The following is a 138,046-nucleotide window of genomic DNA, read 5'->3' on the forward strand; positions in this document are numbered from 1 at the left end:
AGTGATTACAGAATTGACAAGACGGGTTGAAGAACAAGATTTAATGTTGAAGGAAGTCAACAAAACTTGTTCATCAGATAACACAGGTACAGTGCGACAACGTTCCAGTGACTTCCTCGTTAAAATTCTTTCAAATGTTTTTATTTGTGTCGCGATTGTTAATTCTTGCTCCGACTTACATGTACACAAGGCAAACATTGTTTTGTGCCTTACATCGAGTAGCCTATTTAGTCTAAATATAGCTTGAGAGTTTGCGTCCTACATAGTTTCAAATACTTACGTGCATTTAATGGTCAGAGGTTTATGTGGTGTGTCCATATATATTATTTGAATGAATGCATTCAACACAACAACACCAAAAAGCAAAATTGCTTTTTGAACAATCTTCAGTGACCCTTCATCCAATGCTGTCGCTGAAGGTCAGATCAGTTCACATGAGTGGTAGGCAACCGACCATTTGACGTCATAAATAGCTGCTTTGATTTTGACGCACAACAGACATTTCTATGCTAGCAACATGTGAAAAAATAACATGTGAAAAAAAGCCTAAATTGTCAGAAAGATCAAGTGTCGCTACGTACGGTGTTTGCCTATGATCTGATCTAAGTAGTTAAGTTTCTTTTGTGGTAAATGTTAAGTCTCCAAACAGCTTCTCTTAAAAGCAGGCGTGACACAGTGAACACATCGTTTCTTGGCACTTACATTTATTGCGATAGCTGATAACAATATGCCCTCCTTGTTAAGAGTGTTTTGTTGACAATAAATCTGACTACCGTGCTATTGCTTAGCGTCAGGCTTTTTTGCAGGTGGACAGTTAACCGTACAGAGCAAAAACATTCCGCAGTTGACGAAACCCATTGTTGCATTTCAAGGATAATTAAATTTGGTGTGAAAACTCGGCCAACCGTAGTAATGTGCTATGGAACTATAGCAATTTCCATGTTCTTATAGTTCCATACGGTCATTTTTAATCCATGACGAATTGCGTCCACCCCTTCAGATGTCGTTATTCTTGGTATATCATATTCTAAAATACTTGTTTTGACATTTTCGATTTAAAATTTCCATGATCTAATTCGTGACAATGCTCCGGTCCTCAAACGTTCACAGTGAATAAAACAAAAGGCAGATGCAAGACATCCTTCATTTTTATATTTAAAAACTATCTACTGTTGATTGACCAATCAGAGTGCTCAATTCAGGGTGTTTTATTTACTCGTAAAGCCTTGGTCACCAAATTCCAGAAACGAATGACAGCGCCGTAGTAAAGTACTGTCCAATCAAAAGTGAACATGTCATATTCTGTAGACATCTGGTACGTTTTTTTCCCTAATATTCAAATTTGGTAACACAGCGGAAACCAGCTGCAACACAAAATCTGCGGTGGTACAAACATAAACTAATGTGCCCTAGGCCATTTATAGGATGTTCCATTACATTGGAAGGCTATTTCACTATAAAAAGTTTTAATTCATATCCTCAAAATGTTACATTGACAAAGGGGACGGTTGACGTAAACACATTGAAAACGAAAATATATCAGTTAGGGGCGATAGTTTTTAAGTCGGATAAAACCCTCGTACTCGGCTCTTCTGGTATATAAAGTCCAATCCTACGGTAAAATGTCTCGGCCTGCGGCCTCGACATTTATCGTTGGGTTGGACTGTATGTACCAGAAGAGCCCTCGTACTCGGGCTTTATCCTATACATAAGGTCAACTCTTAATCGGTTCTTGCATGTGAGTTTGACCCAAAGAGCCCTCTATCATTAGTTTGATGGAAACGGGGCAGAATATACAGGGCCATCATCATTGCTCAAAAGAAATTTGCTATACAGTGAGATTGTTTAATGTTTCTTGTACCGTGGACGAAAATGACAATTCTCCGCACTGTGTAACTGGTAATATTGATACCAGAGGATACTAGAACGACTTCTTGCCTATCGTGTCTCGGCACGCTGAAAATAGCTGATATTTACCCTATAAATATCGGCAATTGCGAGACTCTAATATCGATACCAGACTATCATACTAGATTTACTAGACTAAGTACTTGCACTATGTCTCGGCACGCCGGGTCTGCAAGGTCACCAATATTAACCCGATAAATATCGGCGATTTCGGACCTTAACTCTGATACTAGACGATACTTTGTCAAATCGTGGGTAAATAGCCGAATTATATCGGAGATTTCACCCCCTAAGGGAGCATTCGTTTTTCACGGGGGGGGGGGGTGGAGGAATTTGAGCGACAAAAGAAATGTAAAAAAGCGACCCCCCCCCCCCGTTTGTGATATTATTATGTTAGATGCGGCACAGCATTGTAATTATACGGGGCGACCGCAGTGCTGTTGGAAGGGCAGACCCGCAAGCACGCCCGCTCTTTAGCTCGGTAGTCTGCTAAATAGATCGATTTTCAGCTCGATCTGTCGATCCCATAGTCGATATGCCCATCACCTCTATTTCCGATCGTTTCTTCCACAGAACTGTCATTCAAAGTTCAGATTCAAGTTCTTTTAGTTGTTTGCGGTCGTGAAAAGTATTATTATCGTAGTGCCGTTTTAGAAGATTTTTGAGGACCTAGACGACATCGTGTGTTGTTTCATTGCCATGGAATCCGATGTCAAGGAAAGGCGGTGACTTTTTTCATAGTTGAATAAAATTTCCTTTCTGGTTGTGTTAGTCACTCAATCGAAATACTTTTGTTCACAATTGATTAAGTTGTCCTAAATTGCCAGATGTAATATCCTAACCTATATTGTCATTATTTCTGACCAACGTATAAAAACTTGGCCCGTTCGCCAAAGCACATATTTGACGAGATGTTTTGCGAAACGGTGAATAAATATATTGGATGAACGGCCGTACTCTATGCACTGGGGAGATATTCATGTTGCAGTCTTCCCGAAAAAAATGGGGATGTTTAGGCGATAATAAAGGCGATGACTTAGTTGAATAAACAAAACTTTTCGGACATCATATTTTTATCCAGGTACACTTGTTGGTTTTCCTTAAAACTAGTCAAAACATTCTGCAACAATGATGATGTCTCCTTGTGAACGTCCTTGAACCCGTAGTCGCGACCATTGTATTTTATGAGTTCTGTGGTTGATGATTGGTAGAATTAAGGGAGCGTTCAGTTATTATGGCCGGGGTGGGCCGGCAAAATCAGGGGGGGGGGGGTAACCTCAAATTTGAAAACTGCAAAAGGGGGTGTCATGTATTTTCATAAGTATCCGTCCCGTCAAAAAGCAGTTTCAGTGTTCAGAAATATTCTGGGAGATAAAAATGATTCGCTGCATGATTTCATTCTCTGAAGTCATTTAACTGTAAATCTGAACAAAAGTATAATTATCTGTCACATGAACATCTTGACTTGGCAACTCTGAGGCTTGTCTTATTGTAAATCGAGCTCACTGAGGGCAATGAACAATTCCTATTACTTACATATTAGAGATATAGAAAGTTTTGTCAGGGAAATTATTTAACAGTTACCTGTAGACTACTAGTACCATGAAAAGTGAAATTATACGTTTAGGTGAAATTCCAATATCATAATTGTTGTCAACATCTGAACTTTCAAATACCCTATTTGAATCAAGTACATTTGTATCAATATCAAACACCTATAAAAGCACAAATTAATTTAGTCTAGCATTGTAAAAAAATTATTCATATTTTCCTCCTACACTCCCATGTACAGTGAATCTACATTTTGGTAAACTTCCAAAATCCAATTTCTGGCGAACACATCAATTTCTTACCACCCTAGTCTAATCAAGTACATTAATATTAATAATAGAGAGTACATAAATACACAGGTTTACCTATTTTTGTTTTGAAAAAAATTATTCATACTTTCCTCATAGACTCCCATGTATAGTGGATGAACATTTTCAGTGAAATTCGGCAATCAGATTTCTTGTACACATAATATGTACCTTGAACCATCACATTCTAATCAAGTACAATTATGTTAATTATTGAACGTCTGTATGTGCACAAGTATAGCAAGTTTTCCATTGGAAACAAAAATATTCACAATTTTATCATTGACTCCCATGTATAGTGGGATGAACATTTTCGGTGAAATTCTAAAGTCAAACTTTTTGTCGACATACCAGTTGTAACAACCCTATTTCATTTAAGTACATTTATGTAAATTATCAAATATCTATAAATGCATAGATATAGTTTTGCATTTAAAAAGTATTACATAGTTTTCTCATACATTACCATGTAATGTATGAGGTAATTTCAAAATTATAGCAAGTCAGAAGGGGAAATCTGAGCATTAACACCTTGTGAGTTTGTAAGGAAGGTCATTTGAAAAAGTCTAAGATCTTTTTTTGGATTCTATCGCTCCATACCCCCCCCCCGAGGTGTTTGTGTGTGCAGCTTTACTCAAGCAATGGGGAGGGGGGTCATGAAATTTTGTCATCTTAAAAGGGGGTCAAAAATTTTTTGGTACATCGGGTAGGGGGGTTTCACTTATTTTGACTGATGCGCAGGAAGAATTTGCCGGCCCACCCCCGCCCATAATAACTGAACGCTCCCTAATGTATCAAAATTTGAAGACACACGAGACTGAATCCAGAGATTGTTAGGCAACTGACGAGGGGTAGGGGCGAGACGGACGGCAAGAGTCCACAGACCAAGGGAGCATCAGCAGTACGCAGTACATTGCATGCTTTCTGAGAATGAAGCGCGTGTATCTGCCTAAGACCAATGTTCCTGTCCTGTTTCGGAGGATAACTTTCGAGCTGCGTAGCTAATGTTGAGGTTCAGATATCCGAATCTTTCGTGTTCGAAGGGCTTATCGATTTACAGAGAATACTAAACTTTTGTTATTAGTTTACATGTACATAACCCAGCACACGGGGCAAAGCCAAATACTTACCAGATTGGAAAATTTCTGCGAGTCGCTCTCACCAGCGGTCGCGAGGAAAAAATACGTCGGTATCATTGCTCCGCCATGTTTATTGTTGTTTGTACGACTAGTTTGAAAGTCATAGACTTTCTTAACGGTGAAATTCATATTGCCATTCAATATTTTACGCACTAAGTCACCTGTGCATTTAAATACGTCCATTCGGAAGCAAAAACGTTTACAGACTTTCGATGGTGATAACTAGCTCCAGGCCGTGACATGTCTCCAATTATGAAGTTTACCCGGTAAACTTCGTAAATCGAAATCAACGTCAACATTGAGCGGTGATCGCCAACCGTTAAATCAATGTCGGCAAAATTAAACATCAAATGGCTAGACTTGAGAGAGAGAGAGAGAGAGAGAGAGAGAGAGAGAGAGAGAGAGAGGGGGGGGGGGGGAGGGAGGGTTTATTTTATTATTTTATTTTATTAAACCTTGTTTAACGAGGGTAGCCTGGTAAGCATCAGTAAAGATGCTTATCTTCCCAAGGGCCCTCAAATGAACATACAAACTGATACAAAGCAGAACAACATGAAACATGACTAACAAAGCTAGAACAATACAATGCACAGAAAAAAGTGGCCAGGAGTCACCACCTGCACACAGGAGAAAAAAAAATGCACAATCACACTAGATAACAAAAACAAATTTAACAAGAAAACTAAAACTCACAAACACAAAAATTATACCCAATACGCTTCAGATAAGCAGTTTTAAAACTGCTCAATGAGTTACTAGATCTTATATATAAATTGACATTATTCCACTGATTGGCACTATTTACAGTAAACCCTTTTCGATAAAAATCCTTATTTGTTGCAGGAACCACTAACAATTTTTGCATCTTAGATCTTGTAACTCTTTTATGATCAACTTCGGTAAAAAGACTTGTCATATATATTGCGGTGCAAGATTATTTAAACATTTAAAAGCCATACAAACATTCTTATAAACTATTCTATCTGGTAATGGCATTATATGCAAATTGTTTTAATAAATGCTCGGTCGAAGCATTATACCTTGCATCACACATCACTCTGATAGCACGTTTCTGAATCTTATGCAACCCTTTCATAAACGGTGATGCTCCCCATAAATGACAACAGTAATCCAATTGTGGTAAAATATAGCTATTATAAAAATGTTTTTCTTATATTAATAGGTAAATACTGTCTTATTCTCTTGAGCAAAGCAATATTACTATTTACTTTATCATCGTTACAGTCAAATAGAGGCGTTCTTGTCGCGAAATGATCATGGTCTTTAGGATGGATGGATTATAGTGTCGTCGGTTTACACATTTTCGCTGTACAGATATCGAAAATGTACAGATGTTTTCCTTATTTTATTATTTTATTTTATGACTTATTTTATAACAAAAATAGAACAAAACCAAAAGTGTTGAAGTTACCCTTCAGATGTTTGATTCGCAAGTTTGCTGAAGTTAGATTATACTTATAGTGTTACGACTGACTTTTCGTAACTTGTGATCGTAGATGGATCGTCATTCATTCAAAGTCACGCAATCGAGAGGTACTACGGGGAATCGTAATACTTTCAGTAACTGGAACGTACACCAAGGAATCTGTTTAACTCACCACTTCAGATCTTTATTACTAAGGCAGAGCGGCACCAAGTCCGTACTCAGGATACAATTATCGATCAGTAAAGACTCTCCCAAAATGTCTCAATTCCTCCTCTCTCTGTCTCACGTTCTCCCGAACTAATCAAAATCATTGGCTTTTATACATTTCATCAAAATTATATCACGTTTTGACTTCATGTGACATACGTTCATTGCACGTAATGTCACTCGTGTACTTACAACGTGAAAGAGTAGTTATACAAGTTATGAAAGTCGGTAAAAGGTCAAAGTAATAAAATCCTAAATATCGGTAAAAGGTCAAAATGTCATCATTTCAAGGCGTTACACTCTCCCACCTTTTTAATAACCAGCGTCCTCGCTGGACAAATCAAAGAGCAGAATCAATCAATCATATCTAAAAAAATAATAAAATGAGAAAACAAATACAAGGAATTCGAAGTAAAATTTGATAAAATACAAGGAAGGAACACTAAAATTTATGAAATATCAGATACATAAATCGATAAAACTATTGAATAAACGAGCGATTAAAGATAAAATAAACATACAAGAATAGGAATAAAAGATTGAAAATTAAAGTGATCATAAAATTGTAATCAGAAAAATCAATGAAGTGGTGGTAATAATATAATAAAATAATGCTAATAATGAGAATACAGCAATAATAATAGTAATAATATACTCAATAATAACAAAATAATAAATCAAATGAATAAAATAAGGGTATACAGTCAACGATCGGAAAATTAAAATAATAATCAGAAGCATAAATTGAGAAACCAGTAATAATACAATCGGTAGTAGAATTAAATGAAAACGATACAATACTTGAAATTAAACTTACAAAGACAGAATCAATAACGTCATTGTATTTCAATATCAAAGGAATTAAACACCGAGCAAAATCACAGTTGCCAATAAGGTGGTGATCGTGCCCTCGCAGCATCTAGCGATCGGACATTTTCGGGTCTTTGGGGAGAGTCAGTCTTTAGTTGTGGGATCGAGTCATGTCGAACGTCAATATTGATTCGGGCTGAATGGCATTGTTAGTTTGAACAAGGTCACTGATATCTTGGATATCACGGTCAAAGGCGTTAGGGTAACCATAACAACGATCGATAGGCATCACTAGACTGCAGCAAATATAGCAACTTCCGTGCCAAAATGCGAGGCTCTTTCTATCTCCAAAAATAAAAACAACAAAAACGAAACATCAACACAGAACATCATTAAAACTTCAAAAACTCCAAAAATACACGCGATAAACCTCAATATCGCGACATCTCCAAAAACTCAATTCCTCAGGCCATTCGGTCAAATCTAAGGACCATTGTATCACTTACGGATCACTAGCACTGGCATTTTTAGCCAACTGAGGGGAGAATAAACAACAAAACACAACTCCTGTACGCGTACTTCATCAACAACAAAATACAAGTTCAACACATCATCAACAAAACAAAACAACACTTCAAAAACAAAGAAAGATACCTCGTTTGCGTACAAGTCCAGAGTATCAACCTAATAAAAAGAGTGGTTTTCCAAAGTACACCATTGTGACCTTTGATGTCTGTACAAATGCCAGAAAGTGTTTGATTGAACTACACCTAAAGCTATCTCGTATCATAACGTTATCCCGACAATGTCAATTTACACAATTTGTCATCCAGGGTCTGGTTTATAGCCTTCGATTGACTGCATACTATTTCAAAGGGCATGGACCTTTCATCTTACGTCAGGGGGTGAAGGAACTCATTAAATACAGTTAAACTAATAATGGACCCTACGAGAGTGTTTACTGTAGCATCTTAATCTCAGGTGGCAAATATCGCATACCACCATCGCATTGTTCTCGTTTATTCGAACCATAGTTTTATGATCGCCTGACTTTTGTTTTATCGCTCGGAGCTCCAGAGATTGGTACTGGGTTTCTCCGTAAACTTGTCAATGCGGCGTCATTCAGATTTTCTTGCGGTTCCCAGGTATTATGTTTGTCATCATACCCGTGCCATTTTATGAGGAATTCCAATTTACCGTTACGATACCTGCCCTTTACTATTTTCTCGATCCCGAAATATTGGTTTGCCTCCCTGTCTGTACTTTCCTCGTCACTTTGAGAATTAGAAAGTCTGCTCAGACGTTCCTCTGCGCGTTTACGTACGTCGCGCCGATATCGTCTACCATTGTTCACAGTAGGTGACGAATCTAAAGGCGTCTCACTAGCACTATAATAAATCTCTGTATCGGAATCCATATGATAATCTACCGGAGTTTGATTTTGCGGTTCGGTGACTCGGTCTAAATCATCATTAACGTCACTATCGTCAGCGCTATATTGAACAGATTGTGGCTCTATCAATCGCTCTGGTCGTATATGCGCATACTTTAATCTATTTACATGTACAACTTTAGGGTACGGCTTATTATCGTCAATGTATTCTAAACGGTAATTTACCGGTGAAACTTGCGCACTAATTCTGTACGGTCCCTTGTAAGGATGACGAAATTTCGGACTTCGGCCTACTGCTACGGCTGGACTGTATAAGTAAACAGTATCCCCTACCTTGAATTTTACTACCCTGCGTATTTTCTTATCATATCTTTCCTTCATTGCATTTTGCGCCTTCGCTATATTCTCCTTTGCCAAACCGATTGCGACATTTCTCTTTTCTGCCAAATCCTTTAAATGCAAACTAATATTTCGAGTTTTACCTGGCTGGGGTAAAATTTCTACGTCTACCGGAAGTCGTGCTTCGTATCCGAACATGGCTCTAAAAGGACTAATGCCGGTAGTCTCGTGCGGGGCGGCTCGATAAGCAAACATAACCGAAGCCAAATATACATCCCAATCGTCTTCTTTTTCAGATACATACATGGATAACATACTTAAAAGGCTAGAATTCAGTCTTTCAACTGCCCCGTTACACTTAGGATTGTACGGCGAGGTCACCTTTTTCGTAATATCGAAATATCGACAAACTTCTTTTACTATTTGAGACACGAAAGCCGATCCTTGATCTGAGAGAATAATACTAGGGAAACCAAATATGCACAGGACTTGTTCAAACAGTATCTTAGCGACCGTCTCAGCCTTCATATCGTGCGTTGCAAAGGCCAAGCTAAACTTAGTCAAATACTCAGTGAACAATAAAACATATTTATTGCCTTGAGCGGTCGGTTTCAAGGGACCTAAGAAATCAACGCCTATACGTTGCATAACTGATGCTACTGGGATTGGGAGCAAAGGGGCGTTTCCCCTAAGACCACGCTTGCGCGAATGGCAAGGAACACACGAGTTAACATATTCAGTAACGTCTTTGATCATATTTTTCCAGTAATATCGCAACCTGATCGTTTCCAATGTACGACTAACGCCCTGATGACCAGCGGTCGCGTCATCATGCATCCTACGGAGAACATATAATTGTAATGCTTTCGGAACAACTAACTGCCTAATACATTTCTCCTTTTTCGCTGCCTTTCCAGTTGCATTCCAATAGTGATAGAGTACACCATTTATAATTACATAATTATCACTATCACAAGCAATGTGTCTCGCTAATTTGTCGTCTGTCGGCAATACACCATTCTCAAGGAAATCAAACCACGGTTTTAACTCTTGATCCTCTCTCTGTACACTCACTATTCTTTGTTCCGCGGCATCTGGTTCTCCTACCTGACTTTCATCGGTACTAGTGTCATTATTTTGTTGGGGGTCTAGGTTATCTGTGTCGGGCGCTTGTTGCTCATGCGTCAAAGCCTGGTCTCCTTCATACAATTGTCGTACGTCCGTTACGACATCATTATCTGAAACGACCTCTAACTCATTAACTGGGGCAACCGACTTATCTTGATCTCCTGCAAGCGTATCATTACTATCGTGTGAAGTAGCTACCTGTCTTTCGGCGTCCGTATCAGCACTTGTTTCCGCCTGTGTATTATCTAAGCCATCTTTACAACTGAAATCAGAACTATCATCGCACACTTCAGAATATTTCCGTCGCGATAATCCATCAGCGTGAGCAATAGACTTTCCCGGTTTGTGGACAATCTCATAATCATAACCCTGTATCTTAAGAATCCAACGAGCAATTCTACCTGACGGTTTCTTTATTTTGAACAAATACGGGAGATTTGCGTGGTCCGTTATAATCTGGAACTTTGTCGAACGCAAATAGGGGTCGCATTGAGAAAGACCGTTAATTACTGCGATTGCTTCGCGTTCGGTAGTGGTATAGCGTTGCTGGGCGGCTGTGAGGGAACGCCCCCCGTATACAATGGGCCTTTCCACACCGTCTTGTTCTTGCGCAAGCACGAAACCAACACTATATGTTGACGCATCCGTATACAATTTGAAAGGTTCGCCGAAACGTGGATATCCAAGGACGGGAGCGGTGATTAAGGCTAGCTTAAGGCAATCAAAAGCCTCGCGACATTCCTTGCGCCAAGAGAACTTTACATCTTTTCTCAATAATTTATACAAGGCCTGCGATCTTAGCAAAATCCCTAATAAACCGACGATAGAAACCAACACAACCTAAAAATGCTCGTACTTCAGAAACATTCCTAGGGACAGGGAAATCTTGCACAGCACTTACCTTTTCGGGTCTACTGATATGCCCTCCTTATCAAGACGGTGCCCTAGAAATTTCACTTGTTTTCTACCGAAAAAACATTTCTGTGGACGAAGTTTCAACCCCACCTCACGAAGGCGAGTAATACTGCGTCAAGATGTTGCAAATGCTCCTCAAAGGATCGTGTGAAAAAATAATCAAATCATCGATATACACCAACACATGCCGCCATAACATATTCCGAAAAATGAATTGCATAGTGCGCTGGAAAGAATTCGCTGAATTCCTCATACCCTGGGGAAGTCTATAAATTCATACAATCCATCATGACAAACAAAAGCAGTCTTATGTGCATCCCTCTCGTCAATTGCAATTTGCCAAAAACCGGACATCATATCCAAAGTAGAGAAATACTTGGGATTTTGGTCACCTATCATTTCCAGTGATTCTATCAAATTTGGAATGGGGAAAACGTCGGGTTTAGTCAAAGAATTAACCTTTCTGTAATCAACGCAGAAACGATACTCGTTACTTGACGGTTTTTTCAAAATCACGACAGGGCTGGAGAATTGAGACGTACTCGGTGAAATTATACCTTGCGCTAACATATTATCAACTTCCCTCTCAATGGCTTTCCGTTTCTCCGGGTCGACTCGGTACGGTGGCATCTTTACGGGTTGGGCCCCTGGGACTAACTCAATACGATGTTTGATCACATCACAGTAACCTAATCTCTTATCATCATCAACAAACGCCAAATGATTCTTCCATAAAACATTGTGTAAACTCTTTGTTTGATCTTCATCCAGGGCCGAATCACCAAAGTCAAATTTACTTAAGGCTATTGTCTGGGCTATTTTAAAACACTAACCGTGTAGTACCTTGTTTTCAGATTTTGTCATCTTTTTTGTTGCAGTAGATGGTAAAATGCAGTGCAGGGGGAAAACCGGATATTCGGTTGGCATGGCGACAATTTCAGGGTTAAAAATATGAGGAAATTTGTGGCAAAGATATCTATTGAACGAAAAGTCATACAACAACCGAATTTTTTCTGTAGCATTCAGATGTATATGTATTACAATATGAACCTAAATCTATGACTGTATAAGATGTCAATATAAATTAAATCATAGTCATCTCGGTAAGATTGAAAAATTAATAAATTCACAACTTTCCGTCAAGTTTCTACTATGACATGATTGGATGACCTTGTTTTTTGAGGTTTATTTGTAAAGTATTTAATTTCACATATGTTGGCTGATTTTCATTGCATTCCAACCATTCTTTCAAGAGTTATTACTGCCACAAGAAACGAATGCAGTACAAAACACAATTGTTAGGAGTATTGGATTGAAATGTTTACAACATAAAGGTGATACTCATACTTCATGCAAAGTTTACGACTCAAAATAGGGTATTCGACAAGTTTAAATTGTCAGTTAGAATTCTATTTACAAAAGCCTGGTTGTAATTGCTTTCTAAGTGAAAATGAACTGTTAATTATCAAAAAAACATTGATTTTATAATCAGCATGATAATGAAATTCATGTGAGATTCTTTACTTGTTATGTATATGGACACCATAACGTCTAATATGGTTGTTTTCTGGTTTAATTGCTATACCTGAATGAAAATCTTCATATGCCTTACAGTAATATCCACACAAAATATAAAACAGAATCATTTGTTGCAAATTTCTTCCCGATTACTCATTGATCTGGCTTTTTTAGACTGCAATTAGTCTCAAACTCACAATTTCCACAACGCCATATTTTTACCTCTGAAAAAGCTGCTTCAATAAGCAAGCAAATGGTCACTACTTCATACATGATGCCATAACTCAACAAAGTTTTTAGGCAACCAAAAATAGCGATTTACCTGTTTTGAATATATAATTAGACTAAATAAATTTGACCAGGGGTCAGTGGGAAAAAAAACGCGATTTTTCTCGATTTTAGTTAATATTTTTTGAAGAATGATATAGCTTATTTGAAAGTATACATGTCGAGGGTGACAATGAAGGAAAAAAAATAAAATTTGATTTTTTGAGCATTTTGACCGACATTAGCCCAGACGATGGCCTTAAGAAATGTTGTTTGAGGGCGTCATTTGTTAAATCATTAGGCAGGGTGTCATTTTCAACATCCAAATTGTGAATAGTAGCTCCCTCAGGAAGCGGGCAGAAAATCCCCAATTTGGTCCCCTTTCTGACATATACGTCTCTGTCGGTCGAATTCACCAGCCTTATTGGGATTTTGTTTCTGTCGGTGACAGTTACAACCCGCGCTGTCGCAACTCCCAGGTGTATTAAAGATTTAGTAGTTTCAGTATGTCCAACAATTCCGTCGGGCATATTACAATTTAACTGGCCAGGAACTTTTCGTTCAGACCGAGGTGAAATAACAAACCCCTGGGCAGCCTTGACAACGAGGGAGGAGCGAAGTTTCAACTTTCTTTGTGCCACATCTATAATTGCTCTGTATTTCGCCAAAAAATCAACACCAATAATTAATTTCTGTTTCAAATTTTCAACCAAATGAATCGACATCAATGCTTTCTTACCGCCGATAATAACACGTACATTTACAACACCCTTTACAGGTATTTGTCGACCATCGGCTAACTTTACGGCTTTATAATTAGACTTGAGAATTTTAGTGTGGCGTAACTTCGGTACCTCTGATAATAATCGCATAGGGGCGACAGTAATGGCGGCCCCAGTATCTACAATTGCCGATATACATTGATTCATTACATTTACATTAATTACATTAATTCCTTGCATACATTGATCATTAATATTCAAATTACATATACTCTTCACAACATTATTACTCCCCGTCCCTCGCCGTTCACAGGTATTAAAATTTCCAGATCCATTTCTAAAACCTGCCGGCCTTATTCGTTTTTTCGCTGAGAATTTCTGCCTCCAGCGAAACAATTGCGTGCAATATGGCCAGGCCGATCACAATTGTAACAAACCTTAGCAACTCGGCGGAGGACAATTTGAACTTATATGACCCGCTATCCCACACGTATAGCATATAAAATTACTATTTCCATTCCCATTCCCCTGGCGAAAACTTCGTGGACCACCCTTAAACTTAGCATCATATCTATTTCCCCTCTGTCCTTGACTAAAATTATCAAAACCATTTGAAAAATGGTCACGTACCGTATCTTCCCTAGGCGTTGCCGCTGGTTGAAGCCCCGTTGCCGCTGCTGACTGCTTGCTGGCTTCCGTTCTTTCTTCCATAGTCGTCTATTCTGTTCGACTAACATCATCATGACCTTGGTTACATCTGATTCGTGCGATGCCGTTGATCGTCGATCTTCATCCGGCAAATCGACCACCAGCTCCCCAGTTCTGGCGAACGTGAACGCTGCCTTGAATCTTCGGGATCTCTTCCCGCGACGAACTTCATCAGCTTAGGGCGTAACCCTTGCAGAAAAAAGCTTAAAAGTTCAGCGTCTGTACGACCATACCTGTCACACTTGTCTTTCAAACGTCCAGCGTAGGCTTCTACCGTCTCGCCGATCCCCTGTTGAATACTACGAATTTCTCGGTCGTTCCTCCATCTCGGTCCCTGCTTCGCAAATCGCTCTACGAAAGTAGCCCTCAGGACGTCCCAGTTCTGTATGACGTCGTCAGGCTGAGACGTAAACCATCGCTCAGCCTCATCGGCCATAAGAAGACCGAATACATCAATCCGGTTACCAATCGCTAACCGTTTCAAGTTAGAGAACATCTCAAACTTCTTTAACCATTTGTGGGGACAGTCACTTTCTCTCCCAGTAAACTTCGTTGGCATAATATGGACCCCTCCATTATCAGTATGAAATCGCCTACCTAGATTGTCCATTTCTTCGGCCCGTTCTCTGCGGTCCCTGTCATGCATGTCTTCCATGCGTTGGAATGCAGACTCCATGCGTCGTTGAAGGCCGCCAATCTGGTCGTATTGCTGATCCAACGGTGCCTCGGCTTGTTCTGCCATGTTGATACGTTGTCGTTGATTTATTCGTCCGGATCTCAAAATCATATAGTGTTTTTCCAGTTACGCCGGATTCTCCCACCAATTTGTTACGAATGACTTTTCGTAACTTGTGATCGTAGATGGATCGTCACTCATTCAAAGTCACGCAATCGAGAGGTACTACGGGGAATCGTAATACTTTCAGTAACTGGAACGTACACCAAGTAATCAGTTTAACTCACCACTTCAGATCTTTATTACTAAGGCAGAGCGGCACCAAGTCCGTACTCAGGATACAATTATCGATCAGTAAAGACTCTCCCAAAATGTCTCAATTCCTCCTCTCTCTGTCTCACGTTCTCCCGAACTAATCAAAATCATTGGCTTTTATACATTTCATCCAAAATTATATCACGTTTTGACTTCATGTGACATACGTTCATTGCACGTAATGTCACTCGTGTACTTACAACGTGAAAGAGTAGTTATACAAGTTATGAAAGTCGGTAAAAGGTTAAAGTAATAAAATCCTAAATATCGGTAAAAGGTCAAAATGTCATCATTTTAAGGCGTACAATAGAAAATTGTCGCCGAAGTCTTCTGTTCAAAAAAATATGTTCTTCAACACCACGTTTCTTATGATCGGTGATGTCACATTTTATCAGTTTTATAAATATAAATTAATGCACCACGGTGTTAATTTCCGATTAATTCAACGATTTCAAAAAGTAATTATTTTTTCTGGTCGAATTGAGAGGGTTTTTAGTAGTTCTGTAGAAGAAACGATCGGAAATAGCAGGGTATCTTGGCAATGGTACGACGTCTACGCTATCGTTTAGCTGCAGTACTTGTACTGTTGCAGCCCGCGCCCGGGCCCGGGTAAGCCTAGTTTGGAACGTAATAACGTCAGTTGCAGCGGTGTCGTGGATTGACTGTACCTTTGTCATTACTGTAGAAGTACACCTGTTATTGCTACAAACATCGCGGGCTTCATGAAACCACAGTTGTTTCTCAGCATACTGGTCTCCCCGTTATATTCAGTTACGTATAATGTGTTGGTTGCATTGTCAACACATTGGACTGTTTACAACATCCTGTGCACATTAATCGTGTCCGTAATTTACACAGACACAAACATTTGATCCCGCCCGTGAATGTCAAAGGTGAACGGGATTAACTTGATCCCGTGTATCAAGTCCCTGGCCTTTAAAGATCTGGCCAAACTCGACTTACACGGTAACACATTGTGAAGTTGCCCTCATTTTCCTTTACAGTCACAGAAGTGAAACGATCGGAAATAGAGGCGTTCTTGGTACGACGTCTACGCGAGAACGCGCTGTGGCTCGAGTGACATACTTGCGGACACAGGTGCTGAGTAGTCTGCTAAAATAGATCGCTTTTCGGCTCGATCTGACGATCCTGTTGTTTTTATGCCCGAGGTTGCAGTGGTGGGCATATCGACTACGGGATCGATAGATCGAGCTGAAAATCGATCTATTTAGCAGACTACCGAGCTAAAGAGCGGGTGTGCTTGGTGGCGGGTGCTTGGTGGTGAAATCTCCGATATACATCGGCTATTACCCACGATTTGACAAAGTATCGTCTAGTATCAGAGTTAAAGTCCGAAATCGCCGATATTTATCGGTTTAAGGGAGCGTTCAGTTATTATGGCCGGGGTGGGCCGGCAAATTCTTCCTGCGCATCAGTCAAAATAAGTGACCCCCCTCCCATTGTACCAAAAAATTGATGACCCCCTTTCAAGATGACAAAAATTTCATGACCCCCCCCCTCCCACATTGCTTGAGTACATTAGCTGCACACACAAACACCTCAGGGGTATTGAGCGATAGAATCCCCCCAAAAAGAGCTTACATTTTATCAAATGACCTTCCTTACAAACTCAAAAGGTGTCAATGCTCAGATTTCCCATTCTGACTTGCTATAATTTTGAAATTACCCCTCAAAGGGGTTGGACAGAAATTACTGGTGGATGGCAATATTTTTGTGCAAGCGTGTGTGTACTAATTTGATATTTGGATTTAATTAAAAATCAGCTGTTGATAATGTTGATTCACTATACATGGTATACATATATCTTCTCATACATGTATGAGGAATCTATGTAATACTTTCTCAATTCAAAACTATATCTATGCATTTTTAGATATTGATAATTTACGTAAACTTAAATGAAATAGGGTTGTTACAACTGGCATGTGGACAAAAAGTTTGACCTTAGAATTTCACCAAAAATGTTCATCCATTATATACATGGGAGTCAATGATAAAATTGTGAATAATTTTTTTTTTCAATGAAAAACTTGGTATACTTGTGCATATACAGACGTTCAATAATTAACATAATTGTACTTGATTGGAATATGATGGTTAAAGGTGCATATTATGTGTACAAGAAATCTGATTGTGGAATTTCACTGAAAATATTCATCCACTATACATGGGGGTCTATGAGGAAAGTATGAATAATTTTTTTTCCAATACAAAAATAGGTAAACCCATGTATTTATGTACTCTCGATTATTGATATCAATGTACTTGATTAGATTAGGGTGGTAACAAATGGATGTGTTCGCCAGAAATTGGATTTTGGAATTATACCAAAATGTAGATTCACTGTACATGGGAGTCTATGAGGAAAATATGAATAATTTTTTTCCAATACAAAACTATCAAAATCTGTGTATTTATAGACATTTGATAATTCATTTTAAAGTACTTAGTTAGCCTAGGATGGTTAAAGGTTGATATGTGTGCAAGAAATTAGATTTTGGAATTTCACCGAAATGCTGATTCACTATACACTGGAGTCTATGAGAAAACTAAGAATATTTTTTTTTACAATGCTAAACTAAATTAATTTGTGCTTTAATAGGTGTTTGATAATTGATACAAATGTACTTGATTCAAATAGGGTATTTAAAAGTTCAGATGTGGACAACAATTATGATATTGGAATTTCACCTAAAAGTATTATTTAACTTTTCATGGTACTAGTAGTCTCAGTACAGGTAACTGTTAAATAATTTCCCTGACAAAACTTGCTATATCTCTAATATGTAAGTAATAGGAATTGTTCATTGCCCTCAGTGCAGTGAGCTTGATTTACAATAAGACAAGCCTCAGAGTTGTCAAGTCAAGATGTTCATGTGACAGATAATTATACTTTTGTTCAGATTTACAGGTGAATAACTTCAGAGAATGAAATCATGCAACGAATCATTTTTATCTCCCAGAATATTTCTGAACACTGAAACTGCTTTTTGACGGAACGGATACTTATGAAAATTAAGTGACCCCCCTCTGAGCTGTTTGAAAAATACATGACCCCCCCCCCCCCTTTTGCAGTTTTCAAATTTAAGGTGACCCCCATGGATTTTGCCGGCCCACCCCCGGCCATAATAACCGAACGCTCCCTTATATTGGTGACCTTGCAGACCCGGCGTGTCGAGACACAGTGCAACTAAATCAGACGATCATACTAGTATGATCGTCTGGTATCGATATTAGAGTCTCGCAATTGCCGATATTTATGGGGTAAATATCAGCTATAAGCGTGCCGAGACACGATAGGCAAGAAGTCGTTCTAGTATCTTCTGGTATCAATATTACCAGGTATAGTCCCGATATCGCCCAGATTTATCGGTTATATATCGGCGATTTCGCAGACCCGCGCTGTCGAGATAAGAGACGCTTTGTGTAGTTTCGTCTTCGGATAGAGTCAAGAAATCGCCTATGTTTATCTGGTGAAAACCGGTCATTGTAGGCTGTATCAGCATGTCAACGAACCACATTGTGTGGTATCGTCTTGTATCGATATTACAGTCCCGAAATCCCTTATAAAACAATCATCTTTGAAAGGTGCAGAACATAACTTAGTATCTTGACAGTTTTAACATTTTAAGCACTATTACCTCCGACTCGCCCGACTTTCTTTAGCCACTAGTACTGTCTTCGAAGAAGCTGTTTTGTGGGAAAACGGTAAAAACTAACACCGTTTTTGTTCTTCCTTTAGTCATTTTTGCACCCAACTGCACAACAGTTAATCATTTTTCATGCTACTGAGCATTAAAAAGTTGTAACGTGCAGAACTATACTAGACAGTCATAGACTCCAATGCTACGGTAAGCTGTGACACACGTTCGTGTATCGCCGATGACGTCACGCACGCTCCTCCCATGAGCCCTTTCGCGCCATGGGATTTCGAGTTCATTTTCATATAAAATATCGTCTACTTCAACGTTTCCTTTCGTCGCGCCGCAGTCGTTGGCGCGTGCAATTGCAAATATGTGGCAAATTTGAGCTGCATTTTATTCAAGGTGGATTTTAGCAGGGATAAATGGTGACATTCCCTTGACTTAGGTTTTCCTTTAAACAGCGCGGAGAATATTCCGACAGCGCGGAGAATTGTCGTTTTCGTCCACGGTACAAGAAACGTTAAACAATCTCACTGTGTAGCAAATTTCTTTTTAGCAATGATGATGGCCCTGTATATTCTGCCCCGTTTCCATCAAACTAACGATAGAGGGCTCTTTGGGTCAAACTCACATGCAAGAACCGAATATTAAATTTGTATAGGCCAGAAGGAATAAAAGCAATGTGCCCAATAATATAGTTACCCCGATGATAGCCTAGAACAGCTGAAAGATGACACATCACCTGGACGCGATTGGTCACGCTAAAACGACGTTTTGACTTATTTGATTTAAAGTCTGGTGCCGTTGTATTGATATATATAAAAAGAAGGATGTCTTGCATCTGCCTTCTGTTTTATTCACTGTGAACGTTTGAGGACTGGGGCATTGTCACGACTTAGATCATCGAAATTTCAAATCGAAAATGTCAAAACAAGTGATTTAGAATATGACATATCAAGAATCACGACATCAGAAGGGGTGGACGCACTTTGTCACGGATTATATTTGAAGTCACAAAGTAGCTTGTATATATAGTTAAAATTTACACTTAACTTTCCCATCCATAAAGTGTTCATTAGATATGAGTCGACCAAAGAGGAGAATGACTGCAACCGTGACAGACATACAGCCTGATATCAGACAATGCAAAAAGCAACTTGTTAAAGAAGGGATATTCACAGTGAAATGTTACTGGTTTTTTTTCATTTTCATGGACTTTATAATTGCTTCCGCAACTACGACAGATGTCCAGCTTCATCAGTATGTGGTGACATGTGACAATGGCAAAAAATAAAAAACACAAAATTAAAAAAACAACAAATGAGTTGAGACGTTTGATAAAGGATATTTACAGTTAAAAAATCTTTGCTACAGGATTGGACCCCTGCGGAAATAATCCATGTAAGAATGACGGAACATGCGTTCAGACAACTGGGTCGGATACTAGTTTCTCATGTGTCTGCTCTGGTTGCTTCACTGGTACTTACTGCGATGAGCAGGGTATGGATTATGTTTTTGCTTTGTCTTTACCGTATGTTTACTATGTATGTATACTTAATATATACACTATGTATGTATGTATGTATGTATGTATGTATGTATGTATGTATGTATGTATGTATGTATGTATGTATGTATGTATGTATGTATGTATGTATGTATGCATGCATGCATGCATGCATGCATGTATGTATGTGTGTATGTATGTACGAACGGAACACGTTAAAAAGTAAACACCTTTTAATCGCCACAAAACCTTTTCGAAGTGAGTCAATAACGAAGTTGCAATTGAGCTACGGCATTTTGATTGCGTTTGTAAATTATTTCAGCCATATTTACCATTTTGATAACTATCTTTTGACCAATCAGACGTCCGATGATTTTAAAACGCGGTGTACAAGCAAACAATCACAGTCTTGTTAAAAAGTAATAATACTTTCCAAATTGATAATGATTCAATTCTCTACTCCTGGTAGTGAAATAATGACTCTCCTAAAACATATCCAGTGTAAGACTGGATGTTTTTAACTTGTGCATAAATCAATTTGAATCAAAATTAGATATATTACAAAAGATGCTATCTCGGTCTATTTAGTCCGCTAAAACACAAACTACGAACATCCATGGATTAACCTAATTATTGGAACATGTTGCCCACTTCCTTTGTTTGTACTGTTCAATGTCGGTATGATGGTTAGACTAAACTATCCGACTGATCTCTTTTCGCAGTGTCTGATCCATGTCAACCCAATCCGTGCTCCAACTATGGTACCTGTACACCAGAGTCTTGTGACACCTACTCTTGTTTATGTCCAGGGTGTTACCATGGTACCCGGTGTGAACAATGTAAGTCCATATGTTTCAGTATACTTTATTAATTACAGTTTTAAGTTACGGACATCTGTCCGAACCAACAATACTAGGAATAGTATAACCTCTATGCCGACTTATCATCTGAATTGTTGGTAGAGCAAAAACTCAGATAAATTATTGTTTTAGGGAATACAATAATGGCTGGATTGTTAACAGACTATAAACTTTACCTGACTGATTTCTGTTCGCAGTGTCTGACCCATGTCAACCAAATCCATGCTTCAACAATGGTATCTGTACACCAGACTCGTGTGACGCCTACTCCTGTTCATGTCCAGGATGTATCGGGGTATCCATTGTGAACAATGTAAGTAAAGCTTTCGGTGTCTTTGCTGATTTACAGTCTCAAATGTTTATTACAATCAAATATGTTATTCTATATGAGGTCCAGTTCGAACATTGTCAGACTGTGACACATATTATGTCATCCTTATTTGGTTCTCGGACTTGGCTAAAGTGTTCTTTCCGCGGATGTTTTCATAGCAAACACTGTCTGTTCTATCTGAATACTACTTTCGCTTGTGATGAGAAATGGATTTATTTTACAAGATATCGAGCATTAACATCATATTTAATTAACGCTAAGTTGTGACTCATATTGAAAGCGCTAACACAAACTTAATCCTGTTAATCACCTGGATGCATTGATAAATCATGTTAACGATGCTATCGCCCTTTAAAAACTGAAATAAATACTGAACTGATATGGGTACTGTAGGTTAGCTTGTATTACTTCGTGCAAATCTAACCAAGACGTTCAGTATCTGATCCGTGCCAACCTAAACAACATGCCCCGGTTAAACTGTCGACAGTCCCTTGTGCTTTTTCTGTCTCTTATTGGTGAAGTCTCTCTCACATACGACGGTGTGGGGAATCGCCGAAGGCGCGAGCTTGGCAATCCGAGTGCGAAGCACGAGGGACTCTTCTCTCCCGTTCGCCCTCAACGACAACAACAGGGAAAACCCTGTTGTAACCTAATGCAGAAGAAATGATTGACAGGTGAAGCGGGCAGTATCACAGTAAGTGAGGCTACCATAATTCTCCATGATCTGTACACACGGAGATCACTCACTGAACTGAAGCAAATTTCTTCTGTACAGAGAACAACTCGGTCCATATTTCAAAATTCTGGCAACATAGTTCTGATCATTATAATTTCTGATTTCTCACGTGAATAATGAGAAGATCAACCCCTTTCCGCGGAGGAGATAGCAATTTTGTAATTTTGTCCACATAGATTTTTGACAGCCATACACAATATTTTCAAGGAAACTAAGGGAATAAGTTGCATCTGTGTTGGCAAAAGAAAGGGTATTGATTTTTTTTAATTTTCGTAACAAAGGAAATTTGCATGTCTGACAGGTGGTATGATGAGACCATCTTAGTTGCTGATAACTTTATCTTGACAAGTGTGCAATTTTTAGCGCCTCCAAACATCGACTTCTCATTCAATTTACTCTTGAATTTTAAGCATAATCAATAATTTTGGAACATAGTTTTAACAAATAATCCTGAACTTAAATTGTAAGTTAAAAATTGTTAAGAAACTGATAAAATTGAAAAAGCCTTTAGCAAAAAATGTCTGAGTGAACAAATCAAGGGGAATTGTGGGTAGCCTCACTTACTGTGAGTATGTCTGCCGGTCACGTTATGACCAGCTGGAAACAATAGCAACGCAACATGGCATGGCGACAGCGAAAGAGCGTTACTGAGGCAAAGCCTTGGAGGACCTCAGTCATTCACACTGAAAAGACTTTTAGAGACAAGTTATCGACGGTCATGATGCCGGAAAAGATGTCTGAATTACTGTCGACGCTAGTAAGATAAGCGCGGAATCGGACCTGTGCTATCTTGCGTTGTGTACGTTCAAACAAAAACAGGCAACATACATTAGTGGATACAGCCGCTGTTCTCAGACTGAAGACAAGTCGACGCGACATATTTTTACTGTATGATCTCACTTGCACTTATCAACTCTTTGCAAATTTCTCCCTTTGCCTCAGCGCTGTTCTCGACCTCGTATCTCGTGAATAATTAATAGCAACCCAAATCCTGCAACAGAGGATAGTCCGTTGTGTCAATGTATGCTTTCGCTCCCCTCCCCACCGTCGTATGTGCGAGATACTACACCAATAAGGGACAAAAAGGCACAAGGGACTGTCGACAGTCTCTCCACGGTCTGACCCATACCAAACAATCTAATGAATTCACCACTGTCTTACCAATGCCAAGCCATCAAGTAATCCAGTGTGACCCATCAACTTTTGGACCATGGTCACGGGTTCATTTAAAATATACATGGAGCAGACGCCAGAGTGGCCACTATGTATTACTTGCAATGTCTCATTCAGTTTTTAGTGAGTTCATATGAAATCACTTTGCATTTCATAAAAACGTAACGTGTATAACTATGTTTTGGTGGAACACCAATTTTTGACTGTAACACATACCTTTTTATTGCAAAGGCTATCATCCTTCGTAAATAAAAAATAAAATAGGGAAAAATGATTTAAAAATCCGTCCTCTTCTCAAAATAAGCTTATGATTTCAAAGTTAGTATTTGTTACTTTACTTTTCGCAGTAGCCAACCCATGTCAACCCGATCCTTGCTCTAACAATGGTACTTGTATAGCAGAGTCATGTGATGAGTACTCCTGTTCATGCCCAGGGTGTTATCATGGTACACAGTGTGAACAATGTAAGTCCATTTGTTTCAGTATACTTTATTAATTACAGTTCAAAGTTCCAGAGTTCTCTCCGAACCGACTATAGACCACCGCACAACCTGTATGGCTGACTTATTGTCATAATGTTGGTAATACACTCAGGTATATTCTAAGATGTTTTTGTATGGAATGCAATAATGACGAATACTTCAATACACTTTCATTTGCGTAAGTAGTTGTTCAATATGACTGCATTTTCAGTCATTTTATGAGATTAAGACCCCATCCTATTTGATAACAGCTATCTTTGACTCATTTTTAGACGGTAATATGTAATTAATATTTTAATTCTATCGATACATGGCTTTGGATGATATCGTTTGTTAAGCTGTCGACACACAAACTTGTACGGGCAGGACTCTTTCCTATTTGTTCACTTTTTTGCAGTGTCTGACCCATGTCAACCCAATCCATGCTCCAACAATGGCTCGTGTATTCCAGAGTCTTGTGACGTCTATTCCTGTTCCTGTTTAGAGTGTTACCATGGCGTCACTTGCGATCAATGTCAGTAAATCCTGTATTTAGATTGTTCTACTCGATCGGCTAAGACATACAAAGGGAGGTTTTTTGTGTTAATGGGCTGATGTCATATTCACAACTAAAAATACATCATTTTCATTGAGACAACTTAAAAATGTTCATTCCTTATTTGCTCATTGACACTGATACCCTTTTATAAAAGAGAAAAACAGGACTATACAATACAAAACCGGATAAATTAATCACCATTGCTAAAACAAACTATTCAATAACAAAACGAAACATACACAGAGAAGTTCAGACAATAATTTTCATTGAACACAGTCAAAGAAATAATTTGCATGTGTTTCAAAAATATGCACAGTTGATAAAATAACTAAGTCAATATATCGTTAAACGGTATTGGTCCTTGCATTCTCGATGACGACAAGCATTTTCTGAAGTATTAAAACTACACAAAATATTGAAGAAAAACAACTTGAAATATACCTACATTCGTATTGAAAAAACAGGGCCTCCATAGTAACATAACACAACAGAAATTCATCAAGAACAATAAATACACACACATTGCAAATGATACAGAAGAATAATGGCCCTCTCCAAAGAGCATTTCGATCTAAAAGTATAAAAGTTATCCACGAAGCTGGTGTTTTTCGTTGCAACACGGTCAATCATTATGTAGGTCCTACATATACTATAGATATGCTGATCATGTGCAAATTTTCATCAATTATAGTGTTCGCACCATAGGTAAAACTAGGCACGTTTTAAGACATTAATTGTGATTTGCAAACACGGAGGATGAATAATTTGAGACCACGTGTTTCCTTGAAGACAACGTTAAGTCTTGTTTTTTGGTATATACACATATATTAAGACGTCATTACCAAATACAGCCTGTTCCTGTGTCGTATAAGCATGAGTGCAATTTGTGCCGTGTCGTGTCGGATACGAGACGGTGATGAGTTTTGATGCAGCACAAAAAAGTTAAAAGATTTAACATAATCCCGTATTTAGCTACCCGAAATATATCCTTGCACCCATAAGGCCATTTAATTTTTGGGCCGGCAACATCGTACTGTAGACGGACAACGATAGCCATTTTGTTTGTTTACTTTGTTTACTATCAATTTGCAAATGTAGTTCGGGGACTCAAAACACTGGTGTCGTATAACGTAAAATATCAGTTGCTATGCGAAAAAACAGATCACTGAAATACATTAATTCATTAATAAAATTTATGTTTCATACAACATCGTCATAACACAGTTTCTCACATAGTGCAGCAGGGGGCCTCAAAACGTTTTAAGATAAACATTGGCAAGTTTTTCTCAAAACGTTCGTCATAACTGGTACAAATACAAGTAACAAACGCGACATTATGTATTTACTGGTGTCAATCATTTATATGACCACGCATTCTTCTCCACAGACAGCAATGGATGTTCGACCAATCCTTGTCAAAATAATGGGGTCTGTCAATCTATGCCTGGTTCATGTTCTTCAGTAAGGTGTACTTGCAGTGGATGCTACAGCGGTCAGTACTGCACTATCAGTAAGTAGCCTTTCATAAATTTGTCAAAGGATACTAATTTTAAAGGATATTAATTATATTATTTACTCTATTGCGCAAGATAATCAATAGTGTTAACTGTGTATTCATGATGCCCTTTTGTCGATAATAGGAAATTAAAACACACCCACGGAAAAAGAACTCATTGACATCATACCCCGACACCCTCCTCTAGATGAAAGTCGGGATTTCAAAAATCTAATGGCAAAGTTAAGATTGGAATCCGCAACCCAATAGTTTGTTAAATGACTTGAGCATGCACTGAGTAACGATTGTTATACATGGATATATTTCATTTACCCTTCAAATAAACGACTGGTTTAATTTAACGATGACCATATTCCTTCTCGGGACAGCCAACCGTGACAAGACACACTTTCAAATTCCGTTGCTTCAAAGTTTCAAAAACAATTAGGGTATATTCTCGCATTGTTTACCTCTCCCTAACAAGCCTATATTTCGGCTTGTATATAATTTAAAGAATGGACTGAAATTAATCAAAGCAGGTGAATAAGGAAAGGAAAGGAAATTTGAACGTTGTTAGTTGTATAATATTACTGTTCACTGAAAAGACTATTACTTTTACCTTAAGCTGTAGAAGCCTGTGGCACATGTTTTATCTTCGGATGGCTTGAAATTTGTGAAAATTACGAATCCAATTTTAGTGCAGAAGTGGGAATTCGAACTATTATCAGAGCAGAGTGACCTCCGAATGCAACAGTGGCACTTGACTCGTGCATTATGGAAATTCTAGCAGTAAGATCTGTTTCCAGTAATTTCCAATGAGTATGTTAATTAAGCATGTCTGTTTTGGTTTACAATGTGGTGCTTGCAATAATTCTTACGTAATTAAAATGCTGCAACGGCAGATCTTTTCAAAATGAGCATAAGTACTATAAAGGGCAGCCAACAACAAAATGTTTTCAAAGAGGTGTTCGCAAGCGATTTTCCTTTCGGACGAGTTGACGTGTTTTGTCGCGTAAAATGGGTGAGAATTGGTAGGAGTTCTGTTTTCATTGGCGCGTGTGGAATTGCCATGTTTTGTTCAGCGAGCAATAAAAAAAATAGTTGGCAGACTGGAAATTTGATTATTCGTTTCCAGTGTTTTTCGATCTACAGTGCAAAAGTATGTAGCAAAAATATGGAATAGCGACCTTGTTGGGACAGAAAAGACGTCCTACAGTGTGGGGAGGGTAAAATTTTCAAATGTCAGAGGGAGGGCAGTTGTGAGCCCCTTGCTCATCCCTCCTATACTATAACGTCACTGAAGAAACATTGCAACAGCATATTGATAAATTTAAACACAGATAGATACTCATTTTCAAAATCGACTGGTTGGCTGTCCAGGGATAGTCAGATTTCATTCAAACCAGCAACGTGCTACTACAATCAACGACAAAGTGTCATTTTCATGGCTTTATCATGATAAAGAGATAACTTACAAACACATGTGTTCGTTTTAAAGACATGAATCTTTCACGCTAATTTTGGAATTACCAAACCATGGAAGTCTTTAACGATAATACAGTAACTGAATCATTCATTTCTCTCAGTGTCTGACCCCTGTCAGCCAAATCCATGTTATAATGGTGGCGTTTGTTCTCAAAGATCGTGTGACGACTACTCCTGTTCGTGTCCCGGGTGCTACAGTGGCACACGTTGCGAGCAGGGTGAGCAAAATTCATCAAATTTCATTGTAGTACAATATACACCGTACAAGGGAGAATATAACCAAGTCGAATATGGCAGATGTTGTAACTTCACTGGGATCTCATAGGATAATACCCTTCGTTAGCATCAAATTCTACTGGAATAACAAATCAAGTTTCAGCAGCACTGAAAGTTGTATGCTTGTTGCTGATTAATCGTCTCCAGTTATCTATTAATTGAAAGTAGCATTTTCACAATATAACAAAAATCATACCTTTCCGAAAATCAATTCTTATTACTCACATTCATTGTAGTTTTGAGCAAATTATAATAGCGTATAAGAAATCATATTTCATCGTGTAAGACTCAATTACCAAACCTACATTCGATTGTAATAAATTTTCAAAACTTATGTTTTCCTTTTCTTACATTTTACCCCAAGTTGCAATAACGGAGTTAAATTTGAAATACTGTAGGTGTCAGATATATACATGTATAACTGAGAAAAAGGTCTATGTCCGTTCATTTCGTAGTTTCTAACCCCTGTGTGCCCAATCCATGTTACAATGGTGGCGTTTGCTCTCAACAATCGTGTAACGACTACTCATGTTCTTGTCCAGGGTGCTACTATGGTACACGTTGCCAGCAGCGTGAGTATTTTCAAGACATTGACCTTCAGTAAAATTCATGGATTTCATTGTTATGCAACATATTCCGTACAACGCCGAAATAACTCAGTGGAATGTGGCAGATGTTGTAATGTTATTTGGTCATTTGTACGTTGGTTCTGACTCGATAATACCCTGACCTTTTGACAAATTCCATTCCAAACTTGAATCAGGGTTTGACACTGGTCGACAGTTTGCTTGGTGTGCTAGTATTTTATCATTTGACAGGGAACGTTTCACAAGCCAACAAAATAATACTCTAAATATTCAGTTTTATGACTTGCATTGCAGATCATGTTTACATTTAGTATATTAGAAATTATTTTTCCTAGTCTAAGTTTAAGTAAACTCATCTGAATTTGATTATATTTCATTTTCTAAACATTTGTGTTCACCTAAACTTTAGTCAAATGCACTTTCTTATGGAGCTTAATCCGAAATATGTATAGCTAAATATTTATATGTCGATTCGATTTGTCGTTCTCAGAGTCTGATCCCTGCCAACCCAATCCGTGTTACAATGGTGGAGTTTGCTCTCAAAGATCGTGTAACGACTACTCCTGTTCATGCCCAGGATGCTACTCAGGCTCACGTTGCCAGCATGGTGAGCGAAATTCATCTTTTTATTTTAGTCCAGTATTCACCCTACAACGCCGAATACGGCAGGTGTTGTAAGTTTGTTTATTTGTACTTAGATGGGTTCTCTCGCAAAAATACCCTGCTCTTTTGACAAATTTATATTCCATTCGAAAAACCAGATATGCAATGAAAATACTCAGGCAGGTGTTTTAGTAAATAAAGAGGTCGTCTGTAAATTGAGTTTTTTGACACAAGTTTACAGCGTCATTGAATTTTTTGTAATCAACATGATGAAAAATATTCATCATCATGAAATTAGCTCAAATCTTAATACCAAATTTCTTTGATTGTTGTCAACGTATCACCAATTTACGTAGCAAGTGTATTTGCCCTTGTTCCAGTCCTTCAAGCCTTACATGTCAAATTGAGAAAGATCATTAAGTATACAAATTATAAATTACCTGATGCGAAAATGCAAAATCTCTTTCACTATCATTGTATCACTTTATCATCAATTTAAATAGTACTTTCATCAATTTGGTCAAGTTCGTCAAGTTATCACTAATTTTGAAAAGTTAATTTAATATACAAATTACCAATCAGCTGACATGTCATCAGCTGTGGTCAGGTCTTTTGGAATGTTCATTAAAAGTGTAACTAATCAATTACCTGACACGGAAATGCAAAATCCGTCAAATTTGATGGAGCCGATCTAGATAGATATCCTTAACTTGAAAAGTTGTAAAATGTGCAAAGTATTCTAAAGTTTTTTAATGTGCGAATTAGTAATCAGTTTTAGAAGATGCTAAAATAGCTATTATAGTCGTTATATTATAGTATCTTCAATATACTAAGCAAGTTTCATGACTTTGATCGGACCAATTAAAGGACTTGACTGAAAGCAATTACATTTGCTACGTAAAGTGGTGAGACAATTAGAGCAGTCACTGTAATTTAGCACTTTAATTTCAGTAATCTAATTTTTAATTACCAAACCAAGAGTCAATTATTTTACATTTTACCTAAACTTGCCTCTAAGGCACTTTCTTTTGGAGCTAAATCCGAAATATGTATGGCGAAATATTAATATTTCCATTCACTTTATTGTTCTCAGAGTCTGATCCCTGTCAACCCAATCCATGTTATAATGGTGGAGTTTGCAGTCAACGATCGTGTACCGACTACTCTTGTTCATGCCCAGGGTGCTACTCTGGCACACGTTGCCAGCAGCGTGAGTATTTTTTAAGACATTGACCTGCAGGTGAAATTCATGGATTTCATTGTAATGCAATATATTCCGTACAACGCCGAAATAACTCAGTGGAATGTGGCAGATGTTGTAATGTTATTTGGTCATTTGTACGTTGGTTCTGACTCGATAATACCCTGACCTTTTGACAAATTCCATTCGAAACTTGAATCAGGGTTTGACACTGGTCGACAGTTTGCTTGGTGTGCCAGTATTTATCATTTGACAGGGAACGTTTCACAAGCAAACAAAATAATACTCTAAATATTCAGTTTTATGACTTGCATTGCAGATCATGTTTACATTTAGTATATTAGAAATTATGTTTCATAGTTTAGGTGTTAGTTACCACATCTAAATTTGAATTATATATTACATTTTCTAAGCAATTGTGTTCACCTAAACTTTCCTCAAATGCACTTTTTATGGATTTTAATCCGAAATATAAATATAAATATAAATTTGCTGTTCTCAGAGTCTGACCCATGTCAACCCAATCCGTGTTATAATGGTGGCGTTTGTTATAAAACATTCTGTGACGAGTACTCTTGTTCATGCCCAGGATGCTACTCTGGCACACGTTGCCAGGAGGGTGAGCGAAATTCATCTTTTTATTTTAGTCCAGTATTCACCCTACAACGCCGAATACGGCAGGTGTTGTAAGTTTATTTATTTTTACATAGATGGGTTCTCTCGCAAAAATACCCTGCTCTTTTGACAAATTTATATTCCATTCGAAAAACCAGATATGCAATGAAAATACTCAGGCAGGTGTTTTAGTAAATAAAGAGGTCGTCTGTAAATTGAGTTTTTTGACACAAGTTTACAGCGTCATTGAATTTTTTGTAATCAACATGATGAAAAATATTCATCATCATGAAATTAGCTCAAATCTTAATACCAAATTTCTTTGATTGTTGTCAACGTATCACCAATTTACGTAGCAAGTGTAATTGCCCTTGTTCCAGTCCTTCAAGCCTTACATGTCAAATTGAGAAAGATCATTAAGTATACAAATTATAAATTACCTGATGCGAAAATGCAAAATCTCTTTCACTATCATTGTATCACTTTATCATCAATTTAAATAGTACTTTCATCAATTTGGTCAAGTTCGTCAAGTTATCACTAATTTTGAAAAGTTAATTTAATATACAAATTACCAATCAGCTGACATGTCATCAGCTGTGGTCAGGTCTTTTGGAATGTTCATTAAAAGTGTAACTAATCAATTACCTGACACGGAAATGCAAAATCCGTCAAATTTGATGGAGCCGATCTAGATAGATATCCTTAATTTGAAAAGTTTGTAAAATGTGCAAAGTATTCTAAAGTTTTTTAAATGTGCGAATTAGTAATCAGTTTTTTAAAAGATGGTAAAATAGCTTACATAGTCGTTATATTATAGTATCTTCAATATACTAAGCAAGTTTCATGACTTTGATCGGACCAATTAAAGGACTTGACTGAAAGCAATTACATTTGCTACGTAAAGTGGTGAGACAATTAGAGCAGTCACTGTAATTTAGCACTTTAATTTCAGTAATCTAATTTTTAATTACCAAACCAAGAGTCAATTATTTTACATTTTACCTAAACTTGCCTCTAAGGCACTTCCTTTTGGAGCTAAATCCGAAATATGTATGGCGAAATATTAATATTTCCATTCAATTTATTGTTCTCAGAGTCTGACCCCTGTCAGCCCAATCCATGTTATAATGGTGGAGTTTGCAGTCAACGATCGTGTACCGACTACTCTTGTTCATGCCCAGGGTGCTACTCTGGCTCACGTTGCCAGCAGAGTGAGTATTTTACGGCAATGAATTACAAAACACGAAAACATCGAATGAAATGAAATGGTAGAAAAAGGACTTGATCGAAATATCATCGTGTGAGTGACACGTGTGCTCTTTGAGAGGGTTGTAGAGCAAAAGCAACGACCATGGAAACCCACTCCAAATTCTATGATAACAACACTGATAAGTGCGTTTTGACACGAGGACACGATTCAAGCTTGGTACAATCGTTCGACATAAAAAAATGTTAAATCAGTAGAAAACTGCCCAAAATTATTTTATAATTAACCCTTCAGCAAAACTCTGTAACAGAACGGTCATCAGCCAATGAAGAAATGGGGGGGGGGGGGGCACTGTGTGGTCCTGTGTACCTGAGATTTGTCCAAAAAAATAAGTTCATTCTCTGATAGTGGACTTGATGACAGTTTCAGTGAATAGGGTTTTTCACAGGCCGCCAATGATTTTGGCTGCATTCACAAAGACGGCAAGAGGGTCTGGAGGGGCAGCGATTGAAATCTCACTGTTTACAGATTGTCTTCCAAATCCTTCAAAAAAATCTAGTTCTGCGCGCAGGTGTTCGACGCTACCTTTTTCAGACGCAAGTATAAATATTCTGTAGTGGTTATAGAATGTTGTCAGCGTTTTGTAGAGCCGTATTCGTAAGACAAGTTCTGAAATTGATTCATTCGTTTCTGGTGAGTTTTCATCTTTTGTCATTTGTAAATGCATCAGTAGATTTTTTGGATTTCCTAGTCTAAGTCGAGTTTACTTTATCCAAATCTTGCTGGGTCAATGGTACCCGCTGAAAAGAGTAAAAAATGACGATCATGGGAGAATATGCAAACTGTGAACTCATGGATACATTTTGCCAAATATTGAAAAACTTAGCATGGTAGCACACATAAATTTTTTTTTCAGAGTATAAGATATAACCTAGACGCTACTTACAAAAGTTTTACAAAACTGACAGTTCTTTAGGATAGAATATTATATCAAATAAATGTTTAATCTCTGATATGTTAGGTGCAACAATGGCAATTTTTGCTAAAAATAAATAATTAAATTTATTAACATTTTTCAAATTGAAATTGAAATTCCAACTTAAATTGAAATATGCTATCAAATAAAACTTTTACTGTCTCATATTGTGGGCGAAATAATGGCACAAATTTGGTTCCATTTATTCACATTTTTCCAAATCTAAATAATGAATGTTTACTATCCAAAGTTTTAATTTTTGTAATTGCACGATAAAAACGTTACATTCCATTCACTGTATGAACTTGAAATTAATTGTTTTATATATATTTATTAAGTGATTATTGAGAAAAACTTTGACTTTTCATGGTCAGAACCAAGCTTGTTTCTTTCATTTTTTATGATTACAATAAATTTGAACTCAAAACTTCCCGATTCAAAAGTATAACAATAGGTTCAATTTTTTCTGGTCATAAATCCTGAACCAATCGTCCTTAAGCAAACATTACTACAAACACAAAATGTTGATACTCCTTCAGTATTTTTGCTTTTGTGTCAACTCTTGTCTTGTTTTACAAATTTTACTTTTTTTTAAAATTAAAGTTTTGAAATTAATAACTTGTCCAGATTTAGTTTTATTATAACAAACTTCAGAAGTGTTAAATGACATAAAAGTTTTATCAATTTTTATTGAGATACCTGTAAAGTAAAGCGAATGCAAGTTGGCTCAAATGTCTATTGGCGCTACGTGACTGCACTTGAAGTTGTAAGGTGTGGGCGCCATCAACCATAACTATTGCAGTATTTATAGGAGACGTCCAGTTTCATGTAAAGAAACCGTTTTACGACTGTTTTGGCATTTCTTCGATGATTGAGATCCACAATACACGTGTTTCTCATTCAAGAAGTCGTCACTCTGTGAAATGAAATACCCATGATTGGACATAGTTATGAACAAATCACATTTACAGAGCGTACACTTATTGTAACTATATATTTGCTCATTATTTTGTTGCAGTGTCTGACCCATGCCAACCTAATCCATGTTCCAATAATGGGGTTTGCTCACCACGGTCATGTGACTACTCCTGTTCTTGTCCACAATGCTACCATGGTACACGGTGTCAGCTACGTAAGTTATTATGATTGTTTTGTGTAATGTGTGGCAAAAGTAAGAAATATATAGCCTTTGTTGTACGCCAATAATAGTTGTACGTCACCGGATGCAAAGAGAAGAGCAAAATAACGGCAAGACAGACACAAGATTTATGGAACACAACACGATATAACGGCCCGCGCTATACAAACCACATTGCACCCAAATCAAGTTTTGGATTTGGCCGAGCGGTTCTGTCTGTTGCTTCTTCGCTAGGTGACTTGATGCCGTATGTTGTGAGTTCGAACCCGATTGAAAACACCGTATTATCCTCTTATGGCGAGGTTGATCCTTGTACGTTACTTCAAACGGTGCGTGTCTTGCGTTTTAAAGTAGCTTTCTCCGTGGTTCCAGCACCCCGAAAAGATAAATCTGGTTTAAAAATTAAAGGTTCGAACGGAAAATCAGAGCAGGCTATCGCTGTGTATTAAGTCGAGCATTTACCCAGGTGTTTCGTCTTCTTTCCTTGTTTTCTACAGATAGTGACCCTTGTTCAGGAGAAAAATGCTATCATGGTGGCGCTTGCCAACCAGTTGCAGGTTCCTGTACTGACTTTAGGTGTCAATGCCCCGGATGTGTGACTGGTATCTTTTGTGAACATTGTGAGTACCTAACTTTGTCTCGTCCCTAGATGTAAGGGCAAGCAGTTAGATATGAACCTGTTTGTCTCAAATCTTAACTATTAAAATTTATTCTCATTTATCCGAGCCGTTTGAAGGTGTACGACTGGATGAGGCCTTCCTTGCTACGATGTTTTGAGCCTCGCTTTTTTAAGTATAGCAATAGCACATGAGCGCACAGCTGCGTCAGAAAAAGATGTTTCCCAATACCTAAAATAAGTTCTTCAATCCCACTCCGGTGCTGGTCCCAAATGTATGGAGTCCATAACGTCGTGTATTGTAATGGGGCGCCTGTACATTTTATGTACAGGCATACATAAAATGTATACAAGGTAATTTTCATTATGAAGCTCATCTGGTCTTGTGTTTCTTTCAGTACCCCCTAACTGCCACGAACCTTGAGAAGGCCAAAGATTTCCCTTCAACACTACCACAGGTGTGTATATAGCTGTAATAAAACTGCAACGGATATACTACACTGTAAATCAATGAAATGCTATTCTCATTATTCACATTATATTTCATTATTCTCATTCATATTCCGAAATGTTTATTTTGTAGGATTAACCTAGTTCCAATAAGTTTCTCTCGTGAATTCTTCTGGGTGAAGGCATTGTAGATTAGATATAAGCATACATCAGGAATACTGCCAATTTTCAGTTTTTTCAAGTGAAAAATGAAAAGATTTGTTTTCAATTTATCTGACGACAGCATGACTTCGACCAGTTCAAAATTGACAATCATGAATCACAAGAATAGCATTCGTACTATTTCACTTTCTTACAGATGACATGTTTCAATTTGAAGATTACACGGGAAGGCTAGAAAGAAATTGAAGAAGAAAACAGCCGTAGCCATATTTCCATTTAATCTGCTCTGAGTGAGGCACGCAAATTCTGGATATTTCTAATTGTGTTGAATTCGCTAATCTGAATGCGTAAAAGATAATATTTTCATTGGAAATGTATAGAATAAACTGCATTGGCTTGTTAAATACTTGATTATGTATTTCCCGACCGAGAATACTTCATCTTAATATCATTGAGCATATTTACATGAGAGATAGAAGTGTTGTCCGGAATGGCGAAATTCTCAAAATATAGTGCAGTTCAAGTAATGATTGGTGTTTGAAATGCGACAGCGGTTATAATCCCTTTGTCGGAAGAAATTCCAATTACTGGCGTAAAGTCGCATTAAATATTTTATCTAGTTGACTAATTACCAAATATCGGTTGAAGATTTTATATATCGTCACGACGTGCATACTTTACAGTATTTGAAAAAAGTTCTGTACATACACATCATATGTCAGAAATTGTGTATGAACAGATAACTGCTAAAATTCTTTCTCGTTGAAAAGACTATGGCAAAGTAAAAGGTAATATACATAAAATAGACTGATCGGTATAATATAGAAATAACGTGCGTCTGACCATTAACGTTTATATATTGGCAAGGGCGAGAGGAAAGCCGATAATTAATTTGCGAGGCTTGCCGAACCCATTGATTTTGACTTTCCGCCAGCCCGCGCTGACAAATTAACGTTAATGGAAAGGGCGGAGTCTGTTATTTCCATAACATTATCAAAGAACCCAAGAAAACTGTTAAAAGTTGCGAAAAATTCCCAAGCGAACGAAGACTGGGCTCACCAATACGCGACGCACTGTCACGCGCGCTGTAAACATTTGGCAAATCCGGAGATGTTTTCAGATAAAAGTATCTCAACTTGGCCCACAAGTGTTCCACTTTATTTTGTCATTGATTATGATTTACGTTTCAGCCGTAAAGTTACGATACTTTGTGTTGTTAATCTTTTTATTCATATCGACGGGCATATATAAACAAACCATTACTGCGTATTTGTCCCGCAGTGAACGAGGACAGTCCAAAACTTGTAAATTTATGCATAAGGCCAAAAAAAAGAGGAAATGTTTCTGGTCAGGTCTCCCTTTAAAAAATGGTGCGGCGACGCGCATTTCATTTTTTTCCCTCAAGGGAGTGAGGAGGGTCAGTTTTATAGTTTTATCAATATAGTCACATATATACTGTTCATGCAGTCACTGATCATGCCCCCCACAGAATTTTCTCTTTCTCTTCAGCCATTTTGGTTTGGTGTCAGCCACGGCCGCCGGCCACAAACAGAAAAAAAAGGGTGACGCGCTGTTGTTTAAGTGACGCGCGCGCTGACCAGAAACATTTCTTTTTCCTTTTTTGGCCTAATAATGTAATTTCTCATGAATGGGGATGGGACATACTGAAATGCTCGTTGGTCAGATAACCTTCTTACAGACCCTTTCTCAGTGTTATTCAATCAAAGAAAATGAAGCCTACGTGGCATAGAATTATCCTTTAGAAATTTGCCTTTTGAATTACTCGCGCACGCGCCAAATGTAAGTCAATGGGACCTCGTAATTTCAAAACTGGTCTGGTCCCTGCCCCATTGCTACCGCTCGCTGCGTTGCTTACGCAAATAGGGCCCTAGGGTCATGTATGGGCTATTGTAAGCATTTCTGTCATTGGTCAATAGTAAGAGCGTAGTGATTGCATTGAATTACGCAGATCGCAAATGTCGTCTTTTTTCATCTCATAAAATATTTGTCCGCATTTCAGCATTTAAACGACGAAAATAAAACCTGCTAGTGTTTCAATGGCTATCAAAAGTCATACTAATTCGTATGACTTTATGGTTCAGACTACAAATGCAAACAACAGCCTCGCATGCAACAATAACATTTGTCCGAATTTTAGGCAGCGTTGTCCGAAGTCTCGGGTGCTGCTATATAAAGTAACAAACCTGAAATCCCGACCAACGCTATTTATTTCGCACTTGTAGCTACATTCGAATTCAGATTTCGCTTGCCCATGGAGTAATTTACCTAAATGGTTTACCGAACAAAGCATCCTTTGTTGACATTGAATGAAAAACGAAAAATAACTTATATTGAGACACTGCCTTACACGAAAAGAGGGACAGTCTGTCACGTCTGAGTAAAACATAGACGATAATCGCCATTTCACCACTAAATTCCATCATAGAAGTACAGAGTCGGAGATTAAAAAATGAAGCAGAGCAAATAACTTCAACGTTCAAAGTTTCGTCTAATTTCCAAGCTTGCCACTATATAGATGTGTTGATTACATGATCTTGTTGGGTGACTGTACACATTAATAAGCAGACAAATTTCTGACTAAAATGGCGGCCCAATGTAGCCCAAACCTGACCCTATTTTCGTGAGCAGTGCAGCCAACGGTATAAAATGGCATGGGACCATACTGGTAATTTCAACTTGCAAAGTGTAGCTCCACCAGCGACAAAACTCAAATATTTGTACCCCTTTTCCAAGCCGTTCTATAGCGCTGACGAAAAGGGACAGGTATATTAGTCTGGCTCCCTGCCCCCTTTCTACCGCTTGCTGCGCTGTGCTTACGAAAAGGGTCGAAAAGCGGCAAAAAAAAAAAAAACGGACGCGCGTGGCGCGTGATGTCAGGTCGGAATGTTCGAAATGACTGCTCCCTTTGCAGTCAATCAGCAACAAGGCAAAGCAGTAACCACCAACACAAGCCTTCAAAAAAACATGTATTTCAGCATGAAAATGTATGAGGTGAAGTGTGTCGGCAATTGATTTTTAAAAGTGCGTATTTCGTTTGAAATGAGATAAATCGAGTTTTTCGAACAACATAATGACAATGCAGCACACAGACACGGGCAGACTGCACAACACATGGAACTTTATTAGCCAATCGACATGTTAAATAGTGTCGTCCAATCACGGCCGTAGATAGAATGGCGCATACCTGACCATTGTCGTTAGAAAGGGATCCAGCCTACCCCCCCCCCCCCACACACACTCCACTTCTGAGCATGTGCAGAATACAATATAAGCGACTGGGCTAACTGCCATATCGAAAACCGGAATCAAATCGGACTGTACTTCGAAAAATAGGTAGGTATTCGCAGTTTCTTGAATCTTTTTCAACAAATGTCGTTATCTCCAGTATCTAAAAATGTCCTCCCTAAAAAGTCTTTATAACTGATCGGCCGCTTTTTTCCGTGAAGGTCTAATATTTTTTACGTGAAAGATCGTGTCACGCTGAATCAAACACGATGTGTTATGACCATATCGATCAGCTGGTTTTCAACGGCCGTGATTTTTTGTGGCATGTTGATTTCTTGGTTCTCAGCATTTTGTATAATGAACGACACATGCACGAAAACGAACTAAATATTACGTGTAGGATATGTTTCCGGAGTAGGTTTAGCGTTAGCTACTGAAATTCAACGTAGATACAAGGTTAGACCTGCAATACGTATACCATATACTACTCTGTCCTAATTGTAGGAAGATATTGGGTAGATTTAGATGTGAAACTGGTGATCGGCGACGGCAGTTTAACACAAATTTAAAGTGTTGATTTTAAACCGAACACTAATGATTGCCAGTCGTGTTTTCCAAAGGTGGCTAGATAGTCTAGAGCAATATTACAAAATAGTACTCATCAGTAATCAAAGTGTTACCTAAAAGAAAAACAGACACACGCAGACATAATGATGTTTGATTACATGATAGTCATTTTACATAAGAATATTTTAGTCAAAGTATTGTCTTAAGTAATAGTTTGGCAATTATTTACTGTCTGTAATGAACTTTAAAGTAAGTGTTCTTTCTGTAAGTTTATTTAATTTTACATATTAACCATCACGTTTATGCAATAATTGTCTTACTTTGGACTTAGGCATTTAATAGTTGTTGTTAATATATTTGCAATTTTACTATTTCATGTTTTCAACCAACATTAAATTTTATTGATAACCTGTCTCTTGAATTGGTAAAGTTGTTTGTGCATGCTAGGACACTTGCTCTGAACAATCAAAAAGTGTCACTACTGCCAATTGCATGGACATATATATGTATCACACATATTTTGTCATGTGAAAGCTGGTCATACATTGAAATCAATCTTTGTTACCAAATTTTTCAAATTTGTATTACAAGAGGAAGTATTGGTAGTACTATTTACCACTCGTACGCATTGGAGTCTGAGACTTCGGAAAGAGGGAAACCAAGGTTTTGATTGCAGATATGATTCATTCTGCAATAATTTTTTATGTACAGAATGTATTCAACTGAACTATTTACACCTATAGGTCACATTTTAGGAAAAAAAATCAATGACAGTGCTTAATTTGTTGGCAGCAAGTGACTGATAACACTGAACTTTGAGAGTGCAGTGTCATGACAGTCAAAGAATGGCCAATTTCAAGTGTTGTCTTCTGAGTTCAGTTTTTTATTTAATAAACACTTTTGGGATAGCCTCAGTCTATGATAATATCTTTTCTAAGTTCTATCGCTATTGCATATTTCTTTCAAATTTCACTTTGAATGACATCACCTGTGTTGATATTAATTTCAAACAGAAGGCTAGATGGTTCTTGTCTATGAGTATTTTTTTCACTATTGCATTCCTTTTCCCTGTCAACAAATCCGCCATACACTAAAAGTGTCTCATCAATAGCAGACGCCAAGAGTGCAGCATGGCTAGAAATGTAAATTTCTCTGACAACACACTGACAGTTTGTACTACAAAGTTGTCGGCTGCAAACTTCAAAATACTTATGTTAGAATGTTACAATCTTCATTCAAGTGCAACCCCCCACCCGACAAGAGCTAGACGACTATCATTATTTTGAAGCATGGGTGAAAACAGCGTGAAATAAAAGTGACATGAGGAATGAGAAACCATTCTAGAGATGATGGTGTAATTGAGTGTCTATCGTATAGGATCGCAATGTTTTTTTCCGATGTGTTGTATACCTATTGGCTTACAATACAGCATTGTATACCCACCAACAAGAGCTGCCTTGTCATCAGACAAGAGTGGGGGCTTATGGTCACCTCTCGCTTTCGGTATAACCCCTGTTTGAGCACATCGATAATATAGACTTGCGCTGCCTTTCGAACTAGCAGTTTGCTTTGTAATTTTCTGGTGGTAGGCCCGTATATCCGTTGTAATCTTTCAAGAGATAAGGTTTCTCCCATCATGCCAGAGAAACTCATTGTCTGACAGATTAAAGAGACAGGCATCTGTGACCTTCTTAAGCATTGCCCCTGAAGTTGATGGAGTGGATGCTCTAGAACCAACAGAACACGAACTTTCAGGGTAAATGAACAGGTCTTTAGCTATGATGCAGACTCATCTGTGCAGACATACTATACTCTTGTAGCTAAATACTTTGTACTGCACGGGAGAATTATTTCTCTATCCAGAGCTTTCGACAACTACCCATTCCTCATTACTGAGTTAGTGTGGGCCTTCTTTCTGGTACGGGAAATCAAACGAAGGTGCACATAACTGCTCCATACATCAAAAACCTAACAGAAATATTGCAGCACACTTTCAGAACATATGGTGTGCAGTTACACGCTAGGCCCTTTAACACCACCAGACAACTACTGGTATGCCCGAAGGATCCCACACCATCGAAAGACGTATGTTGTCCTATTTATCACATCCGATGTGAGGGTTGTGGAGATAATGATTGCAAAATGGACTATATCGGCGAAACAGAACGATCCTTGCAAGCCCGAGTGAAAGAACATCGGCGTCCAAGCTGCGTCACTTCAGAGGTTTCCAAACATATTCACAATGATTCCCCGGGTCATAATTTCATGGTAGAAAATGTGAAAATCTTGGATCGGGAGCCAGATTGGTTCAAAAGAGGTATTAAGGAAGCGATATACATAAGAACAAATCGCTGAATCGGGATTGGGGACGGTATCAACTTCCTCGAATCTATTTTAAGATCACGCATGCGCAATGGTGCTAATCAACACCATTGATAAAGACGGCTGGATAGTTGTCGAAAGCTCTGGATAGAGAAATAATTCTCCCGTGCAGTACAAAGTATTTAGCTACAAGAGGTATTTAGCTGTATGCCAGGCAGGCTTGTTTTTACTCTGAACTCCTGCAACAGACATATTGTGTATGATCGGATACAGTAGCTGCAGCACGACCTTCTGAGGGTATAAACACACCTTCCTTCACATCTTCCATTATTTATTTTGTTAGCCTGTCATCTTTCACTAGTACTTTTTAGCTTGTAAGCCAGCAAGTACACTTTCAACGAGGTAGCAGCCACATTGAATCATGACGTCATAGACAAAACTGAGCATGCTCAGAACTCATTGGAGCAAGAAAGTTCCCCAGCCGAGTAAAGCAGATTTCTAATTGTTTAATAGGGTACATGCGATGTGCGCATTCGTGGTAAACACAGAACTTGTTTACGAGGATTTTGTCAACTTCTGCAAATTATGCGCGGATCATGTGATCTATGCAGGGTCATTTTTGTTTCATTTTTGTTTCCTTGTTACTTCAAAAGTAGCGATCCGTAGAGTGTGTTCGCAACTGTAATCTCTATTGCAATGTTACCGCTACGACTGATCTTATGTGGTATGATCTTTACGTACCACATCAAGCCAACTGTGAGCATGTCCACGGTGAATGAAAAAGCAAAGTGTCTGAACCGCTGCGATGACTGCTATAAGGACAACTCTTGTTCGTACACGTTTAAATTACCTCGGTCAAATGGAGAAGACTGTCTAGCACTCCCTGGTACAACCCTGGATCTGCATAAAGTTGGACTCCGACAGAAACAACTAGCAACAATGATTTTAGAACTGACAGGACGGGTTGAAGAACAAGATTTATTGTTGAAGGAACTCAATAAAACTTCTCCATCAGGTAACACAGGTACAGTGCGCCAACGTTCGGCTGTCTTCCTTGTCGAAATTCTTTGAAATGTATTATTTGCATCACGATTGTAATTTATTGCCCTGCCTTCAATGTAAACAAGGCCTGTTTGCCTTAACAACGAATAGACTATTTCGTCTAACTTTAGCTTTGATGTTGGATTCCTTCATAGTTCCAAATAGTTACGTGCATTTAATGGTCAGCAGTTTTATGCAGTGTGGCAATATATCATTTGTAACAATTACCTTGATTCATGCTTTCAATTTGCTATACCACTTCAACCGAATAGTTAACTTAATGTTTCCTTGTGTTGCTTTACTGTAATATTTTGCATGTTGAAGCTTACTATTACTTTCTTTAATGTTAACTGTTGTATTCACAATTGCTATGTCTCTTCCTTCATCGAACAGCTTTAATGAGTTTTTTGGACAGAGTGTTAAAGGCATGGTTCAGGCGTCAGATTGTCTTGCGAGGAAATTTACTTACTAAATTACAATTTCAATGGAAAGCAAAAGGCTTTGGCACCTTCATAATCCTCTTACAGACTAGAACAAACTCGATTCCTAGGATCGATTCCCCAACCTTTAAGAACAGTCTTTTCTATTTTAATAATGTTGTTACTGATATGGGTGTCAAAATTAATTTCACCTTTCTCATGATCTAAGTTGCTTCAACAAAATTCCAGTTTCGGGTTATCCGTTGTCAGTGGTGTCAACATGGACATCTTTTAGCGGATGACTGATTAATTGTTTGTTTCTCATAATATCACAATACAAATAAATAGGTTGATATCTCGTACGAGAGTTTTTAAGTGTGGGCTTTTTGTAATAGGAATATATTCCAAGACTTCGCTTAATGCTTTGATTTTGGTAAGATTTTGTTTGAAAGGTTTTTGATGAATCTGACGTTCTTTATTAGTTCTAGTTTTTGTTTAATCTTCCATTCGTTTTTACGGTCTAAGCATCGCATCTTTTATTCTTTGCTTGAGAAGCCTTTTTGTATCTTGAATTTTCTGTTTGTTTCTGTTTCTTGGTGACTGCGGTACTGAACACATGGTTTTGTACAACGGTAGCTTTCGTTTTAGAGGATGTGGTGGCCTTAAAAAGGAAGTTTGGTTTTATTTTTTGAGAGCAGAGATTTTATATTTCTTGCCTTTGAAGCTAGCTTACATTGTTTTTTCTGCAGCTTCCATAGATTTTGTGAAAAAGCTCCTGACCATTCCTTTCGTTTTTCGCCGGGCTTTGCCGTTTAGTCAATACTTGCGCTCTACGTCATTGACAAAGATAGGAGTAATGACGTAACAACAAAACTTACCTACGCAACATCCTGAAAAATATCCTAATCAAACAATGTTTGATATGAAACTGGAAGATAGTACAGGAAAAATCCCAGTAAAACCTATCACAGTATAGAGAAAAGATTGTGGTATATATGTATGATAGATTGAGCACAGCTATATGAATGATGCACGAGTAGACCTATTTGCTGGAAGCAACGATCAGAAAATTTATTCTTCCAACAATTTATGATTCGACAGTCGAGTCATACAACATGCTAAATGTGCTGCATATCAGACAGGCCATCCATGGAGGGGGCAATGTATAATTTGCCCAACAGACCGACAGAAAGAGACTGGGGATGGGAATAACAAGGTAGCATATGGCACATCTATTGGGCACATATGCATCCTATTGCTGCAAGTTGCTAACAGTTGATAGAACGTGGCTGTAATATAGAATGCGCCAGTAGGTGTCGGCATTATCACAGTGGTTTGATCTGCACAGTACTTTGAAATTGTTCTTACACAAACTAATATCACTTTTAGGTTGACAAAATAAAGTTTTAATATTTGCTCTGAAAAGGTACACAACAATTTTTGAAAGTAGGCTAAAGTTCCATGAGTGCTACTTAAATAGGTCAATTTTGCAAGTTTCCCATGAAGATATTAACAGAATTACAAAATATACCTTTAAAGCGTGCAAGTGCGGCCTTAGGCACATAAAAACATACAATTTGACACAAAACCACCGAAACCTGTAATTAACTGTGCATTTTATGCCTTAAAATAAAGAATGTGGATTGGCTTCGAAGCCACAATGGAAAATGGCCGCCATCTTGGATGGAAAAATAACAAAAGACCTGCAAAAAGAGCCTCAGGCTTACAAAAACATACTTTTTGACACAGGAATCATGGAAATCAGTGATAAATTGTACTGTTCATGCCATAGAATATATGTTCGGCAGCCATATTGGAAAGTGGTCGCAATACAACCACCATCTTGGAGTTTCTGGTGGCTAACATTGTTTTTAGCTCACATGTTCACACACGTGAGCTAATGTTGTAGCGATGTCTGTCTGTCTGCCTGTCCGTGTGTGTTTGTATGTGTGTTGGTGTGTGAGTGCGTGTCTATCTGTTTACATAATAACTCAAAAACGCCTGAACGGATTAAAGTCTGATTTGGTAGACAGGTATCATATGCTAGTTGTGAGAACTGATTAGATTTTGGTTTGTGTGGTTTGCATAATAATGAAGTTGTGAAATACCTTTTTCCTATGATGGTTTCCTATGTAGACAGTGTCGACATATATAAGAAATACTGCATACAATTTCATGAAACTTTTCACAGATGACAATCTATTTTAAGGCATTTTTTTTTCTTTATTTTAAGGCATAAAAACACCATGATGATACTGTGAGTGTCAATGTCATAAATAAAATGGGACCGAGTACACTCCCTCGGCGGACCCCATATTCCAATTGTTTTGTGGCGAACACAGCATAATTGAGAACTACACATTGATCACGGTTCGAGAGATATGAAAAAAAACCATGATAGCACAATTCCAGTAATGCCAATTGAACGAGGTTTGTGTAACGAAAGATCACTAACAGTTTCGAAGGCTGGCTGTGTTGTGAAGCATTCAGTAGTATAAAGTTAATTAAGTGTTCATTTGTCTATTCAATGAACTTTGTAATTACTGATATTACACTGAAATCACAGCATTAAAGTTAATGGATGGATGTTGATCTGATAGATATCTAGTTGTCCCATGAAGCATTGAGCAATGTCGAGTTATTAAACAGCTCATTCGCATCTTAAGTGAAGTTTTGTAATTAGTTATGTAACTCCAAAAGCACTGTGCGAAAGTTGATGAAACCTGCTACATATAATGATATAACATATGTCTGATTTTTCTTTGAAGCGAACTACTATGTAATAAACTTTTTGTAAACTACGTGAGCATATTAAGTTCACATCTAGTTTACTAATTAATACATCATTAAGGTAGTGACATACCTTATAGACACTTTCAGCTTTTTACTTTTTTCTCAATAATAGAAATCCCAATCCCAATACAGTACACATTTTCTGAAAGTCCTGATATTGGGGAAACACATCGTGCAACGTTCATAGTCATTATTTGCATAATAGTCACGTTACAAGCGATTTGCTTAAACTTCCAAAGATTGGTTTTTCCAACCTATAGCCAACACGCTGCAAGATTTCCGGTTGAAATTTATGCATTGACAAGCCTTAGCAATATTCTTCAAACCGTCACTGCGATTTTTTTCTCAGAGTCTCAAGTTAAATTATATTGCGCGACAATTACAATACTTTGAAAAAACCTTAGTCATTACACCTTCAAAAGTGCTTTACAAAAAACAAAGGCATAGAAAGGAAATCCCAGACACTGATTCGAAGGATATTATGAAGGCTTGTCAAACTTATTGTTGCATTACATCAATACTTTGATTTGGTGTGAAACTCGCTAGCAGAAGTAATATGTTACGCCATAGTTGTTATTTGCTTTTGCTCTCGCAAAAATATTTTTTTCAAGTAGCAAAGTAGCCTTAAGACATGATGAAAAATAATTACACTTTCCCTTCGTATCACTTTTTGTTCGACAGTAAAGTGTTCGTTAGCTATCAGTTGATCAGAGAGGAGCATTAAGCTTACAACTTACAAATTATTACTTGTACTGCTTCCGAAACTATAACAAACGTACAGCCTCATAAATGATATCAGACAGCGGCAAAGAGCAACTGGGAATATTTTAGAAGAAATTTTAACAGTTAAATGATTTTTTATTTATTTTTCACAGAATTTATTACTGCTTCCTCAACTGCGACAGGTGTGCAGCCTATTAGTATGTGGTGATATAAGACAATGACACACAAAATATTGGGACGTTTGAAAAGGGTTATTACTGTGAAATATTTTTCCTTATATTTCCCTAGAATTGGACCCCTGTAAAAATAATCCATGTAAGAATAATGGAACCTGTGTTCAGACAACAGCGTCTAATACAAGTTTCTCATGTGTGTGCCCTGGTTGCTTCACTGGTCTATACTGCGAGCAGGGTATGGATTTCATCGTTTCATCTTTACTGTGCACAGACTATGTATACAAATATGCATGTATGAGTACATGCGTACACGTATGTATGTATGTATGTATGTATGTATGTATGTATGTATGTATGTATGTATGTATGTATGTATGTATGTATGTATGTGTCTATGTGTGTCTCTGTGTGTTTCTGTGTGTCTCTGCGTGTGTATGGATGGATGGATGGATGGATGGATGGATGGGTGGGTTGGTGGATGGATTGATGCATGCATGCATGCATCGTTGTGTCTACAAATCTATTAACACAACCTTTTCAAGTGTCAAAAAATTGCTAATTTTTCATTTCCGATGCCATAATATGTTTACCTACAGTCCTGTTGTTGCCTGTAGTTTATTTGTAATTGTACTCGTTTAACACGGTTTTGAATAGAGCGATAGCAGGTGTTAATGCTGAAAATGTTGAAGTGCTTTTCTATTGCCGATCATCACTCTTTTTGTCTGTCCTTCCATTTCTTGCTGTTAGCGCTTGTTGAACAGATTTTTCCACAGTTTTTTCCGACAAGAGTCCCAATCTTAGTACAGTGTATTGTCGATCCGTTACGAGTGACCACAAAGTACATCCACATGCAGTATTTTCTGATACAATATACTAAATTAAAATATTGTTGAACACATTCAAGTAAAAACCCTTCTCATCATTTTTTGGTGTTGTTTTAAAGAAATTGTATGTAACTGCCGAAGAAGTTCGGCGGCATAGAAGCTCGAATACTCTATTTGTTATGAGACCCGTGCCGACCTCAGTTTTCTTGTGCTGACGTTTGCACACAACGATCACTTCAATGGCCGATATTCTTGTCCAGGGTGCTTTAATGGAAATGGTTACTCGGCCATGAGTGAATGACATTGAAATTGAACAGATTTATTGCAAATTTTGCATAGCTGTATGTCATTCAAAACCTCCAATATTGATTCTACAGACGTGGAAAAAATTAAAATTCCCTAAAATCATATATGTGTGACAAATGTAAAACTAAACCCCCTGAAAGTCGCGTTAATCTTTCGAAATGGTTCTATAACGAAGTTCATTTGCAAGCACGGCCTCTTGATTGCGTCAGCAAAATCCTTCAGCCATATCCATTTTGTTCAAAACTGTCTTCCAAGAAATCACACGTTCGATGATTCTGAAAATTGGTGTATACAGGTTTACAGCATTGTTAAAACCAATAATATTTCAAAACTTCTGATACTGTAACATCAAGATTGATGCTACCATAATCAATTTATTCTGGTCAAACACAAATTATGAACATCCATGGTTGAACCTACTTCGTTTGTTTGCCCCGTTCAATCATGGTGAGATTGTTGAAAGTCTATAACCTTTACCAAATCGATCTCTGTTCGCAGCAACTGACCCTTGTCAACTCAATCCTTGCTCTAACAATGGTACCTGTACACCGGAGTCTTGTGACGCCTACTCCTGTTCATGTCCACGATGTTACCATGGTACCCACTGTGAACAATGTAGGTCCATACGTGCTTGATTAATTGCAGTTTTAAGTTCCGGATTTCTGTCCGAACAAACATTATTGGGAACCACAGTAGGACCTCTATGGTCTACTTATTATCTGAATGTTGGTAGTGCCAACAGCGGGTTAATACACTCGGTTTCAATATTTGTTTGTAGGGAATACAAAAATGGTGAGATTGTTAAAGACTAAACTGTACCCGACTAATCTCTGTTCGCAGTGTGTGACCCTTGTCAACCCAATCCATGCTCCAACAATGGTACCTGTACACCGGAGTCTTGTGACGACTACTCTTGTTCATGTCCAGGATGTTACCATGGTATCCACTGTGAACAACGTAAGTCCATATATCTCAGCGTACTTGATTAATTTTAGTTTTAAGTTTGAGAGTTTTGTCTAAACTAACAATATAAGGTAACACTTTAAAACCTCTATGACCGACTTATAATCTAAATGTTGATAGTGCCAACCCGCACCAGGTAGTACACTTTGATATACTATGTGTTTCAGGTAATACAAAAATGGTGAGATTATTAAAATACTCTACCATGTACCCTTCTGATCTCTGTTCGCAGTGTCTGACCCATGTCAACCCAATCCATGCAATAACAATGGCACCTGTGCACCCGAGTCCTGTGACGACTACTCTTGTTCATGTCTAGGATGTTACCATGGTGCCCTGTGCGAACAATGTAAGTTCATATGTTTCAGTGCATTTGATCAGGGTTTATCTACTTTTGTGCATACTAATCATGTCATAATTGGGAGAGTAGATGAAATGTTGACAAAGTGTAGACAAAATGTGAATAAAACATTAGATAAAACTTAGAACTAAGCGAGATGAAATGTAGACAAGACGTAGATCTACAGCTTCATCTACTTGTGTGCATGCTAATCAGGCCATAGTTCAATGAGCAGACGGATATAATAAGGTAAATGAAAGGCAGCAAAGGTGTAGATAAAATGTTAATTGAATATAAGATGTGACATCGACAAAAGAACAAGTAGATTAATTACGCATGCAGATCATGCAAATTGTTGAAAATGAAAATGCGAGTATGTTAACATATCAATGAATTTTTGGCATTAAAAATTGACCAATGGCAATGCTGTGACACAGCTGCAGGTTAGTGCTATACATCACTATAAGTATCGGTCACAACAGTAGAATTTCGATCAGACCAGCTTTCATCCTACATGCAGTATTATTACTACTGTGTGTAAAGATGATAACTTCATAATGTCACAATGAAACCCTCTTGATGTCATTTGGTGGAAAGTACGCTGACGACCACGCTATCAATGTACCTTTTGCATAACATGGAATATGTCACAGCGCAAAAAAGCATTCAACAACCGATGAGTGGTATTCGGTTCGAAAAAGGGAGTTGAACATTGTGCAGGCTTACTCAAAATGTTCAAGCTAGTCTTCAACTCTTACAAACTACAAAATGATTAAAAATACAGACTAAATACTATTTGAAGCATTTCAGTACATTTCAAAGACGCCATATTTAAAAATCAGGAAGTGAAATATTCTAAATGATGAAGAATCAAAATTCATATTGTCGTGGTATGAAAGCAGACGATCAACACACCTTGCCTATGTCAAGGGCCTATATTATAATAGACTATAAGTTACACACCATTAGTGGCATTGCCACCGTTTGAACTTATCTTTCAACCCGATGTAATTCTCGATCGGAACACTTTCTATGCATATCAGAATTGATGTCGATAAAAGATGTTTCCGCGGTCTATAGATGACAAAAATGTGTTCGAAAAATAAGTTTTTTTTCGAAGTAATGGGAATGGTGAGCTGGTTTCACTCTCCGATGCTCCAACTGAAACGTTTATATGTAAGAAAACGTCGCGCCTTCTGATTGCGCATGCACATAAGGTCAATGCCCAGTTGACCCGAAAATCGAAGATAGTTAAGGTCATTTGCCCACTACAAATGCAAGAGACATGGGAGATGTTAACTCTTTACGAAAATGCAACGGAAAACGTCGTCCAGGTGAAGAAAGTACTTCTAAGCAGTACCGGTTATTTTTAAAGCTGACTCGTATTATACATGTATTGAAATGCTATTGCTAACATAACACTAGTCTTGTGAATGTACAGTTTAATATGTAGATTCCAGTTGCAATGATAACGTTGCTATTGGTAATTTGCAAGGTAACAGCCGCGACTGCAGATTTTCACAAGGTTCAGAAGTGACTAAAGTTAATTGATCGGGGAGGGACAAGTTCTAGAATGTCGGACAAGGAGGACATTTTAGACAACAGCATAGGGAATGGTCATATTTCACGGTATAAAATACAATAAGGCCAAAAAAAAATATGTGCTGTTCCGATTACCCGACCTACCCTAATTTTAACCCCCCGACCCTAGACTTTTTAGAGCCTCGTAAACCCGGAAGTAAAAATAACGATATGGAAAAAAACGTGAAACGCATGAAATCACGCGAGAACTATGACAAATCGCGCGAATCACGCGAGAACTAATACGTCATTCTTATAGAAGTGATGCCAGACGCTCATGAAAACTTGCGACATGACACTGACAGTTGTTGCACACTGAACGGTTTCCGGCTTTCAAACTGCTGTATCTCAAAAAGTGTTAGGTCTAATTCAATAAAATTTTCGATAAAAAAAATTCCAATTCAACTACTCGTTCTACCATGGGATTTTTTTTGAAAATAAAGAAAAAAAATATCGCGTCATTTTAGCAAGAGATTGGCTAGTACCGCACTTCGCGCCCTTACGACGGGAATTTGACATGTGTCAATCAATGGTTTTCACAGCTAGTTATGGGCTTTGGATAATTAAAACATGCGCACGGTAAACGAAACTAAGTGCGTTTGGCCTCACCCGCTCCCCCTCCCCGAAACGAAAGTTTGGAAGTCCGTAAATCCAACCAAGCCTCATTTAGTCCGTGGGCTGGAGGGGCCCACCGTGCACCCCCCCCCCACATCCCTACTACTTTGGTATTTTTTTATTCTTTAGGACCTGCTGAACAAGAAAAAAGATGTTAACATTGGATATTTTGGGATGCACTACCTATCTGGGCTGGTTTTTGATTTGCATGTACCGCAAAAAATGGCGAAAAATGGGTAGGGGTAGGGGGTACTATATCCTCCCCTACATTGAGTAAACTAGCATGAAATAGCACAAACCATACATTTTTGGAAAGCTGAGATTCTGCTCTTTATGAGAAACACCAACTTTAGCAAAATTAATCTGTGTATATAGAATAGGACGACTTTAAAATGAATTTTTTTGACAATTTTGAAATTTTTTACCCAAATTACCATGTAACAATTGTGATTTTCTTGTTATTAAGCAAATTTTCACAGCTTTTTGTGTTTGAATTATTTATTCCCACATATTAAACAAGAAAAATAGTGTTAACATTAGATATTTAACTAAACACTACTTCTCTTGAGTCAATTTTGAATTGCGTGTATCTGTATTTTAATGAACGACAGTAACAATTAAAGGCCTTTTCCCTACTAAATTGTCTTATTCTCCTTTAAGTTGCACTTCCACTTGGTAACTTTTAAAAAAAAAACATTTTTAATGCCAACGGTCGATATTTGACGTGGCGACTGCGCGCGGATCGCAAGATTTGGATAAAAACATATCCTTTTAAAAAGTAAAAGTTTGAATTCCTGTGGCCCACCTAAAGTCAGCTTCTGAACATCGAACGTTCATCACTAGGGCCATTGTCAACTGAGCTAGGGAGTACGAGTCTACGCTGACGCTGCTGTACGCCATAGTACCACTCGCTTCGGTGATCGGTCATGCCCCATGGGAGAAAGCAGTCTTACTGCCTCGGCAAAAAAACGAAAAAGAAAGTTTTCCCATGATTCGACCAGAATTCGCATTGGGAAAACTATCGCGATCAACTCGGCATTCTTACCCATTGATAATCGAGGCATCGATGGTCTTTGACTCAATTCTGGTCGCAGACGGATTAACCCTTTCTACAGGAAAACTGTCTAAATATTTAGAGTACATTTGACTCGAAAATAATATTTAATCACGGAAACACCCTTGCTAATCACGGTCGACACACCTACGTATAACACATTTGCCTTGCTAAGAGCGCACTGCACGGATAGCGGACTCTAGTCGACAATGCAATACAATACAGTGGCAATGACATTGACAGGATTTCAACATTTTGTAACTGAATATGGCAAAAACTACCTTGACGCGGTAGGATATGATGTCAGTGATATAAATCTGAACTGTACATTTTCTTGCATATTCAAATTGGTAACATTGTTACGAAATGGAACTTAGTTTCGGCCGACAGGCTGTCTCAGCACTGGTAGACGACAAAATGTAGTCATCAGAGGCGGCAAATACTTTACAGGTAAAAAAAACTGATATCAATATGGTATTGGTTAAAAATATAATACAACCATGGTCCTTTGGTGGAGGGACTGTGATACAACCCATTGAGAATAATGAAAACGACAAAAACTAAGGAGAACTTTTAAAAAAATTCCCAGAGGTAAAGGCATAATAACAACTATTGCCTGGTCATGAGGGCTATAGCGCCCGTCTATTATCCCGAGGGGCCGTGTGTTACCAGAAACACATCGCTATTCCCCTAGGCCGTAGTGATCGGAGTTAGTATACCAAACAGCAACTGTTATATTAAATTTGTGGAAAGTTTGAAGCATTGTCATGGCTTTTTTTGATGTAATCTTTCATTTACATTCTTGTTGTCATTTCCGAACCGCGCCATGCACAGCGCGGCCATATTATGCAGGCCAAGTGAAAACCCGGAAGTGTTTTGTGATAGTGAATCGAGCAAAATTTTGGTCAATTTTACTTTTCATAGTCATTCTATCATTAAAATATAAACCCGTACACCAAAAACTGTGTGTTAAGGTCAGTTCTGAGTAGTTTCAAAATCTGTGCGTTCGGAATTTACCGTGAATTTTGCCGTACGTACGTACTTCGTTGAACAGCCCCTAACTGCCAACGCTACAATCAGCTGATTTCAAGCGTTAACTCTGGTAGTTTCGCGAACATTAAACTGTGTTCATTTTTCATCTGTTGATGTTACACAAAATTTACAAAATGATATTTGCCAACAGAAATGAATACTCTTTCAATGATGTATGGGAATAAAGTCAGCATGCCATGGTTATTATTATAATAAATGTATGTAAACAACCTTTATTTTTAAACAGCATTAACGTAAACTGGGGAAAATGACAGACGGGGGTAGTGCAGGAATCGGGAATTGATAAACAAGACAAGTTGAAAGACGGGCAAATGAAGAGAGAATGAAAAATCTAAGGAAAGGAAAGGAAAAAATCATAACCCTGACTCTAGATTTCAATGCTAAAGGAAAATTGAGTACAACAAGATGACAGCTTTTTAGGGGGGAATAATATTCTTGTGTAAAAAAGGACAGCTCCAGGGGGATTATTCTGTACTGTGAGTTTATCAGTTGAACAATGACTTATTTTATTCATATTCCTATGATTTTTGGGTTTTTGAATATCAGAATTTCTCAAATGTAACATTTAAGAAATTTTACAGATGTAAATATATTTATTCTGTTTTGTTATTACTCAAGTTTAACTGTCCAAAATTTGACAGAGCTAGCTTAAAAACTCTGAAAGTTACAGTAGTTTGAAAATGGCGAAAAATAGCTTTTGACTGGTAGTATACACGGTGCCGTCCAATTTTCAACTCTGTCTCACAAAATTTTTGGCATTTTCAAGTCTCTGTGTAAAAGAAAACAAAAGCTCCTTATACCGTACTCTTACAATATATTGCACAAAAAGTATTTTAAAGCAGATTAGTTAGAGAATTAATGTTATTATATAACTATATTTTTTCATAGGAATACCCACAAAATGACTCTTGGCCATATGTTGAAATTTTTTGACCATTTGTCAAAAAATCGAGCATATTTTAATTCTAAAAAAATCATAACCCTGGAAGTAGACAAGATTTTTTTTTTCTTTTTATAATCAAAATTCTTTATTCAAATTCACACTTGAAGAGAAAGAACAAAACTTTACATAAGCAAAAGGAAAATCAGCCGTTAGAAAAGAATAGAACCATCATTCAAACAGTTTTTTGAATCCTGAGACAAGATCTTCAAGAAAACATACAATTCAAGTACGTTTAACCAAGAACAATAAAGGGCCTGGTATCCCTACTTATAGCAGGCCTCGTCTCAAACAAAATGGTGACTTGTGATGGATATCAAACATAACGTGTACTCAATTTTGTTTCGCAAATGCGATCATGGCGAAGAAAGGTCGATTTTGTCTTCTGTCAAAACAGAAGCGAACATTCAAAGAAATTTTGGAGGAACACCATCCAGGATTTTCTGAACGTAAAATGTACCATGAGGGAAAATGCCAAGAGAGTTTGACCGGTTAAGAAGGGCTTGACTACGCAGTTTCTGCGTAGTGAAGCGTCATTACGTATTCATGGTGACCCCTGGCCAGCTGTCAATATCTTTGGGGGCTTTTGTCTTTTGGCCTGCTTTGCATATGCGTCGTTGGACACGACCTGCCAATCACCCAGGTAGTCAATTAAACTATTAATTGACTGTTTACCGACCCAATTAACACTATCCAGCAGTATCAGTCATATTTTAATCGCGTGGCCCGGGTGGGCACAACGTAGGGACGCGTGTATTTCTATATGTACGTTTTACTTGTGTTGTTTGTACCATCGTGCGTTTGAAGTCCTTGTTTCACCTATAGCATTACATTCAAGGTGACATGCTTACTATTAATGTTCAGTATCATTGCACCGAGTTCTGCCCACGGTGAAAACCACCTGTTTTGCCTACTAATTACTGCCCGTCGCTGCCCGTCCTGAATGTAGCCTATCTATAGCTAAAGTAATCAGTCAATACATAATACCCCGCGCCTAATAATTTTTATATAAACCACAGTCTCTCTATCCACGAGGGACTGTTTATAAACTTATAAAATCATAGTCCGTGCCCTAAAATTGTTGACTTTCGATGCGATATACAGGTTGATCGTTGAATCGCACCGGCGCATCCATGTTTACTTGCCCCATAAGCTTACTACTCTGTAAATGGTGGGTAGATGGAATTCCTGGTCCAAAAATGAACATCGGGGCGAACCTTTTTGTGAACCCATGTGAAAACATAAATCATTTATCAGTTTTGATATATACTCCTAAATTGTAAGTTTGATCAAAATCGAGACCACATTCAAGGGCTATGCAGACTGTCCATGTACGCACACACAGTGACAAGAAGGCGGCAAACACCTACTTACCAAGCACATCGAATCGGCGAAAAGAAGCATAAAAAAGCTATAGGCTCATCGCCAAAACAAACGCGCCAAGCGCTAACAAAACCCATACCAAGCGGCCCTTTTCAGGGCCACCAAATACTCCAAAAAGAGAACTACCAAAAAAAAACATAAAATGACATAGAACACACAAACACTTAAAAGAAATAACAAAAATCGTACACATAAAAATAACGTAACAGAAAAAATGGCCGTAGAAATAAATCAGCCATTTCCAAAGAAAAGCCGACAACAACATGAAATTCAACAACAACCTATCATCGCTCAAACTATGAAACTCCGAAAAATAGTACTAGGCAAAGGCCTTAAAATTAATTCGGACACCAACAAAACCAAACAGAATAAAACCACCTCAGGATTTCAACAAATAAAGTCGTAAAATGTGACTCACATCGTGAGACACAAACAATCGCAACAACACAAATTCAAAGAAAAGTCAAATTGGGCTCCACAAACAACAAAAACCAAAAACTTGAAAGCTATCTGAAGCTGCTAAACTCGCACTTCTATAGATACCCTTTCAAACAAGGAAACAAAACATGTCGCGTGCTAAAAGAATCGCGATAGACCAGCTTGCAAACAATAGACAAATTTCGGGAAAAAAAAAAAAAACCTCGACAAGGGTCGGGTTTTGTCAACACAAACGATTACGTACTCAAATGCGAAAGGCAATTACGCAACACTCAGTATTATACACAACAAGCCAGAACAAACAGTAAACAAAGTAAACGAACTATGAATCAAAATGTACGAGAACAAGCACATCAACCAGGATACTTCTGAGTATCTTGATCCAATAAACATAAAATCAGTACCCCCTGTGGTACTTATTGCCTAAAAATTCACAAACATCCGCAAAAATCTAAAAGACACACCAGTCAAAACAAAATTTACCGAAGTAAAGAAACATAGAACAAACAAACCGAACCACCAAACGGACTCACAACGTGACCAAAAATAAATATACTTGCCTCGCTAATCGAAAAGCAAGACCACTAAAATGCATTAAAATAAATTTTCACAAACACAAACTAAGGAAAGAATCTACACCGCGACTGATGAGAAACCACACCCGGGTTTCGAAACGCAAGCGTGAAAGGGCGACTCTATCAACTTTTGTAACAAAATAGGTCCGGCTGCGTCTCGCCATAAGCTTTCCCCACACAAACAAAACATTACCGTACACACTAATCAAAACTTCTCTACAAATATCCAAAGCGAAACAAACATTTTTATTAACACACACAATCGGATAAGAATGTAGGAACACATTTTCGAAACGAATCAAACACAAACTCGACACAAAAACATTTAGGATAGTTAGGTGGGGAGCCTCTTTCACATTTTTTACATCTCGCTATACTGTCTATGGTTATAAAAATAAAGTCATCTGCCACTTTTTCTGTATACGCGGTTTGGCAAATTAAACTCATCTCTTCAATCGAAAGTCGGGTGATTTCATGGTTCTTTGGGGCACTTAAGTGTACGTCGAGCTTAAGGAATGTGGTTGCATTCGCGATGTTTTATTCGAAATTATTTATTTCTTCTAGGGCAAATGCACGTAATTCATGCTGTTGGAAATACTGGCCGCTCATAAACAAGACAATAAACTCAACATCTGTGCATCTTTACTTTTATTGTCAAAGTACCACAGAAACCCACAAAAAACCAAATGGTTCAGTCCACGCGTGGGTTCAGTCCAGGTATTTGCAACGCCAGTCACCTAGGCGACGGTAATCCGCACAACTTATCACCATCGGAAAGGTACTCCTCCCCCTATACCACTGTCGATCCCACCCTCAAGGCACTGCGTCATTCGACCAAGCATTGTTATTGTAATTTCCTGCATAAAATTAACAGCGAGGTCAACCGGTCAAACTCTCTTGGGATTTTCTGGCATGTCTATTCGAGTTGAATGTGCCAGTGATGCTGCTGGGCCGTGGTTGGGAAGTACAGCAGACAAATATACAGGTTGGCGAGGCTACATTGTCCATCAACTTCAACGTAAAGTATGTGCGTTTTTCTTGCGAGTGACTGCAAAAAGCTGAGGATTTACCTTTGGATAAACAGTTCACTTTCCTGTCAAAGGACATAACGTGTACTCAGACATATTCAGCCATATCAATTTCCGTGGCAGTCTAATAAACCACACACTTCAATTCTACTGATGAATATTTTATTTTAATATATTGGTATTCAATTTGAGTGCATTTCATGAGGAAATTGTTCACTGGTAGTTTGTTTGAACGCGTACAAAATGCACATTGAGAAATAAAAAAAAAGTGAAAAAAAAAATTCCCTACCTACCTACCCTATTTTTGAAAACCATGTAATCGGAACAGCACATATTTTTTTTTGGCCTAATGGTGATATTGTCAAAAGACTATAAACTGTACCAGACTTATCTCTGTTCGCAGTGATTGACTAAAGTTAATTGATCGGGGAGGGACAAGTTCTAGAATGTCGGACAAGGAGGAAATTTTAGACAACAGCATAGGGAATGGTGACTATTTCACGGTATAAAATACAAAAATGGTGATATTGTCAAAAGACTATAAACAGTACCAGATTTATCTCTGTTCGCAGTGATTGACCCTTGTCAACCCAATCCATGCTACAACGATGGTACATGTACACCAGAGTCTTGTGGCGACTACTCTTGTACATGTCCAGGGTGTTACTATGGTACCCAGTGTGAACAACGTAAGTCAATATCTCTCAGCGTACTTAATTAATTGCAGTTTTAAGTTTGAGAGGTTTGTCTGAACCAACAATAATATGAACCTCTGTAGAACCCCTATGACCGACTTTTTATCCGAATGTTGGTAGTGCCAACCCAATAACTGACACTAACATTCCATTCAGTACTGTACACATATTTCACCATTATGTTAATCTGCCAAAACTCTGCATTGCGGCACTAAAAGTCAAACTATAAAACTGTTGCTATAACAATGATAAAGAAACACTGCTGTGAATCTATCTCTGCGTGAATTCCTATGGTGATTTCACGCGCTCTCGTTGATTCAAGAATAAAAATAAATGAGAGAAAGAAAGGATGGGTAGGATGAGAAATACAATTTTTATTTTTCTCGGCCTAATTGCAGTAGCAAGTTCCAAAGTTCTGTCCGAACCAACAATATTATGATTGTAAAACCTCTATGGCCAACTTATTATCAGATTGTTGGTAGTGCAATACACTCAGATAAAATATGCTGTTTTAGGGAATACAATAAACTGTAAACTGCACCTCACTAATCTCTCTTTGCAGTGTCTGACCCATGTAAACCAAATCCATGCTCCAACAATGGTATATGTACTCAAGAGTCTTGTGACGACTATTATTGTTCTTGTCCAGGGTGTTACCATGGTACCCAGTGTGAACAATGTAAGTCCATATTTTCTGTATACTTGATTAATTGGAGTTTAAAGTTCCGGAGTTTTGTCCGAACAAAAATTATAAGGAACCACTGAAGAATCTTTATAGCTGACATATAATCTGAATATTGATAGGGCCACCAGGTTAATCAGTCTGCACGACAACCCGGTTTTTGAGGTGTGGGTATTGTACGGTGATTTGCATGTCCATCATTATGTTAGGAACAATTTTTCAATGGGTGGATTAACTCATTAAGGTATAAATAACAATTGATATTTGTTATCATATGAAGATACTCTAAAATAATTTGATAACGTGATAACATTTGAATCAAACGTTGACAACCTCAGTTTGTACGTGTTCAGGTTTATACACTCAGATATATATAATACGTGTTTGTAGAGAGTAAAAATGGTGACGCTCTTGAAAAACTATACCCGACTGATCTCTGTTCGTAGTGTCTGACCAATGTCAAACCAATCCATGCTACAACAATGGTACCTGTACACAAGAGTCTTGTGACGACTACTATTGTTCATGTCCAGGGTGTTACCATGGTGCCCAGTGTGAACAATGTTAGTCCTTATTTTCAGTATACTTGATTAATGCAGTTTAAAGTTTCGGAGTTCTGTCAAAACTAACAATATTAGGAACCAATGTAGACCCTCTATGGCCGACTTATTATCTGAATGTTGGTAGTGCCAACCCGCACCAGGTTAATCAGTCTGCACGACAACCCGGCTTTTGAGGTATGGCCGGTACAAGCGATTTGATTGGATATTGTACAGTGATTTGCATGTCCATCATTATGTTAGAAACAATTTTTCAATTGGTGGATTCACCCATTAAGGTATAAATAACAATTGATAATTGTTATCATATGAAGATACTCTAAAATAATTTGATAACGTTTGAATCAAACGTTGACAACCTCAGTTTGTACATGTTCCATGAGAGTTAAATTCCCACTCTGCCCATAAATGGTTGACACTTCGACGAGAGTTTACTGATATCGATGCTATAACATCAAAACATTAGAACAGAAACTGACATCGTTCTTCAAGTTACGGATCAAATTGAAAGCTAATTATCTTTGTAGAGTAGAAATAAAGATAGGTACAAAAATGGCCTTGCAGGAACAAGCCTATATTGAATGTCTAAATGTAGCGATCAAATGGATTTCCGGCTCGGTCAAACTACCCGTCGACTGCCGTACAATTTCTGTCAAGATTAGAAGTCTCAGCACCAAAGATCTGCTTACGATGTTTAGCCCCTGCTGGTGTGCATCAGCCCCAAAGAGTACTACCCATTTATAGAAAGCTACAAAATATGCGTCTGTTTTTATTTATAATATCTATGACCTGTCTGAAAGCTGTCATCAATATCTTTTGGAGCACTAATTTCCTGACGGGCAGTGTTTGGACGCCGGATACGATCATCGTTGCATGGACGTATCAAAGATGATCGTTGCAACTCGCTTAAAAATCGAAGACTGGAACTGTTATTTTGTTTGGTTTTATAGAGAGCAATGGTGTCTGGTACAGAGATATCGACTGATTACAGATGTTGGAAGGCAAATTTTCTGTCGGACAGTGACGGGCAGCAGTAATTAGTAGGACCCCTTCTGATCGGACACTTGCAACACTGCTTGCAATTGCAGACCAGTTGTGACATCAACAGAAATATTGCTTGTCTTGAATTTTTTCAACTAATACGGGTTAGCTAAAGTTTACCCCTGAATGCGTTTGTAATTCGCAACCTCTATAACATTAATAAAGAAAACGTGCTCATACGCCGACGGGTTATTCCGTATTGTGCACGTTTCGTGCATCACCACTGTGATGCCGGTCAAGCTGTGAATGAGCATTAGCGAGTGATCACACGACAGCTCATTATATGACCTTATTATATCTAGCCTCTAAACCAATCGGCATGTCATCGGCAGTTGTTTACAACATGTGCGATTTTCGCGCAACGTCGGTACCCTGGGATTCGTCACTGTGATTATTTACGTCTATTGTGCCTTATTAAGGCATAGCTGATTAGTCATACTTTGAGGGCAATAATAATCGGCTCAGCTGCATTCAAGAAAGGGGTAAGAGATTGGCTAGTACCGCACTTCGCGCCCTTACGACGGGAATTTGACATGTGTCAATCAATGGTTTTCACAGCTAGTTATGGGCTTTGGATAATTAAAACATGCGCACGGTAAACGAAACTAAGTGCGTTTGGCCTCACCCGCTCCCCCTCCCCGAAACGAAAGTTTGGAAGTCCGTAAATCCAACCAAGCCTCATTTAGTCCGTGGGCTGGAGGGGCCCACCGTGCACCCCCCCCCCACATCCCTACTACTTTGGTATTTTTTTATTCTTTAGGACCTGCTGAACAAGAAAAAAGATGTTAACATTGGATATTTTGGGATGCACTACCTATCTGGGCTGGTTTTTGATTTGCATGTACCGCAAAAAATGGCGGAAAATGGGTAGGGGTAGGGGGTACTATATCCTCCCTTACATTGAGTAAACTAGCATGAAATAGCACAAACCATACATTTTTGGAAAGCTGATCATAAAATTCTGCTCTTTATTAGAAACACCAACTTTTAGCAAAATTAATTTGTGTACATAGAATAGGACGACTATAAAATGAATTTTTTTGACAATTTTGAAATTTTTTAACCAAATTACCATGTAACAATTGTGATTTACTTGTTATTAAGCAAAATTTTCACAGCTTTTTGTGTTTGAATTAAGTGTTAACATTAGATATTTAACTATACACTACTTCTCTTGAGTCAATTTTGAATTGCGTGTATCTGTATGGTGTGTGCAAAAGCTAGGGGTAGGGGTACAACATTCTTTCCTTGATGAAGTAAACTGGCTTGAAATGCCATATACCTTATAGTTTTAGAAAGCTTAGATACTGGCCTTTCTAAAATGCATAAAGTTTTAGTGAAAAAATATGACGTCATAGAATTGGATAACTTTAAATCGATTTTTTCTGGTAATTCAGTATTTTTAACCGGAAGAAAATACGATAACTATTGTTTCCTCCTTATGAAGCTAATCAAACACATTTATGGATGTTATTTACTAATTGCAATGTGCTGAAGAAGAAAATAAATGTCAAAATTGGGTATTTACCGTGCATTATTGTCTCTAGTCACTAAATAGCAAGTTTGGCTACATTGGTATATCGTGAATGGGCATTTTATTGTTATGCAATGGACTAATGCACAGCCTTAAAAAGAAGACTCGAAAACGTGCACACATAGTCATATTGCCATTTTCTTCTTCAAGTAAATAGATTATTTACGACTGTCTATTGTTATAATTTAATTTTTAAATATTTTTCTATAAAATAATGTTGTTAAGGCGTATTTGGAAAACTGTCTATGCCTCCTTGTCTAACTTTATATACAGCAAGCATTACTAACAATCTATTAGGCCGAGGCTAGAGGGGGCGTCTACGTGCACCTCCCCCCCTCACCCCACAGGATAACAAACCTGTAATTTTCAGAAGCCTTGGGATCCCTAGAATAAGAAATGGGATTTTAACAGACAAAATATAGGGACTCAATGGCGGTTACGGTCATGTTTTGAAGGGTACCACAAAATCAGATTTTGTGACCCACGTGGATTTTTGTCAAACCTGTCTTCTTGTACGTGATCTGCTGAGCTTACTGTTTAACATGACCTAGATTATGGGGTATCATTAGAAAGGTGATTTATTCTTCTTGAAAATGGGATATAGCAATATGCAATGTCTTCTATAGTTTTCATGAAATAGGGCCATAATTTACCCCATGCCCCAAAGTTTTATGTCACAAATTACTGTCAAAACTAATCTAAATTCCACCAATTATTTACCTATACATAATACAAAAGGCAATACTGAGTATTAACTTTGTGTTATTTGCTACAGGTACATGTTAGAAACTTGGAATAAACTTTTAACAGAAAAAATATTGGGATCCTGTAGCTGTAACAGTCATATTTTGAAGGATACCGAAAAATCACAGTATTACTGACTCACATTCGTTTTTGTTGAACCTGTCTTCTTGTAAGTCTTCTGCTGAGCTTATTTTGAACATAACGAGGCCAATGGGGTACCATTAGAAAGTTAATTTACTCTTCTTTAAAATGATATGTTGCAATATGCAATATCTTCTACAGTTTTCATGATATAAGATCAAAACTTACCCTATACTCCAACGTTTTATGTCGCAAATTACCATCAAAACTTATCTCAAATTCTACCAATTCTTTTCCTAGACACATTATAAAAGGCAATTCTTTGTATAAAATATATTTTATTTGGTACAGGGACATATCAAAAATATGAGTTAGACTTTTAAGAGACAAAATATTGGTATTGAATGACTGTTACTGGCATGTTTTGAAGGGTACCGTGAAGTCAGAGTATTACCGACTCGCATATGTTTTTGTTAAATGTGTCATCTTGTTAGTTTTCTGCTGAGCTTACTTTTTACCATAGGCTAGCTTATGGGCTGCCATTGGAAAGACAATTTATTTGGCTTTAAAATGACATATTGTAATATACAATATCTTCTATAGTTTTCATGAAATAGGACCAAACCTTACCCCATACCCCAAAGTTTTATGTCACAAATTACTGTCAAAACTAATCCTAAATTCTACCAAGTATCTACCTGGACATTATACAAAGGGCAATGCTTTATATCAAATTTGTTTTATTTGATACAGGTAAATGTTAGAAACTTGAAATAAACTTTTAACAGAAAAATATCCAGATGCTGTAGCTGTAACAGTCATATTTTAAATGGTACTGCATAATCACAGTACTGCCAACTCGCATACATTTTTGTTAAACCTGTCTTCTTGTAAGTCTTCTACTGAGCTTAATTTTTAACATAATGTAGCAAGTTAGGGATCATTAGAAAGATAATTTACTCTTCTTTAAAGTAATATATTGCAATATGCCACAACCCCATACCCCAAAGTTTTATATTCCAAATTACCGTCAAAACTAATCTCAAATTCTGACAACTATTGACCGGGACATAATATAAAGGGCAATGATTTGTATTAAATTTAGTATATTTGCTTTAGGTTCATGTTAGAAACTTGAAACGAACTGTAAGCAGAAAAAATATTGTGATGCTGTAGCTGTAACAGTCATATTTTGAAGGGTACCACAAACTCACAGTATTGCCAACTCGCATACGTTTGGTTAAACCTGTCTTATTATAAGTCATCTGCTGAGCTTATTTTTTAAGATAACCCGACTATTGAGGTATCGTTAGAAAGGTAATTTTTTCTTCTTTGATATGACATATTGTAATATACAATATCTTCTTAAGTATTCAGAAAATAAGACCAAAACTTTCCCCACACCCCTAAGTTTATATTGCAAATTACTATCACTACTAATCTCAAATTCTACCAAACTTTCACCTAGACATACTACAAAAGGCAATGATTTGTTTGGAATCTGTTTTATTTGCTACAGAGACATGTTACAAATATTAGATAGACTTTTAACAGACAAAATATTGGGGGAATGGTTGTTGCTGCCATGTTTTGAAGGGTACTGTAAAGTCTCAGTCTTGCCCACTCGTATGTGTTTTTGTTAAATGTGTCATCTTGTAAGTCATCTGCTGAGCTTACTTTTTACTCTAACCTATCTTATAGGCTATCATTGGAAAGAAAATTGATTTTGCCTTAAAGTGACATATTGTAATATGAAATATCTTTAATAGTTTTCATGAAATAGGACCAGACTTACCCCGTATTCCAATTCGCAAACTGCAAAGTTTTTGAACAGATGAAGTTTGCAAATAAAACTAAGGGCTGGGGTAAGTTTTTTGCCATTTCATTACAACTTCAGGTGATAATGCACTTTATCATATGCTAAAATAAAGAGTGATAAAAGCTTTGTAATGGTACCCTACAATCTGCGTTACGGATAAAATAAAGGTTGGCAAATAAATTTCATGGGAACTTTTTTAATAAAATTTCACGGGTTTCAGCAACATATATCCTACTGTCCTTCAAACTATGATGCTAACAGCTAGTAAATCACTATTGTTATCCTGTTAATGGTATCTTTCATAGTTGGAAATGTCCCTGTAACAAATAAAAAAAGTTTCATACAAATTTTGTCTTTTTTATAGAATTTATCGAAATTAAATGCAGTTTTGACAGTAATATACAACATAAAACTTTGGGGTATGGGGTAAGGTTTGGTCCTATCTCATGAAAACTATAGAAGATATTGTATATTAAAATATGTCATTTTAAAGCCAAATAAATTGTCTTTCCAATGGCAGCCCATAATCTAGGCTATGGTAAAAAGTAAGCTCAGCAAAAAACTTACAAGACGACACATTTAACAAAAACATGTGCGAGTCGGTAATACTCTGACTTCACGGTACCCTTCAAAACATGCCAGTAACAGTCATTCAATACCAATATTTTGTCTCTTAAATCTAACTCATATTTTTGACATGTCCCTGTACCAAATAAAATATATTTTATACAAAGAATTGCCTTTTGTAATGTGTCTAGGAAAATAATTGGTAGAATTTGAGATTAGTTTTGATGAAAATTTGCGACATAAAACGTTGGAGTATGGGGTAAGTTTTGATATTGCAACATTTCATGAAAACTATAGAAGATATTGCATATTGCAACATATCATTTTAAAGAAGAGTAAATTAACTTTCTAATAGTACCCCATTGGCCTCGCTATGTTCAAAATAAGCTCAGCAGAAGACTTACAAGAAGACAGGTTCAACAAAAACGAATGGGAGTCAGTAATACTGTTATTTTTTGGTACCCTTCAGAGTATGACTGTTACAGCTACAGGATCCCAATATTGTTTCTGTTAAAAGTTTATTCCAAGTTTCTAACACGTACCTGTAGCAAATAACACAAAGTTAATACTCAGTATTGCCTTTTGTATTATGTATAGGTAAATAATTGGTGGAATTTAGATTAGTTTTGACAGTAATTTGTGACATAAAACTTTGGGGCATGGGGTAAATTATGGCCCTATTTCATGAAAACTATAGAGGATATTGCATATTGCTATATACCATTTTCAAGAAGAATAAATCACCTTTCTAATGATACCCCATAATCCAGGTCATGTTAAACAGTAAGCTCAGCAGATCACGTACAAGAAGACAGGTTTGACAAAAATCCACGTGGGTCACAAAATCGTGATTTTGTGGTACCCTTCAAAACATGACAGTAACAGCTATTGAGTCCCTATATTTTGTCTGTTAAAATCCCATTTCTTATTCTAGGGATCCCAAGGCTTCTGAAAATTACAGGTTTGTTATCCTGAGGGGTGAGGGCGGGGAGGTGCACATAGACGCCCCCTCTAGCCTCGGCCTAATAGATTGTTAGTAATGCTTGCTGTATATAAAGTTAGACAAGGAGGCATAGACAGTTTTCCAAATACGCCTTAACAACATTATTTTATAGAAAAATATTTAAAAATTAAATTATAACAATAGACAGTCGTCAATAATCTATTTACTTGAAGGAGAAAATGGCAATATGACTATGTGTGCACGTTTTCGAGTCTTCTTTTTAAGGCTGTGCATTAGTCCATTGCATAACAATAAAATGCCCATTCACGATATACCAATGTAGCAAAACTTGCTATTTTAGTGACTAGAGACAATAATGCACGGTAAATACCCAATTTTGACATTTATTTTCTTCTTCAGCACATTGCAATTAGTAAATAATATCCATAAATGTGTTTGATTTGTTTCATAAGGAGGAAACAATAGTTATCGTATTTTCTTCCGGTTAAAAATACTGAATTACCAGAAAAAACCGATTTAAAGTTATCCAATTCTATGACGTCATATTTTTTCACTAAAACTTTATGCATTTTAGAAAGGCCAGTATCTAAGCTTTCTAAAACTATAAGATATATGGCATTTCAAGCCAGTTTACTTCATCAAGGAAAGATTGTTGTACCCCTACCCCTAGCTTTTGCACACCCCATACAGATACACGCAATTCAAAATTGACTCAAGAGAAGTAGTGTTTAGTTAAATATCTAATGTTAACACTATTTTTCTTGTTTAATATGTGGGAATAAATAATTCAAACACAAAAAGCTGTGAAAATTTGCTTAATAACAAGAAAATCACAATTGTTACATGGTAATTTGGGTAAAAAATTTCAAAATTGTCAAAAAAATTCATTTTAAAGTCGTCCTATTCTATATACACAGGTTAATTTTGCTAAAGTTGGTGTTTCTCATAAAGAGCAGAATCTCAGCTTTCCAAAAATGTATGGTTTGTGCTATTTCATGCTAGTTTACTCAATGTAGGGGAGGATATAGTACCCCCTACCCCTACCCATTTTTCGCCATTTTTTGCGGCACATGCAAATCAAAAACCAGCCCAGATAGGTAGTGCATCCCAAAATATCCAGTGTTAACATCTTTTTTCTTGTTCAGCAGGTCCTAAAGAACAAAAAAATACCCAAGTAGTAGGGATGTGGGGGGGGGGGGGGTGCACGGTGGGCCCCTCCAGCCCACGGACTAATTCTTTATCTGCATATACCAAGAATCTATAATTAGGTCGCTATGAAATCACGCATGCGCTACCGACCACAATCTCCCCCGCGTGCCCAACTGTTAAAAATCAATCTTTGTTCAGCGCCAACTCAACAATGACGCAACCAATATAATGAAATGAAACAGTGTATCCAAAATGATAGTGCGATTTTTGCGCACGGTAGTCGAAATACAGTCAAACTCCCTCCCCTTCAACACAGAAGTTGCGTTTACCGTGCGCGTGTTTTAATTATCCAAGGCCCCTTACTCGAAATCGTGTCAATCAGAGAAATTATCGAAGACGGGATGCCCTGATGAGTACCATAAAGCTGTATGTTGCCGGTAGTAAACCATTGCCGAGTGGAGAGCTTTGCATTCCTCTGATGGTTCTTAAGTTGGAACATAATCGGCTTAAAACGTAAAGCGTTTTTCATTGTTTCGCTCGAAGGTTTACAGTGCTAAGTACACATTTTAATGAACGACAGTAACAATTAAAGGCCTTTTCCCTACTAAATTGTCTTATTCTCCCTTTAAGTTGCACTTCCACTTGGTAACTTTTAAAAAAAAACCCCATTTTTTAATGCCAACGGTCGATATTTGACGTGGCGACTGCGCGCGGATCGCAAGATTTGGATAAAAACATATCCTTTTAAAAAGTAAAAGTTTGAATTCCTGTGGCCCACCTAAAGTCAGCTTCTGAACATCGAACGTTCATCACTAGGGCCATTGTCAACTGAGCTAGGGAGTACGAGTCTACGCTGACGCTGCTGTACGCCATAGTACCACTCGCTTCGGTGATCGGTCATGCCCCATGGGAGAAAGCAGTCTTACTGCCTCGGCAAAAAACGAAAAAGAAAGTTTTCCCATGATTCGACCAGAATTCGCATTGGGAAAACTATCGCGATCAACTCGGCATTCTTACCCATTGATAATCGAGGCATCGATGGTCTTTGACTCAACTCTGGTCGCACACGGATTAACCCTTTCTACAGGAAAACTGTCTAAATATTTAGAGTACATTTGACTCGAAAATAATATTTAATCACGGAAACACCCTTGATAATCACGGTCGACACACCTACGTATAACACATTTGCCTTAATAAGAGCGCACTGCACGGATAGCGGACTCTAGTCGACAATGCAATACAATACAGTGGCAATGACATTGACAGGATTTCAACATTTTGTAACTGAATATGGCAAAAACTACCTTGACGCGGTAGGATATGATGTCAGTGATATAAATCTGAACTGTACATTTTCTTGCATATTCAAATTGGTAACATTGTTACGAAATGGAACTTAGTTTCGGCCGACAGGCTGTCTCAGCACTGGTAGACGACAAAATGTAGTCATCAGAGGCGGCAAATACTTTACAGGTAAAAAAAACTGATATCAATATGGTATTGGTTAAAAATATAATACAACCATGGTCCTTTGGTGGAGGGACTGTGATACAACCCATTGAGAATAATGAAAACGACAAAAAACTAAGGAGAACTTTTAAAAAAAATTCCCAGAGGTAAAGGCATAATAACAACTATTGCCTGGTCATGAGGGCTATAGCGCCCGTCTATTATCCCGAGGGGCCGTGTGTTACCAGAAACACATCGCTATTCCCCTAGGCCGTAGGCCGAGGGGTATGGCGATGTGTTTCTGGTAACACACGGCCACGAGGGATAATAGGTGGGCGTTATAGCCCGAATAAAGACCAGGCTATAGGTGTTTCATAACACACCACATGCTCATGTTGTTTAAATAATAACACATGAGAGCGAGGGCAAAATCACGATTTATTGCCTGCCCAAGGGTTGGTGGTCATGATCGAAATATTGATGATTCCCGAGCCGTAGGCGAGGGCATCATCAATATTTCGATCATGACCACCAGCCCGAGGGCAGGCAAAAAATCGTAATCTTGCCCTAGCTCTCATGTGTGTTATTATTTTTATTACACCGAACAAACTTCTTCGAGTACAGTTCGCCTTTCTGCATGAGTCCGGACCTCAGCGTAAAATGTTGTCAGTGCCAAGTCTAAGGTTGACGCTGAAAGTTTGCCAATCTCCTCGGTGGCGTATCCAAATTTATTACACCTCACTCATTCAGCGTGCACTGCCATTGGTTAAACACGACTCACGTGACATGTAAAAGAACGTGATGATGCCCTCTGCGAACGTGATGATGCCCTCTGCGAACTTGATGATGCCCTCTGCATTTGATATTACATGGATGACGTCATTTTACTTACTGCGCATCCTTTCTGCGCATAACAAATTGTCGTTCGCTTGTACTTGCTACTATCGCTGCGAAACGTCATGCAGAGCTGTCACCGGCACAGTTAGACGATATTTTGATGCAAGTAAACAGCAAACGAACGAAAATGGCAACAAGGAATGCAATTTCTGTGTTCAGCGACTATGCAAGCAACAAATTTGGATACGCGACGGAGGAGATCGGCAAACTTTCAGCGGCAACCCTAGACTTGGCACTGACAACATTTACGCTGAGGTCCGGACTCATGCAGAAAGGCGAACTGTACTCGAAGAAGTTTGTTCGGTGTAATAAAAATAATAACACATGAGAGCTAGGGCAAGATCACGATTTTTGCCTGCCCTCGGGCTGGTGGTCATGATCGAAATATTGATGATGCCCTCGCCTACGGCTCGGGCATCATCAATATTTCGATCATGAGCACCATCCCTTGGGCAGGCAATAAATCGTGATCTTGCCCTCGCTCTCATGTGTTATTATTTAATTGTTGATTGCACAGTCGCTGAACACAGAAATTGCATTCCTTGTTGCTTTTTTTCGTTCGTTTGCTGTTTACTTGCATCAAAATCTCGTCTAACTGTGCTGGTGACAGCTCTGCATGACGTTTCGCAGCCATAGTTGCCGACTGCAAGTGGGCCTACAAGCGAACGACAATTTGTTACGCGCAGAAAGGTTGCGCAGTAAGTCAACTGACGTCATCCATGTAATATCAAATGCAGGGGGCATCATCACTTTCGCAGAGGGCATCATCACGTTCTTTTACATGTCACGTGAGTCGTGTTTAACCAATGGCAGTGCATGCTGAATGAGTGAGGTGTAATAAATTGTTATATAGCTTTTAATGTGTTTTGATATTTTGCATCGCAACAATCCATTGTGGCAAGTTTACTGGGCGATGTTTTCACAGCGGTTTCAATCGTACGGGGTACCACTTTCTTTCAAAATATATTCTAAGCATACCTGGCAACATCCCTAGTTGCAGTTTAATCTTTTCCGTCGATGAGCTGTTCAAGTTCCTACGCTGTCGGAATGTTGGAAAATGTTGGAAAATCTGTTTTACAGAATGTGTCGTCACCTATCCCGGACGCACATCACGTTCTAGTCACCCGCCATCGTGCAAAGTTGCAGATGACACTACGGTCACGTGACCGGGCACTTTTCAAAATTTGGTCAGAGCTATATCCCCAGGGATATAACTTTTCAAAAGTACCTCTGACATCACTTCAGTCGATCCGTTGGGGATAAGACGTATCTATTTTTTCGTCACTTGACATTCATGCGAATCGCGCCACGGAATGAGCATGTGGCGTGTTATAATGTTCTATATAAAGTCGTCGAAGTGGGAGGTAAATTAATTGCGTAGTTAAAACATATTATGGACTCCCTAGAATATCGTCAATCAGCACAACAACAAACCTTCGAGGGATTTCGGGTCATAACAGAACGATCGTATAACTTCGGGATGTGAAAAATACGCTCCGGAAATGACATGTTTAATCGATATCTCGCGATCCGCGCTCAGTCGCCACGTCAAATTTCGACCGTTGGTATTAAAAAAATGTGTTTTAAAAATGTTACCAAGTGGGAGTGCCACTTTAAGACTAAAAATTACAAGATTTGAAAGTAAAGTCTGTTCCAAATCAAGTACTTTAAGCTACCCGACTGAAGAGATAAAATTGTATTCAAAAACATATGAGAAAAAATACCGTCAATGACGCTGTACCTTCTCTAATGTGTGGCCAGGTCAGGTAATTGGTTGTTGGCATGGAGTTGTTGGTAAATAGTTGATGATATAGGGGCATGAGGTGGGATATGGACCCAAAGAACCCAAATGATGATTAAATACATCAATCAAAAAAATTCTAAGCTACAGTATAAACTGCCTAAAGATAGTTCAATGTGGAAAAAAGTTAAATAATCCAGAAATAAGAATTAACTGTCCAAAATAGTAATGATGCACTCCCCTACTGACCTGAGTGCATGTGAAATACACAACATGGCATCTGTAAATTAAATGTACGGTATACCAAGTGATCATTTCAAGTCACTTTTAACTGTTTTTAATGGATTTTCCAAAGAGTCCTGTGGAAATGATGAAAAACGCTTATCTGATCTTGTGTTTGTAAAACCTCATGGCTGATAATTGTCAAAATTGAAAGTGAAGAAATTACTGTTTTAATAGGCATATTTTCCTTGAAATACATGACCGTATAAAGAATATATGCTAAAAGTGTTTAAGAGTAAATTTCTTTTCAAAAATAATTTAATCTGTGACCAAAGGATTTTTATTCTTTGAGTTTACAAATTCAAACATTGCAATTTGTTCAATCATCTTGTGCAGTGCAAAATTTATAAAATGACTGAAAAACAAAAACAGTTGGCAGAATTACAGTATTTGTGATGTAAAATTATGGGTTGACATCACGATGATTGTTAATCTGTTCGAAGTACTACTATACTATAATTTTAAAAAGAAAATTTCATGCAGAAACGGTAACATATATTGTCAGCAATGTAGTGTTAATTTTGACTTACATCAAAATATGCCTTTGCTGGATAGCAAATATATAGGGCGAAATATTAAAATCAGCCATGTTCAGCAAAATCCACACAACAGCATTGATCCTTTTTTAAATTTAATTTGATTTGCTTATGTTATCCTTGTATGACAGTCAGTACAATATGGAACTTGAACACAACATAGTGAATAAGTATGCTGTAAATGAAATGGTGTGGCTGCATCCACATGCAACAATAGGAGTGCAATGGTCTCTCACCCCTAATTTCCAACCTGTCCCATCCCTGAAAAAATAGTGTGGTCTTATATTTATAATGTTAATAATTTCTGTATTTGTTAAAATGTGTGCATCTCAAAAACTTTTGATCATAAACATTTTCATTGTTTTTTATAGCTGACTAGTCAGTTAACCTGTTTATTTTGAATATTTGCGCATTTTTCCTCAGTATTTGACATTTTCAGAATACCTTCTTATTCAAGCTGTCATTTTCTAAAAGTTTAAATGCTCCTTTGTGTGGTAAAGCTTTCCACAAGCATCAAATGTGGTACATCATATAGGAAGGTCTGCCCCTAGAGGGTGGGTATCATGAACAGCGTTTGTTAGTTATTTCCTCCACATACACTTCTGATTGTACTGTAAACATTGAACATGGCCGACGTCCGAATAGTATATGTAAAAATAACAGAATAGTATATGTAAAAAAAAACGACTATGTTATTTTGCAATATCTACCCTCATTATAAAATGGTCGAAAAGACGGTCACTCAAAAAATTCAAACCATCATTAGTGAAATTAAAATCCCTCTTATTCAATGTGTAAAAATTGTATTGCCAAACATAATAGTCCTATGTAGCGTTTGAAAACACAATGTAAAAAATTCAGATAATTTGACCCAACCACTCAATCCGACTGATCTCTGTTTGCAGTGTCTGACACATGTCAACCAAATCCTCGCTCCAAAAATGGTACCTTTACACAAGAGCCTTGTGACAACTACGCTTGTTCACGTCCAGGGTGTTACCATGGTATCCGGTGTGAACAATTTTGGTCCATATGTTTCAGTGTACTTGATTAATTGCAGTTTTAAGTTCCGGATTTCTGTCCAAACAATAAAATAATAGGAACTACGGTAAAACCTCGATGGCCGACTTATTATCTGAATGATGCTAGTGCCAACCCACATCTGGTTGATATACTTGGATATAATATGTGTCTGTAGGGAATACAATTTTCATGAGATTACTCAAAACGAATTTACTCTACGAGACTGATTTTTGTTCGCAGTGTCTGACCCATGTCATCCCAATCCGTGCTCCAACAATGGAACCTGTACACAAGACTCTTGTGACGACTACTCCTGTTCATGTCCAGGATGTTACCACGGTAGCCAGTGTGAACAAAGTAGGTCTCTATGTTTAAGTTGTTGTCGTTGTTGTTTCTTTATTTCCTCCGGTGCAAAGAAGAGTCACAGGAACATACATATTTATATTTTAAGAGTCACAACAGTTACATCAGAGAGAAAAATGTGATTAGTTAACGCAAAAATATTGTCTGAAAAAAATTCCAGGGATGTTTTTACGAGAAACGTACTATCCTCAGAGCTGAAATCGTTAATGACATATCCGTTTCCAAGCATTGTCGAAACAAAATATTCATCACTGAGGTCATTAAGGAAAACTGTAAAGTGCACACTTGTGTGGTTAATCCACTTAGACCAAAGATCAATCCTCTGTTGTTCTGTTTCCGTGCAGGCTACAGCAGAATGGATAAGCAAATTATTCGTGTCTTCTTCACATTTTGGACAATATATTATTTCCAGATTTGCAAGGATCTGTAAAATATACATCACAGTATCTTTGAAGAAAGGAAACATTTTTGCAAAGAGCAATAAGAAAAGTTGTTCAATTTTTGGATGCACAGTATGAAAGAAATCTAATTCCCTTTTACTTTCAAGTCTACTCTTCCGCAAGACAATTTCTCTTACATACACAGTGTCTTTAACTATCAATTTACTAGTTGCTTTGTTAGGAGAGAATACTGACAAATAGAATTCTTCCAGAAAACATAACAGGCCATATTTTGCTAAAATACGTAACACATCAGGAATGAAGCCTCTTTGAATTTCAATGACTGATAGTTTGAATTGAAAAAGACGATGTAGGAAGACCTTTTGCACAAAGCAGAGTTACTAAGGCGACACAATGTTCCAAGAAATCGTAATTTACATAAATCTAAGTGTGCTTCCATTGAGGACAAGCCAATCGTACTTAAAGCAATGTCCGATGAAGGTCTTGTCGATAAACCTTGTATTATTTTTGCAGCATATCGCTGGCACCGTTCTATCATTAATATTTTAGTATCAGAGACTGTCCAAAGTTCACATGTGTGGGAAGTTGCAGGCATACACTTTTTTTTCCTAACCTCTGCACCAATAATACGATTAATCCCATTTGGTCCAACACCAGAGCTACAAATGATGAACCGATAAAACAGCCGACTTTACTGGACTCAAGCTCAGTGAATAAATCATTAATGTAAATAAGGAATAGTGCCGTAGAGAGTACACCACCCTGGCGAATTCCCTGCAGTATTGGGAAGTTTTCTGAAGTACATGTACCCAGACAATTTTGCAATGTTGACCGGGAAACATATTACGTAATTGCCTCCAAAGTTTCGAGTTAATTCCTACATTAACATATAACTTTCTGAAAAGGCCATTCCACCACACAGAATCGAAAGCTTTGAGAATGTCTAGACTGCACATGTACACCTTGCTATGGCGTTCAATGTGCTGAAGGATGGTTTCCTGAATACAAAACGCTACAGTGATATTACTTTGTTAACAATGTAGGTCCATATGTTTCAGTGTACTTGACTTATTGGAGTTTTAAATTCCGGAGTTCTATCAACACCCGACAATATTTTATAGGAACCACTGTAGAACATCTATTACCGGCTTATTATCTGGCTATTGGTTGTGCAAACCTGCAAAAGTTTGATACACTTAGATATAATATGTGTTTCCGGATAACAATAATGGTGAATTAAAAAATTTAAAAATTTAAAATATTTACAAATTTATCGAATGTATCCGACTGATCTCTGTTCACAGTGTCTGACCCCTGTGAACCCAATCCATGCTACAACAATGGTATCTGTAGTCCAGAGTCTTGTGAAGACTACTTTTGTTCATGTCCAGGGTGTTACCATGGTATCCGGTGTGAACAATGTAAGTCCACATGTTTCAGTGTACTTGATTAATTGCAGTTTAAAGTTCAGGATTTCTGTCAAAACGATAACATAATAGGAACTACGGTAAAACCTCTATGGTCGACTTGTTTACTGAATTTTGGTAGTGCCAACCCACATCTGGTTGATAGACTTGGATATAATATGTGTCTGTAGGGAATACAATTATCATGAGATTACTCAAAACGTATTTGCTCTACCAGACTAATCTCTGTTCGCAGTGTCTGACCCATGTCATCCCAATCCGTGTTCCAACAATGGAACCTGTACACCAGACTCTTGTGACGACTACTCCTGTTCATGTCCAGGATGTTACCATGGTACCCAGTGTGAACAATGTAGGTCCCCATGTTTCAGTGTACTTGATTAATTGCAGTTTTAAGTTCCGAGTTTCTGTCCGAACCTAAAATATTAGAAATTATGGTAGAACCTCCAATGCCGACTTATTACCTGAATGGTGGTAGTGCCAATCAACACCTAGTTGATACACTTATAAATAATATGTGTCTGTTGAAAACATATACACTCAACCAGACTAATCTCTGTTTGCAGTGTCCGACCCATGTCATCCCAATCCATGCTCCAACAATGGCATCTGTACACGAGACTCTTGTGACGACTACTCCTGTTCATGTCCAGGATGTTACCATGGTACCCAGTGTGAACAATGTAGGTCCCTATGTTTCAGTGTACTTGATTAATTGCAGTTTTAAGTTCCGAATTTCTGTCCGAACCTAAAATATAAGAAACTATGGTAGAACGTCCAATGTCTACTTATTATCTGAATGGTGGTAGTGCCAACCAACACCTGGTTGATACACTTACAAATAATATGTGTCTGCAGGGAATATAATGATGATAAGTTCGATTGTTGAAAACGTATACACTCAACCAGGCTGATCTCTACTTGCAGTGTCCGACCCATGTCATCCCAATCCATGCTCCAACAATGGCATCTGTACACGAGAGTCTTGTGACGACTACTCTTGTTCATGTCCAGGATGTTACCATGGTACCCAGTGTGAACAATGTAAGTCAATACGTTTCAGTGTACTTGATTAATTGCAGTTTTAAATTCCGAAGTTCTGTCAAAACCAACAATATTTTATAGGAAACACTGAACTACTGTAGAACATATATTGCCGACTGATTATCTGAATGTTGGTTGTGGAAACCTCAACCAGATTGATGCACTTAGATATAATATGTTTCCGGGATAACAATAATGGTGACATCATTTACAAAAGAATGTAGCCGACTGATCTCTGTTCGCAGTGTCTGACCCCTGTCAACCTGATCCATGCTACAACAATGGTATCTGTAGTCAAGAGTCTTGTGACACCTACTCTTGTTCATGTCCAGGGTGTTACCATGGTACCCATTGCGAACAATGTAAGTCCATGTTTTTGAGTGTACTTGAATCATTCTGTTTTCAGTTCTTGATTTTGGTCCGAATGATAAAATAATAGGAACAGTGGTAGGACATCTATAGCCGACTAATTATTTGAATATCAGAATTTTCTGTTGAGACAGTATACATACTACCTGACTGTGTCAGTAGCGAATACCATAGAGATGAAGAGATTGTTGAAAGAGTATACACTGTACCCGACTGATCTCTGTTCACAGTGTCTGACCCATGTCATCCCAATCCGTGCTCCAACAATGGTATCTGTACACAAGACTCTTGTGACGACTACTCCTGTTCATGTCCAGGATGTTACCATGGTACCCAGTGTGAACAATGTAGGTCCCTATGTTTCAGTGTACTTGATTAATTGCAGTTTTAAGTTCCGAATTTCTGTCCGAACCTAAAATATAAGAAACTATGGTAGAACGTCCAATGTCGACTTATTATCTGAATGGTGGTAGTGCCAACCAACACCTAGTTGATACACTTACAAATAATATGTGTCTGCAGGGAATATAATGATGATAAGTTCGATTGTTGAAAACGTATACACTCAACCAGGCTGATCTCTGTTTGCAGTGTCTGACCCATGTCATCCCAATCCATGCTCCAACAATGGCATATGTACACGAGAGTCTTGTGAAGACTACTCTTGTTCATGTCCAGGGTGTTACCATGGTACCCAGTGTGAACAATGTAAGTCAATACGTTTCAGTGTACTTGATTAATTGCAGTTTTAAATTCCGAAGTTCTGTCAAAACCAACAATATTTTATAGGAAACACTGAACTACTGTAGAACATATATTGCCGACTGATTATCTGAATGTTGGTTGTGGAAACCTCAACCAGATTGATGCACTTAGATATAATATGTGTTTCCGCGATAACAATAATGGTGACATCATTTACAAAATTATAGAATGTAGCCGACTGATCTCTGTTCGCAGTGTCTGACCCCTGTCAACCTGATCCATGCTACAACAATGGTATCTGTAGTCCAGAGTCTTGTGACACCTACTCTTGTTCATGTCCAGGGTGTTACCATGGTACCCAGTGCGAACAATGTAAGTCCATGTTTTTGAGTGTACTTGAATCATTCTGTTTTCAGTTCTTGATTTTGGTCCGAATGATAAAATAATAGGAACAGTGGTAGAACCTCTACAGCCGACTAATTATTTGAATATCAGAATTATCTGTTGAGACAGTATACACTCTACCTGACTGTGTCTGTAGGGAATACCATAGTGATGACGAGATAGTTGAAAGAGTATACACTGTACCCGACTGATCTCTGTTCACAGTGTCTGACCCATGTAAACCGAATCCATGCTCCAACAATGGAAACTATACCCAAGGGTCTCGTGACGACTATTCTTGTTCTTGTCCGGGGTGTTGTTTATGATACACAGTGTGAACAATGTAGGTCTCTATGTTTCAGTGTACTTGACTAATTGGAGTTTTAAATTCCGGAGTTCTATCAAAATCCCACAATATTTTATAGGAGCCACTGTAGAACATCTATTGCCGACTTATTATCCGAATATTTGTTTTGCAAACCTGCATCAGATTGATACACTTAGATATAATATATGTTTATGGGATAACAATAATGGTAACATTATTTAAAAAATTATAGAATATACACGCCTGGTCTCTGTTTGCAGTGTCTGACCCCTGTGAACCCAATCCATGCTACAACAATGGCATCTGTAGTCCAGAGTCTTGTGACGGCTATTTTTGTTCGTGTCCAGGGTGTTACCATGGTATCCGGTGTGAACAATGTAAGTCCACATGTTTCAGTGTACTTGATTAATTGCAGTTTTAAGTTCCGGATTTCTGTCCAAACGATAAAATAATAGGAACTACGGTAAAACCTCTATGGTCGACTTATTATCTGAATGATGCTAGTGCCAACCCATATCTGGTTGATAGACTTGGATATAATATGTGTCTGTAGGGAATACAATTTTCATGAGATTACTCAAAACGTATTTACTCTACCAGACTGATCTTTGTTCGCAGTGTCTGACCCATGTCATCCCAATCCGTGCTCCAACAATGGTATCTGTACACAAGACTCTTGTGACGACTACTCCTGTTCATGTCCAGGATGTTACTATGGTACCCAGTGTGAACAATGTAGGTCCCTAGGTTTCAGTGTACTTGATTAATTGCAGTTTTAAGTTCCGAATTTCTGTCCGAACCTAAAATATAAGAAACTATGGTAGAACTCCAAATGTCGACTTATTATCTGAATGGTGGTAGTGCCAACCAACACCTGGTTGATACACTTACAAATAATATGTGTCTGCAGGGAATATAATGATGATAAGTTCGATTGTTGAAAACGTATACACTCAACCAGGCTGATCTCTGTTCGCAGTGTCTGACCCATGTCATCCCAATCCATGCTCCAACAATGGTATATGTACACGAGTGTCTTGTGAAGACTACTCTTGTTCATGTCCAGGATGTTACCATGGTACCCAGTGTGAACAATGTAAGTCAATACGTTTCAGTGTACTTGATTAATTGCATTTGTAAATTCCGAAGTTCTGTCAAAACCAACATTAATTTTAATGGAATCACGAACTACTGCAGAACATCTATTGCCGACTGATTATCTGAATGTTGCTTATGCAAACCTCCACAATGTTAATACACTTAGATATAATATGTGTTTCCGGGATAAGAATAATGGTGACATCATTTACAAAATTATAGAATGTAGTCGACTGATCTCTGTTCGCAGTGTCTGACCCCTGTGAACCCAATCCATGCTACAACAATGGTATCTGTAGTCCAGAGTCTTGTGACGCCTACTCTTGTTCATGTCCAGGATGTTACTATGGTACCCAGTGCGAACAATGTAAGTCCATATTTTTTAGTATACTTGAACGATTAAATAAGAGGAACAGTAGTAGAACCTCTATGGCCGACTAATTATTTGAAAATAACACGATGGGAACTAATTTGGGATAATTGGATGGTGAAGTAATGTCGTTTTAATCTAAAAATGTTATCTCATCTGCTTTTTTTCATATTACAAACTTGTTTTTATGAGTAATTTGCGATATTGCAACATTCAGGTATATGGCACCTAACACTTCTGAGAAATTTGCAAAATATGAAAATCCAATTATCCCAAATTGGTTCCAATCGTGTTTAATCTGAATTATCTGTTGAGACATTATACACTCTACCTGATTGTGTCAGTAGGGAATACAATCATGATTACGAGATTGTTGAAAGAATATACACTGTACTAGACTGATCTCTATTCAGAGTGTCTGACCCATGTAAACCAAATCCATGCAATAACAATAGAGCCTGTACGCAGGGATCTTGTGACGACTATTCTTGTTCTTGTCCGGGGTGGTTTTTATGGTACCCAGTGTGAACAATGTACCGGTACGTCCATATGTAACAGTGTACTTGATTTATTGCACTTTTAAGTTCCAGATTTCTCTCTGAAGCAAGAATTTTAGGGACTATGGTAGAACTTTTACGCCAGGTTTATAATGTGAATGATAGTAGTTCTGACCCAGAACAGGTTTATACGCTTAGATATAAAATGTGTTTGAGGGTTACAATGATGGTGAGATTCTTAAACAGACCATATGTTGTACCTGACTTTTCTCCGTTCCCAGTGTCTGACCCATGTCAACCCAATCCATGCTACAACAATGGTATCTGTAGTCCAGAGTCTTGTGACGACTTCTCTTGTTCATGTCCAGGGTGTTACCATGGTACCCAGTGCGAACAATGTAAGTCCGTATTTTTTAGTGTACTTCAATTGTTCCAGTTTTCAACTGCCGATTTCTTGACCGAACGATAAAATATAAGGAAGAATTATAGAACCTCTATGGCCGACTTATTATCTGAAGATATGAATTATCTGTAGAAGGGTATACACTCTACCAGACTGTGTTAATAGGGATACAGTAATGAGATTGTTGAACAAGCATACACTGAACCTGACTGACCTCTGTTCGCAGTGTCTGACCCATGTAAACCAAATCCATGCTCCAACAATGGTAACTGTACACAAGGGTCGTGTGACGACTATTCCTGTTCTTGTCCGGGGTGTTACCATGGTACCCATTGTGAACAATGTAAGTCAATATGTTTCAGTGTACTTGATTAATTGCAGTTTTAAGTTCCGGATTTCTGTCCAAACGATAAAATAATAGGAACTACGGTAAAACGTCTGTGGTCGACTTAATATCTGAATGTTGAACCCACACTTGGTTGTTACACTTAGATATAATATGTGTCTGTAGGGAATACAATTATGATGAGATTATTCAAAACGTATACAAACAAAATAGTTGCTTTATTTTGTATTATTTAAAGAATATAATTTGAAAATTTCTGAAAATTTGACCAAGCCACACGGGAGTTATTTTCTTTGTTATTTTTGAAATTTGGAGAAAAGAGAAGCCAGGAAACTTGGGAATTTGCAAAATTTGCATAAATTAACACTTCTTTTTCACGCAACTTACGACTGCTTGAAAAGCAAAAAGGTGAGACGACACATATCTCAATTTTGGGTAAACAAATTAATTAAAATTCAATCAATATTTTTAAAAGGTTCGTTTGAGCAAACTGCGCTGTATTTGTTACAGAGCATCCCGTAATGATTACAAATGTACCCGACTTATTTCTGTTCACAGTGACTGACCCATGTCGATCCAATCCATGCTCCAACAATGGTACCTGTACACCAGACTCTTGTGACGCCTACTCCTGTTCATGTCCAGGATGTTACCATGGTACCCACTGTGAACAGCGTAAGTACAAATGTTTCAGTCTACTTGATTAATTGCAGTTTTCAGTTCCGGATTTCTGTACGAACCAAAAATATTAGGAACTGAGGTAGAACCCCCACGGCTGACTTACACTTGGATATAATATGTGTCTCCAGGGAGTACAATAGTGACGAGATTGTTGAAAAAGTATACACTCTACCAAACTGATCTCTGTTCGCAGTATCTTACCCATGTCAAACCAATCCATGCTCCAACTATGGTACCCATACACCATAGACTTCTGACACCTTCTCCTGTTCATATCCAGAGTGTTACCATAGTACCCAGCCCAGTGTGAACAATGGAAGTCCGTTTGTTTCAGTGTACTTGATTAATTGCGCTTTAAGTTCAAGAGTTCTGTCCAAAGCAACAATAAAGGAACCACTGTCGAATTTTTATGGCCAACTTATGATCTGAACTTTGGTAGAGCTAATCTTGATCAGGTTCATACACTTAGATGTAATATGTCTTGCTGCGAATAAAATAATGGTGAGATTGTCAAGGTGAAGCTGCATTTTGCCAATAAAGTTCTTTCAAAAGAATATTTTTCATCTTAGATGTCAAGGAAACCCCCTCACACAATAAATTGTCAAAAAAACCAAAGAATATACAGTTTGGTGTTTTAACAATGGTTAACCCGAATGACGAAGGGCTGTATATTTGGGATTAAAAACCCTCAATTTTAATAGTAATGATGCCAATCAATTTAAATCCAAAACTAGACTCTATTGTCTGAAATGTATTATTTCACTTCAAAGAAGAGTATATGTAAAAACAACGATTGTTTCATTTCGCATCATCTAGCCTCATTCTGAAATTGCATGGGTGAAAAGACTGTCACTCAAAAATTGATTAAAACCATGATAAGCAAAATTAGAATGCCTCCCATTGAAGGCTTAAGAACTTTATCGTCAATTAAAAAGTGTTGTTATGTATTATTTATAGAACAGAATGTGAAACTTTCAGAAAATTCGACCAAGCCGGAGTGGAGTTAAGTTCTTTGTAAATCTTGAATTAGGGAGAAAAGAGAAGCCATGAAATGGAATGATTTGCATACATTTGTATAATTTAACACTTCTTTATCACGCAACTTACGACTGCTTGAAAAACACAAGGTAAATCCAACAAATATTAATCCTGGGTTAACAAATTGTATCGATATTTCCAAAAATGAGATTTTTGAGGAAAATACGCGGTATTGGGTGCAGCGCTCCTTAAATGACTAAAACTGTACCAGACTGATCTCTGTTCACAGTGTCTGACCCATGTCAACCCAATCCATGCTACAACAATGGTATCTGTACAAAAGAATCTTGTGACGACTACTCTTGCTCATGTCCAGGGTGTTACCATGGTACCCAGTGTGAAGAATGTAAGTCCATATGTTTCGTTTACATTCCGATAACAATCAATACAATTTTTAATTACAATTTTACCGAATCAGACTTTTGATATTTTTATAAGTAGCTACGGTGAATACCACAGATTCTTGGGAGCGGTCTCAGTCAGAAAAATGTAACAACTTAGCCGGCTATTGAACCACTCTTTTTGGGAGTGGAGATTTAGCCGAGCGGTTCCCTCTGTGGCCTCTCCGCTAGGTGACTGATGCCGTATGTTGTGGGTTCGAACCCGCTTGAAAACTAGCTGTATTATTTAATTCGATTAATTCGATTAATTCGTCTTATCTTTTGTTCCTCCTTTTTGTCACTTGTTTGCGATTTATTTGTTTCCGGGTTGTATGTTTTGTACAGTACTTTTTATGATTTTTTGCTGCAACTGTAATTAGGCACAAGTTCGTTGCACCTATTCAAATTAAATAGAAAGAAAAATAAAAGCTTTAGATAAGACTGCATGAGACAGCGACATGTTAGTATTTAGTCAACTAGTCTATTGAGTTGCGTATATTGCTTTCGTATAGCTAGTAATAAACGTATTAGAAATAACATGAGCCTCGTCATATAGCCTCATCATATTTCATGGCACCAACAATATTAGGGACGGACCATTAGATATTCGAAGGGGGTGGTCACAATCAGATTTTGACTATATTTTTATAACGATTGTACATTTTTAAAAAATGAAGTTGATGTGTGTGTTTTTGCCCACCGTAATCCACTGAGACCTTCATATTTACAGTCCTACCTATTTCATCATTACATAAAGCAAAGTCAACGAGCGATGTGCATTTGGTTGATGTTGAAATTGTGAAAGTCTTTGCCCCTGCAGTTCTTTCAACCCATCATAATATACCCATTCATTGCTGTGCTGAAACGAATATGTATAGTGACCACTGTTCCAAAATATGCTGCCATGGAGTAGGTGTCTTTACAGATAAAACATAACATATATAATATTTTGTAGAGCCAGGTATATTTGGGATTAACCAACATACATTGTCAAGTGTCTCGAAATGGACAGCAGCCACAACTTGTAATTCCATGTACATGTTGAAACGAACAGTATTCAATATGTACCCTGTATGTGTACAGCCAGGATTGTTGTAATTGATAAATGATGAGAACTAAAAGTAAATTGTCAACAATAAATAGCATGTTAGGTTTTCATACTGCCTTGTATTGACATATTAAATGCAGGTCAATTCAAATGATCAAGTGACTAAAAGAAACGTTTTGTGTTATAAGAAAACAAAATAAATACCAAAACTTCCATCTGATTTCGCTCTAAACAAAGGTCACTGACAGATTTATTGAAATCAATCGACTTATTCACATCAACCACACTGACATCTTAGGGAAAATACGTCTTATGGATTAGAATTGTCTTTCCATTTTATTAGTTACAAGTGATGTTATATTGAAGACAACAAAACTTCTGTTTTTTCAAACCATTTTAACCAAAGTCATCCAATCAGTCTTTGTATTTAAGGCAAAACAATATAAGTGAAAAAGTACCATACCTCACTTTACCAACAGTAATTCTGTCAGGTATATCTTTAAAAGACCTGATCAGTCCTTTGATGACAAAACAGTCGACAGCAAGATGAAGAATAGGAGGATCCACCGATAAACTTCCCTTCTCGGTAGTCCTTCGCAATGATGAGTCTACCTGAAAATAGAGAGAAAAAACTTTCAAAATTAATAACAGCTATTGCATTGAAAATAAACATACATAGTTATTCCACATCACTATGACAACACAATTTCCAAAAAGAAAACACCCTACACAGGAGAGCTTTCACATCCCAAACTGCCACAGCTATAAAGTTTGATACTTTCGGTTGAAGTGTAATTCCCTACAAGTATTCTAAGCTGCTTGGCTTTTCGCTTGACAAAACAGTCTGTATGTGTATAACAAGCATTGTAATTGTTGACGGGTAAAGTTTGATCTAGTCCCGACGTGCATTTTCCGATGACTCTGCTCCAATTTAAGCTCTGCTGTCAGCGACGCGAAGCTTATCAAATAGGCTGATTTTCCATCATCGTCCGTGTTTGTCGTCGTCATCGTCCGTCTTCCGTCAACAATTGCCTTCACCTCTGAAACCGCATTTCCGATTGTTTTATGATTTGATATGCAGTTTGCTCAGCGTGACTTCAGTTAGATTTGTTCAAATGGCAGTGAAATTTGGATATTTGTATTTTTAAAGCAATTTTTGTCATTTTTGGTCAAAAAGTCTTTAAAAATGTTCTTCAAAACTACAGGTCAGATAGCTTTGATATATGGTACGTAGGTCCCAAGGCATGATCTCTTTCAGATTTGTTCATGATTTCTTAAATTTGTGGCAAGACAAAAAGTGGCACAAATAGCTGCAAAAATACACAATTGAAGATTTCATCATAATTTGAAGATATCACATTAAGATCATCACTAAGAATATGTCCACCAAAGCTATCTGACGATCAGTTTTTTTGAGAATCAAATTTTCTGACCAAAATGGCAAAAAATTGCACCCCCCAAAAATTACAGATTTCATCATTATTTCAATATAATATCAATATATCATTTCTTGGATGAGTTTCACTGGTGACTAGTGTCTTTAGTCATAATTTGAGTTTCATGGTAAAAAGTTCTCCTTAGTTTCCCTGTACATCAGCTGGGCTCCTTCGAACATTAATTGATGAACACAACTTAAGCCAGCCAGCTAACGTTGGCTAATGTCGCAGTGATGTCTGTCTGTCTGTATGTCTGTTTGTTTGTGTGCTCGATATCTCAAAAACGGCTCATCAGATCAGAGTCAAATCTGGTATAAAGATTCAGTTAGGTTTTGAAGGATGTAGCTTGCTTACGTTTTGCTCACTTGCACAATTGATGATTGTAGAAAAAATGGATATACATTGAGAACGACTGTACACAATTTGATTAGATTTTCTACAAATGTTGATCATGGCAAGATATATCAGCCGTGAAAGATATTAAGGCGTATCATGAAAGATATTTGGTAATTTGCATATTTAATGAACTAGGGATTAATGAATTAGGGATACATATATAAATCGACTCAATCACAATTTACGAAACTTGGTGTGTATATCGAAGATACTATGATTTAATATTATTGGAAGTCATTAAATATTTTTTACTTCAGCCAATTTATAATTTGCACATTTAATAAACTTTCCTAAACAGGGATATATATACATATATATATATATTATATATATATATATATATATATATATATATATATATATATATATATATTATATATATATATATATATATATATATATATAGGAAAAAGAAAATAGTTTATTGCTTTCAAAGGCCTCTGGCCCATATACAAGTTTCGGAAAAATTATATATACAATGAGTTGAAGTCATACATAAATGTAGCGATACACTATTCAGCATGTACTGTCTTCCTCTTGGAAAAAGCTTTGAAAATAAATTTACAGAGATTGAGTAAAGTTTTCGGATGTTTTGTCTGCACAAGCCTTGCGAATTTAAGAATATTCGCTTCTGTCTGAAAATACACTGGTAAGTATTCCTGTCTCAGTTCTCTATAAAACGGACAAACCAGAAGAAAATGAAACTCATCCTCAACTTCTCTAAGTTTACATAATGTGCAAAGTCTGTCTCGTAAGTCAATATTCTGTTTTCGCCCCTCTTCAATAGCTAATGGTAAAATTCCACAACGAAAACGAGCAAAAGCTTGAATATATTGAATTAAAGTCAAGTGAAAGGTATTTTTCTGGTTCTAGTAAAGTTTTGAAATAAGCGTAGGTGCGTAGTTGTGGTTTTTGAGTTATTCTAAATTGCGATTGTTGTTTACACACATCTGACACTCGTGACACGAATTCAAGCAAAAACTTATTTTTATCACCAATCTCCTGGAATATCGTGGCATACCCAAAGCCGTAGGAAAACAACAAAAGGTGAACTCAGCAATTTAGGTATACAACCAAATTTAGTATAAAAATACTGCTGGAGTTTCCAAAAACTTGAAGTAACATGCAAGAGACACAATCCCAAAATGTCTTTCTGCAAGCTGCGCTGGTCTCCTATTTATACTCATGTGGTTATAAAATAGCATGTAAGAACAATCTAGAACTTCTTTTGACATGCTAATTACTGATCTAAAATTCTCTCTCTTACACAACTAATTAAATTTCCAGAACATTCCAAACATGACTAATTAAATTCAAGGTTGTGAGGTCGTGATGGACAGTGACCTTAAAATTGTTATAGACTAATGAAACACAGCTCTTAAGTGTGGGGGAAATGACCTACATAACACACCCTCTCTAAAAAGGAATTTTTTAAAAGAAAAATCTTTCTTTTACAAATGTTATATTAAAATGTGAACAACAATAAACTCTAAATATGAGAGAGAGACAGTCTGCAATAAAATTGTCTCTACCCTTAATATGTCTAATATCAAGATTTAACTCCTGTAACGTTAGACTCCATCTTAGCGATCTCTGATTTTTGCCTTTTAATTTCTGCAGGAAAACAAGAGGGTTGTGATCAATATAAACCACTATTAGCTGTTTTGAAGAAGTAACATAAACTTCAAAATGCTGTAAAGCTAATATCAAAGATAAACACTCTTTTTCAATTGTAGAGTAGTTTCACTGAGATATGTTAAATTTGCGTGAAAAGTTGTAAAAACAATGATCTATCTCATGACTATCCTCTTGCAATAACACAGCACCAGCAACCGTATACTAGCAACTACAGCTAATTTGAATGGCAAACTGAGATCTGGTGCAGACAAGACTGGAGCATCTTGCAGTATGGCTTTAAGTGTATCAAATGCCTGTTGGCATTGTTCTGACCTAACAAACCTTACTTTCTTTTTAAGTATGTTTTGGAAAGGCTCAGTCACTATTTGGAAATTTGGACATAATTTTCTGTAGTAACCAACCATACCAGGAAAGCGCATCAGTCAGCATGAGTTTGATGTGTTCCTCCCAGGTGTCACTGTACAGGACGATGTCGTCGGCATGAGCTCCACATCCTTCTGGTCCGGATATGACGTTGTTGATCATCCGTTTGAATGTGGCCGGAGAGTTCTTCATTCCGAGTGGCACTACCTTGTTCTGGAACAAACCGTTTGGTGTAACAAAGACGGATATTTCACGAGCACGATCCCTCAGAGGGAATTGCCAAAATCCCTTTAGTAGATCAAGTTTTGTTACATAGTTGGCTTTTCCCACTCAATCGTTGCAATCATCAATCCTCGGGATTGGGAAAGTGTCTGTCTTTGTTAGAGTGTTCACTTTCCTGTAGTCCGTGCACATACGATAACTATGACCTACTTTTGGCACAAATATGCACGGCAAAGTCTAGTTACTTTTACTGGGTTCAATATAGTCATTAGCCAGCAGATATTTGACTTCTTCCTTGAGATATTTCGCTTTTATTGGATTCAGTCTGTATGGATGTTGTTTCACAGGCTTACTGTCGCCAACATAAACGTCGTGATGGATGACGTTTGTCTTCGTTTGAATATCTTGGAATAGGTGTTTATATTCGAGGATCATTTCTTTCACCTGTTGTCGTTGTGACTACTGGAGGTGTACCAACTTTGTTGATTCAAGATTCGCCAGGAGTTTGACCGAGCCAAGCTTTGAATCTAGAGTATTTTCACACAAGCCAGTTTCGGTATCGCTGTCTTCATAATGTTTTGAACTGACTGCACTGACAGGCTGTGTTATAGTAGAATTATCCCTATCCAAATACCGGTAATGCTTGAGCATATGTATGTGGCACAACTGTTTTTATTTTCGCTTGTCAGGTGTTATTATGATGTCATTAAATCGTTTAATTTCTTATTGATTAGATATGGCCCAAAGTAACGAGTATGGAGTGGTTTACCAGGGACCGGAACACAACAAAAATCTTTTGACCTGGTTCAAACTTCCGTTTTGAGGTGTTTTTATTGTATTTAATTTTCATTTACTGCTGAGCTGACTCAAGGTTTTCTCTGGCTTATTCACATGCCTTAGAGAGTTTTGGATGAAAATCTGACACATATTGTAGAATATTCAGACAATTATTATCGTCTGATAGGAATTTCTCTTTGAAAAGCTTGAGTGGGCCACAGACTGTATGTCCAAATACAAGCTCAGACGGGCTAAAACCAAGAGACTCTTGAATTGACTCTCTAACAGCAGTGAGAAGAAAATGAATTTCTTTATCCCAATGCTTCTCTGTGTCAAATAGTAGGTCCTAATAATATTTTTCAAAGTTTGATGGAATCGTTGGAGAGCACCCTGACTCTCTGGGTGATAGGCGTACAACTTATACTGTTTAATGCCTAGCTGATCGATTACTTGTTGGAAAATTCCAGACATAAAGTTGGAGCCTTGACCAGACGGGACACATTTAGGGAGGCCGAATAAAGTGAAAAATTTGACCAAAGCTTCCAGTATAGTCTTCTGGGAACCAAGTAGATGTTCACATTATTGTCAACATGTACTCATTTCCTGATCTTGTTTTTGGTAGGGGCCCAACACAGTCTATTAATATCCTACTAAACAGTTCTTGAAATGCAGGAATTGGTTGTAAAGGGGTCTTTGGAATGGTCTGATTTGGTTTTCCTACCATTTGACATGTATGACAAGTTTTACAAAAATGTGCTACATCCTCTTTGAGATTAGGCCAATAAAAGTGACTGAGAATTCTATGATAAGTCGTCCTGACTCCTAAATGACCAGCCCAGAGGTTTAAATGGGTCAGGCGCAATATTTCAGCACGATAGGGCTTTGGAGGCACAATTTGATGTTTGATTGCCCAATCGTCATCAACCAAGACATCTGGAGGTCTCCATTTACGCATTAGAATACCAGAATTTTTATAGTACGAAACAGGACTTTCTTTATCTTCGTCATCAGCCCTATCAAACAAACACAAAATATCTTGGTCTTTGTGCTGTTCTGCAATAAGATTTGATCTAGAAAATGTCTGGCCTTGGTCAGCAGAACTTTTTCAGGAAGTTTCAAATCCACGAGGGATAACGAAATGATCTGTGTCAAACACCTGACTAAGAAAGGTGTAATTTAAAGCGATGAAATTCGTTTCTTCGCTTCGATAAAGTGTGTATGTGCGATGCGACGAACTCTACAACATGTTGAGCGGTCTCAGTCAGAAAAATGTAACAACTTAGCCGGCTATTGAACCACTCTTTTTTGGGAGTGGAGATTTAGCCGAGCGGGTCTGTCTGTGGCCTCTCAGCTAGGTGACTGTCATGTGACCTCGATGACATTTTACCTAAAATATACTTTTATGTCAATAAATAAGTAACCACAAGTGCTATGTCCTTTATATTTAGTATGATGGGAGACCTTATGACAACACACACTTAACCTCATTAATTATGTACATATCTAATTCTTGGCAAGCAAATAGAGTTAGAGGTCTGATTTTGGGCATATAGGCAATAAGTGGCAATACTTTTTTATTAAAATGTTATGTGACCTCGATGACCTTTGACCTTGATTATACATATATATGCATAACTCAGTGACCACAAGTTCTATACCCTTCGATGTTTGTCACATCTTGTACCTAATTTATTATGCGCATAGGTATTTCTTGGCTGGCCAAAACAGCTACAGGTCTGATCTTTTTTTCCGATTTAGAACCATAACTTAGACACGCCTCATGTGTTTCAAATTGGGAACAACGACATAGACCTATGTACCCATAGATCTCAACATCTACACTCCAGTGATACTTCTTAATGACCACATTTCCCTGCCCCATCAAGACTAATACTCCTATTACAAGTGGGGACTATGTCATTGTCGACGTCAATGACTTATTCATTGATAAATGTCTTGATGTCACTCCAAATGCACCTTTTAAATTCCTCAATCAAAATAAGTTGACGTAATTTCCCATGACCCTGATAGATTTTCTCAGAACACCAACGATCAAACAGTTGTTCTTTTGTTTGAGCAAATGTAACATAAGTTTGATCCTTCGCCTTCTCACAATCCCTAAATTTCTGACGGTAACCTTCAGGCACCAACTCATAGCCCTTAAGTATTAATTCTTTCACAGAATCATAATCTGAAGCCTGCTCTACGGACAATTGAAATGTAAATTCATTAGGCTTTACCCACCAAAGTACTCTGAGCAATTTTCTCAAAATGAAGGAAATATTTGTCAACATCCTTTTCTTGAAAAGGGGGACTAACCTGATATGCTAAGTGATGTCAAAAAGAATTTTCCTATGGCCTAACTGTCTAAGCTCTAAACGTTTCATTTCTACCTGTAGTCAACGTTCTTCTAATTCTCTTTACCTTTCTTTTTCCTCTCTCTCTTTGTCTTCCTTCCATTTGCAATTGTTTTTCTCTCTGTCTTTCTTCCATTTCTTATCTTTCCTGCCTATCTTTATCTTTCTTTCTTTCTTCCATTTATAATTTTTCCTGTCTTTCCCTTTCTTTCATTTGTAATTTTTTCTTTCATTTGTAATTCTAGTTTCTTGATCTCCGAATTTGCCCGCATTTCTAATTCTAATTTTTTTAGTTCAAAAGAAGACCCGGGCTCACAATCATTCAAGGTGGATTCCTCAAATTGGCCCAAATCAACTAAATATTTCACAATATTGTACTGTATTTCCCTCTTGCGCATAGACCTTTTGACTTCTACTTTAAGAAACTCGGCCAGTGCAATTAGATTGTCTTTTCTGAGGGAATAAAATGTGTCCTGATCAAGGTCCTCCATAAATTCATCTGGTTTAAATTCCGCCATGATTTAATGTAAAAGTGTACAGGCTACTTATCTCAGCTGGGACAGCAAAGCGCCAGTCTCAGAGTTGTATCAGTCAGACGGATGATGAACAGTCCTTTAGCTTGCAGGCTTGAAATTGCATAAAGTCGACAGTAAAAATCCAGCGTGGCAGTGAAGGTTTTGAAAAGTCTTGAAATTAAAACTGCTGGAGTTACCAAAGACTTGAAGTAACACACAAGAGACACGATCCCAAAATGTCTGACTGGTCTCCTATTTATACTCATGTGGTTATATAAGAGCATATAAGAACAATCTAGAACTTTTATTGACATGCTAATTACTGATCTAAAATTATCTCTCTTACACAACTAATTAAATTTCCAGAACATTCCAAACACGACTAATTGAATTCAAGGTTGTGAGGTCGTGAAGGACAGTGATCTTGAGAATGTTCTAGACTAATTAAGCACAGCTCCTGAGTGTGGGGGAAATGACCTACATAACGATACGAATTGACTAGACCAAAGTTGTTTAAACTTGCTACATATATTGAAGATACTATGATACAACATTATTGGATTGGAAGTCATTAAGCATTTTATCTTCATCCAACTTCTTATTTGAATATTTAATGAAATTTTGAAATAAGGGATACATATTTGAATTGACTTGACCGAAATTGATGATACTCGGTATGTACATTATAGATACAATGATATTACATCATTGCAAGTCATCAAGCGTTTTTAATTCAGCCAATTCCCTATTTGCATATTTAATGAGAATATTTCAGTCGATTACTAATTTTTATAATGAACTTTCCTAATTAGGGATACACACTTGGATTTACTTGATCGAAGTTGGTAAAACATGCTATGTTACATTGATGATGATACCAGGTTATAACAATATTGCAAGTCATTTTGTATTTTCATCTTAGCTTATTTATAATTTGCATATCTGATGAGCTTTCATAGTTTGGCATATATATTGCTTGAAGGACTTGACCAAAGGCAATTACACTTGCTATATAAAGTGGTGAGATAATTACAGTAGCAAAAGAAATTAACTAATTTTATTTCAGCTAATTATATATCTGAATACTGAATGACCTTAGAATGAATCTGTGGTGAATATTGTTCATTTTGTTGATCATAACACTTTCAATGAAGTTGAAAACACATGTTCATTTTCAGTTCATATCTGGTCGTTGACGTGGCTGTGCTGTAATTTCTGATGAAGTCACCATCAAAAAAGAACTGCTACCGGCTGTCATAGGTGTTAGACATTGAATATTAGCAGCCATTGATGGCTTACCAGTTTCTGTAACTGACATTGTAGTTGCTGCTTTTTGGCAAATGCATTGTGGCGAGAGGATTCCACTTCCTTCAGTTCCTCTTGAGACATTGTTACAATATCACTATAACCTTGTTGTTCCACTTCATGGGTTGGAAGTAACTTGATATACCTGCCATCACGCCTAGGGTCAGTGAGATCATGCATGACACGTTAAGGCTATTGTCTGGGCTATTTTAAAACACTAACCGTGTAGTACCTTGTTTTCAGATTTTGTCATCTTTTTGTTGCAGTAGATCGTAAAATGCAGTGCAGGGGGAAAACCGGATATTCGGTTGGCATGGCGACAATTTCAGGGTTAAAAATATGAGGAAATTTGTGGCAAAGATATCTATTGAACGAAAAGTCATACAACAACCGAATTTTTTCTGTAGCATTCAGATGTATATGTATTACAATATGAACCTAAATCTATGACTGTATAAGATGTCAATATAAATTAAATCATAGTCATCTCGGTAAGATTGAAAAATTAATAAATTTCACAACTTTCCGTCAAGTTTCTACTATGACATGATTGGATGACCTTGTTTTTTGAGGTTTATTTTGTAAAGTATTTAATTTCACATATGTTGGCTGATTTTCATTGCATTCCAACCATTCTTTCAAGAGTTATTACTGCCACAAGAAACGAATGCAGTACAAAACACAATTGTTAGGAGTATTGGATTGAAATGTTTACAACATAAAGGTGATACTCATACTTCATGCAAAGTTTACGACCTCAAAATAGGGTATTCGACAAGTTTAAATTGTCAGTTAGAATTCTATTTACAAAAGCCTGCTTGTAATTGCTTTCTAAGTGGAAAATGAACTGTTAATTATCAAAAAAACATTGATTTTATAATCAGCATGATAATGAAATTCATGTGAGATTCTTTACTTGTTATGTATATGGACACCATAACGTCTAATATGGTTTGTTTTCTGGTTTAATTGCTATACCTGAATGAAAATCTTCATATGCCTTACAGTAATATCAACACAAAATATAAAACAGAATCATTTGTTGCAAATTTCTTCCCGATTACTCATTGATCTGGCTTTTTTAGACTGCAATTAGTCTCAAACTCACAATTTCCACAACGCCATATTTTTACCTCTGTAAAAGCTGCTTCAATAAGCAAGCAAATGGTCACTACTTCATATATGATGCCATACTCAACAAAGTCTTTAGGCAACCAAAAATAGCGATTTACCTGTTTTGAATATATAATTAGACTAAATAAAATTTGACCAGGGGTCAGTGGGAAAAAAACGCGATTTTTCTCGATTTTAGTTAATATTTTTTGAAGAATGATATAGCTTATTTGAAAGTATACATGTCGAGGGTGACAATGAAGGAAAAAAATAAAATTAGATTTTTTGAGCATTTTGACCGACATTAGCCCAGACGATGGCCTTAAACAACATAGGTTAGTTGTCATTAGGAGCATAGTGGACTCTGGCTAAAGGTGCACCCTGGAAAACTTCGTGCTTTCAGCTCAACGATTTTTGTGATTTTCTCTCTAGTAGACACGCCTTGACCACTGTCAATCGACTGAAGATTAACTCGCCTGTGTTTTGGTAGATGTAAAATGAATGCCAGCAGCTAACTCCTGGCAAATGATTTGCACGTCACTGTAACAGCTGGCTAGGTCATTGGTTTCCCATTTTGTAATTTTCGCCTCGAAAAACAAGAAAAGTTGAGTCCATTTGATAAGAATGGGCACAAAAAGCTGTTGTTTGCACTAAGCTTTAAATCTTGAGTTATTATTTATTTTGTAGTGCTAGTGGTATAATTAAATTTAGACACGTTCCCTAAATTGCCAATCAGTTTTTTTATAGGGATTTAAACAAGGAAATGCTGTTAATGCAGAAGACAACAAAATTACAGGGAAATAAAGGTAAAAGTTGCACATAATGTAGCTTTCTTAGTGTATCAATGTGTGGTTTAATTAAGCAATTACCCCCGCTGCAGGAGGGAGCGCATTGTACTGACATACTGTTACTGTGAGGAAGTGTCAATTTAATAGTGTATGAACAATACTAGCTTCATTTAAAAGAGCGATAGGATATATTACGTCTCGACTCAAGCAAAGTGCAGCATGCGCTGTCGTCCTAATGTAATAATTTGTGTACGTACATCACACCAAAATGTGCTGCATCAGAGATGTCTTTCATCATCAGTCCAAACTTATTTTCACCAAGAGGTGAGTTACAGACCCACACTTTATCTGTGTATCAAAATTCGGTCTTCGGTCTTTGAAACAAAGCGGACTGTTTCGGTTTATCTCGAGGGTCTAAGCTTATGGTTCAGATGCTTATGGTTCAGATAGGTATGTTCAAATGCACCGACTGAGCAATTTTCGACAATGCTGGTTTAGGGGCCCGTTTTACCACCGCTATCAGTGCTAAAACAGTATTTACGCATCGCTGGAATGAGCTCGCGTCCAATCATCATGGCGCAGGGTAGCATGATATAATATAATACTCTATATTGACCATACCTAGTACCTGACTTTGATATTTTTCAGTAAATGTTATCCTGTGTATCAACTACAGTTTGTACCAGTATATATTGATAAATGAATTTAGAACTCAGACAGAACACACATAAAACAGGAAACATGATAGTCCTTGATTATTTTCACATACAATCATCTTGACAGCAAGAGCCTAATTTCTTACCAAGATTAGTCAGTTTGACATCTGACAGCTCTTCAACTTGTTCAATTACTTCTCAAAGGCAACTGCGCTGGGGTGTGAGTTTCTTGCACTCTGGAATAGCATACTGGCACCGTTTTCTTAGCCACACATACACGCTTCAGTTCTCTGGCTTTGTGAGGATCATTATCTTGACAGTTTACTGGACAGTAATCTTCCGGTTCTGTCATTAAAATAAACTGAGTGACAGAATCCCTCGATAAGACCATCCATTTCGTTTCTTCTTGTCCAAGTACCTGTATCGCCGTATCACTGCTGACAAAATCTCTCTCTGGATTTTCAAAGCCAATGTGATATAAACCGTTACACTGATTTGTGGCATCACTTGTGTAGATGTATTTAGGTTAACACACCACTACTGGAAGACATTTGGACAATTTAAATTTATCCTCCATTTCTTCAATCACTTCTTTCTCATGCATTAATACAACATCAGGAGAAATATACCCAACTGGATTAGGATAATCATGGGATGGCAATTTGACTTGAATATCTGTATCTATAAGCTAAATTGGAGGATGCATTGTGCATTGAACTTTACATTAGATTGTCCCACATCACAGACACGCCTCGTCATCTAATGCTCGACGTAGTACGTATTTTTGCGAAGATTTAAATAAGATTTAAATAACACATTTTCTTACACATCTGGCACACCTTTCTCTGAAATGGATACTTGCTCCTTGGTAGCTTCTTGTAGTTTTGAAAATTGACTGTTTGGGGTTTTCTGGCCTCCCTTTCTAAAGCATGTTGAAATACCTACATTCACGTTTTCAAACACCATCCATTTTATTGCTATTTCAGACAATTGTTGTTCAGTCTTTGCTGCACAAAAATGAGGTTCATCTTCCTCTTTTTCTAATTACTTTTATAAGTCTTGCAGATTCACTTAGTATCATCTATACGCAAACCTGAAGCTCAACCTTTTTGCTGGATAGATGGCATGTTACATACTGTATTGCTAAATGATAACTAAGATTTTTTTTGATAAAAAGCGTACTGAAAATGCCTCATTGATTTGTTGTTTCATATTATTGGCATATTTCTTCTTGTTAACCCCTTCTTGCCTTCATTGTTGCAAGAAAATACTGTAAAAAGTAAAAGAACTGCTTAATTGGCCTGTATCCATACACTTAAAACGCCAAAAATAACTTTTCGGTTTGACAACCTTACGTATAGTTTACCTGATACATACTACATTTTTTTATGTAGGAAACTAATAGAAACCTGACTTTATATTTTTTTTTAAATTTTCAAGTGATCAGAGATAAACAATTTATGAAAATATGTGATGACCGCAACTTCCAGTTTTAGGGGTATATTTGATACAGATAGCTGCTTCCTGCTGATAAAATCTCCAAATATTCAAGATTTTAAAGACTTTAGCAGATTTTTTATCACACATTTACCTTCTGCATTTTTTTGTTTTTATTTTGCAAACTTGTCTGAAGTTTTTTTCCAACCCTTTACTTTGAATTTGATTTCTGTTTTTGACCAACCCTCCAAAGATCTAACGGTCCGTCCCTAAGGAACCAATGTAGAACTTCTATGGCCGACTTATAATCTGAATGTTGGTAGTGCGAACCCGTACCAGGTATAAAATATGTGTTTCTAGGGAATACAAAAATGGTGAGATTATTAAAAGTCTAAAACTGTACCCAGTTGATCTCTGTTCACAGTGACTGACCCATGTCGACCCAATCCTTGCTCCAACGATGGTACATGTACACCAGAGTCTTGTGACGACTACTCTTGTTCATGTCCAGGATGTTACCATGGTACCCATTGTGAACAATGTAAGTCAATATGTACTTGATTATTTGGAGTTTTATGTTCCAGAGTTCTGTCCGAACCTACAATATTAGGAACCACTGCGGAACGCCTATCGCCGACTTATAATCTTAATATTGGCATTGTCAACAACCCACACAAGGTTAACACACTCAGATTATAATATTTGATTGTAGGGAATACAATAAATGGCAAATCTTCAGGGAGCGTTGCAATTAATACAGCGTGTTTTGCTCAAGATCATTTTCTTATAGAGATTCATCAATTCGTTTGAAATATTGGTGAGGTTCACAATTTACCATAACAGGCAACCGTAAATTGGGCGAGGAAAAGTGTTAAAATTTGTGCAAATTTATGCAATATACCGATTTCCTGGCTTCTTTTTCCTCTCTTTTTCATTATGTCTACAAAAAATAACAACTTTTGCATGGTCAATTTATGTCTTGAAATGTCCTCTTTGTTTTTTTTTAATATACGAAATCGAAATTTTTTATGGCAAAAAAATTCTCATTTTTTTGAATAGCAGTCCTTTCAATTTTAATAATCAGGATCTTCATCACCGTTTTGAATATTGGTCATTCAAGCGCTAGTGTTCAAGAAGAGAACAGATAATGCAAAACAAAATTGTCAGTTTTGCTACATATACTATAGTTTCAAATGAGATATTAAATGGCATAAAGTGCATGACGTTTTTTACTCAATGTTTATCATTTCTAACAAAATTAAACTTTTCATCCCCAAATATGCACCCCTTCATTCAAGTTAACTATTGCTCCTCTACTAAACTTAAGATTCTCTACTTTTTAAATTATTTGTATAAGGGGGTTTTTATGTCATCTTGATAAGAATTATTGCTTTAAAAAAGGATTATGGTTGTGTGCAACGCTACCTTCAAATCTCTTTTATTTGCGTCAGTAGTTGTTCAAGGTGGCTACATTTTCATTCATTTTATGAAATATACACCACATCTTATTTGATATTTGATATTTTATTCTTATTTGATATATTTCGGCGAAAGAAATACAAGTTACTTATTGGAATCGTGGTGACACGGTCATTACGTCAATCATATAATGATAAATGCAAGAGTGGAGTTGCATAAATGTGTCTTTTTGGTTTTTCAATGTAGTGCTGTATTGATTCTTACCTATTATTATACAACAGCCGACGTTTGTTTAATAAGTATACTAGTGAATACCAGAAAGAAACAGCCAACAAAACTATTCAACTGTGTAGAGGGCTTGTCGGGAGTAGGAAAACTACCTATATTGCGCAGGTTTGAGAGTAGACTTTCCAAATTGCGGGAGGGAAGTTGTAGACAGCTTCCAACTCCCCCCAATTTTAATGGTGTTGAAATGTCAATTCATGGCGTTTTCCAAACTCGAGTGGTTGGCTGTGTTAGACCATTTAAGCATCAAACCAGCAAACTGTTGCTTTACCTAAATTCCCTACCAAAGCCGACGTGCATCCAATAAAAGTAAGTAAAAAGGCAAAGTGTGATTTCATAATTTCCATGATGGCTTCATCATAATAAAAGTGTATCTTACAACACCGATTCGTTAGAAATGTTTTATGTTTGTCTTGGAAGTACCAAATAAAGACATTTCGATTATTGTTCTTTTGGTTCTCAGTGTCTAACCCCTGTCAGCCCAATCCGTGTTACAATGGTGGAGTTTGCTCTCAACGATCGTGTAACGACTACTCCTGCTCGTGTCCAGGGTGTTACTATGGTACACGTTGCCAGCAGCGTAAGTATTTTTTACGTTTTAATGACATAACTTTAAGTCATTATTTACATACTGAGTTGATATGCGACACGAATCAATAATGCTGATGGAAATATAGCGTGATTTTACATGTCTAGACTTCTAACTCAGATATGCTTGGACAAACGTCTTTCAAAGTAATTACATAACCCTCTTTATACCTTTGCGTTGATTTTAGCCATGATATGAATGTACATGGCCGACAGCAGCCATTGTGTGGTGTTCTGTTCATATCAAGTGCTATCAATAAACCATCCTGTAACAAATTCATTGTAAAGTTTGTACAGGGCCATAACTCAATGGATGCGTGACGATTTTATTTGCGAATATAGCTGCCAATGAGCAATTTTTGTTTTGTAGCATTTTTCTTTTTAGTGCCATAACACGGCTCTGTTCATCGTTTTCAAATTAGTGCAAAGACATGATCCTACTAAAGTGTCAAACATATGAATGTCGCCTTTTTATTCTACTTAATGTGGCTAGGTTTGATGAGAGAAGATGTTCTGTGACATCACATATTCTAATCAGTTTATCGTATTGACTTTCAAATTTAATGGAATTTAATGGAATTTATGTTATGTTCCCCAGTGTCTAACCCCTGTCAGCCAAATCCATGTTATAATGGTGGCGTTTGCTCTCAACGATCTTGTTACGACTACTCCTGTACGTGCCAAGGGTGCTACTATGGTGCACGTTGCGAGCACAGTGAGTATTTTATGCCATTCGACTGCAAAAACCAGCAACATAATGAAATGATATGATGGAAATATAAATCTAAAGCAAATAATTTAATTGCTCATTAATTTTATTGTCCTCAGTGTCTAACCCCTGTCACCCAAATCCATGTTCTAATGGTGGCGTCTGTTCTCAACGATCGTGCAACGATTACTACTGTTCGTGTCAAGGGTGCTACTATGGCACACGTTGCCAGCAGTGTAAGTATCTTTATGGTATTGAACTGCAGAATTCAAACAATAGAAATATCGCCCTCAGGGTGACACATATGCCATTGAAGAGGGTTTTAGAGTATAGCTAATGACCAATGACGCCCATAGCAAAGCATTATGCTTACAACCATAATGGTATATTCTGAACCCTGTACAATCTTTTCGACCCAAGAAATGTAAAAGGAAGAATGCAGGGTTCTCATAAAGTCACAAGAGGGGTTCAGCAAGGTCGTGAGCTAGTTTACGCTGTTCAAACCTGCATAGCCTTAAATTTATGTATTAGATATTATGCCTGTCCTTGTCCACAATTCTATATGGTAAACGATGTCAGCAACAAATTTCAGTTTCACGTAACGTAACATTAAGGCTTTTTCACTGACTGTGTTGACAGTTATTTAGTCATTTATCTTTCTGTATCTCAAGAAGTCAGCATTATCGCGAAATTAAACATCTAAGATTCAGCATAGTGGTGAACTAGTTTACGCTTTCAAAACTGCAAAGCCTTAAATTTATGTATTAGATATTTACTCATTTTATGGCAACCTAATCGATGTTCCAAAAAAAGGATTTGCTCACCTGAGTCATATGACGACTGTGCCTGTTCTTGTCCAGAATTTTATATGGTAGATGGTGTCAGCAATGTGAGTTACTGTAATAGTTTTATACAAGTGGCAAAAGTAAGAAAGAGGCGCAGTTGTACTACATCAAACAATACCAGTCATATGACTTGGGATGCGAGACTTTGAATGGCTCCGTAGTAATATCCGTACACACTTCCGGTCAAGGTTGGTGACAGCTGCCGTTGTTGGCCCATTTATGGCTGGTTCGAGTAGCCTTTCACGCTTGCATCGTTTACATGGCCACTGACAGACATAATATGCCATATGTCAAACCCAGTATCGTCTAGGACTTTGCAAGCGTACTGAGTTCTGTTTCACTTTTACGGCAACGAAGCGAACCATGTTGTAAACAACGTAATAGTAGTGCATACCAGCGTATCGGACGGGGACTGCATGCTGAGCGCAAGCCATACAGAGCAGACGACGAGTGCATGAGGGAGGACTAAAAAAATTGATAAGGGACTGGTCAGTTTCTTCGTCCGGGGGGGGGGAGGTGCGGTTGATAATTTTTTTTCCGACGTCAAAAAGTGGTTGATCCCCCTATTCCAACTTTTGAAAAAAGGGTGACCCCGCTATCCAAACTTATATATATAAAAAAAAAAAAAAATATATATATATATATATATATATATATATATATATATATATATATATATATATATATTTACTAACTTGGAACAACGGGCTTTCGCCCAATTATAGTTCCAGCAAAAGAAAAAGAAACTAACAAAGAGCACAACAAAAGAAACAAGACAGTAACAACACAGTTAAATAGAACAATAATGGGAAAAAAATACGGATCTAAAAAGAATAAACATTATTAAATAAAAATCTGTGAAATTGCCCATAGTTGCAATTAAAGAATATCAAAAGTCTCATTGTTTAAAATACTATTCAAATTTTTCATACTTGTTTGTAAAAATGCTGAAGAATGAGCAATGACTCTTGATACATTATAGGTTGAAAATGTTGTTTTGAGCGCAGATTGCGAGAAGGCACATGCAGATAGATACAGTCTAGAATTTCGGAGCTGCTATAAAAAGAGAAAATACATTTGTAAAAGAAGGTGGCATCCAGAAAACTCCTACGCTCTTGTAGAGATGGAATTTTGAAAAAGGTACAGAGTTGGTTGTAGTAGCCAGATGAGTAGGTTATGCCAGTTTTACCGCACAAGTATTTGAGAAATTTACTGTGAACTCTTTCAATACGGTGAATGACTCTGAGATACAGCTGGTGTGGACACCATACTTGACTAGATGATGAAATTTATGAAGAACACAGTGCATTTTTCGCAAGTATGAGCAATGTCGAAATACCTATTGGACATTTCAAAAACATGGTGACCACCCTATCACCAAAGTCAAAAACAGGGTGACCCCCCTGAATCCAACCCCCCCCCCCGGGCTGAAGAAACTGACCAGTCCCTAAGTCGTACAGTAAGACATTATTATAAATATTGTGCACCATTACCAGAATTTATTGTTATCAATATTGTACATGGTGTATCCGATACTTTCCCTGTGCAGTCTTTTTCTGTTTTCAAAAAAAAAGATTGTTTTACTATGCTCGCTGTGGGGCCGCAATGGTGAATAGTGGAATACATCATCAGTAATAATGTGGGGATATGACGTCACAAAATTCACTGGTATTGACAAATCTATAATATAATTTGATATAAAAGACGACATTAATTGTTCCTTCAATTTTTGGTTCTCAGTGTCTAACCCCTGTCAGCCCAACCCATGTTCTAATGGTGGCGTTTGCTCTCAACAATCGTGTAACGACTACTCTTGTTCGTGTCAAGGTTGCTACTATGGCACACGTTGCCAGCAGTGTAAGTATGTTAATGGAATTGAACTGGAGAATATCAACAAAAAATCAAATGATATGACGGAAATATCGCCTTCAGGGTGACATGAATGCCATTTAGAGTACAGCTTATGACCAATGAAGCCCATAGCACGGCATTATGCTTACAACCATGTTAGTACATTATGAAACCAGTACAGTCTTTTCGGCCCAAAGAAATTTAAAAAGAAGAATTGCTGGGATTCTCATAAAGATCGCGAAAGAGAGCCGTCGATCACTGATAAAATATAAATCCACTCTGTGTTGTGGCACTATACTTAAGATCTAGCCGGAAGAACACAATTGTTCATTTGATAATGGGAAAGTAACTGTCTTTGATTCTCCTGACCATCAATACTGCTTATTTTGCTTATCGGCTAGAGCAAATATGGCCTGCTCCCTAGGGGACGGGGTCGGCCTGTGCGACTTACTGGTTTACAAGCAATATATTTCTAGACACATCACGTCAACATAGCTGCACCATTTCAATTTTACGATGTACAAGACATGACACTTTCAACTTTCATCAATCGCCAACGTACCTTAGATACAGTGTTTACATTCGTTTTATTGGTCTCATTTGACCTTTGAGCGACGTTCGGACCACCCCAATATCTGAAAATGGTGTTTTTCAACAGAAAGCCACGTCAACAGTAAACGATGTTGAGTTAAATTGAATTCATTAATTTGTATGACTTCTTGCAATAGTTTTAACAGTTTTAATGAGCTATTCGTTTTAAGTTTTCTAAATTAAGAAAATTGATAGAAAACAGCCAAACATGCAGATACATATGCAATAATTTCTTGAATATTGTGTTTATACATTTACAGACAATGATGGGTGTTCGACTAATCCTTGTCAGAATGGTGGGGTGTGCCAGCCCGTGTCAGGTTCCTGCTCTCAAGTGAGCTGTACTTGCAGTGGATGCTACAGTGGTCAATATTGTACCACTCGTAAGTGTTGCTTATACAGGTCGAATATTGCAAAATCGCCCAAATTCCAGTTGTAGTGCTTAAATTTCTTGTTAAAATTGCAACATAGTAGGCAAGCTTGGGGTTCTGGTCGAAGGCATAGTATGTACGCACCATCAACGTGCACTATCGCATCGCTGCTGCATACAAATTTCAGTTTCACGTAACGTAACGTTAAAGCTTTTTCACTGACTGTGTTGACAGTTATTTAGTCATTTATCTTTCTGTATCTCAAGAAGTCAGCATTATCGCGAAATTAAACATCTAAGATTCAGCATAGTGGTGAACTAGTTTACGCTTTCAAAACTGCAAAGCCTTAAATTTATGTATTAGATATTTACTCATTTTATGGCAACCTAATCGATGTTCCAAAAAAAGGATTTGCTCACTTGAGTCATATGACGACTGTGCCTGTTCTTGTCCAGAATTTTATATGGTAGATGGTGTCAGCAATGTGAGTTACTGTAATAGTTTTATACAAGTGGCAAAAGTAAGAAAGAGGCGCAGTTGTACTACATCAAACAATAATAAGTCATATGCCTTTCGATGCGTAGAAAAAGGAAATCACAACAGCCCGATGGACTTCAGCAATACCCCTTCCTGAGACGGGTATTTACGATATTTGGGTATAAAACACGACATTAAGTGTCGCTTCATTTTGTTGTTCTCAGTGTCTAACCCCTGTTATCCGAATCCGTGTTCTAATGGTGGCGTTTGCTCACAACGATCGTGTAACGACTACTCTTGTTCGTGCCAAGGTTGCTACTCTGGTACACGTTGCCAGCAGCGTAAGTATTTTATGGCACTGAACCGCTGAAAAACAACAACAAAATCATATGATATGATATGATATGATAGAAATATGGCCTTGAAATGGGTTTTAGAGTATTGCTAATGAGCAATGAAGCACATAACACGCCATTATGTTGACAACGATGATAGCACATTAGGGACTGGTCAGTTTATTCAGCTTGGGGGGGGGGGGGCGATGGAGTACTATTTGCCGACGTCAAAAAGTGGCTGACCCCTGCTATTCCCAATTTTGAGAATAAGATTACACTCGTGTTCCAAATTTCTAAAGGTGGAATAAAAATTATATATATATATATATATATATATATATATATATATATATATATATATATATATAATTTATATTTGAAAGTCATTCTTTTTTTAATGAAATTATTGACGTGTCAGTTGTAAGATAGGAATTTCAAAGTGTCAATTTTAAAATGTAAATACAGTATTTTGAATGAGATGTGAATGTATTTCACACTCTCTATGCTTAACCTGAACTGTTGTAAAGAAATGAATGTCAATCATTAATATCAAACAGTAAAAAGCAGTAAATCAAAAAACTTTGATGGTGTTAACACTTGCCAGCCATCCAATTAAATCTCCTGAGAAGCCATAGAGAGCCATTTTAGCCAAATCTGATGTGTGCAATGTCTGAGTGGACTTTTCTTGAAACCATAAAAGCACTTCTAATAATGATGAAAATTACCTGTTCATTCTGTTAGAAAAGGCATCTTTTTACACAAAACCTGTGACACAAAGAAAAATAACCGCAGCAATGAGAACGAAAAATATCTTGTCATTTTTCTATTTCTAAATTATGTCACAGTATCAAATACATATTGTGAAATATTTGTTAATGTTGCCTTCGCATACTGAATTCTCATAGAGTAAACAGAAAAGTATCAGGAATTTGTAATGCGTTTCATATGAACTACAGCTATCATAATGTGACACTTTGACTTAGCAAACACAAAAATATCTCTGACTTATATCTCTGATTTATAAAAGTACGGCGCCCGAAGGGCGCGCCGAAAAATATGAAGAATCCTGATATCTCTGACATATATGTCTGATATATTGAAGTCATGAGCCGGAAGGGCGTGCTGGAAAATGCCTGATATATTTCAGTAATGCGCTCGAAGAGCGCGCTGAAAAAATATTGAACATACAGATATCTCTGATATATGTATGTCTGATATATTAAAGTCAGGCATCCTGAAAAATATATCTGGTTATTAAAGTTGCGCTCCGGAAGGGCGCGCATAAAAATGCAACTGGATGATGAAATTTGTGGCTGACACGATACATTTTAGGCAAATTTGAGCCCTTGTCAAAATTCAAAAACAAGCTGACCCCTATTTGGCATTCCAAAATCATGGTGACCTCGCTATCACCAAATTCAAAAACAGGGTGACCCCCATAAATCCACCGCCCTCCCCCAGCCGAAGAAACTGACCAGTCCCTTATGAAACGTTACTTGAACTTGTACAACATTTTCGACTTAAGGAAATTTTTAAAAAAAAAACTCAGAAAAAGTCACAAAAGGCAAACTCTCAGGGATCACCCAGATGAGTCCTTGAAACTTTCCGGGACCACCCAAATGTGACCCTGAATCTTTCAAGGACTATTCTAATGTAACCTTGAAACTTTCAGGGACCACCCGGATGAGTCCTTGAAACTTTCAGGGACCACCCAGATGTGACTCTGAATCTTTCAAGGACCACCCTGATCAGACCTTGAAACGTTCAGGGACCACCCGGATGAGTCCTTGAAACTTTCAGGGACCTCCCAGGTGAGTGCTTGAAACTTTCTGGGACCATCCAAAAGTGAACCTGAATCTTTCAAGGACTATCCTAATGTGACCTTGAAACTTTCAGGGACCACCCGGATGAGTGCTTGAAACTTTCTGGGACCATCCAAATGTGAACCTGAATCTTTCAAGGACTATCCTAATGTGACCTTGAAACTTTCAGGGACCACCCGGATGAGTCCTTGAAACTTTTTGTCTGATTGTTTTTCAGAATCTGCCAGGACCCCCCTCCTAAGGTGATAAAAATGGTCCGCCCCTGTGTATTTACCATCTTTGCATGACATATACAATAACCAGATGATAGAAAGTGTGTCAACTTTTTACAACATTGATACTCTTAAACATTGAAAACATTTTGGAATATATTTGTTGGAAATCAAACCTGAAATCACCTCAGTATGTTTTCTAATGATTTTTTTACCACATTTCATCACCAATTACAGTTTACCATAATATTAAATGCTTACTAAATCACAGCCATCCACATCCGAAACGCATCAGTCAGAAAAAGCGCAGTCTCAAAACATTGAGCAGCTTTCATCGGAAACTAAGCCTTCATTGAGGCATGTTCGACATTTTCATGAAAAATGGTTACACGATTTCAGCTGGCTCCACTACGATGCCAAAAAGAACTCAATGACTTGCAAAGTATGCATGAAGCATAATAATAAACAGAATATGATGACCTGAGCCAACATGAATTTCCGAACGAGTACACTTACTCGCCAAGCAGACTGCGAAGGACCATAAAACCGATGTACTCGCAGAAACTGTGAGTGTGAGTTCGAACTTCGATACAATAACATGGGTATGGCATGTAATAAGGTGTATAATTGTCTGAGAATAACCATGAGCTTCCATTGGCCCTCAGACCCTACTGATGCAAAAGCTTGGCAGAACACTGCCCCCCAACCTTCCCCTACATAATTGTTTGTGAACATTACAAAGCGTTATTACTGGCAAGAAAGAGAACTTTGGACAAACTTTATCTTTGTCAAAAGATCACACTTACGTTTTAAGGATTACTGAAAGGCTGGTGGAATGGTGGCCTTCTCTTACAGGTAATACGTCTCTGATGCATCATCTCTGAGTGGAAAGTAGAAATCCTGGAAAAGAAATATTTACAGGGGTCATATGATGAAGAGTGATCTAAATCACAGTCCCTCACTGAACACTCACATGATATAGTTTACACCTTATTACATCAAAGAAAGTGGAGTTGGATTGTTGTCTATAAAGTTTATAATTACAAGTATGGTATGAGAATTGACAAAGTTCTGCTCACATTTATGGAATATTTATGGAATATGATACTCAGCACCCAGAATGTACAGATGGGCTTCTTTTCGTGAATTTTGCCAAGGGAAGGTTTTTGCTAAATCATTATTATAACTGGGCAGTTAGTCTCTCCTTAGATCATTTAAGCTTAACGTAGGGAGCGTTCAGTTATTATGGCCGGGGGTGTGCCGGAAAAATCAAGGGGGGTCACCTAAACTTTGAAAACTGCAAAGGGGTCATGTATTTTTCAAACACCTCAGAGGGAGGTCACTTAATTTTCATAAGTATCCGTCACGTCAAAAAGCCGTTTCAGTGTTCAGAAATATTCTGGGAGATAAAAATGATTCATTGCATGATTTCATTCTTTTATTGAAGTTATTCAACTGTAAATCTGAACAAAAGTATAATTATCTGTCACATGAACATCTTGAACATCTGAGGCTTGTCTTATTGTATTTATCAAGCTGACTGCACTGAGGGCAATGAACAATTCCTATTACTTAGATATTAGAGATATAGCAAGTTCTATCAGGGAAAATATTTAACTGTTACCTGTACTGAAACTACTAGTATCATGAAAAATTAAATAAAACCTTTAGGTGAAAGTCCAATATCATAATTGTCCACATCTGAAATTTTAAATTCCCTATTTGAATCAAGTGCATTTGTCTCAATTATCAAACACCTATAAAAGCACAAATTAATTTAGTTTCGCATTGTAAAAACAAATTATTCCAAGTTTTCTCATAGCCTCCAATGTATAGTGTATCAACATTTCGGTGACATTCCAAAATCCAATTTCTTGCACACATACATGTATCAACCTTTAACCATCCTAGGCTACATAAGTACTTTAAAATGAAATGTCAAATGTCTATAAATACCGCTACACAGATTTTGATAGTTTTGTATTGGCAAACATTATTCATACTTTCCTCATAGACTCTCATGTATAGTGGATGAACATTTTCAGTGAAATTCCATAATCAGATTTCTTGTACACATAATATGCACCTTTAACCATCATACTCTAATCAAGTAAATTATGTTAATTATTGAACGTCTGTATATGCACAAGTACACCAAGTTCTTCATTGGAAAAAAAATTATTCACAATTTATCATTGACTCCCATGTATAGTGGATGAACATTTTTGGTAAAATTCTAAGGTCAAACCTTTTGTCCACATGCCATTTGTAACAACCCTATTTCATTTAGTTTTGCATTGAAAAAGTATTTTATGTTTTTTTTCATACATTACCATGTATAGTGAATCAACGTTAGTAACAGCTGATTTTTAATTAAATCCAAATATCAAAATATTGTACACACACATTTGCACAAAAATGTTGCGATCCACAAATTTCGATCCACCAGTAATTTCTGTCCACCCCTTTGAGGGCTAATTTCAAATTATTGCAAGTCAGAAGGGGAAATTTGAACATTTACACCTTGTGAGTTTGTAAGGGGTCATTTGAAAAAATGTTAGCTCTTTTTTGGATTCTATCACCTCGTCCCCCCCCCCCCGAGGTGTTTGTGTGTGCAGCTTTACTCAAGCAATGTTGGGGTCATCAATTTTTTGTCATCTTGAAAAAAGGGGGTCATCAATTTTTCGGTACAATCGGTAAGGGGGTTTCACTTATTTTGACTGATGCGCAGGAAGAATTTGCCAGCCAACCCCCGGCCATAATAAGTGAACGCTCCCTTAACAGTTTGTATGGCAAAAATACATCAGTATGCTTGGGGATTAAATAAAGAGTTGATGATGTAATGGTTAATTCTCAATCTCAAACTCTACAGTTCCTGTCACACAAGTAATAGTTTACAAATCATGATTACAGCTCAAAAAAGCATCAAGTGATCTTACTACAATGTAATAAAAGTATAGATCACATATTCAAGTTCTGTTTGGTCACAAAAATGGTTTGCTGATGGTCAATATATTGACATACCCCCACGTGTATACAGACTGTAGCCTTCTGTCCACAAACAGAGGGGGCTTGGATTTGTAGACAATACCCGACAATGGTTTGTAGACAAATGTAACATTTACCTTGATTCAAGCTTTGCTCGTCAGCTTGTGCATTCACAAGCATTACTTGGTAAAGCTGACAGGTGGAGCATTGGCAGAGGAATCACTGAAAAGATTTGGTTCAACTTCCTGCACATTCAGCGTCAATATTTATGACGGTCGAAGTTAACATTATGTAATGGCTTAACAAAGCGTTCTCATCGCTCCGATGTGTGACTGGTCGGCCGGCGCCGAAACCTGTCTTTGCGTACATATCACACGACGAGATCTACAAGTCATGTTCTCCCTGGCATAAATGTGATGACCTGGGCAGTGGCTGAACCTTTAGTCGATTAAGACGAGCAGTCTTGACGAGTAATGTACTCGCTCGTTGAAGTATGCTCTAGCTCTGTACTATTGTCGCTGGAGCTGGCCGACGCGCCGCTGGTCTTAACAGTAAACAATTCGCAAAAAATTATTTCATGATGGCATATTCCATTTTAACCTACAGGGACACCTACAGTTTAGGCTGCATCGCGTGATTGTGTAAGGTTGTAAGGTCTTGGCATTTTCAAGAATGTGTATCAATAAGATCAATTATCCTTCAAAATTGTCAAAAAGAATAAATTTACAATTTTTGAAAAGCAGATGGCTTTCAATACTACAATTTTTATACTACTTTAACATTTAATTCAATAATTACAGTTTTGATATTTTCACTAGAAAAAATTGATAAATACTAAATGCTTTGAGTAAACCCTCTCTTAGTAAGCATATTCTGTGACTTTTACTATTCATCTTATAATCAAAAAATAGTTCCAATTGTGTTTATATTTCTGGATATATCACGTCAACATAGCTACACCATTTAAATTTCACGGCGTACAATATGAGACACTTTCAACTTTTCATCTATTTACTGTCTGTTCTGTGCTGTTTTGTGTCTATGTTTACAACTATTGTCTTGCGAATTCTGACCTACTATCATTGGATTATGGATCGGTATGATTGCGAATATTTCATCGATCGCCAACGTACCTCAGATACAGTGTTGACAATCGTTTTATTTGTCTTATTTGACACGAGCGACGTTCGGACCACCCGGATATTTGAAAATGGCGTTTTTCAACAGAAAGCCACGTCAACAGTAAACGATGTTGAGTTACATTGAATCCATTAATTTGTATGACTTCTTGCAATAGTTTTAACAGTTTTAATGAGCTATTAGTGTTATAATTTTCTAAATTAAGGAAAGTGATAGGAAACAGACAAACATGCTGAGACATATGCACTAATTTCTTGAATATTGTGTTTATACATTTACAGACAATGATGGGTGTTCGGCCAATCCTTGTCAGAATGGTGGGGTGTGCCAGCCCGTGTCAGGTTCCTGCTCTCAAGTGAGGTGTACTTGCAGTGGATGTTATAGTGGTCAATATTGTACCACTAGTAAGTGTTGCTTATACAGGTCGAATATTGCAAAATCGCCAAAATTCAAGTTGTAGTGCTTAAATTACTTGTTAAAATTGCAACATAGTAGGCAAGCTTGGGGTTCTGGTCGAAGGCATAGATGTACGCATCGTCAACGTGCACTATCGCATCGCTGCTGCATACAAATTTCAGTTTCACATAACGTAACGTTTAAGCGTTTTCACTGACTGTGTGGATGATGATTTAGTGATTTATCTTCCTGTATCTCAAGAAGTCAGCATTATCGTGAAATTAAACATCTAAGAAATTAAACACCTGACATAGCCATGAACTACTTTATGCTATTCAAAACTGCAAAGCCTTAAATTTATATATTAGATATTTACTCAATTGTATGGCAACCCAATCCATGTTCCAACTATGGGATTTGCTTATTTAGGTCATGTGACGACTGTATCTGTTCTTGTCCACATTTCTATGTAGTAAATGGTATCAGCAATGTGAGTTACTGTAGTTGTTTTATACAAGTGACAAAAGTAAGAAAGAGGCGTAGTTGTACTACATCAAACAAAAACAGTCATATGTCTTTGGATGCGTAGAGAAAGGAAATCACAACAGCCAGATAGACTTCAGCAATACCCCTTCCTGAGCCGGGTATATGCGATATTTTGGTATAAAAAGCGACATTAACTGTTCCTTCATTTTGTGTTCTCAGTGTCAAACCCCTGTCAGCCCAACCCATGTTCTAATGGAGGCGTTTGCTCTCAACAATCGTGTAACGACTACTCATGTTCGTGTCAAGATTGCTACTCTGGCACACGTTGCGAGGAGTGTAAGTATTTTTATAGCATTGAAGTGTGGAATATCAACAACAAAATCAAATGATATGATGGAAATATCGCCCTCAGGATTATGAAAGTGGCAATAGTAAGAAACTAACTGTGTAAGTATTTATGGCTTTTAACTGCTGAGTATCAACAGGAAAATCAAATGTTGTGATGGAAATATCGCCCTTAGGGTGGCATGAATGACCCTGAAGAGGGTTTTAGAGAGTAGGTAATTACCCATAATGCCAATAACACACCATTATGATGACAACGATGATACCACATTATGAAACGTTACTTGTACTTGTACAATCATTTCGATCTACAGAAATTTTAAAAGAAGAATTGCAGGAATTCTCAGAAAAAAATCACAAAAGACGAGCGTCGGTCACTGACTAAATATAGGTCCACTCTGTGTTGTGGCCTCATATTTAAGACCTAGCCGGAGGGCTGAATTATTCATTTGATGATGGGAAACTAGCTGTCCTGGATTCTACCAGCCATCAATACTGCTTATTTTGCCTATCGGCTAGAGCAAACACGGCCTACTCCGTGGGGGAGAGGGTCGTCATAACTTCGCCTGTGCGACACTCTTGTTTTCAAACATTTGTCTTATCGGTCCCATATGAGCTTTGACTCTGGTTTGGACACCCCTCTATGAATATGGCGTTTTTAACCAGAAAGCCACATCGACAGAAAAGCGGTGTGAAAATTCAACTGAATTGATTTTGCTATGACTTCTTGAAATAGTTTTAGCATTTTTAATGTGCCATTCGTTTCCAGTTTTCTAAATTAGGAGCAATGATAGAAATCAGCCAAACAAAGGGTGGTAAGTGATAAGAATCAGCCAAACAGTTGGTGTTCATTATCGCCGCCATAACAGGTAGTCTGCTTAAATTGCTCCTGTACTGTTGTAATCTTAATATGTTCTGCTACACTCAAATGGGACAAAATGTGGAGGAAAAAATTCTTCACAACCCAAGGGAATGCATGGCCAACTGTCAAGTTTGATACTAACTGGCTTGATAAGGAAATGATCGTTAGATGTTTTGGCCTTCGGACTGTGGGGATGACATATAGCAGGTCAACTTGCAAAGCCAAAACTTCTACCTACTTTGCATTGCTTTGCCCGTTATCTCCAATGATATTTACACCAACCCTGGCCCAATAAGAAATTATTCAAACACATATGTGGAAATGACTTTGGAAACCACGAGGAGCAACTTGAGGTTTGCTCGTCTTGTAATTCTCCGATTTATCTTGCTGATATACATGTCCGCTGTGTCTGTTGCCTCAGATCATGGCACAAATATTGTATTTCTGAGCAGCTTGTGGAAGAGAACAATGCAACACTTCTGAAGTGGATCTGTGACATATGCCTTTACAATACATTTGAATTGTACAAAAAATGGAGAAACAAAGTAACAAAATTAATCAGCAAAGCAAAATGTAAATTTTACAATAATTGTTGAACAAAATTACCGCATATATTTTGAAATTTTTGAAGCAATTTGTTCCTATTTCCAATTGTAAAAAGGTAATGAAATTTTAGAAATACATAAATGGCAAATGCGGTCAATACTTGTTTCAGAAATGTAGCTTCTGAGTATATCAAATACAGTGATAACACCAATGATGATATTTGAGATAAATTGAAACTCTTTGTTTCATGTAATCTCCCTAAGGACAACCTTCAACTCAGGCGAACTCCCTCCTTTCTAACTGAAAAGTGCCATGAGAAGCCTTGTTTCATATATCATCCCATGGTATTTAGACAAAAATATTTTAGAAAAATTCCATAGGATTATATTATTTATCATATGAAGTCTTCTTATTTTTCCTTTGATGGGGAAGGATCAAAATTATTGTAACAAATTACCTGATTTTTGTTTTTCTTTACGCGGATTACTTTGCATCAATGTGTAAAACGGCACATCATCCAGGAAATGATTTTCATTCATAAATCCGCTCAAGTTGAAATTTTGATACACTGAATGGTATTTTCACCAATCAGACATACGGATTCGGTCACGTGGACGTGTCACTCATTGTCTTCCGCTATCCTGACATCAACATAACTTTCACTATGCTAGCGACGAATAGCCATGGTATTCAGAGTTATTTAGAGCATTTACAAATATATTTACGAAGTGAAAGCAACGACATCGTCGAAACAGTAGCTTCATTCTAAGAGACGACGTCCACATTCAGTCTTACGACTCCACTAGCCGCAATGTTTATACTGAGCCATAAAAACGAAAGACGGTATCATCATTCGATTCTTGGGAATATCTAAAGCTTCAGCGACTCGAACTTTCGTTGGATATGCCTTCTATGTATCCATGTCTGGATTTATCGGGTCGCCCGTTTAAAAAATATCATGGGAACACGGCATCGATCACGTCAGGTCGGTCTGTGTCGCTGAACGCTTCTATAAACGGTGCCAGTGTAGGAAAAATGTTCCGGTTGATGACGGAGAATTCGGATATCATATCTTATCCGTAGGGCCAGGTCACGTGATAAAAGGTTTTATTTTACCCCATTTTGATTACTGTTCCAACATATGGGGTCACTGTTCTATCAAACTTTGGTACGCATTGAGCGACTCCAGTAAACTGTTGCCACATGTCTTTTAGATTGTGATGTTAATACTTCTGGTGATGTTTTATTCCGTACATTTCAATGGATGCCATTCAGAAAACGGCTTTTATCTAGCGAATCAATTTTAATGTATAAATTACAGAACAATCTAGCACCAGATTATTTGAATGTTTTTAAAAAGGACACACAATTTTCATAGTCGAAATACCAGATCTACTGCCAGTGAAGATTTATACATTACAAAACACGACCATAGTAAAGAAAAGTTCCATTAACAGTTTACCGGTGACTTGAGTCATGTTCCTAATTGCATGCTTTCAAAGACAAATGTAAATATCATTTTCATGTGATACTGATTTTAAGTAGTGAAATGTTGAATATTGTCCATTTTGTTTTTGTACCTATTGTATTTTTTGCATGTCATGTCTTCATGTTTGTTTTTCATTTTTATGTATATATTAAATATTTTAATGATTTCTCGACACTGTGTGAAAGAGCCACTAGCTAAACCGTTTATCGAGATTAAATAAAGTTAATAATAATAATAATAATAATATACAGATGCAATAATATTTTTAATATTTTGTGTATGCATTTACAGACAATGATGGGTGTTCGACCAATCCTTGTCAGAATGGTGGGGTGTGCCAGCCCGTGTCAGGTTCCTGCTCTCAAGTGAGCTGTACTTGCAGTGGATGCTACAGTGGTCAATATTGTACTTCAAGTAAGTGATATTGATTCAGGTCGAAAATTCGAAAAATCGCCAAAATCTAGTTGTAGTGCTTAAATTGCTTGTGAAATTTGCAGCATAATCAGCTAACGTGGGGTTATTGTCCAATTCATAGTACGTGCGCGCCATTAACGTGGACTATCGCATCGCTGCTGCATACAAATTTCAGTTTCACGTAACGTATATCAAAAGCATGTTGACTGACTGTGTTGACAGTGATTTATTGATTTAACTTCCTGTTTCTCAAAAAGTCAACACTTTCGTGAAATTAAACATCTAAGATTCAGCGTAGTCGTGCCCTAGTTTACGCTGTTCAAACTGCAAAGCCTTTCATTTATGTATAGATATTTATTCATTTTATTGTTGCAGTGTCTGACCCATGCCAACCTAATCCATGTCTTAAAAATGGGATTTGCTCACCACAGTCATGTAACATCTATTCCTGTTCATGTCTACAATGATACTCTATTTGTTTCATATGCGCGGCAAAAGTAAGAAAGAGGCGCAGTTTACTTCATCAAACAATATCTGTCATATGTCACGGAATGCAAAGAATAGAGCAAAAACGACAGCACGATAGCCTTCATCAATGACCAATAACCTCAGTCGCGTATACATGATATTTGGGTATAAAACGCGACATTACAGCTCGCACTCTACGAATCGAACTATACCTCGAGTGTAAATCCGCCTTTAGCGAGGTTTTCCCTTTTATTTCAAACCATGATAAATGTTGTATTTGCAGTCTGATCGCTAGAAAAACAGAAAAACAGATAGCAAAATTAAGTGAGCCAAATCCGGCCATCATGTTAAGCACTTCTTCAAATCACAGTGTTCGGTTTTCCGTCACTGTTTTTCCACAGATACTGACCCCTGTTCGCCAAACCCATGTTACAATGGTGGCGCTTGCCAACCACTTGCAGGTTCCTGTACTCAAGTAATATGCCAATGCCCTGGATGTGTGACTGGCCAGTACTGCCAAACTTGTAAGTAATGTTTTCCTTTCCCTGTTTGAAATACAAGGGTCATCAGTTATGGTCCCGTTTTTCCAAGTCTTCGTGTCCAAGCTGTCTAATCATCACACAACAGGATATGTCCTGCCCTGGTAGCACTGATTGGGTCTTAATTGTGGACTCAATAATCGGAATAGAATAATGTTTTAGAGGTGCCTCAAAAAAACTGAAATTTTCTGAACACATATACCTAAAACAGTGACTCAATGCAACCCGGTCTGAAATGCATAGATTCTGTAAGTTTGTTTATTTTAATGATATTACTAATACATTTATGAGTAGCACTTATAGATTTTTGTAAATCGTTTGTTCTTTCTTTTCAGATCCTTCTCACTGCCCGATCCCTTGACAAATAAAAAGCTTTACCGGGAAGACTAGTTCAGGTCTGTATTCTGCCACAAAGAAATTATAAAAGCACATTTCGTATCAGCGCAATAATCCATTATTCTTATTTATATTCTGAATTATGTTTGGAAGCTATAACCAAGGACTCGATTGAAAACTTCTCGTATGTGTAAATTTTACGATCAAACCATAAGCTTAGACCCTAAAATGGTCTTTATTCAAACTTGGCGATTATCTTTGACCAGAGCGGCGTAACAGGTTCATACACTGAAATATGGGCCGACTCGGATTTTAAGACAGCCATAGAACCCGTCCTGATCGAGACATAATTGTTCCGACGCTTGGCCTACAGAGAGCTTTTTTTGTAACACCGACGTTCTGGTAAAGTCGGTGAAGCGGCGGCATAACTTTGTCCCTGTGAAAAGGGTAGATAATATCGTTTAAAGTTAGGCATACGCATTTCATCTCGATATTATATTACAGCAATCATGCCATTGTTGTAAAAAGTTTTCAAAAAATTGCAATTTGTGATAACGAAGTATTTATTTCGTTTCCCTGCAGGTGATAAACGCTGTAATACGAATATTACACATGAAGTGATGAGAAGCATTGATCAAGGAAACACCTAAAGACACAAATCCATACTCATCCCAGTGGGTGGCTGAATTTATAAACTCATACAATGGTCTCTAATACACTAACTAAAAGCTTAAAGAATAACATTTTCTTCGTAATTGACACTATAATCCGATTTTGTAAATACCACACAAGTATATTCGACTAAGAATAGTTCACATAAAGATATTTACTAAGGAAAGGAATTCGCGAAATTCCCAAATATATAATCATGGTTCAAATGATAATATTACTACTTTTGTATCAGAAATGCGACAGAGCTATACTTTTCAGGGTTGATGCCTGAAGACGTTCCAGTTCCAGGCCTATCGTTGTATCTTCTTTTGGTCTCATTGACGAATGACCAAGAATCAGTTGTTTGATTTTATAGTTGTCTTCGCCACATATAGTATATTACAGTATTTTAAACAAGAATGTCCATTTTACGTGTACAAGAAAATATGGCACTTTTATATAATCAGATGACGGACATATATATATAATTTGTTCGTATGGAATTCTCTTGAATCAGATCAGTCTATTACAGTTCGGAAAAAGTCTGTTCAAAATTGTACTTTATTATAATATTTTCGTGTCATTAGTCGTAGCAAAAAGTTCATGTATGTTCTGGAGTAAATCTTTCTTACCAGTTTTCAAGTTGTGTTGTGAGATGTTACTTTGCTAAGTTTGCTATTGCTGGAAACCTGATATTCAATGTGAAATATAGATCGTTCCGAAATTTTGTTTCACAGAGTTAATCGAGGAATATGGCCCTATATTTTGGCAACAGTAACTTTTGGTAATTTTCCCAATTATTTTTGCTTTTAATGTCAACTACACTTAACCGTTCTACTCCAAAAAGCATGTTGAATCACCTACTATTTAACGCAACGTTTACACGTGAGAATGCAGTGTTATTGTTTACGTTTAAATTCAAATCCGAACTGGAACTCACTTTCGGTGATCACAGTGCAGACCTGTCCAGGCAGAGTTAACACTGAGCTAACAATGTGTGTAGGACAGTAGAACAAGAAAATATACTTTACATTAATAAATTAAATACAAATATTGACAAAACAATCAAAAGGTACAGTTTCTGATCATTTAACGCTTAGTGAATTCTTTTATTTCGTCTGGGCTCACCTAACCTGAAGAAGACTGGGTAACATATCCATAAGGTTTCAGTCATTCATGTCCTGAAAAAGCATCTAAGGTGGAATGTGCCTTGGGAGATATATTCGGATTTTGACACTATTTCCGATTATTTTTTTCTTCCATGTGTTAGAGGGGGGTTGAAAGTTTCCCAATACTTTTCTTGTCTCCTACTTGTGGGAGGGGAGCTCAGTATTAAGTTCACAGAGTACCTGAGGTTTTCACTGGATTAAATTGTGAAACCCCAAAACTTATTTTTTTTCTCAATAGAGATAATGTCACAGTAGGGAGGGCGGCCATTTTCAACAACAATTGATATATTGTGGAATCTTTGTATTGAAGCATATTTTCTGTGAAGCTACCGCAAGTTTCAGCTGCTGACCTTCCTGGAAAATTAGGCCCTAAATATCATTTCTGGAGACCTAGTTTTAAAAACAAAAAAATTGAGCTTCCTTACACCTTTTCCTGAAAATCCGCCATGGAATATCCCCTCCCTTTTTAAGAAATTTGTCACAAGGCAATATTCTGAGTGGCTTGAACCGGGAGTGTTGGGCAAGGAGTCGTGGTAGCTTATGACCATGTTTGGTACGTAATAAAATCTTAAAAGGATGGCCGGCAGGACTAGTTGGGAAATACTGTTATTATCGATTTGCAGGGCTGAAGTGATGCAATCATCCCTTAGTCGGAGTGGGTGCTGAAAGAGCTTTGAAAGGACTCCATAGGCACACACCCCGATGGTAAAGTTAGGCCTATTTAATCTAGGCTAAGAATGTTAAAGCTTATACTTATTTCCAGGGAACTTGCATTTATGTTGAAAACAAATTGGCATCATACGTTTTTTCCAGGTCGCCCAGAATACTCATAGTAACGAACAGCAAGTGAGCCTATACTGTAGTGCCTTCAGGGACAAGGACATTCCGGTATATCTTTTGCCTGCGCCAGGCTTGCAATGCACCTCCGCCCTCAAGGACATACCCTTATATTGTCTGGCCTTGCTATGGTTCTTTTTTTTTGCTTTTTCCATGCCCTTGACGTCTTCGATGTCTGAGAGAGATAAATTCAGGGGTCCATAGAAGGTGGATCAATGCCAGCGCCTTTCTATATGGAAACTGAATATTTCTGAATCTATCATTGTTCAGAAATTTTGGATGAATTTGACGTCAAGCAGGATGATTTACTTTAGGGTAATTGTGCCGATATTGACCCTTGTTGTGTCCCTTACTATAGGACTCCTACTTGAATGTTTTCAGTGTCATGGCCATAATAGTCAGCACGAAAATTCTCATCAATATTTCTTATGGCACCTCCAACCTGGAGTGTCTTTGTTGCACTTAGCGAAACGTCTGCCAGTAATTGATCAAACTTGTTTTTGCTGCCCAGCTTGATGCAATCGATGAGTAGTGTACCGCCACTGATGAATGCCAGTTTGTCCGTTATTTTTTTCTTACCTGTCACCAGGTGGAGAATATTAATGGCTTTATCTATTTGTTTCAACCAAATCACCGTATCCTCTGTATCACAGACCAACCGTGACCTTAGCACTATAAATTTAATATCATTGGCTGCTGTTGATAGTGCACTTTAGCTCATTGTTCGATTTTATTGTTCTGACTGGAGTCAGTTTCAGGGGTAAGAGTATTTGCGTTAGATCTGGGCGAGGATTTGGCCAGTACCTCCAGAGATACAGCTTGAAAACTTATCTCTTTATCTATAAATCAAGATGTGAGGCACATCTTACGGGAGTTCTGGTGGCACAGATTCTGGATGTGTACCAAGCAGGTCCAGGAGGTTGGTGGGGGACATCGTACGACACAAACCTTTTCGCTGTGCTGCTGAAGCTGAAGGTGAAAGGGATTGAGTTTCCAGCTGTCTGCCAGGTTCTGACCATGTCAGTGACATCGGACAGGTCCATCAATGTAATATGATGCCTATGCTGCTTGATAGCCGTTGGAGTGAGGACAAATGACCAGCCAACATGCCTGTATTACAAGACAAAGTATTTCTTGTTGTTCCTCTGCAGCTCTACTGCCAGGCCTCTCATGCTGATATTTCTTATGTCCTCAAGCTTGATGGTCAAAGGTGAGAATGATCATCTGGATTAACAATAAAATGGACAAGTGGTGCAGTCCACTTTGACCTCAGCATCGACATATACGGCTGTGGTACTGCATGCTGTACAACTCTTGATTCAAGTTGACAGAAGAGAACAACATCATCCGCTATTGCATTTCAGCTGGGCAAAGGAAAGAAAGGGTGCTGCGACCTGGCAAGTACAACATTGACACCCTAGGTGAGGGCATTGGGCTGCCAGACAAGATCTTTTCAAAAAATAGAACCAACAGGCAAAGTCTACCAAGATCTGACCAAAGAGTGGAAGATCGACTTTGGTGCCAACAAGAGCCTCGCAGCCCTGCTTGATTTTAAAAAGAGATGATATTGTCAACAAAATCAGAAGGCGGGGTTCATCAATGCTGATGAGTACATGATCAACTGCCAAACAGTCGATATGGCTAACAATTATGCAGCGAGGCTGACCCCAACTGCAGGGCTGAGTAAAAATGCCCGCATGTCTCTGAAAGACTATCTGCAAATCCTCCCCCTGCAAGACACCAAAGAAACCTGTGAGAAAGTGGTCCAAAACATCAGCAACACCCTCACGATGCCCTTCAAGCAGTGTAGCAACCTCAGCAGTATCAGGAGGGCCAGCTTGTTGACTTAAATGATTTCTCTTGCACCTTTTTTGTTAAGTTAGTAAAGTATAGCTCAGAATTATGCAGTGGCAACACTGGAGGCCAAGATCTATTGTGACCCAGCAGAGGGGTTTCAGGGTACAGCTACCCAGACAGCTTCAACTCATGGTAGCCCGAAATGAGCATGGTTTTGCTCGATTGATAACAGAAGCTGCCACACTAATGAGTGCCACTCCTCAGCCCCAAGAGGTCTCATAATGGTGTCTCAACCTGAAGACTAGCTTGCCGTGTTCCTGCTCCTTCAGCTGGTCAAGCATGTTTTACAAAGTTTTTGTCCAGCTCCACTCTGTATTCTTTGATGACTTCGTCATTGTCTGTCTTTCTTGGCGTGTAGAAAAGTGCAAGCATCCAGATGTTCACTCTAAACCAATTTTGGTGCTGGTGTATTGCTATGTCAGGACCCACACATTGAAGTGGTCACGCTGGGCACGGAACCCCAAGTTGACTTGCTCATCGCTCTGCTTCTTCACATCTTTTGATGCAGTGCAGTCATCTGAAATGATCATCGTTGGCCTCCCTGCATATGTTTCATGGTCAATACGGCTCGTTTTCAATCGGATTCGAACCCACAACATACGGCATCAGTCCTCACTTACGCTTGTGCAGGGAATAGGGAGGGGGAGGATGTCATCGTATGTGAACAGGAACCTCTTGTTGTAGGTTTTGTTGTTCAGGAAAGCAGGGCACAAGAAAACAATGTACTCAAACTTCTGACAATAGGGCCCTGTCAACAAGCTCATCAGGTACTCTCTAATGCCGCAACAGGTGGGCACTGTTATGATCATATTGAAGGGCAGCTCTACACACAAACTGCTGTCCATCTCTCTTCCGTCCACTGTGAGTTTTGTTCCAACAACACCTGCGCATCAGCCAGCATGTGGACTTGTGCAAACAATCTGTTGTCGCAATCTGCTGTGGCTGTGTTTTTCGCTATATTTCCAGCTGCACCCCATCCTTCATGTTCATTACTCTCACGCCATTGCCATGGAACATTTCATCCTTGAAGCTTCTCAAGTCCATGAACAGGCAGAACCTGTTCTTCAAAAATCGACCTCGTGAAGAAAGAGGTGGTCCTCGATGCCCTCTGTGAAGTATCAGCAGGTCTCTTTCTAGAAATGCCAGGGGAGCATTCGCTGGGCATAGATTTTGTTGGCAAGCCATTCTATCTTCACACTAAAAGGCAGAACCTGGTCTTCAAGAAATCGACCTTGTGAAGAAGGTCTTTGTCTTCGATGCCCTCTGTAAAATATCAGCAGGCCTCTTTCCAGAAATGCCAGGGGAGCATTCGCTAGGCATAGACTTTGTTGACAGTCCCTTCTATCTTCACACCATTGCTTTCAAGTCCTTGATGGCATATTCTGGTATACTCCACGGCTGTTGTGTTTGTTTTGATGTAGGCATTGCCAACATTGCTTCTCAGCTTTCTCATGTTTGAGGCCTGAATGCTGTAAAGGGTCATATTCTTTTTGGCTTTCTCATGTCTGTAAAGATCTCTGTATGTCTCGCCCATGAGGTATTGCAACAAATAGACCAGGATCTTGCTTCAAATTTGAGGACCATCCGACTGACTATGCTTTTGGCCACATTCTGCACCATGGGTGTTGTTTGCATGGCTTTTTTATCTCCAGGTCAAAGAATCGGGCACAAGAACGACACCAGATTCCAATTTTGGGTACTGGATGTACACTGTTTAGCCTAACTGAGCTTTGCTTGGCTTATTAGTGACGAAATGATAAGTCCTTGCTGCTTAATTGTTTCTTGCAGAATCTTGTGGCTATACACAGGGATCAAAGATTTGTTGTTCAAAAAGTTCTATCGTCGATATGACGACATTGTGGCCGAATATGACACCTCAGTCACTCAAATGATTAGCGACAGCATTCCCGACTTTGACTTATTACAGTAATTCATATCCTGTATCATTTCATACAATATTTAGACAATTTTTGGACCAATCCTGATGGGTGTAGCATGCTAGGAGGGTACGCTTACCCATTCCGGACACCTGGTACCACCACTAACTATCAGTAGTTCAGGATGGTCCTACTTAAATTTGAATATCACAAACGTCCCATGGACCTGGTAATGTATTACCTTGAATTGAAATTAGTATTGGACCAGTTTAATGTCATATTGTGCAGCATTTTCGCATATTATATATATATATGATAAAATGTCAGATGGAAATGTCCAATTATCAGGACTTTGGGAAGAGGTGTACGAGAATTATACAAACAAGTTGGAGGTGAAAGAGACTGCTTTGGGGGTGTAGCTCGTGATGAGGCTACTCCTTGGGTAGACAGACTGACATCACAGTGAATAGAGCTCGACCAACAGGCAGTTGATGCTTACGCCCAGCAAAGGGACATCAACCCAGCAGGTGTGTGTCTCTTGACGCTCAATGCAAGGGTAAGGGTAGATGGCTGTACTACAAGGCCTTGAAGATGACATACGATGGAGGAACGAACTGATTGAGCTTAGAGAGAATGCCAGCAGCAATGCACAAAGGATACATGTGGTAACCTGGGCGATGGCCCCTTGCTTAAAGTATACGACGTTGCAAAAGAAGTAGTCAAATAACTGGGCCGGTTGCTGTAGGGACAGGCTGCAAAAAGTGCTGCTGCTATCCCAGAAATGATCGGTACCATAGTCAGTTTTTGTCCTGAAAACTGCTGGTGACATGGCCGGCTTCAATGGCAGAAAACTGTGGGTTTTTATGATGGCACTTTTATTTTACATATTGAATAGGTTGACAGCGTAGGTTAGGATGTTCGGCAAAAATATCCCGAAGTTTCTTCAGAAAAACAGAGCACTATTTGGCTTCACCATTTTTCTTTAATGGTGCAACCTACGGACAGCAAACAGACATGTCCTCAAGGCAAGCCCAGGCAAATGGCCGATAAGCGAGCTCTTACACGTCATCATTCTCGTTTTTTTTGCTATTGAGCCAAAGGGCCAACTCTTTCAAGAGAGTGGTTCCCAGATCCACAAGACAATGAAGAGCAATGTTATCTGAACAAATGGTGGGTACTGAAGCTAATCCACTACACAAAAACAGATACATATTTCAAGCGCAATGAGATTCGCATATAAAATTATAGAACCATGGTACCTGTCTCAGTCTTTACAGAACAGTCGCTACTTAACTGCACAGTTTCAATTTGATGGGTTGAATCAATGTAGGCCTGAACATGCATCTTAAAGGGTGTGCTGATCAGCAGTGTGCTGGCTGCTCTGATTCCTGCCCTATCGGCAGTTGTGGGGGCAGGCGCCCTTTCTGGTATTGTAAGGGGTAATTCAGAGGAGCACTAGGTGGCTATGAAAAGAGAAAGATACAAACTGCACTACATCCGGTACAAGCAGCTGCTCACAAAAATAAGGCAGAGAGTGACGTACCCGGTAAGTGAGCACAAGGATGATTCAGAGTCAGCTGTTATCAAGGATATCTTCACCCTGTCTCTGGAAAGGTATATGCAGAAGAACAGGTTCAACTGCTATGCCGACAAACAGAAGCCGTTGGTAGCCCCAAGTGAAAAGTACGCTAACCTGTATATAGGCAGGATAGCTGGGTCCCCAAAAGTTTTGAGCTCAACAAGGATCTGCACCCGGTGGTCCTTGTGGTGGATGTGGCACGGGCATCACCTGTTGGTGATCTCAAAGAGATGCTGAGCGCTGGCTCAAACTGTACGTGACCAGGATCAAAAAGTTCATGACCCAATCAAGAGACATATTCAACAACAATATCTTTGCCCACAGGAACGCAAAGGAGACAAAGGCTTAGATGGCTAGCCCCAACATCCAGTATTGGCCCCATCAGTTACATTTTATCGTTTTATGTGCCATGGCCAGTTGTGGCATAACTGTCCAAGACCACATGTTGACCTCCGCTATGCCCTCACCTCTCGATCAGATCCCTTCTCCATTTCCACATGTATTTGAACAGCAGGTGCATTCTCCATGAGATGGTGGTTGCACTCCCTTACAATGGCACTTTCAAGCTTTGGAACAACACCCACAACAAGGTTAGTTATGACGCCCTCTGCCCAACGTTTGGCACCATTGACAATGAAGACTTCAGGTACAAGGGGACAAACGGGGACCTTGGCAATGGCTACACGTATGTGACCCACAGAAACCCTTGAGCAAAGGTGCAAAGTTCAACAGCCAGGACTTTTTGGTCAGCGGTGACAGCAAATATTCCTACACCAAGGACTTCCTCAGCCAAAAACACAAATATATGAGACCGGAAAACGAGTGGCCACACTACTATTTCTTCAAAAACGATGGGGCAGAAGGGCAGTACAACTGGTTTGTCCCTGCGAGCAGTGGTTGGGGTGTGAGCAGCGCATTGCTCAAAAGCAGGCATTGCCAGATGGAACAAAAGCATCAACGCCTATGTTTACTGCATTCCAGGTGCCAAAGCCTGCATGGGAAGCCATCGTTGGTAGGACAGGAAGTGCAGAACAGGTAAGGAAAGAGCTGGGTGAGCTCCTTGAAGATGAGATCGCCAACTCAATCAGAGTCACCAGCTACAGAAGGTTGGAAGACATGATTCATTGGCTACTGAACGTAGTAAAACACGATTGACACCGCAAAAGTAAAGCTGGGCAAGCCCTTTTACGCAATTTGCCAAAGCTCTTTTTTAAAACAACGGCCCACCAAAGGTGTTTCTTCATGCCTAAGAAATATTTTCAAACTAAAAACTACTGAAATACCTTGTTTTAAAACGTGGTATATGACTGAAAATGTCTTTTGTTGGAATGTTGGCCGCCATATTGGATTTATGCAAATTAATAAACTGTCTACGCCATCATTACATCTCAAAAATTGTTTGTCCATGCCAAAGAAATATACTTTTAAATTTAAAATCACTGAAATAGCTTTTTAATATATGGTATATGACTGAAAATGTCTTTTTGTGGGAACGTTGTCCTCCATATTGGAGTTATAAATTTGTGAAGTGCCTATATAAAAGATTATATCTCCAAAATTATTCCCCGTGCCAAATAAGAAATGTCAGACATTGAAATCACTGAAATACGAGTTTAATGTGCGACATATGGGCATTTATGTTATTTTGTCGGACAGCTAGCAGCTATATTTGATTAATGCAAATTAGACGTATTTCTCTGAGGTTGATTCGAGTATGCTTTTAATACGTTGTTTCAGTTACCTCTTCAAAATGCATTTTGAAGAAAAAAATTCTGTTGCAATTTCTGGTGGGTCTAACTCTACTTTGGCTCAGTCTATGACGTGGAAGAACTTCTCTGTCAGGAAAAGCAGGAGGGAGATCATCTGTATCGTACTGGCAGAATTTCGCCCCAGACGGACCTGGGGTGGGAGAAGCCTGTCATCCCCAAGAACACCAGCACCCGTGTGGTCTCAATCCTCTTTGACCATATCCCCAGCAATGAGGCGATCTTCCGCATCTAACATGTTGTTTGTGGCACGACAATGGTGAGCAGCTGTTCATGCCCATGGCACACGTGGTCTACCTCCCAAGGTACGAACACAAAGGGCAACAAAAGGACAACCCTTGAAGCAGTGCACCATACCACTATGGCCCTCTGACCCAATTCCAATTAAGTAACCTGAACGGTGGAGGAGGCAGTGGCAAAACCACCAAAGCAGTCAAACTCTTCCATCAGAGTGGCCCCCTTCTGTTCAGTGACACATGGACCCCTCATTTGGCCAAAGAGATGCAGGCCAGAGGGGTCAAGCCAAAGACTTATCAAAGCTTCTTCTGCTGGAGTGGTCAGACTGACTGGATCCTGGAAAGGATAGGCTGCACTGTGCCCCAACCGATTCTAGAGACCTTCCTGTACCAGCTCAAACACAGGGATGTCCAAGTCATCTGCTGCAGCTACCAGGATCAACCACTGCCAATTGTTGATGAGATGCCACCCGGGTGGCTGCATCTGAAGGCAGAGTAATATGAAGAAGATGGTTTTCAATCGGGCTTGAACCCACAACGCATGGTACCCAATCACCTAGCAGCAGAGGCCACAGACAAAACCGCCCAGCTAAATCCCCAATCTCAAAAAAAAGATTGGTTCAATAACCGAGCTAAGGATGTTACAATTCTGACTGTGCCCTCTCCACTGGCTGTAGAGTTCGTGAAGCACTCACGCTATTACACACACTATCATACATCTCACACAAACTTTATCAAAACGAAGCAGTGAATACAATGCTTAAACTGGGCGGAAGACAATTTGTTCTGAATGGCATAGTGGATGTCAGCTTAGTGGCAGTATAAGTAGCCATCGAGACCGGCGACTTTTGCCTCGGTTATGCTCTTACGATCTACTTCAGGCAGGGCCTTACCATTCACAACCCCCAAAAGACCTGGATCACTGACGACTCTATGCAGTGGGCAAACCTTACTTACCTTGCAGTGTCCTGTGTCAAGTACACGCACCAGCTCGAACGGGTAGTCTGTTCCCTGGAGGAGGATTCTGAGGTCAGACTCCTAACCAAGCAGTAGCTCTGCAACCCTATCACAAAGAAGATGGTCTACAAGCGCATGGACCAAGCTAAAGGCCAAAGGTTTGACCTGATGGTCGATCACATCCTACATCTCAAGGAGGCCAATAATTACCACTTTGCTACCTACAGTATTGAGCTACCTCTTGGCTTACTGGCCCAAACATACCCGTCAGTGCGGTGTCGACCAGTTACACAGCTCCAGGGGCCACACAAGAGACAACATAAGTTTGACCTGTCTCAGCTATAAAGAAACAGGGGCAGCAGCTCTCAACGCCTGAGGACCCTATCCAGGGGTTATTTTAGTATCAGGGTACACTACCTGGTGTTCCTTGCAGACAACCCCCATGGTGTCCCATTCTGTAAGTAGTAAGCACAGGCTCATCAGGCTTGGTCACCAAATTCCCAAGCTGGAGAACAGTCAAGTACTGGATGGGATCTGTCGCCCGGCAACCACTGCCCTCCAGCTCACCAGGCTTGTACAGGTAATGGATGACAACCTCCGCAGGGAGCTTTTGCTTTTGAATGCCGACAAGGCTGGATGTCGAAGCAGAGGACTTTTAATTTGTACCACCGTCCTAGCCTTTACGGCCTCAGAGGGCTTTTTACTAGTCAACCGGGTGGCTTTCTAATTCAAGGCCAAAACGGGCTACCCACTAGCACGTCTGCACCCCAGAAGGGAGCCTCATCTCTTGAGTTGTCTAAATTTTGGCTTTATTTTTCAGCATTTAATTCTTTGAAGCAACTGCGGTTTCTTGTTCTATTTTTTAAAGCAACATGAATGACAAGAAATTGGCTTCTGAACATAGTTTGTATGTATATAATCAGCAATATTATCATTGGATATACATTCCAGATCTCACTTGAATACATTTGTCCGCAATAAAAATGGTCATGAGTCATAAACAGGCCATGTTTACATTCTTAATGCTGGACATGTCTTCATACAATTGATTATTGAATTTTTTAATTTTTAATTTTGAACTACAAATTTAAAATTAAATACTTGGAAACGTGGCTTTACATACTTAATACACATACTTTAGGCTTATAGGTTATCCTATTTAATTAAAGACCCAGTAACACCGACAGTTTGCTTTATTTTCAGTCGGGATTCCAATATGCCGTTTTCTCCAGTTACATTTTGACGGTTGGTTTTGGAAGCTGACCTTGACAAGGTAGTTCTCCGATATCCCGTCCTTTGCTGTAATAGATAATATTTTTGTAATGAGTATTACAAATGCCTAAAGGCTGCGACAATCATGGAGCTGACGACGTTACCTTAGGTCTAATCGCGAAACTGTTTTCTTTTCGTTTTTACCTGCATGAAGACTTGCCACAGCCTGTGGGCATAGAAATATCAAAACACAGTGAAATGAGGAATACACTTCAGCAGACTGTCACGTTAGTGTTGAGGTGGTCGCGAAATTGAAGCAATATACTTTGGCAACTGACGCGAACATCGCGGGGTGAATGCCTCATAACTGTATGCTGCGTAGGCACGGGGAGAGTGAAACGTCGAAGCGACTACTCAGGCTAGATGTCAGTCAGTCTTACCAACATAGTCTGCAACGACGTCTTAAATGGTCCTATTTAAAACCATGCTATAGGGCAACTCAAATACAATAAATCATCTGTAAAAGATAAATTGTGCAGTGAAATGTTTAAATGTGGAGGATACTATTTCACAAGTGCCCTTGGAAAGCTGTTTAATGTTGTCCTTAATTCTGGAGTAATGCCCAAGTGATGGAATACTAGTCTAATTGTCCCAATTATAGATCAGTCTCTAAAAACTCCTTCAAATTATAGAGGAATTGCCATTTCAGGCTGTTTAGGAAAATTATTCACTAGTATATGAAATTATAGATTGACACAATACCCGAATAAAAATAAAATACTGACTGAACAACAATTTGCCATACCTCCGATAATATGTTTATATCACAAACCATTGTAAACAAGTATCTGTATCACAGTGAAAGTTAGAATACCAACAAAAGTAAAAAATGTTCTAAAATGTATGGGTGCTTCATCGATCTCAAAAGCATTTGACAGTGTTTAGCAGAGTGACCTCTACGTTAAACTCCTGAGAAATAATATAACAGGCAAAATGTATAATATTATAAAATCCCATGTATAGTAATATGACGTACAAGAGTAAAACTAACGGGGTTTAACTAAACAATTTCAATCTACCGTAGGGGTAAAACAGGGATGTAACCTAAATCCAACGCTCTTCAACCTGTTCATTAAAGATCTTCCAAACATCTTTGATAATGAAAAGCGTGACCTACGAACCCTTGATAAGACTAGCATCAGCTGTCTTTACGCTGACGATATCGTCATTCTGTCCAAAAAGGACTACAAAATTGTTTTCGAAAAAAAATTCCAAGCAAACGTCACTGGAAAATATCAACCAGAGAAGGCTTGACAAAAAAAGGAAACTAACTTAGGTGAAATTAAAAAAATCCATCGAAAGTTACTCTCTTAAAGACATTTTGTTTATTTTCAGGGCGCCTTTTAAGCGCAAATTTTGGGCTGTATCAGATATACTATGATAATGGTTCTTTGGCCAAATAGGTGGAGGACTATAGTTAGGGTACAATGTGTCCTTCTGCACCTTAATGAGTGGCAGATTTCTGAAATGTTGTCCACAAAGTGAACTAGAATTAAAATAACGGATATTTTGATGATTTTGATCATTGATTTTTTTACCTTTTTGATTTTGCCATTCCTACACATTCTTTGATTTGCAATCTCTTGTCAATTGAGAGCTGTTTTAACCAGGTGCAAATGTACTGTCATTGTTGGTTTGTTGAACATTGATACTCAATCACTGATCACGCAAAAAATGTTAATACAATATCAGTATCCGATGTTATTTTCAAATTGTCTTACTTAGTGAAAAACAAATTGAAACATCATTCATATTGTGCATTTGTTTTATCACCAGAATTACACTCAGTTCCCGAGGTCTGAACATTAGAACATATGTACAAGTATTGTTCCGACTGATTATGTATGACATTTTAATCCACTCTATTTATTTGTTGATGGGAAAGAGCCAACCAAAATAAGGAGTGCAAAAAAGTTGCAAGAAATCAGAGAGTGGAACAAAAACGTACAATGGATGGGTAAAAATATGACGCTACCTCATCAATCTTCGGAGAGACATTACTCCTATACTAAGATTTTCTTATTTGTTCTAAAGTACTGCCATCTCAAGTCACTGTCATGGCGATGTATTTATTCACTTTTGGTTCGAAATACCATTCAACTGGAAGAAATAATTACACGATGCATAGAAAAATCCCCGTTCAATAACATTCGAATAGATCTAGTGTGTCGAGAGGTTACTCCGAGAGCGAGCACTGAATCAATCAACAATACATGCGCAGTGTAACGATGATGTCATCGACACTATACCATGCACTGTTCAGTCCGAGTGCGATGTTTACAAGTTCAACAAGTGATCTTGTCGTGTTTGAAAACAAACCCCGGAAAGTCGACTAAGATTTAGGTAAATCAAGATTATCTCACGATAAAATGCAGAACAATCATTACTTTCTACCTGTTTCACTATGCACGATAACAGGTGCTGACAGGTGCTCGTCGTGTGTGTATCGTCGTTTCGTCGCTCCGTCTAGTTTGGTTTTCCAACATTTTTTATCGCCGTTTTCTGCGTCCTAGTTTTCCCGTTTTGGTGTTGCTGTGTTGTTCTTTTGTTGGACTTCCATGTGTGACCTATCCGTGCGTTTTATGGAACCTTGGCGAACTTTTGAAGGGTTTGTTACATTTTACCTTACATACTCATTGCACTCGTGTCAGCCCGCGTGGTTGTCCATGTCTACGCGCATAGCATAGTCTGTGCACATTGTGACTCCAGGCTGTTCCCCATTCAGCATCATTAACTCTATCATGTCAGAAGGCAACATTTACTGCGGATCCTGCTGCCGAGATATTTTTTCGACTCAACTATCTTCCAGTGCACAGAGTGTTTTGAATTTTTCTTCTGTGAAGCATGTTCTTATTACACCGAAACGACTCCCTGTACAAGTCCCGGTTACATTGGATTTAGAGGCAAATTCTCTTCTACAACTAAACAGGGACACGTTGCCAAAGGTCATGACTTTAAGATCATCAGTGTTAAAATCTACACGCCAAGTAGTAAACACCCAAAAAACTTTTCATCAAAATAATGTTAGGCCATTTTGTGACAACGTGACAAAGATGGCAACCGGAGAGAGGGGCCTGTTTTTTTGCAGCAGTATGCTTTTGTGCGTTCCTGTCATTTATGGCTGGGAACACGCATCAAGTTCACGACAGTACGAAAACACTGAACGATATTTCCGGGCCTTATGGTTCTTTCGATAAATTCGTTATATCGGATGCTTATTGGGTGTTGTATCATCTACTATCACTTTGTGAGACTCGAACAAAGAATGAACTAAATCGCCAAAGTTACATCAGGTATGTGGATGAAAATCGCTGGATGATATCGCTAGCTTTGCTATTGTGCGGTGATATTCATCCCTGTGCAGAACACACTCCGATACGTAAATGTATCATCTGTGAAAAAGGAGTACGGACCAATAGCAAAGCAATAGATTGTGACAGCTGCAGTCAATGGACACATATAAAATGCATGGTCTTCCCCTTACATCAATATAATGAGCTTGTTAACAATGGTCAATCAATATCCCATGTTTGTCGACGATGCCTTTTGTCAAATCATCCAAATATCAGCGTGGATGATGACGAAGACACCAGTTGCAATAGTCTCCTTGACAGCAGTACCAACGATGTGGAACCAGAAAGTTATACTGACAACAAATACCGAGTGTTCGACAGTAAGGGGTTACATATTTTGCATTTGAACATCCGTAGTCTACTAGGGAAGATTGACGAATTGCGAGTGATTGCGTCGGAATCCTGAGCGGCAGTGATTGGAATTACAGAAACGTGGCTCGATGGGACGGTGCTAGATAGATGATTTGCTATTTTTAATTACAAGGTTGTTCGAAAAGACAGAAATCGAGAAGGCGGAGGTGTCTGTATATATATTAGGAGTGACTTTTAGCATTCAATGAGAGATCAGATTTAAACAACGATGATCTAGAGGCAATCTGGGTCGACATTCTTTTGCCAAAAACAAAGCCAATCATTTTCGGAACTTGTTATCGTCCACCTAAGCAATTGTATTTTTTTGATTTACTACAGCAATGTTGTCATAATGTCAGTGTGAATCCAGAATTAATCATTATAGGGTATTTCAACACCAATGTTGCTAATGTTGGTAACTCAACTGGTCTACTCAGAGCTTTCAAAGATTTTCGTGGTATTTTAAACATTCTATAGTTAATTGAGGACTATACAAGGGTTACTGTGAATAGTAGATCAATAATTGATCTTATTTTATCATCAGACCCTGACAAAATCAGCCAGTCTAGGGTGATCATTGCCTTATCTATTGTACGAGAAAAAAACACACTTTAAATCATTTTGTGACAATACAGTTAAATTACGATCCATAAAGAGTTATACAAAGCATGATTTTCAAACTAAATTGAGGGGCGTTGATTGGTCTAAAGTTGTCGACTGAGACAATGTTGATTCTGCCTGGAATAATTTTAAAGATCTTTTATTGGGGTATTGGACTTGGTAGCTCTTTTGAAAAAAGTTCGTCTGAAGCAAAATTCTCAGCCATTAATGAATGCAGATATTTCAAATAGTATCAGGAAAAGAGATAAATTGTTTGCCAAGTTTAAAAAGTCCAACGATTTGAGTGTTTTCACTGATTTCAAAAAAGCTAGAAATTCAACTCGTCCATTAATAGAAAAGGCAAAAAATTCGTATTTAAGCTCGAAGCTTCTCGATGAAAAATATTGTCCTAAAAACTTTGAAAAACACTGAAAGAATTGGGCTCATCAACCAAGTCAAAAGCGGCTACCAATTCCATTGGACTTCGTGATGGCATTTCCATCATTTACGATAAATCAAGAGTAGCTAGTTAATTCAACAATTTTTTCACGACAATTGATTCAAGTCTTGTTGAGAAACTCTCTATTGGCATGGGTCGTTTTAACATAGGTAGCATTAACTGATTCTTTTCAGTTCTTTGTTGTTGGTAATGACTACCTTTGCAAAGTTCTTCAAAACATCAATTTATCAAAGGCTACTGGTTTGGACACAGGCGCCCCAAGTATTACTGAGTTTTTCACACTGTTTTCTCTATCATTTTCTCTTCTTTCTTCATGCTCTGAATGATCGGAATAAATAAAATAAATGGTTTATATAACCTAACCTAACCTGTGACTCTTTATTTATTTTTCACTCCATTACAAGGACGTATATCTCTCATACACACATGCTGTAATTAATTAGTCAACACAACTAATTATGCTAATCCGTGGACTTATCAGGGATTTTACGGGTTGGTCAACATCGCGAAAGATAGGAATGGTTACTAAAACGGGAAGGTAAGAAGCTCTCCTGAAATGTGTCCAGAAATTACCAAATTGCGGCCAGTCATGACCTTTTATCCAAAATTTACTGCAGCCAATGTATTTCGATCGCCGAGGAGAGCCAGCTACTCTTATTTCAAACGTTTAAATGGTCGCGAACAGTGCAAACCCTGCCAGTGCCTTGCCTGCAGTTCATGGCATGAGGACGTCCGTAAAGCAGGAAGTCGGAAGTTGAAACCTTTGACCTTTACGTTGTTTATATGTGGGCAAACTTGTAAACATATTTCCCAGGGACAAGTCTGATTTTGACTAGGGTCAAAGTTCGTGTGGTTTAGCGTGGTTCTCTCAATCGGGTGGTGTTGCTAAGGTTTTGTCTGCCCACCGTCCGTGGGTGGAGGGACGGCCGTCTGCTTTCAGTTTAGCTGTGCGTTCTCGATAATTTTGCTGTATTTTTTCTCACAAACATTGGAAATTCGTTTAAGTTTTAAGAAACATTGATTTTTATATGAGGAATATTCTAGCTCGTATCCTCGAATTAAATCAACCGATTTTCTTTGATACAGTTTTTTATATGGTTTGGAGAACTCTTTGGGGCGGCGTCAGATAACAAGTGGAATGAGACAACAACATTTCGTTCATGCATGGATGTAAAAAATAGACCCATGGTTCATGTAAGGAAATCATATAGCAAGTACTTCTTGCGCTGGTGCAAACTCTACGAAATATTATGATATCAAAGATGTTTTCCATGATAGTTTACAAGGTTTCTTGTCTTAATTCGCGTAAATCATCAAGAATATCTAAAAAATACTACACGTAATTATGACTACATTTTGTATGTGTAGAGGTGTTGTTTGCCGTTCCGAACGTATGTTCTACACGTACGCGACGTATGGTTATCACTGATCAGCTGATGATGGAACGTAATTTCGTGTAACTAAACTTCTCCATAACGATATGTTACCGGCAGACATGGAGATAATAGCGAGTGAATAGAAATGACGGTGACTGGTTTAAAAATTCACAGTGCTGGTAAAAATTCTCACAGGCTTCTTAACGTAGTGGACAACATCATCGGTGATGTCAGTTTGTGTTTCGATGTTGCGAGGTCACCGCTCAGGTGATTTGGTGACGGGCTACACTGAGCCTCGTCAATCGCTGAATTTAAGCCAGAAAAAAGACGGTCTGCGAGTAGTCATGTCGGAAAAAGCTGGAAAAACGGCGATAGTTTGGTGATTTTTAGCGGATTTCTGGTAGTGGTAGGCCCCTAATAACCATGTTGTCGATGAGTGTTGGCAATTTGGGTGGAAAATTTTCGAAATATCGACAAACAAAGTTGCGACAAGCGTGCTGTGGGGCAGAACATGGACGTTCCCATGGCTGTGGTGATGACGTTAAAGTCCAAACCAGCCGTAAAAGGCAGAAATCCCGTCCGAAAACACCACAGTTAGGGACTGGACACAAATTACAGGGGGGCTGGGCCGGTGTTTTTCGGGGGTGGGTCGCCATTTTTCGCGCAAGCATTTTTGAAGGGTCATAAAATTTTGTGCAAGCCTATGGGGGAGGGTCACCTTTTTTCATGCATCAAAGCTGAAATTGCATGTGCACGTTATGGAATACTGAAAAAAGAAAAAATACCTCCTGGCACTTTCATTTTCTGCCATTACCATTTTCGGCGCGCCCTTCGGGCGCAAATTTCAGGTATAATAAACAATGTATTGATGATCCAAGCAGCCACATTGATTTAAGTTGTCATGATTTCTACTTATTCAACACTATTGTGCATAACTGTCCCCTATAATGACTCTTTCAATAACAATTTGGGAGATTACTTATTTGACATCATTCTCCCATTGACAATACATTGGGTATAGGTCGGTGTCAAACGTTCATGTCACTGTATGTACATTTTTTAATTTTTTGAAGACATTGACAGAATACAAACTGTTCAGAATAGTGCATAGTGTCATCAATAACAACTGGAAGCTTCAGGTCGAACAACTTTTGAATAACAATTTAGGATCAGATAACCTATGAGTTATTTGTAGTTTCCTCATAGCCTACAATGTATAGTGAATCAACATTTTCGTGAAATTCCAAAATCAGATTTCTTGCACACACATGGAATTGTAACCACTCTAGTCTAATCAAGAACATAAATATCAATAATCAAGCATACATAAATACACAGATTTACCTATTTTTGTATTAAAAAAAAATATTCATAGTTTCTTCATAGACTACAATGTATAATGAATCCACATTTCATGCGAAATTCCAAAAACAAAGTTATTGTACACAGATGCACATGTTACCACCCTCTTCTAATCAAGCACAATTATGTCAATTATTCAGGGTCATATATACACAAATAGTGCATATTTTTAATTCTGAATTTTTTTTTTACAGTTTTGTCATAGACTCCCATGTATAGTGGATCAACATTTTATGCGAAATTCCAAAAACAAAGTTATTGTACACAGATGCAATTGTTACCACCCTCTTCTAATCAAGCACAATTATGTCAATTATTCAGGGTCATATATACACAAATAGTGCATATTTTTAATTCTGAAATCTTTTTTTTACAGTTTTGTCATAGACTCCCATGTATAGTGGATCAACATTTTATGCGAAATTCCAAAAACAAAGTTATTGTACACAGATGCACATTTTACCACCCTCTTCTAATCAAGCACAATTATGTCAATTATTCAGGGTCCATATATGCACAAATAGTGCAAATTTTTAATTCTGAAAATTTTTTGACAGTTTTGTCATAGACTCCCATGTATAGTTTTGTCATAGACTCCCATGTATAGTGGATCAACATTTTGACAGAAATTCCAAAATCAAATATCTTGTTCACATGTGCACTTGTAAACAACCCATGCTAATCAAGTATATCTATATCAGTTATTAAACATCATATGAACAGATATAGCTAGTTTTATACTGGAAAATACACGTTCGTAGTTTTCTTATAGTCGACTACATGTATAGTGAATCAACATTATCGATAAAATCTAAAAATTACATTTTTTGTACAGGCATGCACTTTTTACCTGCCACTTCAAGCAAAGTACATTTACATGAATAACACACATATGATTTGATATTTTTTGGACAACGCGTTATATCGGCCAACATTTGCGGCACTTCCTTTCGGGAGGCGCTTAAGGACTGGTCAGTTTCTTCGGCCTGGGGGGGGGCGGTGGATTATTTTTGCCGATGTCAAAAAGTGGCTGACCCCCCCTATTCCAAATTCTGAAAACAGGGTGACCCCCCCTATTCCAGATTTCGAAAACAGGGTGACCCCCCCCCCCCGGCGCTGACTAATGTAAAACAATATATGGACATAAATATATATATATATATATACATATATATATATTTATATTTTACATTTTACATATATTTATATTTTAAATAGTCATTCTATGTTTTAATGAAATTGTTGACACGTCAGTTGTAAGATAGGAATTTCAAAGTATCAATCTTAAAGTTTGAATACAGTACATTTTGAATGAGCTGTATTTTGAATGAG

At 37.9% G+C, this 138,046-nt stretch overlaps 3 protein-coding genes across 3 annotated transcripts; all 3 read left to right on the top strand.

Moving 5' to 3' along the window:
• The first annotated feature begins 24,502 nt into the window (after positions 1 to 24,502).
• On the top strand, positions 24,503 to 35,958 carry LOC139136218 (uncharacterized). The gene is made up of 10 exons (XM_070703959.1): positions 24,503 to 24,619; positions 26,031 to 26,153; positions 27,725 to 27,841; positions 28,355 to 28,471; positions 28,977 to 29,093; positions 32,003 to 32,119; positions 34,110 to 34,223; positions 34,727 to 34,849; positions 35,244 to 35,303; positions 35,654 to 35,958. The coding sequence occupies exons 3-8, from the start codon at positions 27,758 to 27,760 to the stop codon at positions 34,826 to 34,828; spliced, it is 651 nt and encodes a 216-aa protein (XP_070560060.1). The 5' UTR covers positions 24,503 to 24,619; positions 26,031 to 26,153; positions 27,725 to 27,757; the 3' UTR covers positions 34,829 to 34,849; positions 35,244 to 35,303; positions 35,654 to 35,958.
• An 11,224-nt stretch (positions 35,959 to 47,182) lies between these two features.
• On the top strand, positions 47,183 to 75,904 carry LOC139136470 (adhesive plaque matrix protein 2-like). The gene is made up of 5 exons (XM_070704195.1): positions 47,183 to 47,210; positions 48,715 to 48,831; positions 49,070 to 49,186; positions 73,852 to 73,968; positions 75,680 to 75,904. Exons 1-5 carry the CDS (start codon positions 47,183 to 47,185, stop codon positions 75,826 to 75,828), a joined length of 528 nt encoding a protein of 175 aa, XP_070560296.1. The 3' UTR covers positions 75,829 to 75,904.
• Positions 75,905 to 75,960: 56 nt separating this feature from the next.
• LOC139136471 (fibropellin-1-like) lies at positions 75,961 to 118,657 on the top strand. The gene is made up of 22 exons (XM_070704197.1): positions 75,961 to 75,964; positions 76,038 to 76,154; positions 76,369 to 76,485; positions 76,730 to 76,846; positions 77,446 to 77,562; positions 77,807 to 77,923; positions 78,176 to 78,292; positions 78,893 to 79,009; positions 79,251 to 79,367; positions 79,612 to 79,728; positions 79,981 to 80,097; positions 80,879 to 80,995; positions 81,227 to 81,343; positions 81,905 to 82,021; positions 83,295 to 83,411; positions 97,921 to 98,037; positions 99,664 to 99,780; positions 104,857 to 104,973; positions 115,546 to 115,668; positions 116,538 to 116,660; positions 117,011 to 117,070; positions 117,594 to 118,657. Exons 1-21 carry the CDS (start codon positions 75,961 to 75,963, stop codon positions 117,034 to 117,036), a joined length of 2,265 nt encoding a protein of 754 aa, XP_070560298.1. The 3' UTR covers positions 117,037 to 117,070; positions 117,594 to 118,657.
• The last annotated feature ends 19,389 nt before the right edge of the window (positions 118,658 to 138,046 follow it).

Source organism: Ptychodera flava, chromosome 7 (assembly GCF_041260155.1).
Source record: "Ptychodera flava strain L36383 chromosome 7, AS_Pfla_20210202, whole genome shotgun sequence".
In the NCBI taxonomy this organism is placed as follows: Eukaryota; Metazoa; Hemichordata; class Enteropneusta; family Ptychoderidae; genus Ptychodera; species Ptychodera flava.

Excerpts from the sequence above, each read along its gene's own strand:
- LOC139136218 (XM_070703959.1), top strand. The coding sequence starts at position 27,758 with ATGGTGGCGTTTGTTCTCAAAGATCGTGTGACGACTACTCCTGTTCGT. Across the intron at positions 27,842-28,354 it reads TGGCACACGTTGCGAGCAGG|TTTCTAACCCCTGTGTGCCC; the intron begins GTGAGCAAAATT and ends TTCATTTCGTAG. Across the intron at positions 34,224-34,726 it reads TGGTACACGGTGTCAGCTAC|ATAGTGACCCTTGTTCAGGA; the intron begins GTAAGTTATTAT and ends TGTTTTCTACAG.
- LOC139136470 (XM_070704195.1), top strand. The coding sequence starts at position 47,183 with ATGGATGGATGGATGGATGGATGGATGG. Across the intron at positions 48,832-49,069 it reads TGGTATCCACTGTGAACAAC|TGTCTGACCCATGTCAACCC; the intron begins GTAAGTCCATAT and ends CTCTGTTCGCAG. Across the intron at positions 49,187-73,851 it reads TGGTGCCCTGTGCGAACAAT|TGTCTGACCCATGTCATCCC; the intron begins GTAAGTTCATAT and ends TTTTGTTCGCAG.
- LOC139136471 (XM_070704197.1), top strand. Across the intron at positions 77,563-77,806 it reads TGGTACCCAGTGTGAACAAT|TGTCTGACCCATGTCATCCC; the intron begins GTAGGTCCCTAT and ends CTCTGTTTGCAG. Across the intron at positions 78,293-78,892 it reads TGGTACCCAGTGCGAACAAT|TGTCTGACCCCTGTGAACCC; the intron begins GTAAGTCCATGT and ends CTCTGTTTGCAG.